We start from the raw sequence: 144179 nt of genomic DNA on the forward strand, positions 1-144179 counted from the left end.
ATTATGACCAGTTCGTGGAGTTGATGTTGGACAGCAGAGAGGATGGCTTGATGCACAGCCATCACCTTTGCCACTTAACTACTTCAGGGACCAATCTTGTACCCAGCGGAGGGTTCTGGGGACTCATTCACCCATGCATTCCCTACGCCGGCCACAAGTTCTTTTTCCCCGTTGTTGTCAACATGGTAAGAGCATCCATCCACAAAGACAGTGGGCATTCCCTCACACTTGTCTTCTTCAAAGAGTTTGTGGGGGGAATTGAGTTATGCCACCATGTTGTCCTTGATTTTTAGACTCTCGTCCTCGAGACAGTTTTCTCTGGCACAATCATGCAAGTCAGCCAGACCTTGCGCGAGGGGACTCTTCTTGTTTTGGCCATATCTCACTTCCACAGGAAAGCCTTGCATTGACAGAATCCAGGAAGTAATTCGGGAATTACTCACATTTCCAGCCCGGATTCTGTCACTTTGGAGATATTGCAGAGGCTGGTGTGGAGTCTCCACTATGATGTATTCCCCCTGGATAAACGGGTGGTAATTCTTCAATGACCACACCATTGCCAGGAGTGCCGTCTCACAATCGTTGAATCTTTCCTCCACAGAGGATAAAGTTTTGCTCGTCTATTGCAGTGAATACCTGTGACCCCTGGATCTGGGCCAGCCCTTGGTCAATGTAGGAAAGAGGCTATTGGAAAGTATGATCCCGTTTGTTGAGCTCCCTAAGGTCGGCGAAGAGTCTACACTGGCCGTTTGGCTTCAATATCCCCAGCACCGGATTATTGAAGGTGCTGTGGACTGGACGGATTATCCCACGGGACTCAAGGTTCTTAATTATTTCAGTAAGAGACTCCATTGATGCGAGAGGCAAGCGATATTGCTTCACAAGCACTGGAGTCATAGCCGGGTTAGTGGGAATTGTTGTTGTGTGGATGTCGGTGCGACCACAGTCATATGAGTCCACTGCAAAGAGATCCTGAAAATCCAAGAAAACTTGTTTCAACTTTTGCTTCTGCTCCATAGTCTCACAGGCATCAGCTAGGTTAACTCTCCCTTCAACCATCTGCCTGAAGCCTGGAAAGACTTCTGGTTTCGCCATCTCAGCGGCTTCCTCCAGGTGGGTGGAGAAGTCCCTGGTCAGAGTGCTGATTTAGACTGGTGGCTTCAGGTGGGAAAGGCAGCCCTCATGGACCTGAAAAATCACCTCTTCCCTCCTGAAGTCACAAGTTACATCTTCCTTACCATAAGGGCAGGAAGTGAACACCAGGAGGTTCCCCCCATGCCGGGTAAAGATCCTGTCTGGTGTTGTGTTGTCATCACTGTCACTGTCAAAACAGTCCTTGGGGATTGGTCCTAGCAGTTAATTACCTAGATCAATGGAAAAATGTCTTTCATCAACCGCCATTCCAATAATGGTGCCTGCGGCTAGAGTGATACTCTTTAAGTCACTGTTATTCACCTCTATTGGAATGGTGTCATGTTCTATATTGACTAATGGTGTTGGGTTTACCCCCAACCCTTGCTGTTGGAGAGAAGCATTCAGGTGAATATAGGCATCAGGGTTTTTCAATTTCTGTCCTCTTTTAACTTTCACTTCCAGTGAGAATTGTCGGGTCCTTTCTGGGATGGTGACTTCCTCTCCAATCTGAATTTCAACTGCATAAGGTAGCAATAGAGCTGACCTAAATGCTTTCTCTGGATCATCAAACCCCATGGGATTATCCGCTAATCGGGACCAAGCTTTGAAGTTTATTAGGTCCAAACTAATGGCAAAGCGATTGAGAATATCACTGCCTAAGTAAAAGGCGGCAGCGATGTCTCTCAGGACCCAACAATTATGGACTATGCTCTTGTTAGCTATGGAGATTTTGAGCATACATCTGCTTGGCAGGAGATGTTTGGAAGTGGGTGCTTCCAGATCCATTTCCCATTTGTCTATGAGTCTAAATGTGGGAATGGCTGGATCTTTTGGGAATTGGCGGAACATGGCTTTGCTGATGAAGCTCTTACCGTTGTTTACACACACTCGGTGAGAACAGAGTCCTTCCCTTCATTTAACTGAATTGGGATGAACAACTGCTCTCCAATTTGATGAACATCATCCAGGCTCTGAGCTGATTTCACATCTTTCTGGACTATAGCAGTGGGAATGTCTGATTGTGGATTGGTACAGAATTTCAGAGTGTTTCCTTCCAGTGTGGAATACCACCTTAAACTGGAAGGAAGGTTGATTTTCAGAAATAGAGAGGACCTCCCATCACCAGTCTGTTGTCCTACTGCTATTACTGTCACGTCTGGGATTTGGTTGTTCTGGAAGTGAAATTCTACTTGGTCAGATTTTTGTTCAACCATGTGGCATGTTCCGTTTAAACTAACATGGTTGGCACTCTGTTTCAATTTTATTGGTCGGCTATTCTGGGTCCAGAGGACCTTGTTTACACAGTCTCTTAGCGGTGACAACCTTCTCAGGAAGACATTCCCTAGTAAACAAGGTGTGCCCTCTGGTGTCACTACTATGACCGGGTGTTTCACCTTGTGTCGCCAAATGTTAATGTCCAAATAGGCAGTCCCCTCGATGGGAATTTCCTTCCCGTCAAAGTTCTGAAGTTGTCCAGGAAGAGAGGTGAGAGGAATTTGGTACTTCTCCCCCCTTCCTTAATTTAGTTCATCAAAGGCCTTTTTGGACAGAAGGGTAGCTTGGGATCCAGTGTCCACCAGTGCCAAAATTGTACCCTGCCCCTGTATTTGTACCGGGGCATAGTATCTTCCCTCCTTCTCCACAAGGGGGCACAGATAATGCAAATTTTTGGACAACTGGTGGGCTAATTTTCTAGTTTTGGACATACAAAGAGAAGAGATTTGAGCAGAATTCTGTGGAGAGTCTTGGGAATCTGCAAGAAAAAGGCGGCAACTAGAGGGAGAAGTTTTGGGTTCCCCTGGTTCCGGTTCTGGGCCACCCCCCTCCCTTTTTGAAGGCAGTCACCAGGATGGCTTTGAACCAGGGGATTTTGATGTTGTTGGTTCTGGGATTGGATTGGATGATGGGTGGCGCTAGCTCAGTCCCCACATCTACCCAGTCTGAATTTGAATCCATTGGGGCCCATTTTACTTTGGGAGGAGTTCCCCCATCTCTGAAGGAGAAGATCCTTTTCCCAGGATCCTCTGAGGATCCCTCTCCTTCAAATTGGAAGATCTCTACCTCCTCCTCAAAGTGGGTCTGTTTGGGTCCTTTGTTTTTCCTACCCCCTCTCTGCTCCTTGGGTGGCAGACTTTCAGGGGCAGGAGATTTTGTTTCTGGTTCCTGGGTTTCCAGGGGCTGTTTAGAAGTGGAGAAGGAAGCTTCCTCCAAGGCTTTACACCCCCCTTCCCCTTGTGCCTCCTCCCTGGGAACTGGTGAGTTATCGGGGTGCTGCCCCGTCATTGTTCTGGAGCACCAGGTCCAGAGTTTGGGGTATTCTGTGCCGGCGTGCTCATCTGAGGGTTCTGCTGAGCCCTCAGCATGCGACCCTGATCCTGTGCCATATTTTGGACCTAGCGCTCTAACTGTGAAACCCGCTCAGGCTGATACGGGCTTCTATTTTCTCCCCTGGGCTGATCCCGGGAAGGGTAGCTATCACTTCTCTGGTAGAACCCCGATTTGGGAAGATTTGGGTACCCCTCCACCCTTGGCCTCCCCTCTCCCGGATTAGGTTGTCTGGGCTCAGGAAAGTGGGGAAAGAAGGATGGATGATTTTGCGGTTGGAAGTTCTGTGGGTACCTGGGGAAAAAGTTTTGCCCAGTATTTGGGGAACTTCTGCCCTCCTGTGGGAAGTTAGGAGGGAAGTTCCCTGGGTTAGGTGCTTGGTTGGAACCCCCCCTTGGGCTGGAGAGTTCCACACATAACCCATGATGGGTTTGTTTCCCTTGCAGCGGGGACTTACATAGTCAGGGGAGTGAGGGACCCCATTTGTGGGACTACCTCCTTGACTCCCTCTCTGTGACTGGCCTGAGGGCCTTCTGGGCTTGGAATTATTCGGAGCAGGCACGTTTTTAGACCCCCCCCATTTCCAAATCTAAAATGGGGGCAACCTTTACCTCTGCCACCTTAGCAGCGGCAGGGGTGCTGGTCGGTTTGGGGCTTTTCTGAGCATTATTTTTATTTTCTATGGGCTTCTGCACCTCATAGATTCGGGTGGCCTGTTCAATGACCCAGTCTAGTGATCTTTTCTCATGAAAATCTCACACTAGCTGGGTCATGATGTATTTGGGTAAGGCATAGAAAACATATTAACACATTCTTTGCTGTCCGTATGCACCCTTTTAGTAGTCTGCGCAAAGGCACGCTTCACCTCCTGCACAAATTCTTGTGGGGCCTGATACTCCCCACACTGTAAATTGTAGGCTGCCCTGCGAGCCTCTTGGGGATTTCTGTGAACAGAAAATTGCTTTATGATGGCTGCCCTATATGTGGACCATCTTCAATGATTTTGGTCCTTCAGCCCCGTAAAGAAATTGGAGTATTCTGGGGAGAATTGTTTTAAGGGGTCCTTAAGCAAGGCCCTTTTTTGCCTTATTGGCCTTCTTGGTTCGGGTAACCCTGGTCCATTCATCCTCTGACTCAGAGGCACTGCTCCCAGATGTGCCCGTCTGATCTTCCAGGTTTTCCCGGATTCTGCAAGCCTGGGAATGGCTGGCAGAATGTGGGGACCTAGTCTCCTGTGTCCTGGGATGCTCGGAGGAGTCTTCTGATTCCTCCTTGCTCCCAGGATTTGATGGGTACCCCCCCCACTGACCTAACTGGGCAGAGGTTTTCAGGATGCCCTTAGTGGGCCTACTCTCCTGGGGTTCCCCACTAAACTTCACAGTACTTGGGTGCTCATACTCAGTTGCCCGCCCATCCATTCCTGGGAGGTACTGGCCTTTGAGCCCCATACTTCTGACTGGATAGTTATCTGCCATCCCCGTGGCCCTGGGCTCATGTGCGGCAGGGGACATGGGGGTGGCAGAGTCCCGGGACTGGGAGAGATGAAGGCCTCTGGTACTAGGGCTCCTGAGGTTATGCTCAGGTGTTTCCCTTTCCCAGCGAACCTCATCTCTATCAGCCCCTGCCCCCTGTTGCCATGCAAGAGCCTGAGCTTTCTGTTCCTCAATCAAGGCCTTACTAGACTCTATCAGTCTCTCTTGCATGGCTACCTGTCACTGGAGCCTATCATTGTGCTGACAGAGAGCATCATTTCTCTCTGTGCCTCCTGGTTTGTTTTGGAGTACTGGGCCAGTCTTTGCTGCAGGAGGGTTACCTCCTGAGTCCCGTCCCTACTGGCCTGTTCCTTTCTTGCCAGAGCATCATCCACCCTCCTGGTGTACTCTAACAAGTTTTGATGCTCTTTTTGGAGGTCACCCAGTCCCTGGAGGGCCAGGTGATTTTCTTCCAGCTTACCTTTTAAGTTACAGACTTCCTGGCCTAAGGTATCCATTTCCTGAGCAAGAGCCTGCCTCTTTGCTGCCAGGTCGTCCCTCTGCCTTTGAAGGGTACCAACTTTCTGGTGCTCTACCTCAAATTCTGCCTGGGTGTCCAGGTGTTTCAGAAATCATTTGTTGCACTCTGCCTTCTCTCTATCCAGATGGCTTTGCAGGGTGACTACCTGCTCTGCGCATGCCCTATTGAAGTCCAGTTGTTTCTCCAGCTTTTTCTGGCTCTCCAGTAGGGAGTCCAAACCTTCTTAGTACTCCTTCTGCAAGGCCAGAATTCTGGTATCCTGGTCTGACTTTTCCTGTTGCAAGATACCCATGTCCTCTTTTATTTTAATTAGATACTGCCTACTTTCGTTTTCTGACTCCTGGCTCCTCTGCAGTCTCTTCTCAGAAGAGTCCAGATCAGATTGTACCTTCTCTAATGCCATCAGTTGCCTTCTTGCCAGATCTTGGCCTTCAGCACATTTGTCCTGTATGGCTCCCATATACAAATTAAATATGCCGCTATCCTGGCAATCTTGTTGTGCTCATCCTTGGCCTTAGGGGCCATATATAGTTCACTAGGGCGACATGTAAGGGACCCTGATCTCTCCGATTATCCAACCCAGTTGCAGTGATCTGTTGTGTGATCGCCTGCAACCACGTATTCTGGTCCTGCTCAGTCCCCTCACCTCTCACAAATAGCTTATGTAAGAGGTGTTCTCTAGCTATCTTGATGTCTACCAATGTCACCATTCTGGAAATTGATTTCCTTCCTGACTTAGAGAAGTTTATTATTTTATTTTGCAAAACAGACCGTTTCCTGAGAGTGTTTCTTTTTGAGGGGTGCTTTTACTGCGTAACACAGCATGGTAGCCTAACAGGATTTATGTATCCTATTAGTTAGCACACCGTTTTAAGCTGCACAAGTGGTAGGTCTAATCCAGAAATCCCGGATGAGCCCCCAATCAGTAAGTGACTTCAATCCAGCACTCCAACCAAGTCAATGCTTAGTATGGGATGCCCAATGGAAGCCCATATTTATATAGTTGTATGTCAAAGATCTTTAAATCTGGATGATGAACACTTATAAAACACCCCTCTCTTTGAATCTCCCCGACCTCACTGAGCCAAGAAGTAGGTTTGTTTTGCAAATTAAAAGGTTTATTTGAAGAATTGAAAAATTGAACAATATATATCACATTTTTATGAATAGAATAATATCTGAATAGCATACTTATGAATATGTACAGTGATCAGCAATGGGTAATATTACAATATCAACAATCTCTTTAATCAGTTAGAAGAAGGAATAGAAAGGATAAGGTAGCAGAGAATACTTTGTATGATTCAAGGAAATGCAATGATGGGAAAGAATGCAACAAAGAAATAAACTTGATATGATTTCAATCAGAAGATAATATGATCACGTTTTCCCCTGTTATTACTCACTACTTCCACTATGCAATATGAAGAGATGGAAATGAGGGCACACAGGTTTCAAGAATACAATCAATAATGCAGTTCAATTCCAGTTCCCCCAGCAAGCTTAGAGAGAACAGGTATGATTTAAAACAGGCAAAAATACTTTTGAATGTGATTGGAAATGAAAGGGAAAAATGCCAGAAATGACTTTAATTCGCTAAATGAGATTCAGGATAAGTGAGAGTTACTTTGGTTTGGTACAAGTCAACACTAGCAATGATTAATAAATGATTATCAGATTGAAAATTAAATTCAGCAGTTCAAAACAAGAAAACAGCTATTTTGACATGTGGTGAAATGGAGCTAAATTGAAATTTGCTGCAATTTATCCGCGTGCGGGAAACGCGATTACAGCAAAACTATAAGGAATTGGTTCTTTAGAAAGCTGGGGATCTTAGCTTCACAATGACAGTTAAATTTCGGCTCCAGGACATGCAATTTAAAAGTTACAGAGGTTTTTGTGAAGGTAGATTTTTCAAAAATAAAATTTCAAAAATGACAGATGCGCTTTAAAGATTAGAAACAAAGATTTCTTAACACTAAAGAGTCTATGGAGCCGCAAACTACACGACAGCCCAGTCGCCTATCCTGAGGCGCCTCCAGATGGTTTCTGTCTGAATGAGACGATTGCCTTTCTCCAGAAAATATAAATTAGCGCCAAGATGATTATCATGACAATTATCAAGGATTATGTGGAGGAGAGAAGAATTTAGTGTAGACAAAAGAGGTTCTATAATGCAATTCTGGGCAGGTTGAAATGGTTGGCATAGGATACTTTAAACTACGAGATGACTATGGACAGTTCTAGACTGGATACTCACTCCTATGTCTTGGGAATGAAGTGGGCCCCGTCAAAGATCTGGTCAAGGGTTTGGCTGGGATTCTCTCTCGCCACCGGACAGGTCTCAGTTCTGCTCTCAGCACTGCACTGAGGTCTGCGCGGCCTCTTGGACTGGATCTGAAGGGTTCTGGATTACAGCTCTGCTCTGCGAGTCTGGATCTTGGTTGTAGCACAGGGTTCTTAGCTAGAACAGCAAAACAGCTCAGCCAGGCTGTTGGATTTTGAGATGCCCCTTGGAAGTTTAGGGGTTAGAATCAGGTTGCTAGGTTCTGCAGGCCTGCTGAGAAAGGTTCAGCTTTTGGGTTAGGCCTGCCTGCTTCTAGAGTTGGGTTCTAGAGTTTGGTTCTGGATCTATGCCTGGAGCTTTATCTGGATCTTCTTGCAGGGTGCTTCGCCAAGAAATTGGTGAGTACTGGAAAAGTATGTGTCCTATCTGTCCTCAGCAGTCTCTATTTTTGTATTTCCAAAGTGGGTGGGGAGTCTGATTCTACAATGCTCAACCCTCCAAGGATCTGATAGGTTAGAGGATTTCCTGTCCCCTGATTGGAGAAAGGATCAGTGTGTCGTCTTTATGGCTTGGGGGAAAACACTCCCCTTTGTCTCTGTACAGTATATCTTATTTTTCATAAAAAACATATTTACAATATACACAACTTGTTAATATTACAAAAAATACATGGCAGATTGCCTAAGGTACATTTCTGTTCAACTCTCATCTTCTTAAGAGCTTTTGTTCAGAAATGACCACTTTTTGCACTTTTGGTGGGTTTCTCAATATTATTCCTGCACCAATTTTTATCCATGCATTCACACCCCCTCTGGGCACATTTCTGTAATTTTTTATGTTCATAGCATAAACACAGTGGCTACAATATCAATAGTTCTGGGGTTTGGTCTCAGAATATCGCACAGAGTCCAACTTAGTCTTCAACTGTGAGTGATTTTTTCATTTGAACAATCTCAAATGTTCCCATTTTTGTCAGTTCAGTGCAATTTGTTATAAGCATTTTTCTAAAACATATGTTTGCTGTGCTTTCTGAATCCACACAATGGTTTGTCTCCACCTCCAAGGTCTGGACTGACACAGAGGTCACATGTATCTCCTTGCTGCTAGTAGTTTGTTGTCAGTCACACCCGAATTAGCATTTTCTATTCAGCCCAAGGATTCCTTTGTCTGCACTGAGAGCAACAGGCTAGGGTGCCACTCCCAGTTCCTTTTGACACCAGCCTGTCAATCTCTTAGCCAAGGGCAGGGGGAAGTCTCCTTTGTTCAGGGAGAAGGTGTGGAATTCGTTTGAACACAGTGTGGGAAACTTTTAACTCTGAAACCCAATGTCTACAAATTGTCTTTTCTTAAAATATAACTCACATTTTTCACAAATACATCAAACCATTTCTTACTTCAAGCCGATTCAGAATATAGTTTTGAATTGTATCCACCTCTTAGGCTTCTGATAGCAAGTCTTTCTTTGGCATAGTTTGGGCTCAATGTACAACTTTACACAAAACGCTTTTAAAACGCCAGCTTCTGGTAGAGGTGAGTAACAGTGTTACACTCATTTTTGACAGGTTCCTTCCAGCAAGCAATCCTCAAAAGTATACTTTGTTCAGATAAATTTATATACTTCTGTGGACCTTATATTTATGTACATTCTTGCAGCAGAATGGTGTGGACCACCCAACAAGGAGGTTGGATCTTTTTGGGTGGTTTGTGAGTCATGATTTGTGCAAATCTGACACCAAATAAAAACAGATTTTTGAAACCAGCTTAGTTTCTATGGCAATGATTTTGCTCTGTGAGCAGCCAAATGATGGATTTTGGCAGTGGTCTCCTGTGTTACCACTGACATAGGCAAAAGTAGATGGTGGCCTATTTATCAGGTTTTCACTCCACACTTTCTGGTGATTTCTGGCAAGCAGCATGTTTTCCGGTAACCATTATGATGTTTCTGCTGCCAGCAATGCACAGTGATGTTGCAGGGCTTCGATTAGTGGGTTAAGACATCCCACAACGTGCTGAAAGGGTTTATTTTAAAATCTGTAATAGTAAAGGCATATTCATCTGCTCATGCAGAGATTGAAATTAAAGGTTATGTGAATTTGATAACCAAGATAATATTAGAAAATTAGTTGTTGTTAAGAATAGCAACACATCACAGAAAGCGGTCATAGCAGGCGTGAGGTGATTAGGAGAAATGTGACCACGGATCATACAAAGACAAGAAAGCTGTTTTTGAGTGAAGGTTAGGAATTTCAAATGATGAGAAGGGTGAGTTCTTTAGAAAATTATACAATAAGAATACAATTGTATCTAAAGCACTAGATAGCATGTATTATGTGTTTTTTAATTGTATTTTCTATTACACTAGGTGAATGTGGAAAAATTGAGAAAACCACTTACATGTTTTCCAACAAAGGGAATGAATAGCTAAGTCTGAAAGGTTATATTAATTCTAAGGAAAACATTAAAAGTTCTGTAACACTATGGCAATATACACAACATGTAATAAATAATAGCTATGGACGGGCATGCACTGATAATGAATCTAAAACTATAAAGTATGTCAGGGAACATAACCACAAAACCAATATTAGTGTGATAGAGATAAGGGACAGGATACACAAAATGAAAAGTAAACTGGAGCATGAACAAATGACAAATATTCAGGTGGTGAGACACGTCTTAAGTGAGCTGCCGCAGCATCTTGCAAGAGAAATGCGGAATGGCAGAGCAATGAAAAGGTGACTTGTATACAGAAAATCAATTAAGGAAAATCAGTCAAAAATGCCCAAATGTGTAACGGAAGTAGAATTACCATACCAATATACAATCACAAGCAAAGGAGAGCAATTGTTGCTTGCAGATAGTGATAGTGAGGAAAAGGAATTTTACATATTTTCAATCAACCAAAACCTAGAAAGATTGGCAAAAAACTGACCACTGGTTAATGGATGGAACTTTCAAGAGTTTTCTAAGTCCTTTTACTCAACTTTATAGCATACATGCCTGGATTGGTAGTGACTTCCTCCCGTAAGTATATATTCTGATGAGCAACGGTTTGGAAAAATCATATAGTTCAATTTTTTGAAGAATTAAAGATAAACTACCACAACAGATTTTGCATAGAATTCGATCTGGTATGGACTATAAGTTAGCAGCAACGAAAGCCCTAGAGCAACTTTTTCCAAATATTAAAATCCAAGGATGCTTCTTTCTTTAGAGGAAACATCCATTTCGTTATAAAAACATCAAATTCAACAGTGTAGAAAACATGTTTTCAATAAAAAATCTTTTAAACATACAATTAAACTCATTTTTACAAATGTTGCTCGAAATTGAGCCTTGCAGAATCTCACTTCAGATTATTATGTGCGGACTAATATTAGGGGTGGATTTACCACTCAGAGCAAGAGAATTGTAAGCTGTCATTTATAAATGTTTGAAGAAAGTTTCACTATTTATATGTAGCTCTACATTTTTGCACAAAAATGGTCTTTATCAATGAAATAATTTACCTGATTTGAAGTGAAATGGTGCAAGGCTCAATTTCGAGCAACTTTTGTAAAAATTGATTGATTGTTTGATTTAGTTATTTATAGAGCGCTTTACACCGAGGCGGTGAAATTAGTTTAATTGTATGTTTAAAAGATTTTTTATGGAATGTTTTTTCTACACTGTTGAATTTGATGTTTTTATAATGAAATGGATGTTTCCTCTAAAGAAAGAAGCATCCTTGAATGAATTAATAAGGCTGCAGTCTTAGTTTCCTCTCCTAAGCTTTCTCTACTCTCATGTAAGAAACATAGTATAACAGTGTTCATTTCCATAGGGCATCATTTATGGTCTATATATTTCTGTTGGAGACACATTTTAGTACATTACCATTGCAGTCCTGTCGAAAGTTGCTATATGTTAATACCAATCGGATAAAGACCAAGATCAGTGACCCGATTTATAGAAATTGTTTCAAACTGAAGAGGGGTATTGTACAAATATACACAATTACATTATTAGATAGAAATGGAGGAGTGGTACGGTCTGGTAGGTGGGATGCTGAAAGTGCAGTGGGAGATTCATATTTGGCAATTAAGTGAAAATTTAACCAAGCTTTGAGGAGATCGACAGTCGGGCTGGCATCACTTGTGATGGGCAGCGGCTTTCAATCGAGTGTGTCAAGTAAAGTGAAAGAGTGGAATTGGGAGGAGGCAAGGAGTGACAGTGAAGTTGAGTACAGTGGAGGAGAAGAGGGAACAAGCTGGTGAGTATACAGATATACAATCGGACAGTCACTGAGAAACAAGACTTTAAATGGCTTTGTAGTCTAGTTGAAGGGATTTGAAAAGGGAGCCATTGTGCACGAAGAGCCAACCAGCATGGTGTAGAAGTGGGGCAGAATCTCTATCATTTCTAGAGAGTCAGGGTAGCAAAGTTGCGGATTGTGTCTACTGGGAGGAAGAAGTAGAGGGGAAGAACAAGTAGTAGGTCCGAGCACTAGTCAAGTGTTCTGAACACAAGTGTGGAAATTAGAGTTTTGTAGAGAGGAAATTGATGCATTTCTGAATGTTGAGAAGCTTAATGTGAGCAGCAAAGTTGGTGTTAGTGATGAATTGTTGCAGTCTGAGGTCGTTTTCAAAAATGATGCCAAGGTTTTAAGCCTTTGGTGAGGGAACGGGAAGATCAGGCAGGAAGGATATAGGAGAGGGGCGGGGAGGGATGAAGTTTGGAATGCGAGAGCGGACAGGCATCCACTGATGCATAACAGTGAGGCAGAGACTCGACATAACAGAGACTCTACCAAGGGGTTATTCACCCAAGAACAGGTCATTGGGCTGTGTTCGTGCTGGTAGAGAGATTCCCAGACCTCCCTTTGTTTGCATACATTAACTTTGGGTTTCACCCTAAGTTAACAGGGCAATCCAGACGTGGACCCCTTGCTCACTGTTCTTAGAGAGGCAACAGTTTCACCTCACTGATGATGCCCAACAAGGCTGAAACACGTGTATGGGGTTACTGATGGTACTCTTGTTCAGAGGAGAATTGCCTAGCATTTCGGCGCTGGACTGCCCCTGGTCAGGACAAAGGCTGATATGCAGGGAAATTTCTTCTCTGTGAAAAGGACAGTGAGCTAAAGATTTGGTAGAGTCTCTCCCAGGGGTTATTCACCCAAGAACAGGTAATTGGGCTGTGTCTGTGCTGGTAGAGAGATTCCCAGACCCCCCTTTGTTTGCATACATTAACTTTGGGTTTCACCCTAAGTTAACAGGGCAATCCAGACGTGGACCCCTTGCTCACTGTTCTTAGAGAGGCAACAGTTTCACCTCACTGATGATGCCCAACAAGGCTGAAACACGTGTATGGGGTTACTGATGGTACTCTTGTTCAGAGGAGAATTGCCTAGCATTTTGGCGCTGGACTGCCCCTGGGCAGGACAAAGGCTGATATGCGGGGAAATTTCTTCTCTGTGAAAAGGACAGTGAGCTAAAGATTTGGTAGAGTCTCTCCCAGGGGTTATTCACCCAAGAACAGGTCATTGGGCTGTGTTCGTGCTGGTAGAGAGATTTTCAGAACCCCCTTTGTTTGCGTAGAGAGGAGTGGTTGACAATGTCAAAACCAGTATAAATGTCCAAAAGGTTGAGTATAGAAGAGAATAGGGAGTGGTGAGAATCAGAGATAAAGGAGGAGACATGCATGAGTGCAGTTTCATTGGATTTTTTACTGCATATTGAAGTCAATCTCCAAGATGTTTCAGCAGGTAATTCAAAATTTGGTTGAAGACCATCTGCTCAAGGATGTTTGAGTAACGGGGAAAATGAGAGACTGGATTTGCCAGGATGTTTGGGTCAGAATAGGGGTTCTTTAAAAGGGATTGAGAGAGAGAGTGAGAGACAGAGTGAGAGAAAGAGAGAGAGCGAGAGAGAGAGCTAGAGAGAGAGAGAGAGAGAGAGAGAGAGAGAGAGAGAGAGAGAGAGCGAGAGCGAGAGAGAGAGAGAAGATAAAGCCTTTTACCATTTTAGGATGAAAAGGATTGAGAGAAGTGAAAGATTTGTTGGCTCTGCAAAGGATGGTTGCTAGTTTTGTAGGAGAGGTAGAGAAGAAGTAGTTGAGAGTAGCAGAGATTTCAGAAGAAAAGTAATGAGAAACTTCATTAGCATAAAGGAGGGAAGCAAGCAGTGTTGACTTTGGAGGTGTGACCAAAGTGTTGAGGGTAGATGAAGGTTTTCATGGGTGTTTGCAAAGGGAGGAGATTAGGTTTGTGAGGTAGGTGGATTTGACAGAGTGCAGAGGTGAGGCCATCACAAGTTTTATTGTAGGCTAGTAGTTTGGAGGGCCAAGATTTGTGCCAGCATCATAGGTCGCAATTAATCTTTGTTCAAAGAGTCTAAATCACAGTGTTAATCCAGGGCTGATGAGGGAACTGGAATGTGTGAATGTGTGTGTTGGTCAAAGATAGTCATATATGTGTAGTGAAAGTCAGGAAAGGGACAGCCAATGTAGGAATCACAAATAGGAAAGAGAGACAGGAGAGAGGTCCTCGTGTCATCGATGTAAGGGTGAAGAGGGTCCTGCTGAATTTCCCCTTCATCATTGAAGAGAGAAGAGTAGGAGTACAGGGTGGGGGAACCGAGATACTAAAGTGAACAATAGAGTAATCAGATTGGGAGGGGTCAATAGAGATATCATAGGAGGTGAGTTAATTAGAGAAACAACAAGGCTGAAACAGTTCCTACCAGAGTGTGTAGGATGGTTATGGAGGCAGTATAGGGAGTGGCCACATAGAGGGGAGTTACATTTAAGGCAGGTGGCTGCAGAGGGCATGGGAAGGTCAATGTCCCCATCATGATAATATGTATGTTAATGGAAACAGGACGGAGTAAGAGGAAGGCACTAATTAACGGCATATTCTAAAGAAGAAGCCACAGAAGACAGGATGGCTGTATTGAGGCAGGAATCCCAACCACCACACAGTCTAACAAGTTGAGGAGAGTGGGAGAATGTAGAAGCATTTGGTTAGACAGCCACTAGATGTGATAGAAAAAAGAAAAACGTGAAGAGTGAGGGTGATAAGAGGCAAAGTGGACAGTGATGTAGTAGGATGTGTTGCAAAGGGATTGTGCATTCAAGAGACCATGTGAAAGAGTGATTTTAGATTGGAAGTGCAGATGTTGTGCAGTATGTAAGGGGGATAGTTTAAGTTGGAGTTCCCGTGAGAACGGGGGTGTTGTGTTTGAGGGAGTGTGGGTGCAGTGGTGGGAGGTAGAAGATGGGGAGGGGTAGGATGAGGTAGAAGTTAAACTGAGTTGTGACTGAAGTCTGTTGAATAAGGAGAGGAGAAGGGTGAGTACAGGAGGAATAGGGCAAGGTCAAGGTGCATATTGAAGGGAAGAGGAAATAGGCAGTAAAGGAACAGTGTAGCCTGTAAGGGAGATAGTAGAGGGTGAGTGGAAAAGGAATGGATGGGCAAGTAGGAGTATTAGAAGTTCTGAGTTTGGAAAGACTGGGGCTGTAGGTAACCCAAAGACAGTTGACATGCCAAAAACAGGGATATTGCTTAGTTCTGCAAGGTAACCTCAGCTCAGCGGTGAATGGAGAGTCACTGGGTCGAATGATCCCTATGTGTGGAAGAAGGAGTCAGTAAAACAGTGAGTACAAGCAGGTCCTGACATGAGCAGAGCAGCTCTACCAATCCAAATGCTACTTTTGGCCCTTGGCTGCGGATGACAATGTTTGGATGTCCATGCAAGACCTAATACCAAGGGAGGCTGTGTGTCACATGATCCTTTGGGAGCCAATCAGAATGCTCAAGCTGGCTTCCAGACTTCCAACCAAGAAGCAGGTGAGTCCAGGGAGTTGTAGAGTGAGGGCACTTTGTTTTCCATGCAGGGGCTACACAGTGGGCACTGGTGTTTGGCCTCAGTGCTTGGAAAAGGTAGTTAGATGACCAAGGATTACAAATGTGTTGATAGGATGACATTACTGGGCAATTCAATGACATGGCTGTCGCCTTGGCAATGGGTACAAGCACGTGATAATTTAGAAGATTGTACAGCCAATAAAATATTGTCTTGGAGAGGCAAAAAGTCATGTTTGGATCCTTTAATCCCATATAATTCAACATGGTTTACATGTATTTTGAGGCCAGATTTTTTGCCCTCTTATGAGCAAATCACTGTCCTCACAGGATGCTCTCATGCCGCCACCCACACATCCTTGACCATAGCACACACTTTTTATCACAAGAATTACTATTGTTTTACTTTTCTATTATTTGGGCTGTTTCGTTAACTTTTCTTTGAATTGCTTGGTATAAGTCCAACGTGCATCTCATTTATTAACACACACATAGAGCACGCTGGCCTCATGAAAGTGGATATGTCAAACAGGATTTCTGAAGCTTGGCTGATCTTTCTTTATATCTTCATAGCAATAAACCCCAAATAATCTGGTCCCATGTTTGAAAAACACGCATCCCCATTTAGACTTTCATATCATGGTGTTGCTCTTTGGTGCCTGCAATTCTATTATGGGCAGGATATGACTGCAGTGTCTTCCCTGCTGCAGCTTCAGTGATGTGCTGGGGGCCATCACCCCCACTAATAGATGTTGATCAGAGTGAGATTAAGCAGTGCTTCAATAGTGGGTATTTTCTTTACCAGCTTTGCCTGTAGTAACCTACAGTACCGCGGGTTTTCCAGGCGCTGAAACCTTTCTGCAACCTTCCCGTGAACTTACTACATTAATCATCTGCAGATATGCAGCTACCTTACATTTTGGAAGCAAAAAAACATACCAGCGCCATTTACATCTTCGCTGCTCTCACTCCCAAATGAAGAATATCAAATTTGACTGGGTGACTTGACAAGGTACAGGTTAAATACCTGCGCTGTTATTTTTGGAAGGGAAAGCCTTTTTTTAAAAAAAAAAGTCCGTGGACATGATATACCTATTTTCCAGTGAGTTGAGAGATATTTGCGAAATAACCAGCTCTGCTCCTACACTGTAAATCAGACCACTCTGCCGGCTCGGTTTCCCTTTTCCAACGTGTCTGATTTCCTTCATTTAAAATTTTTCCAGCAGTTCCTTTGGCCCTCATTAGGACCCTGGCGCTAAGGGGTTTGCGCCAGCGTTAGCTGCGCCGACCCCTTACCGCCAACTACGAGTTCCCATAGCGCCATGGTCATTTTTCCGCCCGCTTTTTGCGGGCGTAAAAATCCATGGCGCTATGGGACCTCGGTGTTAATTACGCCACCGTAGTGTACGGTGGTGTAATTAACACCTTCCCCACTCCCATTGAGCCCTATGGGGCCGAAATGGGAATGGGGAAGGGTAAATGGGTCAATGGGGACTTACCGCCCCGCCGACCTCGGAATGGGGCGGTAAGTCCGCCATCCGCCATGGCGTAAAGGGACTTTGCGCCATGGCGGAAAAGTCCGCCGATGGCGGAAAAAATCCGCCAGGGTCGTAATGAGGGCCTTTGTGTCTTGATTCCCGGATCAAGGCAACGTTGGCCCAGTTGCCATAAAAAGTGCTCAAAAGGGCTAATTTGTTGTCAAAAGTCCATGCCCAACAGGCATTGACATATAGCTCAAGAGTCGGCTACATTCGTGAAAATGACCCGAGATAGTTTGTGCTAAATAAGGAAAAAGCCGTGTAAAATTCTGAAAAATTGTGAAGACCGACCGTTTACTGGCAGCAGCAGGGCGACATGTATACGTTCTAGAACAAAAGGTCTTGGTTCCAGTGTGTAGGGAGGATTGGAGAACTGACGTATAATGTCAGGATATAAAAGTTCTTAATTCATTTTCGAATAAAAAAAAAAACGTTGGCGAAATAGTCTCCTTCAGGCGCAGGGGAGTGCATTTTTCAGTGCTTTTCACTTTTTTACAATTTACTGCATAGCCAATCTGAACAAACATCGACAAAGCCAAGAGTTGTGGCTGTTGTACGTTCACAGTGACTCAGAATGCATGCGTACAGACAGACTTATGCAGATGGTTGATATGTTGAGTGGGAAAAAGACAGTACAGGGGGCGTGCAAGAGGAGTGGAGGAATAAAGATGAACGTGAGGATTGATGAATGGGAGTGAGCAATGATGTGTAAAATAATGATTGAGGAAAGATGAGTGAGTAAGGGTATGCAGGATGAAATAGAATATTTAGACGAATGAATGAATTATATCATAAGGGCATATGATAGCGGGACAACGTATGGGTGAATACATGCAGGAGTGTTATATGGAGTACCCAGAAAGCATGTAGATCATTCAGAGTGAGGGTTGGCAAATTAATGAGATTGTGAGGAATGGTGAACGAGTGAGTATGAGGACAGCAGTGCGAACACCACAGCAAGGTCCCTTTATGTGACCCTACTGTTTACCATGCAGAGGCCAGGACATTTGAACATGTGCAACACAGTGTACACAAGTTTGACAGTAGTGTGCATGTGATAACTTAACAAATACGCAAAGCATGACTGGATTTCAAGAACAGCTTGCATCCCGTTTTCTGCATTTTGTATTTGTAGCAAGAGGGGTGATGGAGGCACTTCGGCTGCTCATTCTGGCAGCAGCCCTGTACTCGAATGTATAGCTGACACTGCCATTCCCTTACCACAATGCTGATGTTGCTGCTGCGGGTGAACCAGAAGGGGCACCGGAATTCTAAATAGTTGAAGGTCAGTGGTGGCTAGTGAACATTTTCAATGGCGGGTTCTAAATAGTGACAGGCACCAAGTGTAGGGAAGGACCTCTGAATAATATAGGGGAGTTCATGGTGGCTACACCTGAGAAATTGATTAAAATAATTGGAGGAAATTGTGCATTTACTGCACAAGTCAACATACTGCATACCCGGTCACCAAGAGTACACAGGAGCATTATACAATTTGTTTATGGTGCCTGTGACCACAATATATGCCAACCTCCCCATTGTAAATCCCTTGCATAATGCTGCTCCCACAACATATTCAGCCTTTTACACTGTAAAACAATCATGATGCAGCACCCACAATATATGTCAGCAGTCATACTATAAATCACTTTGATGATGTTGTACCCACAATATATGCCAGCACTGCCATCATAAATCACTTTCATGATGCTGTGACCACATTATATATGTTATGTTATTTGTATATGCTTTCATACTGTGCCAAATCACCACTGTACTAGGTTCAGTGTTCCTAGGCCTCTCCGAGAATGGTGCACTGTGCCCCCACCAGGGATATACTGACCTTAGTCCGCTGCAAGAAAGAACATGTGTTCGGAGAAGAAAAGAGGCTGGTAAAGCAGCAAATATGGGCTCCCTGCAAACACAGGGAGGGAGGGATGCAGTGGGGAAAAATGTTTTGTGATAGCAAGGGCACATGTCATGCCTCTTAGATGGTCCATGGCTCTGCATAAGGGAGCAGGTGGATATGTTCAAATATATTGCAATTAATTGGGTTGTGTTTTCAAGGCAGACTCGGAGAAATGTAGTATACAATGTGATGTAATGTTGGAAGAATTCATGATTTAAGAGTGTGTTTGGGAAATCCTGTAAGTTTGATGGTTTATTTACATGGGTACATCTGTACTTAGTACACTAGGTCATGTTAATTCTGTGACTGTCAGGCCTAAAAAAAGATTGGAAATGCTAGGGATAAACTGTGTATAAAGGTGATTGTTGTTGGTAACAGAAGGTACGAAAATACACTGGCCACATTAAAAAGGTATGGCACTGTTATGTCAGAAAGGCTATTATTAAGAGTTTGTTCCATGTCTTGACATGCTAGACCTATTTTAGGGCATTGTGATTCATGGTGGTGCCTTGCTTTGAAATCGGCGATCAAAGTCTGAAAGTAGAGGGAGTGGAAGTTTGACCAAAGAGGGCTGATAGGGAGAGAAATGCCATATGTCTGTATGTCTGTGTGTAATGTCAGACTAGCACCTTTCTTTCATGTTATGTTTCTATGCTTTGACTGTAACCATAAGGCTATGTCTCACACTTTATAGAGATTTATGCTGCAGTACCGCTAACTCACAAGACAAAGTAGCAGAAAGGGAAGCTTTACAGTCCCAATCCAACAAACATGCACACCAGTGAACTGTGATGAATCAGCAATTATTGCCCCAGAAAAGCCTGGGTCCCTTCTCATGTGGCCAGGGAGAGGCAGACGCTTTCTGACCCTGGCCCTTGGGGTAGTGTTCTGCGGGTGGATCACATGGGTGCAGGGGGTCAAACAGTTTGGGAGGAATTGGAAACTCCCTTATTTAACCTTACCCAAAACCCCAATCTTCTAATGACATATTGCAAAAACAAAGAAGTCAGGAAAACAAACTTTGTTCCCATAATAGTACTGGGACGAGGAAGAGAGCTGAAGAGGAACAATTCAGGAGTGCTCAACTAATTAATGTAAATGGCCTACACCAGAGGGAGACTGTCAGGGTTAAAAGGCACCCTTAGGTGCAGGGAGTAGAAGCAGGAGAGCAGTGTGAGCAGAAGGAGCAGTGCAGACTTTGTATGAAGCTGAGGTGGAGACTGGAGAGAGAAGACACCAGGACCTTTGAGAGGCCAAAGGCAGTGGGCCTCATTCCGAGGTTGGAGGTAAGGTACAAACCATGCCGGTAATGATTTACCGGCATGGATTTCCGCTCCATGCCATTCCGACCCTTCAGACCGTAAATTACGGCACCGTAAACAACAATGCCGTAATTTACGGTCATGGGTCGCGCGCGCACACCACCATGGCGTAATCAACGGCATGGCGTAAACCGGAGCTGATCGCAAGTAAGGAGCACACGTAAATAACGGTCTCCTTAAGGCCGTAAAGTACCTTACCGGCATGGAGTACATACAGGCATCTCAGAGAAGGAGTTAAGAACACTGAGCAGTGGTTTCCACAGCCACAGGTGCACACAATCAGCACAGCTGTAGCCAATGGAGTCTGGCACAGCACAAAATGAGCATACCCACACACCACACCCTCTCCCACACCAAGATGATACCAATAGTAGTGGCACAACTGGAGCTGGAGGCCTTGCTTGCAAGGCAGTAACAACAACAACCACAGCCCCAACCACAGAGGACACACAGGAGGAGACAGAGGGTGAGAGGCCCAGCATGCACCACCAGTGCATCCACCGTTACCACGCCGGCAGCCCCCAATCCCTCGCATCTGAGCCACCTCCTTCAACCTAACACCACATCAGATCCACACCCTGTACCGGCTTGACCATGACACCATCACCACCATAGTGGACCTGATACATGACGACATAGTGAGTTTCATAGAATAAAGCTCTGCCATCCCCCCTCCACTGAAGGTAGTGACTGTGCTCCACTTCCTTGCCACAGGCACCTACCGGCACACAGTGGGGCACATGCATGGTATATCACAACCCTTATTTACCCGGATACTGAACCAAGTGCTGGATGCCCTCCTCAAGCACACAAGGGACTACATATACCAACCACGGACTCCCCAGGATGCAAATGTTGCCTTCCATGCACTGTGAGACATCAAATGACACCTGCGCAATGATCAATGTCCACTCCGTTTTACATTATGAACAACCAGTGTATTGAATAATTGTCATGAAATGTGTACAACAAAACCTCCACCACCCTCCCCCTCCCCCCAACTCCCAAACACACCCTCACTCCCCTCCCCCTCACCCACAACAACCCCAGAATAGTGCCATAAGGCCAACATAGGCCACATGTGTGTGCCAGCATGTTCAAGGCGTGCCCCCAGAGCCAGGGGGATCCATGTTGGGCCGGCGCAATGTACGCAATGAGCGTCGGAGCGGGCTGGTCTGGGTGGAGGAGCACTGTGACGGTGTGTCCTCCCACTGGGGCTGTCGTGTGGGAGGTGCAGCCTCCAGGGCATCCGCGATGCGTCCCAGGACCGCACACAACCTATTGCTGCTGTCAGTGACCGCCTGACGCATCTGCCTTAGCTCATCCACCCACTCCACCCTGGCCTGGCGGCTGTCCTCCATGAACACATTGATGAGGTCCGTCAGCTGATGTGCACATGGTTCATCAATGTATGTAGGTACATTCCTGGCGGGTCTTGGGCCTACCTGCCCTGGCATGGCCTCAACTGGTGGAATAGGTCCAGGATCTGCCGGAGCACTACGGCCAGGTGTTTCCTGCTCCACAGAGTCACTGCTTGATGGCAGGGGGACATTGGTGGGCTCCGGGGTGTGGACTGTGGGGTAAAAGTCCTCCTCAGTGGCACCACAGATCGATAAGGAGCTGTCCACATTCTCCTGGGTGGCCGTAGCTGCCAACTCCCCAGCAATGCTTGATTCTGCTGACCTTGGGGTGTCTAATGTGGCAGGTGCCGAGGCAGGGAGGGATTGTGGTGGTGCATCCTCCACTGGCGTTTGTGGTGCCTGGGTTGTTTTCTTATTCCGTGCTGGAATGCTCCGGGACCGGCCTGTGCACGTGGAGGTGGATGGACGGGTCGTCTGGGTATCCCCGCTGTCATGATCGGTGCCTGTGGGGGTAGAGGAGAGGGACAACATGAGTGATTGTATGATGCGCTAATTGCATAGATTGCTGCATTCACATTTCTGTAATTTGGGGTTTGTGGCCCTCTGGGCGTTGCAACAGTACTAGTACATATGAATGTGAATTGAATGTACGCATGTGTACGCATGTGTCGGAGTGACTCATCCTGCCATAGTAATGTGCAGTCTGGCTCACACACTGCCGAACCTGATGCACAATGTGCATGATGGAATGTGCAAGTTACTGCACTATGGCTGATGTGTGTTATGTACTTGCACTTGGCCCTTGATTGCGTTGCAGTTGACTCTGCATTAGTTGGATGGGGGGGTGGCTACATGACAAGGTGCCTTTTATGGCCCTTGGGGGAGTCTACATCATGCAATTGCCATTGGCAGTGTTGACTTTGGACACTCACCTCCATCGGCAGACGACGTTGCCCCGCAGTCCATTTCACCGATGCCCTCTATGCATTCCGTGCCAATCATTGCGGCACATGTCTCCTCCCATGGCTCAAGTCGCACAGGGGAACTTGGGCCCCCTCCAGTCTGCATGGCCTGACTCCTGTTGGCAGTGAGGAGTCCCCGCACCCGCAAGTCATCCCACTGCTTGCGGCAGTCCTTGGGGGTGCGAGGGGTGGAGCCTACAGCGCTCACCCTTTGGGCGGTTTCTGCCCAGATGTTCTTTTTGCGGATAGTGGACTCCCTCCGCATTTCGGGGCTGAACACCACGTCGGCGTGTTCTGCCAGGTAGTCCACCATGACCTGGAGCTCATCAGGGCAGAATCGCTTCTTGCGGAGCCGGTCCGCAGACTTCTTAGGTGCTTTAGGCATAGTTCCTGGGTTCCTGATGCTTTCCCCAACTTCGGATTGCTCCCAAGGGTGCTGCCTGATGAGGATGGCAATGGATTGTGTTTTTAAAGATGGCCGCCGCGCTCCTTCCCGTTCCTGTGCGATGACGTAATTTCCGGTTCCGTTGTTTTGCGGTGACCGTAATTTACGGGATCCGTATATTACGGTCCCCGTTATTTACTGTCGCTGCTGCTTCCATGGCGGTGTTGTAATGTACGTGTCGCAGCAGGCCGGTAGGGGTTTTTTGGGGGGTTTTGCGGCATGCCGCTAAGTACTTTTCCGGCATGTCGAAAAGCGCGTGTCCGCGAGGTCGGAATGGGACGCATTTAGCGGTCTGTCACCTTGCCGGAGTCGTACTTTCCGCCATGCCGGAAACGACCAGTACTTACCTCCAACCTCGGAATGAGGCCCAGTGTCTGGTTCGGAGAGGGTCTATGCCCTTAGATGTCCTAGGTGCAGATGTCGTGCAGCAGGAAGCATGACGAGAGAAAGCTTGCCTGTTGAAGTTTCATTTTGCAGATGCTGCACAACGGGAAGCAAAAGCAGTGACAGAAGTTTTACATCTCGGGAGATCTTAGGTGGCTGGCGTGCACCAGAGACACTTAGGAGCAAAGAAGGCTCCAGCAACAAGAGAAGTGGGCAAAGGCAGACCAGGAGAAATTGTTCACTGGGTTGCAGGGAGTCACTGCAGCAGAAAATCTGTAAACACGTAGAGGATCGGAAGCTTGCAACTTACCTGGTGAGTTCACAGTGTGAATGTGACTCCTGCACACTCCGAGACTTTGCGTGTTCCAGGCACGCAGTTTCACTCACGTGTGAGTGGAAGAAGTTTTAGTAGCACTTTTGAATACCGAACTATCAGAAAGAAAGAAAAGTGGTATTTTAAGAAACCAAGTGACTGTAAATATAAGCATGTGAGTTTATGGAAAAGCAAGAAACCCGGTGAGGCAACATTGTTAAAAGCTAATGCCTACAACCATTACCCAAGCCAAGGCAAACCAAAACCTGAGCCATATAAGTCCAATAGATATTGCCAAAGGCGAAAGGGGAGTAATAGAAGACCCAAGGGTTGTGGGGTTTGTTATACATGTTTGAAAACTATATAACAACAGCTAATATAAACACACATTTCCAAAGCCAAGAAAGAAGCAGAATAAAACTCTGTCCTTGTCAATATTTGTTTACCTGTCAAGTGAGGAAACAAAAGTGGCAAAAGGGATGCCCTTCTGGAAAAGATTATTCAGAAGTAGAGGAGCATAATTATTAAAGAGCACCAATGTGAAATGTGTTTCCCTGAAAGGTTGCTAAATGTAAAGCTGCCAAAAGAATGAACATTGTGAAGTTGTTGTGAAGTTGTTGTAAAGTTGAAGGGTACCACTGATGCATGTTCTGTTTGTGAAGAGATGTTCGGGCAGGGGAGTATACCTGGATGAAGTAGTAGTCCTGGAATGAGAGTAGACCAGGTAGCAGTTGATGAAGTGCTGATCTCTGGTCCTAACCAATGCAATCATTGTTATATCATTTATATTGCTGAAGGAAAGACTGTATAAACCTTCTGTTGAGGAAATACAATTCTTCAGAAGTATTCAGTTGTGGCAAATCATCCCGACAAAGGCAAATATTGTTGATTATTTGAAGAATAGAATTCTGAGGCTCATTCCTGTTCAAAGAGGAGAAACCATATTCTGTTTTCTTTGGTACATCATTGAAGTGTCAGAACTTTCTGTTGACAAAATTGAAGTCATCGAGAACTGTGTTGAAACTTTGTTACGAACCCAGATCTCCCTATTTCCTTATGAACTGTGGAGCAGAAACCTGCAAGAATCAGGGAAAGGGTAATTCACTCAGATCATAAGAAGGGACTGTGCTCATATACGAGCTTTAATTGTTATATTATATTATTTCTGTTTTGTTTTGAACTGCTGCATATTTCCCTATTGATGTATTGAATGTATCAATGTGAGGGGCAGATATCCTTAGTTACAGTATTTCCGTTAGTTACTTTAGACAGGGAAATCCTTGCTAGGATAGGGATAGTGAGGCATTTATACAAACCTTTTTATTTAAAAAAATAGCACATTTTTTAAAACACTTTACAAAGTTGTCCGCCTGACATTTCAGATCCCTCACAGAACCCAATGATCAGCACTGAGGGGCAACTCAGCCAGCCAAAGTGGAGAGAATAGGTATGAAACAGAAGTGAATGTTCCCCGAAATGGACTCAAAAGCAAACTAAGTGGTGCTTTAGGCAGCTTATACACCATTACATTCTTTCAATAACAACCTTTGGGAAAGGTTGTATGTCAGAAATGCACATTTTCAGTTTGCAACTCTTTGAAAAATAAGCAGAATTGCCTTTTTATTTGTTTCTCCTGTAAGTTATCATAATGATGAAGATCATCATGGCAGGGACTTGTTTGCATACATGCAAACAAGTCCCTGCCATGGTAGTCTCCCTCAGAGTAACCTAGACCTATGCTTTTATGAAAATTGTTTAGGGACATGAACACTGTCTTTGGCACAGCAGTGGTCAGTTTTCGAGCCTTCCACAGTGCCATTTGGAGCAGGGAGGATGCTGAAAGCATATCCGAAAATCCTCACCGAGGCCAGCAGCCTTTCTACCTATTAAAATAAGAAGCACACAGGCATGTCCAGTAGATGGGAAAGCTGGAAGGAATTATGAAGACTTTGAGGGTCAGATTTCAACCACGATTGCCTTCGGAGCAAAGCCATGGACCAGGATTCCTGGAGGTTCCTGAGGCTTGCTAGGACCTTTATGGAAATGGCTATAGTGGTTTGTGAGGCATGAATCATCTTAGGCTGTGGCTGAGAGCGTATTAGGAGTTATTCTTGATAATACAGCCTGTATACATCATTCCTGACCTAGGATCCAGTTACTTTGTCCTTTTAATAGAGGGTAGCATGCAGAGTAGTGGTTTAGAGTCTCGTTGCCACATTCCATTTCCAGCTCACTCTCTGATATGCTTGCTGTGACACACAAGAAATACTCTAATTTCAGATGGTCATCCTGAGTTAGAAATTCTTTGGGTGCATTGCCGCTGCAGCACACATTCCCATACTACCAGCTGGAATGTATGTTCGAACCCAGTGTAACTCAAAATTGCAGAGGCTTGACTGGTTGTGTGAGCAGAGCAATGGTGAAAGCAAGTAAAGTTACAGTCACAGTCAAGCACTCTATGGGACCTTCATCAACCTGACGCAGTGGCAGCTCATTTGATGGGTCTGCTATTTCTATCCCCTTTTAAGGAAGCCACACAGTATGTAAGTCAAAGCTCTCTGTCACTCAGAGAGGTTTTTCCATTGATCAGATTGCTGGAAAGAAACTGTCTTAAGAGCAATAGAACATTACAACATGATTGAGTAAGAAGGCATTGCACAGCTGGTGAAAGATCTTTCAGTACAACCAACTTTTAAATCATGTGAAAGAAAATATGGAGTATCATTTGGCTTCATTTCCGACCCCCATTCCAATGTAAAAGTGCTGCTTTGCAGAATGTGGGTAGTGTGACATCACATACAGAAGGCAAAGAAGGGATGTTTAAGATTGCACTTAAGATGTGTATGCAAGATCACTAATTTTATTTTATTCATTGTGTATTTATAATACGTTTATGCACAATGTTTGTCGCGGCGCAAATGTGTTTACTTGTTTTCAGAGGAGAGGCTTGAATGACAAACAACATGAACAACTAATGAGCATCCCCAACAGTGAGTATAAAGTTGGTCATCATTTAGTAATGAACTCTCCACTGCAATTGTGCCAGTTGCAGGGGAACCAAATGTAAGGTGAGCAACTCTCATGCATTCACCGGGTCCGGTCTGACTGAATGGTAAGACCCCATTCAGTAAACCATTCCCCATTCCCATTTGAACCCCCATAGGGCTCAATGGGAATGGGGAAGGCGCTAATAGCAGGCCCGCAATTTGCGGGCCCGTTACTATCTCCAAGGTCCCTTAACGGGACCCGCAGATAACAGGTGGTCAGACCAGCCGTTCCTGCTGGGACCCGATAAGAGACCTCGGAATAGGGTGGTAAGGGTTTACCGGCACCGGCATCCTTAACGGTGCCCGTAAACCCTTACCGCCCAACTCGGAATGAGCCCCCATGTCTCCCCTAGCTAGCGTACAATCAAAACCTGTTTTAGCACTGCTGGTGATATTGTCTCTAAGGACAGGATAAGCCTCTGTGTAGTCCATATTTAACAACTGTTGTTCATTAAAATGTGTATGCACCACATTCCAGTCAACTATGGCAAGATAACTTTGCTATCTCAAACACAGGGACATGCTCCTTAAAGTCAGCAGCAGATCATAGTTGAGTCAGAGGATGACCTGAGTTCCAATAGATAGGGCAGCCTGGGCAGTGGTGTGAGAGAAGTGTCTACTCAGCCTTCCAATAGTAGTACCAACTCAGGTATTGGAGAATAAATGGTATTTCAGTGGTAATGGATAGTGGTGACCAAAGTGATGATGAAACATAATTTTGATGACACACCCACCCAATGTGTAATGTACTAAGTAGGATGACTTTTGTGTGTCTACTAGCAGTGCATAACACAGGTATCCATGATTGTTTTAATGCAGAAGTTCCAATGATTCAACAGAGTCATTCACATATTGATTTTATTTCTCTCCTATCTCACAGGGGTGGGGAATACTAATTGTTAGGTCTCTACTTTTCTCATGGGATGAGGGCACAGCCTGAATTATTATCTCTCTGCCTCTTGGACGTTTGTGCAATGTTTGAATGGACTTTGTGAAGTGAGGGCTAAATTACATCACTATTTTTGTACCTGCATTCTGACACTTCTCAAAAAACAAAACACTGACCTGAAAGCCTGCTTTTGCAAATGTGCCTGTCTATTATTTTTTGAAAAGTCTCATAAAGTAGGAACAAACATGTTTGATATAACTATGCCCTGGACAATCTGGCCACCGGCCATGGCCACCTGGGAACAGCAATGGTCCACCAGAGACCAGCTATGTGGCAACAAAATGTAGATCAGTATAGGCTTGAATTGGAAAATAAATTCTGCGCAAGGCAATGGGGTTAAAGTGTGCATGTCCACCATGGATGTGGTAAAATGTTCTAAATCAGAATAGACTTGAATGGGGAAAAAATATCTGGGTATGCAATGGGATTGTCTACTCTGATTTGCTTATTGGGGCCTTTGGCATGGCTGAAACCCATGCCCAATGGATTGTGGAGACTGGCCATGGCTGCAAGCCATGAGCACTGGCCATTGGTCACAGAATGGGGTATAGTGGACACTGGACAAGGATGCAGGATAGGTACAGTGGATAACGGGGTGGTTTGGTTGGGCTTTGGTCATGGTCGACCCTCATGCCCTTGGCAATTCAACCATGACTTGCACCTTAGCATGCGCTGCTGAAAACGACGCACACCAGTATTTGTTGATAAAATGTGTTTGTTAAAGGAGGTTTATAATCCTTTCATGTATTGATATTGATATTGTTATTTTATTTGTATCATGCTCATACACAAATGTTTCAAAGAGCGACGAGGCAAGGGAGGGGAAAAAGGATGAACAAAAAACGATCTTACCAGGCCCAGTGACATTGAGAATGCGCAAGTGCATGGGAGAGGGAAAGGGGAAGTGCATAGGAGGGGGAAGAGAGATGGAAAGTGCTGAGCAGAAGGAATACAAATAAATAAAACATAAATAAATAGATAATAAAAGCAACAGTGCAGCCAGCAAGTTGCAAATGCTAGGTTTAAGGCAACAGACAGGGTGTGTCTGATAAGTACAGAAACCAGAAAACAGGGTGGGGGGCTGTAGTGTTACAGATACAGACTCTAGTGCAAAGTATTGCCAGGAGGCAGTTCAGGTTGGTGGCAGGGTGTGCAGGTATCTGGGCCCGAAACTCAGAGGGTGGCCAGGTGCACAATGCCGAGACAGGGCAGATCAGCAGGGGAGAGGAGGAGAGAAGGCAGAAGCAAAGAGGAAGGTCTTGAGGTGCTTCTGGAACCAGAGTTGTTTCTCCTCAAGTTTCAGAGTGGGAGGGAGGCTGTTCCACAGGGAGGGCCCAGCCGAAGACAGAGATCTGCCCCCAGCTCGTTTCTTTGAAAAATGACTGAGCCTGAGGGAGTTAGAGGCGGAGGAGCAAAGAGCTTGGTAGGGAAGGTATTTACAGAGGGAGAGCTGAAGGTATTTTGGGCCCAGGCCCCAGAAAGCCTTGTGGACAATGGAAACGGTCTTGAAATGTATCCTTGCAGCCACTGGGAGCCAGTGGAGAGATTTCAGGGCTGGAGAGATACGATCCCAGGGCTTGAGACCAAGGACAAGTCTCACAGTCCTGTTTTGGATATGTTGCAAAGTGCGGAGAGTAGAAGAAGGTAGATTTAGAAAGAGGCTGTTGCAATAATCCAACCTAGAGAGAACCAAGGCTTGATAGACAGTGAACTTCTGGAGTAAGGAGAGGAAAGGCAGAATACCTCTGAGGAGGTGCAGTAGGAAGTTTGACTTTTTAGAGACATCAGAGATGTGGGCAGAGAAGGAAAGTGTGGAGTCAAAAATGACCATGAGGGTTTTAGCCTCATAGGTGGGGATAGGAGGAGGGCCAAAGGAGGCCAGCCAAAGAGTGACAGGAGAGGAGGGTGAAGGTGTGCTGATGAGGACGATCTGCGTCTTGCCGGCATTCAGGCAGAGATCATTGGCGGCACACCAATCCTGAATGGCAGATGGGCAATCGGAGATGAGAGAAGGAGGTGGCTGATAGAAGCCTGCCAATGAGTTGAGTGTTATCAGCATAGCACTGATAATTGGAGCAGAAAATGGCAATCCAGTGGGTGAGAGTTTCCGGGTAGAGGTTATACCCCCTGGGGAACACTGGGAGATAGATGAAAGGAAGGACCCAAGTTGGTCATGGAAGAGTCGATCAGAGAGGAAAGTGGTCAGCCAGGCCAGAGCCTGATCAGTGATACCCAGGTTATCACAGAGACGGCTGGGCATGATGGTATGATTTACTGTGTCAAAGGCAGAAGAGAGATTGAGTAGGATGAGGACAGAGGGAATGTTAGCGTCAAGGTTGGAGAGCAGATCTTCAATGATTTCAGGAGAGCAGTTTCTGTGCTTCTGGGTGCTCTTAAGCCAGACTGATGGTCTTGGAGACAACCAACAGAATCAGAGTGAAGGTTAAGCTGTGAGATGGCCAGCTTTTCCAGGTGTTTGCCCAGAAAAGGAGTTATGGAGATAATTAGCTGGGCAAGAAGGGTCAGTTGTGGGTTTCTTGAGAAGAGGATGCACAAGAGATTGCTTCATGTGGAAGGGGAAGGCTATTGAGGTGAAGGAGAAGTTGCTGAAATCAGCCAGGGCAGGAATGAGGGTGTCAATGTGGTCCTTGATGGTTTTGGAAGAACATGGAGGAACCTGTTTTGATGAGACTGTCATAGATCAGACCTGTCTAGAGACCTTGTCAGGGGAGAAAAGAGGAAAGGACGAGAAAGAGGGTCGGGGTGGCTGTAGGAGGGCCAGAGTTCACAGAAGGAGATGGGGGAAGAGTTGGTGGGGACGAGAGAGTGGACAGGATGTCCTTGGTTTTTTAGATGAAATGACAGGCACGAGCCGTGCAAAGGGCCTGGGAGGCGACAGGAGAGGTATAGAATGCAGCAGGGTTGGCCAGCTCCTTGCAGATTTTAAGGAGTTTGGTGGAGTTGTTAGATGCTGCAGAAACATGGGCTTGGGCGTGGGCTCTCTTCTTACTGTGGACAGAGTCGGTATTGCCTGGGGAGCAGGGGACAGACCAGTTTGTCAGAGGATGAACAAGAAGCCCTTCATTTCCTCTCAGCTACCCCATACTTATGTTTAAGTGTAGCTAGGTCAGAGTCATATCAAGAATTGCACTTGGCTTTGGGCTTCAAACAGATCCTCATGACAGGGGCAAGAGCATCAAGAGTATTGGAAATGGAAGAGTAGAGCATAGGCAGCCACTGTGTCAGGATATGAGTTGGCCAGAGGTGGGGGTGGGGGGGAGAGAAGGTGGCGGCGAAAGCCTCATCTGACACACGCTTCAGGGACCGGATGTCCGAGAAGGTAGGTGGCAGTGTTGGGGTTGGCCTGGCCTGGGGGGTAGAGAGGGAGAGATGGGAGGAGAGGAGGGAGTGATTGCTCCAGGAGAGAGGAATGGTCAGAGGGATAGAGAGGGGGATGTCAGAGGAGATCAAGACATCAAGTGTGTGCCCTGCAGAGTGAGTCGGGCCAGAGGGGATACATAACATATGTTAAAAGAGGAATTATTAATAACTCATATATAGTGTTGTAACATCATGAAACATGATGCACTAATGCACTAATAAAAACCTATGAAATCCAGTGAAAAAACTTTGTTGAAGGGCCATTATTGTAAAGTTGCACTGGTAAAAAACATATCAAATTCAGTGAAAAAATTGTAGTTGAACGAACATTGTGGTTAGGTTCTACTGATGAAAACTCATAAAATTCAGTGAAAAAACTTCTGTTACGGGTTGTTATGGTTACAAAGTGAAATCGAAAAAACCCAAGAAATGCACCAGTTTTGGTTTGCTATGCAGCCATAACTAGCGCCACCACCATGCACTGCTAAGACTAACACCCAGGACATCAAAGAAGACCACAAAAGACATCATTGATGACATCACTGACAACATCACATATCTAGGGTGGTTGTTTTCGTTCAGTGCCAGTATTCATTAGTACTTCATGTGATTATACTACATTGAAACAATGATAAGCATACTGTAAAGGTACTGTGCATGTAGAGCTTCGCCTTGTGCTATATTCTGAAGTTCTTTTCAATCCATAACAGACATCTCAATCGCTGCAAAATAGTGCAAAAATGCATCTGTACAGACACCACCAATATACGTCAAACCTCTCAGTTAAGATCCTTGGTCTCTTCTCAGTAACTCCCTTTTGCTCATTGAAGTCTGAAATAGTTTGTGTTTTTTCATATATTACATATATTTAAACATATCAATGTCAGCCCGATGTGAAAAGCGCACCCATTTTCAAATGACCCATAATTAATACACATGCTGATTGTGCTTGCAACTCTGTGGTGTATTTCTAATTTAAAAAGACTGCAGTATGCCTTCTCTTGGCCATATTTTCCCAACCCCAATTCTCCTTAATCTCAATATTTATAAAGCAATACCTCATTTTATTTCGAAATACTGGATTACTTTATGAATGTAATTAACATTTTAATAACCCAAATATTCATCAATGATGCCATTTGCAATGATCAAGTTACGTGGGGGCACGAGTTATGGTTGAGCTGCTGAACGTAACTGTCAAACTTCTTTGGTTTTCATTTTGAGATGTATGCATGATGAACCCTTCACAGGCTTTCATTGGGCCCCTTAACTATAACGCCTATTTAATAAAGTCTATTCACTCAATTGCAACATTTTGTAACTGAAGATGTTTCATGATGTTCCAACACTGTATGTGAGCTATTAATAGTTCCCCTATTTTCATAAATGAAAGAACTATATTTTTCATTTAACCAACATATTTTTGCAGTGCAATCTGATGTTTGTCACTTTCATGCCGACAATGGCTGTGGCTGAATTGTTTAATGGGAGGAGTTGAATGTTTCCCTCAAATATATTGTAACAAAACAAGGGTATCTAGTTATAGCATCGAATGCCAAAGCATTGAATGCCTTATCATCTAAAACATCTAAAAAAAGTGTCGGAAAAAAAATATCTAATGCAGGTTTTTTTTAAGGTAAAGGGTTTATTTTAATTGTATTGGGTTTTTGAAGATTAAAAAAGGGGGCTTAGTGGGAGCCCCCTATTAAGAAAAATAGAAGAAAAAAAATGCATTAGATGCTTTTTTTTCAACACTTTTTTTTTTAAATGTTAAGGCATGCAATGCTTTGGAATTCGCTGCAATGACTATAAACCCAAAACAAGCACATTGAGAAAGAAGATGTTTGTACAAAAATGTAAAAGTGGGGATGGACGGGTATTTTTTAAATAAATAAAAAAAATACCTAAACATATAGGGGAAATTGATGGGGGAGGGGGTTTCTGTTGCCGGAAGGAATGGGGAACATCTCATATGTACTTCAGCAACAAAACGTCCTGCACCATGACTTCGTGCCCGCCCATGTCTTCTGTTTATTTTTCCTTTTAGAAGACATTGATTAGGTTTCCTTCTTTCTCCTTTGACTAAAGACTATTCTGTATAAAAGACACATGTGCAGAGACTAAGGACTATATGTTCCCTGTCCCCCAGGGTTACTGAAGCAATGCCGCAGGCTGAGCACATCAGAACCCACCAGTCTGCACCAGTCTGCACCAGAATGAATGATGGACATTTGCGATACAGTGAAAATCACTAGAGGAGTAGAGGACCTCAGCCTCTCAGCCGACAAGGTCGGACTAGAAGTACTACTCCAAGAGGTATCTCCACCATCTATGAAGTTATACTCCACAGGAAGTATGTCGGTAAACAACACTTCTGTTCATGGACGTTGTATTGTGACTTGTTGCCTGGATAAGATACAAACTTGGTTTAGTCTCAGTACAGGCAATTTTCAATTGGCCCAAATGCTCCTTTTTTAGAAAATGTTTGCTGTCAACAACATCTCAAGTTCTATTAAAACATGTTTCATCATACATTTTTTCATCAAAACAGTTGTTCATCAAATCCTGGTTGACGAGTGTCTATCGTGTGCTCATCCTGGCGGATATATCACTAGATCTACTACTGCAAAATCCAGAGAAAGCCAAACTGAAAATATATCACACAGACTGGATATTTACCAGAACTGTATGTCTGGCATATGAAGATGCTGATGAATATCGATTTCCACATAAAAAAATGCGACCATTACCAGTCTACTTAATTCGCTGTCCATCTCCCAAATATCGGAACAACATTTTAAGATTACGATTCAACCTGTGGGTCACCAGAGAGTTACAAGTCAAAAGGAGACTGCTGAGCAGTTCGATGAATTATTGCTGCTTTTGCAATGCGAGGGACACTTGGGAGACCTTGATGCACCTTATCACGGAATGCACAGTTCTTCGTTCTATGCGAGAAATTCATTTTGTGCGACACTGTAATTATTTACGTCTCGCCACTTATGACTTGACCTGGTCTTTAATTCTAGGCTCTGGTTATTTACCATTACAAATTGCTACTGTAAACTTTCTTTCAAGCCTAAATTTGGAGATTCATTAATGGCTGTCACCATTCCTGAACTTTTCTTCTAATCGACAACCTCTGAGTTTTTCTTATGGCTCATTTTGTCACTGCTTGTTTTAAAATGGTGTCTAAAGACAAAGACTAGGATTATTAATATTGTGTGTTCCTTCTTTTTAATTTAACTTTATTAATTTTTTACTTGTTTAAAATTTTATAAAGTTTGTATGTATATGTATTTTGTACTTGTATTTGAAAGGTTGATTTATTTCAACTAAATCAAATAAAAAATAAAAAATAAAAAATTGTGACTTGTATCATCTATGAATGGATCCATTGTTTGGCAGGAAGTGGGATAAACATTCCGGAATGGCTAGATGGAGGTTTTCTTGAACATTCGGATGTCAGATGACCATAGGTATATAAAAGTACCTGGGCTGGAAGGTGGGAACATTTGCTTTTTTATCGCTAAGTATAGGAAGATCAGAACGGGTAAGGCATGCTGCCTGAAAGCCCTTGTGTAAAGCAATACACTGGTAGATGGGCACTACAATGTCAATTCCCCTGGCAACAGGTGTTTTCAAGTAATGTGGGAATCAGTTCACAATACTGGCATTTTCTCCAATTTGATAGGTTGTCCATGCAACTTGGATGAGACTAAGGTAATTTGTTTTTGGTGTTGCTGCCTTGCACCAGGAAATCTTGACTTTAAGTCTTTCATCCATTTCTTCATCAGTATCCTCGGCTTCAAACAACAAGGCATGCAATCCATACAGGTTTATGATCCCGGCTTCTCTACTTTTCCACAGCATTCCCTGTGTTACTCTTAATTTCTCCTCTTCCACTCACTCCCCTTATCTTATTTTATCAGAACGTATAAAGCGCAGTGTAAGCCCGAAGGTATCATGGCGCTGAAGCTGCAGCGTCTCTCTGTGCATGCAATGCTTTCCTTCTCCCTGTGCCCTGTGCTGAATGCAAGGTACAATGTGTGTAGCCGGCAAAGCTGGAAATGTCTTGTTCATATCTGCTAGACTCCTGCTGCATAGGTAGGGTTGGAGTTGCACAGACACCCGTGGCTTAGCTATACATGTATATATGAATCAACTAATAGGAAGAGCACTTTTTGGGCGATTTACAACTTCACTCCCCGTGGACGAATCCTTACCAAACATTGCAGAAAAAGTATATGGCTTGCTCTGAATTTAGTTGGTGAGGTTTTGTCAAGGGTGGGCAAAGTTATAGGGGGTCCCTAAACATTTTTTTTCCATAGACACTATGGAAAAAGATTTTGCTCATGCCTACAGCCCAAACCTCTGGACTGATTTTCAGCAAATTTGCGCCAGGAGCGGTGGTTTGGTCCTGAAAGTGTGCTTTTGTAAATTTGGTGTAAATACATCCAGTAGTTTGTTTTAAAATGACAAAAAAGTAGGTCCAAAACAAATAGTGATATTTGGCTCCACTTTGTGAACCCATTTCCCTGTTTGGTCCGTAGACAGGCATCTGATTGGCCCAGAGGGTGCCGTGATGTCCGCGGACATCGGACGCGCCCACTGATTGGATGGTGAAAAGCGTGAAGTGCATCAGATTTTTGGAAACGCCCGCCACGTTGGATTTGTGGACATCCGCCGGTGTCCGCATACACTACACTAGAAACATATAAAGAAAATACAACATTGCACTTGTCAAACTCATCAAAAAATCTCTGGGGATGTGAGGGGTGATGAGGATGTGATGGGATATGGCTGTAAGGAGCCAAAATAAATTGTGTTTTTCAGCTTGAAGTCCGCAAATGCTCCGGATTTTCGGGGAACAGTCCTGTAGTGTTCGCGAACACTTCAGATGTTCGGAGACATCTATGCCTATTTCTGCATTACAGAGTTGTTGAAAAGCAGTTCTTGGATGGGTTATAACTTTGGCACCAGTCAATGAAACTGCATGTAATTTGGGAACTTTATTCTAGACTTGATTCTGAATGGTTTTGGAAAGTGTGGAGCTGTTTTGTCAAGAGGTAACACATTTAGAGGGGGGTCCCAAAGTATTGTAAAGGCTTATAAATGTGGTGCCATTTGACGAATCTGCGCAAAGGTTTGCAAAACAATTTGAAATCTAGATATTCATGTTTTTGTAAAGTTTGGTTATATTTTCTCAAGAGAGGGCTAAATTAGTGGTGGGGTCTCAACATTTGAAGATGGCTTATAACTTTGTTGCCATTTGATGAATGTGGACAAAGGTTTTCAGAAAGATTATAGATCCAACCTTCAATGTTTGTGTAAAGACTGAATGGATTTTGTCAAGTGAGTTATATGACTATTGTATGTACATACATTTTGGAAAAAATAAAACATGAGCAGATTTCAAGCAAGCTCATGTAAGGAGCATTGGCAAGGACCTTAAAGCATGGTTTTGCAAATGTGCCTGTGTTTTATTTTTTGACAAGTGTCATAATGTAGGTACACAAAATAGTGATATATCTTTGGTGACTGAGGTATATAGCCTGTGGCCATGGGCAGTGGCCAGATTGTCTGGGTCATGGTATAAGGTCATGACCCAGACAATCTGGCTACTGGCCATGACCGCGAGGGATGAAAAATGGTGTTAAAGTGGCCATGTCCACCTGATACCGGCTATGTGGTAAAGTTATTCGAAAGTAATATAGGTTTGAAAGGGAAACAAATGTGCTTGTAGTAATATGGTCATAGAGTTCTGACTTCGCCTTCTGCAGGCTACATGGAAAGGGAAGAGGGGCTCTGTACAGAACCCTGCCTTCTCTTTACATGGTGGCCATGTTGGAAAAAGATTTACCTTCCTGCTGTAGGAAGAAAAATAATTTTTTAGCACTCCAGGTTCCCGCTTTGAGAAGTAGGGGTGCTAATGGTCTTTATCCCCCATTTGCAGCGGCTGCAATGTAGGATAATGGTCCGGAGCCCTGGTTATTTATTTATTTATTTATTTATTTATTTATAACGTGCTGAAGCCTGCAGGCATCAGGTCGCACACAGACACACTTTGCTTGGGCCGATAACTTGGTTCATCCCCAATTCCGGTCGCTGGAAGGGGGAATGAACGTCACATTATTCCCATTGGCATAACACAAAATGCTAATGGAAACGTTGGAAAAACGTGTTGCGTCTATGTACTTTACTGGAAAATGTAAAGTAGATGGGGTCTATAAGAATTTTTTTGTTATTTTTTTTTAACTGTGCAAGGTGGTTCCTAAAGGAACCTCTCTTTAAAAAAAAAAACGTTTGCAGGGGAGGTTAGAACGTTAGGTGAGGAGGGAAATGAGGGAAGCAGCACCAGCACTAATTACCAGGATACCCTTAGTTTGTATAGATATACCATAGAGCATGCCAAATTGATGTCGGCATACCGATGGGCACAGTAACCGCGAACTATGCATCTGTGCGCGGATATCAGCTAGCAATCAAACTGCTGGAAAAGGCAGGGGTTCTCTTACATAGTAGTACAATTCAGCAACGACAAGGACCATATAGAAAGAGCACCATGTGCGTCCATTGCAAGGAAAAATAGAGTTGGTCTGCAAAGTTGGTACTAGGGAAAGAAACAAAGCAAATGCATATGGTATACACCATAATGGAATGTACCAATAAGGGAAATAACGTCTACGTGGAACAATATTACAGCACTGCGGCTGTACATGGGAATGAAGAAACACATGGCAGAGTGAGGACTGCAAAGTATTCACAGCAGAACATCACTACAATGCAGTAAGTACACTGAAGTTTCTTCTATAATTGCACAGCTTGTGTAGTGTACAATAGTGTAAAACCATGAGGTTTCTTTTTTTGTACGCAGCAATTCCAAGCACCTTGGAATGGCTGGAAGAGAATTTCCCTCATGACGAAGTGAGTAACAATAGTAACCCCATTGGTACGCAGCACAGTCTGAAAAGTAAGACAGTTAATATGTATTGCTTCATATATACCTAACAAATATTGTTATCTGTAAGAGAACATAGTGGAAATGAAATGAAGGCACTGCAAACAGCACTTCTTCCACAACAACATATGGCCACACGAATGGAAGGAAAGTCTGTAAGTTACAGTCTCCACAGACTGAATGCCAAAATGGAACAATTGCTAAACAATTTAGCCGCCTTAAAAGATTTTGTGCAAGGTCATAATATGGGAAAAATGAAATACCACGGCCCCACCTGCACGTGTACCCCTTCCCCATTTCCCAGCCCACCATCCCCAACAATATCACTGTGAGCATAGATGTTACGATAAAACCTCAATGCTTGCCTCCCCTCATGATGACCTTGAACAAATCCCCAATGCCCCTGTGTATGTATGCATTTCAGGTACCCCTTCCCTTTCCTAATAGTGTCTATGTATGTCAAAAATTAAAGGTGTAGATTTAAAGTGTTGATGGGTGTGTGAGTGCCTTTCCCTTTTATTAAAAAAATATAAAATCCATTATAAGTCTATAGCACACAGTACAGTCTGGGATGGCTGCAGGTAAGCAAAATGGAGGTTTCCCACAGACAACGCACCTGCCCAACGTATGCGCAATCACAATGCAGGTATCCATAGCAGGCCAGTACTGCGAGCTCACGCTGTCCGTCCCATAACTATGCGCATCTGTATGTCATCCTCTGTGTCCTGGTTACACCGGCCCTGTGCAGCATGGTAGGAAAAAGTTGTGACATACTTTCAATACTTTGCAGCATCAACCCCCGTCCTATGGACAGCTGTGCACACAAACATTGCACTGGCTGTACCCTACAAACAAGCAGCTTGTGCAAAAATAGTCCCCAGACATGTGTCACACTTTTAATAAGTCCGGGGAGGCCAAGCCTGTTCGTAGGACACCTATGCACATGCGCACAAAGTATTCTGCCCAATACAGGTCCTGTGAACAGCCGTCCCAGTGGAGAACATTCACGACATCAGTATGTGCCTGCATCCATGCTGCGCATAGACCCTTATTTGCTGGACACACTCTGAGCCCCCGGGCATTGGAAAAGTAGTGTTTTCTGCAATATGAGGATTGTTATTGTGAAAGTACCCCCTGACAAATGTCCCACATCGTGTGACTGTACATGTAACTATTTTTTTGAACGATTTAGGCTTGCTTTCCGGCTCCAAGTGCTGCACAGCAGCCCTACAAAAACCACACCCCAGAGGTGCGCCGCATTCACTGTGAAGGAGTAGGAGGCCACGTTGGTTTGGGCTGGAATTGCTTTCTCATCATTTCTACTATGCCATATTACCTTTGCAACTAATGGCAACCATTACTGCTGCTACTGCCTCTAAATCACCAGCACCCACACTCTGACTCTCACCACCACCTTCTCCTTCCAAAGGGCCTGCACAAGGGAACAGACGTGGTGTTGTACATATACATCACGAAGACAGTGAGAATAAAGTAGAGCGAATCCCCAAAACCTGCAGGCAGCATGAGTGCTGGGTGTGCTAACTGTTTAGCAGCGTAGGAGACGTTCCGAAATGTCGTGCTAACCAAGCAAGATCCACTCATTCAGTTGCAGAAAACCTGGTGTGTACAGTTACGGCACCACCTCAATGCAACGAGATCTCAAAGCGAATCAGAAGACAGCAGATCAGGCAAGGCAGTAGGTTACTTTCTTCTACAGCATCCTCCGTATCTGCTCCTGCCAGCTACAGGGACACTCCTGTCGGGAAACGCATCCCTAAAGCAGCCTTGCAGGCTATATGCACCACAGCATACCCTTACCTTTGAAAGATCATTGGATTGTGTATGTACTGTGACGTGCTACTCTGCAGGGGAAGTAGCTTTGAAGTATGTTTGAGGGGTCGGTCCAGGAGCATGCAATTGAGAGTCCCCTAGGTAACTGAGGGCCACCCAACATCTTCCTCTCTGTAAACGTGCATTATCTTATCCATGTGGTTGGTGCCGCTTCCCGTCCCTCCCTTTCCTTCCTTTCCTTCTGTATCGGGTGTTACAAGACCAAGAAAGATACAAAACAACCAAAAAAGAAAAAAAAAAGTTTAAGAAAAAGCTCTTTTCAGAGCCACCTTTCAAAGATCACAAATAGAATTGCCAATGAAAAGATGCAGACTGACACGCAGCCGATAAGCTGTACAGATTGTACGATGAATAATGGGACTGGCAGCTCAGCCAAAAACATTGTAGTCCTTTCCGTGAGAAAGTCCTGGCTCTAAAAAGAGGCTTTTTCTGGTGTTTGATTGTGTTTCAAAGGGTTGAAATGAGTAACACCTACTAGAAAAATACTTGCTGTACTTGTAAAAAGGGCAGCAATGCATTTGTCATATTTCGCAGACAAAGCTGATTACCAGCATCAGTAAGACAAACTCCATCTGTGGAAAAAAAGGGTTCTGCTACTAAAAGCAATGTTGGCATTGTGGAAGTACGACATGGCGAAATCTTGCAAAAAGGCACAATTAGCCTTCGTGACAATGCACTTCTCTTTCTCCATTTATGCACCAAAGCAAGAAGAAGGCAGCCACATCTGTCTGTGCAATGCGGGAAAAAAATAACTCAGGAGTTCTGAAACATCCCCATGAGCTAGCCAAGTGCCTCCTTCATCGCAAATTGCATAGAAATTCCGGTAACATGTACTAAACAATTTCCTCCACAATGAAGAATAGGAATGGCTGGATGATTGAGCATCACCAAAGTGGCAGAAAGAAGAACCTAAATCAGCCACATCATTGCACATACTCCATACCAGTGCAAATGCACATGATAGAATCCAAAATGTGCAGCCACTGCACATTGGTTTGCATGCACGTCCAACAAATATATGTAAGAGTCCCCCAAGACCCATACACCTAGCTTCCTGAAGCACACAAACATAAGCAAACACGTCTGCATCCCTCTCTACAAACAGACCTTCTGCCGCAGTCTCTCAGTGTTGCAAAATCCTCAGTAAAGAAAGTAGATATTGGCTGTCCTAAAAGCACCTAGAAGTAGCCCAATAACGTCATCCCCTAATTTGCATAATTGGCCCTGTGCATAATGGGTAATTGCCGAGGGTACGGTTGTTATAGCCTCTGATTCAATTTTCCACACAACTAGCTGCCTAAGTATAAGTGGGGCATGGTCTGATGACCTACAGATGACAGTACTTAACATAATGCATAAGTGCAGTCCAGCATGCATGTCGATATGTCATAGCCAGAAGTAAATACCTATTAGAAATAGTTCTTTATGATTTGCAAAAATAAGTTAAAAACATGTAAAATCCCCATGAAGGGCCCTTGTTCGCTTCCAAACCAGAAACTATTTCAGTCCTAAATAGCTCCACATATTTCAACACTGTAGGAACCTCAAAGCACCCGAAAGTTCACAGTTCCAGTACTGACATAATGCACTGCTCTTCCAAAGCACCTCACTTACCTGCATCCGATGTGGAAAAACCCCTTCTAGATCAGCGTCACGGTTGGACTGGGGCATCTTATTGTCTCGGACACCAATCAAAAAGTCACCCACAGTTGCAAATGGTTCTTCCTTCTTTTTGTGGCAAACTTTTTTAAATAGTACGCAACTGTGAGTTTTTCATGACATGTAATGCAAAGTGTGCACTTTACAGAGTATTTACTCAGAAACAATGGGCAACTACTAGCCGCACGCCTACCAGGAAATGTAGAGCTTTTTTCAATTGGATTGGAAAGCAGTAGAAAAAAGTGTAAGTTTCCAAACAATTGGAAGAAAGTAGGTAGATTTCGTGCTAACCACTTTCACAGTACAAAGTCGCTAGGGGGGGCGTGAGTTCTCGCTAAATATAGCCAAACCGTTAGCCTCCACAGTCCCATTTCCATGCCTGGCATCCTCAAAAGCTTCAGATGGGGCACGTGCGATCCTGCAAATATCGCGATATCCGTGGACACATTGTGCTGTGTACGGGAGTGGGTGAATACATTTCAACCAGGGTAGGGGATTTCGTCTTTAGTGGTGCCTCTGAAAAGAGCCTTTATTTGTTTTGTTGCTTGTAAACAAACACCTTTTTTCGTTTTATTTTTTTTTAGGAGTTTTTGTTTTCTTCTTCTCCTCACATTCTTACAATAACCTCTTCAAGGCATCCTGTAGATGGTGAAACAAAATACCATTTTCAAAGGTGGACAAAAAATGCCATTTGCATCGAAAAGGTTCACATCTCGAGAATCAATGATGTCATTGTTACAGAAGAACATCCCAGCAGCGCACAGGACATCACCCATGCTTCTGTTCATAAAACACCTTCTGACCTCTAGCTGGTGACAAAGCATATTGGTATAGTCCCATACTCTTCTTGGTGGTATGGAAGAGAAAACCACCTTGGCTATGGAAAAAAGGTGCTCCACTGCTTTCATCAACCTCTTTAGTTGATGGAACAAACGTGAACAAGCCACATAACCCAAATGCTGGCCGCCATAGTGCACAATGACAACATCAACAGGTGTGAAAGTGGCTACTTCTCTGCAAAGTGCTAGCACGCCAAAACTGCACACAAAAGCACTTCAACACAAAGCCTCCACTCCTTCCAAATCGAAATTGCAATCAAAGTCTCTTTAAAGGGCAAACCTATGCAGATCTAGCACAAAGGCATCACCCACGATCAACACTGTGGGGCTGATTCATTTGTTAAACAGGGATTTGCAGGCAGAATGGCACACAAATCCCTGTTTTTTGGTGAAAATAATTCCATGAATCAGCCCCTGTGTGTCTCTCCATGTCTGCCACCCCCACTACACAGAATAATGAAAAAAAATATTACTGCCCCTTACTGAAAAGCACACCCTCCACTCCTGATTGGATAATCCCCACAGTCCCATTTCCATGGCCAACATGCTGAGAAGGTCAGGATGTAGCACGTGTGCTTCCCCAAGTACCGCAAGAGCCATGCTGCAGTAAAGCAGTAGCAGTCTTTCTTCCCTTTCCACTATCTTTTTTCCAGCACTCCCTCATTGGGTACTGTTAAACAGTCACACGCGCATCCACCAATCACATCCAAGACCTCTGCATGTAACACTAGCAGTTCTGTACAACACTCCATATGTACCGTTAGACATTCAGCGTGCAAGTCTCGTGTCATCCCAGTAAAAACTTTGGTGAAACTATACAATATTTCTGCATCCAGATCGCCACCCATCACCAAAAACTACAGGTATAAATATTGTTTCTACAGTATTTTTACAACTGTATTATAAGTACCTGTAAACAGGTTATCTGCCACTGAACCTCTATAACATTCTCAAAAAGCACACTGTCATTTTTCCCATCACCCACCTCAAGTGCCACTTCATCCTCTCCCCCTTTCTTTTTCTTGCTCCCCCTCTCCCACCCTTTCCCTCTTCCTTCCTTAAGCCTCTCCCTCCATTTCCCCCACCCCATCCTCACCCCTTCATTTCCCTCCTCCTCCCCCGCCCTCCCTCCCTCCCTCTTCCACCTAGATCTACTCCACTTCTCCCCCCCTTCCCTCTATCTAATTGCTCTACATACTGTTTTGTTGACTGATTCAAGTTTGTAAATTGCTTCTGTTGTTACTGTTATTATTATGTTAAATGTATCCTGTTGTTATATGTGCAGCGCTTTGGTCTAAAGAGCTATATAAGCCTAATAAATACAAATACAAAATTAGTATGTGCTTTGAACGTTTTCATTTACCCATAGCAACCATTGCACTATCCAACTCTTATTTCCTTCCAACAATGGTATGAATTTTTTCCCGCACTAACGCATCTCCTACAAAATTCATAAAATTATCGCACAAAAACAGCACTAAATGTATCCTACCAACCTAAACCATGTACATACGTTGCACACTTCACAGAATGTAACATTAGTTAGAAAGGGAAAAAAATGCATGTGTGCATTGACAACAGTACCAAGCGTAAATGTGGATATATAAATCCAAAAAGTGTAATAATTGCTGTACTCATCTAGGAAGCATATATGTGCAGATAAGTTAATGGATTTCACACACAAACACATTGTCCTTTCCAAGCTGTACACCTTTCTGAACTTTTTCCTCACCCTTCCACAACTAGGATTAATCCATTTGAAAAGTAAATAGTCCTACTCCAATGCAAACACTTGCTAAATGGCTTGTGGTACGGTGCACATACAAATCAAGCACATACCCCCGTACCAACAATTCTACTGCTCCCAAATCCTCAATCATACACAAAGCCGTCCAATTAAAGACACACACTAAGTGTTCCTGCCAATACACCCCCTATCCTGTCATGTAATGCATTCTCCAAATGCTGTCAGTATGCCTTTAACAAACAAACGGTCTGCTTTAACAGTTGCAGTAACCACCTCTGTCCTAGAAGCCAATGGCGTGTCAACTTCAAAATGCAACTCAGAGGAAGCCTACTGTTGACAGTCAACAAAGCAAGTGCAATGTTATCGTGGAGGTGCACCTCTTACCAAGACATTGACGTGTTCTTGTATATTAAGGTACACAATAGTATCTTCCCACTGGTATTTGCTGCATGCTTACTAAGTGCACCTCAGCAGTTGCTCACTTTGTGTTATCATGTCGCCGGCATTATAGTAACTCCCAAATAGCAATATAACATTCCCACCGTACACTAACACACCATTATACAATCACACACCTCTATCTGTATTCTTCCCCTCATATTCATCCATTCATGCACAGATGCACACATATACATCACAACATCTGCAGACCTACAGGTTTCTTTTTTCTCCAGTAGCTGTTACAGAATGCCTATCAAAAAGGAACTCAGTAGAAAACAATGCAAAAATAGGTCAGCTGTACCTAAAAGCATAGAAAGGAGCCATGCACCCTTAGCATATTTTGTACATAAAATCGAAAGAGAACAGCTAATACAGGCCCAAAGGAAAACAAAACAACCCACCAATAAGGAGAATATAATGCCTCTATCAAAATGTAGAAATGAAAATAAAGGTACTGAAAGGTACTGAAAACAGTACAACTGTCACTACTGGTACTGGAGTATGTGCAAATGCTAATCACACCACAAGGAAGCATTCCAAAATAATATCTTTACAAAAAAATTTCCACCACAGAGTCCTTCAGACCCTTACAAGTAGAGAGGAGAAATTACACTCAACCCTTAAACCTTACCAAACAAAATTAATCCTGGAAACTGTTGTAATCTTTCAATTAAATTTAATGAAAATGAAAGCACTGACAAAATTACTCTGCAAAGTACAAGCACTAGTTAGAAGAAAACACATTATCGACATAGATACCTGCACAACATCAATACAGGTCAGTGGAGCACACCACCAGCACAGAGGCATACTTCAATGAGAAATCATACAAAGAAGAGCAAAGAAAGTAAATAGCCATACGTAGCACTGTACCAAGGTATGCAAAGGTACACAATAGCATAATGGTAGAAGAAACACTGCTTTCTGCAATATCCCCAGCAAAGTTAGATGCCACTGTCTATGGTATCAAACCAATGTGGGGGGGGGCATCAAATCACCTTGTACATCAATTTGTAAGGGTCGCCGCAACTCTATGAAATCGTTGCAGCAGTTACTCAAGCACCATGTAAAAGTCAGCAACAACGAAAAAAGTAAAATACCACAAACTGTAAACTCCTGTCCAGTGAGCAAATACACGGGTGAATAAGGACAATTGTTAGTCTCCATTTCTGGACCTGCTAGCAAAAGCACCTTCCACCATCTCCAAATGTTAGCAACACACCTTTATACTGTAAAAAATCTTGTTTACAAAGTGTACTAAGCAAATAGTACTCACACACAAAACTGCCTGGTCCATTCACATTTTCCTACAAAAGTACTGGAAATGAGTATGCACATGTAGCAATCATTGGTGTATTGCAAATGACACTAATTGTTTAAAACATTTATTAAAACGGCTCACTCCAGTTGTGTTTACAAGTAATAGGGCTGCGCATAAATGGTTCACACAATCCTTGAAACAGTTACAGGCGCTCAGATAAGTCAGGGATTGGACTATTGTGCTGGAATGGAAAATGCATGTTAAATAGACAAGTAAATCCACAGGAAGTGTTAATGTACTTACTGCAGGTATTGGAAATCAAAAACATACCCATAAATTAAATATTTCCAATTTCCTACATGTGGAAATACCCATGCACTCTCTGCAATCAAGTAATTCAGGAAGAAGTCCCTAACAAACGCTTTCTCTCTGTATGTATACCTAACTGTGATTCCATTCCATTTCAACAGGTGGTACAACATGCAAACCATAGCATGTTATGTAGGCCTTCCAATTCCGATAATCATTTGACCTTACATATTAAATCGCATAGACAACACATAATATGAATGCTGTCAACGTACAATGAAGATGGGAAAAAAAGTAACTGCAACCTTACTACCTTAACACGGAATGGTATCATTTTGTCAACAAAAGGTTCACACCACAAGCCGTAATGTACCACACAGACGACACAACCAGTTCAAGTCACTTTGCTTCGTATATTAGAAAGCATGGACAAACTTTGAAGAAGTTGTAAATGAGTTTGTTTGCTTTCATGAAGGAGAGCCCGAAAAAAGTACTTCCCCAAAGGCACTACAGTTCGTAAGATGGTCCTGACACCCACGTATGCGCAGCCATTGCACACAGAGTTTTCCAACGCACACCATTGATTCGTAACTCACTGCACATATAAATGATAGGTAGGGGCCGTAAATGTACATTTATATATTGTGTCAGCTGTACTTTGTATAAGGTACCAACATGTCTCCATGTACGTAAAAGGAAGTTCTACGTATCTGGAGTGCTTAGCATTGGAAATGCACGATGAAATGGTAACGCACTGCCACCTGATTTTGTTTTTGTAGCCGCATGGTGGTGGGAAATGCAAACATGTCATGCCTCACTATCAACAGGGAAAAGGTAATTGTCAAATAGGCTTCAGTGGTACGCATAAATTGCGCCAAATGTAGCAGTTCCACACAATCCATATACCAATATCGCAGTGTTGGTATGCATGGCTGCATAATGTTGCGGAGGATGATGCCAAGGCCTACTGTCATCGGTGCATGGGCTACAGCCTACGGCCTTTCGCCATGCACCCAAGAGCCTAGGCCTTGGCCACACCCACTGCAACATTATTCAGCCATGCATCTGAACATGTGGCCAGGAACCAAAACCCACAAATGTAATACAGCCACCGGCACTCCTACCCAACCCCTGCACCATAATACAGCCATGCATGCAAACATGTAGGTAGTTAGTAAAATCCACAAACATAACACAGCCTCCGGCACCGCTACCCACTTCCACTCACATAGTATTTGTGTACTGCCAACCAACCCACAAACTCTTCAGAACATTGCACCTGCTCCCAGCACTATATGAAGTACACAGACCCACACATCATAGTACAGTGCAGTACTCTGTAATCTGCGCAATGGCCACAACGCAACCACATAAAACATGCACTGGAACCCTATGCACTTCTAGACACACAGTATTCCAACACATCACCCAGTGGACACATTGCAGAACTGTTGACTCCATCAAGTGCTGCCATGGACCCAAAACTGTAGGATGGAACGACAATCACCACACCCATTCAACCAACAATATATACAATGCTGAGACCCCACACATACAAGGCATCATTGTGAAACCTACTTGCAACTAGTGGACAAGGCAGATGTACGTAACTGGAGTACTTCACATCGGACATGCACAATGACATAGTATCACGTTGCCACCTGATTTTGTTTTTGTGGCCGCATGGTGGCAGGAAATGTAAACCTGCCATACCTCCCTATCAACAGGGGAAGAGCTCATTGTAAAATAGGCTTTAGTGGAATGCCTGAATTGCGCCAAATGTAGAGCTTCTATGCAATTGAAAAAGAAAATCCATGTAGCAGTATCAGAGTGTTGGCATGCATGGCTGCATAACGTTGTGGTGGGTGTGGACAATGTTAAACAGCCATGCATGTGAACATGTGGCCAGGTACCAGAACCCACAAATGTAATACAGCCACTGGCAATGCTAACCAACCCCTGCACCGTAATACAGCCATGCATGCAAACATGTAGGTACTTGGCAAAATCCACAAACATAACACAGCCTCCAGCACATCTACCCACTTCCACTCACATAGTATTTTTCTACTGCCAACCAAACCACACAATGTGCACAACATTGCCGCTCCTCCCAGCAGTCTATTAAGTACACAGAACCAATACATAATAGTACAATACAGTAATCAGTAATCTGTGCAATGGCCACAATCTTCAGAACATTGCCCCTGCTCCCAGCAGTCTATTAAGTACACAGACCAAAGACATCATAGTACAGTGCAGTACTCTGTAATCTGTGCAATGGCCACAACCCAACCACATAAAACATGCACTGGAACCCTATGCACTTCTATACACACAGTATTCCAACACATCACCTAGACATACAGTGCAGTTATGTTATGTTACTTTGCATTTATATAGCGCCTTATGTATCATTGGTATGATCTCAAGGCGCTGGTAGCCTGAATGCCCTCTGGAACCGTAGTTCAAGTCAGTAGAGAGAGAGAGAGTCATAAGGTGCGTGGGTGCACCGGAAATGCATGCAGCTGGTGTGTAACTTGCATGATAGCTGCTTCTTAGCGGTAGGTGTGGAGATTGGGAGGTCAGAAATATGTGTTCATTCTAGTGGGTTGGTATCCAGACTGATATCAGCTGCGTTAGGCCTGAGGAGACGCATAGGCTAGCGGGTGTGTTGAGCCAGCTGTGGTTAATTAGGATGATGAGGAGTGTGTGGCGGGTGTTAGTATGAGAACAGCTATACCGAATGTGTCATAGTATCGCTGTGTTCTAGTTGAGTGGTGTTGTATAGGAGAGAGTAAACGTGGTAATGTGATATGGTAGTTTTTGGTAAGGTTCTTGAGATCGAGCGCACATCTGAACCGTTTATTCTATCCGTTTTATTCACTCAGTCTGTTCAATCATCTTTGTTTGTTCTACGGCCTGCATCCATGCACCCAAGACTCTAGGCCCTGGCCATAACCACCGCAGCATATCACACCCATACATCACAACAAAAGAATTGAATATCTATGAGGTGGTTGTGGGCAAGGCCTAGAGTCTTGAGTGAAAATTGAGTATATGCCGCAGTTAAAATGTTTCATTCTATGGGTGTGACAATGAGTTATAAGCCACCATGGTTGTGATATGCTGTGGTGGTTGTGGCCAGGGCCTAGAGTCTTGGGTGCATGGATGCAGGCCGTATATCGAATATCTATCAGACTGAAGTTATAAGCACTAAAGTTATAAGCCACCATGGGTTTCATATATTGCGGTGGTTGTGTCCAGGACCTAGAGTCTTGGGTGCATGGCTGAAGTCCATGCACACAAGACCTAAATTATAAGTACTAAAGTTATAAGGCACAATGGGTGTGATATGCTGCGGTGGTTGTGGCTAGGACCTAGAGTCTTGGGTGCATGGCCGAAGGCCATGCACTCAAGACCAAAGTTGTAAGTACTGAAGTTATAAGCACTGAAGTTATAAGTCAGCATGGGTGTGATCTGGTGCGGTGGTTGTGTCCAAAGGCCATGCACCCAAGACCAAAGTTATAAGCAGTGAAGTTATAAGCCACCATGGGTTTTACATACTGTGGTGGTTGTGGGCAGGATGTAGAGTCTTGGGTGCATGGCTGAAGGCCATGCACCCAAGACCAAAGTTATAAGTACTGAAGTTATAAGCCACAATGGGTGTGATATGTTGTGGTGGTTGTGGCTAGGACCTAGAGTCTTGGGTGCATGGCCTAAGGCCATGCACCCAAGACTGAAGTTATAAGCACTGAAGTTATAAGTCAGCATGGGTGTGATCTGGTGCAGTGGTTGTGTCCACGACCTAGAGTCTTAGGTGCATGGCCTGTGCCCATGCACCCAAGACCAAAGTTATAACCAGTGAAGTTATAAGCCACCATGGGTTTGATATGGTGTGGTGGTTGTGCCTAGGACCTAGAGTCTTGGGTGCATGGCCGCAGGCCATAGGCCGTAGGCTATACACCCAAGACTCTAGGCCCTGGCCACAACCACCACACCATATTACAGCCATAGATCACATGTATAGATTCTAATATGTATGAAATGTTTGAAATTATACTTACGATTTCATTTGTTGAGATTCAATATATTTTTTACATGACTTTAGTACCTGGAGGAAATATTTGTTTTCAATTTCTGTGATAAAAGAAAAGAGCATGTTAGCGAATGTATTTTATAAAGACTTATAACATTGCATAATAGACATTTTAGCTCTTTTTCGACCCTCATATTTAGTTTACAAATCAGTGTACTGTGCATTTTGCTCAGTTTCTGTGTTTGTTTTTCAAATCATTGGGTTTATGGGAAAAAAAATCCTTGTCGAAAAAAACAACCTTTTATTGTTATGCTGCAAACTATATGTTTTTTCCTTTGAGTGTTCACTTGTTGTTTCTGGTTAATGTTCTATCTGTTGGCTTGTTGCAGATTTTTGAAGCAGTTAGATACGTGTTGGCGTATTCTAACTGTCTATTTTTGTTACAATTTAGTGCTATTCATTTATCTGTGTGGTTGTTATACAATTTTAGGCCAGTTAGATACCTGTTGGCGTATTCTAACTTTTTATAGTCTTTTAAAAAAAGTGTAGTGACCTGCATTGGTTATGGCTCCTCCGTGGTAGATTAAACCTATTGTTGTGAAGGTTTTCTTACCAATTGATACTTGACCATGTGTGAATCCAGTCAGCTTGCAGTTTTTTTGGTACCATCTGCATTGTAACGTAGAAGCATTAGTATTACACAGTTACTATGTATTTGTATTAGTAAGGTGGAGCGATTATCTGAATTGCAGATAGTACATAATCTTTCATGGTTTGCATTTTGTTCAAGTTGCTGAAATGGAATGGATTCACAATTAGATATGGATACATAGACAAAGCTCTCATTAGGGATTTGTTCCTGTGTCACATTGTTGCAGAGAGTGCATGTATGTTTCCACATGTATGAAATCTGGAAGATTTCATTTATAGGTATGTTTTTGTTTTCCAGTACTTGTAGTATGTACATTAGAAATTCTTGTGGATCTTCTTGTGAGTTTATAGTGAACCTCACCATTCCAACACAGTAGTCCAATTCTTGTCTGATTCCATGAACACTATACGTGTTGTCAGGATTGTTTGTTGTGTTTCTATGAATGACTTACATTTGCAAACACAATTGGTCTGTACTGTGTAAGTACATGTTAACAACTGGTGGCAATCGAAATAGAATTTTCATTGCTGCATTTGCGTAGCAACTTACACCAGTTACATTTGAAAATTTGAATGGACCCGATAGTTCTATGTCCAAATCATTTTTTTGGAGTTTGTGTTGCTTCTTTGAAGAAGTACCCGAGTTCCTTTCACTAATAGGTTCTTCTTTGGTTGTGGTAATTGATGAAGTATTAGCTTGTTTTGCTCTCTTTGAAGGAGTTGCAGTCAGATCCTGTTATATTTCTGTTTGAATTAGTTTTCTTTTACATCTTTTCCTTTTTGTGGAACAGGATATGATTTTAGATGGGGGGTGTACAGTGAACGTAGTCTATTGTATTCTAAAATGCAAGGAATATCAGCGTTTACTTTGCTTGCATCAAAGTTGATTAGAAATAGACCGTCAAGTTTACATAGGTGTGATAGTGCTACGTAACTCATGCCTTCTTTAAAGACTGTGTTCCCAATATCTATTAAAGGTTTGTCTAGGGTAAGACCTTGGGATTTATGAATGGTGACTGCATATGCAAGAGGTAGAGAAAATTGTTCTCTACATACATACATGTCTTTGAAGAGATGGAATTTAGCTCTTGAGCGCCCTATCCTTTTTACTTCTGAAAGTTTGTCAAAGAGAATAGTGACAAACTGAATGTTGTTGTCACGTGGGTATGTTTGAAAGCCAACAACTGTACCCAGTGCTCCATTAACTAGGCCTTGCTCCACGGCAAGGTTATGTTTAAGCATTACTCTACAATTTAAGGATAATTTAAATATTTTTTCCAACCCAGCTGTGTTGGAGATTGAATTTTCTAAGGTATTTAGTCTTGTTGTGGCTTGCTGACACATGGGTAGTGTCCTAAAATGTATGTCTAGTTTGTCTGTGGAGCAAATTTCAATTATTGGTTGCATTTCTTTTTTTAATATTGTTTCATTGAATTTGGAACAGCATGCAAGAGTTGGCATTAAGGCCATACAATTGCCATTTTTGTGCACTAGTTGTTCCATAACATCAGTAGCACATGCGTTATCACCATAAAGTGCATGGATATGCTGGCCTTTTAATATTGCTTGTGCTTCTTGAGATACTACACCAACTCTAATACTTTTTAAATTGTTGGCGTAAGTGAGGTCTGCAGATTGACGCATGTTTTCTGTTAATTCTCTGTACTGGAAATGTTGCCAAAGGTTGACATTTCCTATGCTGCCAACAGTTTTACGGCAGAGTTTGTTTCCTAAGGTTTTAAAAATAGGTTCACCTTTCACTGGTGTCAATTGCAGAAGATCTCCAAAAACAATAATGTGTTTTCCTCCAAAGAATTCTTCGTAGTTTGTTTTAAGTACTTCTTGCAATCTGAGGTGAATCAAAGCCACCATTAGGTTGGAGACCATGCTCACTTCGTCTATTAGTAGCATTTTCATTTGTTTTAATACCGTGCGTAGTTCCATTGCAGCTACTGTAGAAAGTTTCTAATAGTCTAATCTGTTCTTTCTGCTTTTGTTAAGTAGGCTGTAACCTATTGTGCAACTGCAGTGGAATTGTCTGCAATGTACTGCACATCTATGTTTGCATTCCATAAGAGGGCAATGATTCTTGTGGATCTTCTTGTGAGTTTAACGTGAATTTCACCATTCCAGCACAGTAGTCCAATTCTTGTCTTATTCCATGAACACTGTATGTGTTGTCAGGATTGTTGCTTGCATTTCTATGAAGGACTAACATTTGCAAACACAATTGGTCTATATTGTGTAGGTAAATGTTGTCAACAATTGGTGGCAATTGGAATAGAATATTTATTGCTACATTTGCGTTCCAATTTACACCAGTTACATTTGAAAATGTGAATGGACCAGATAGTTCTGTCTACAAGTAATTTCTTCAGAGTGTGTGTTGCTTCTTTGAAGAAGTACCTGAGTTACTTTGAGTAGTAGATTCTTCTTTGATTGTAGTATTTTTTTAGATGGGGGGTGTACAGTGAATATAATCTATTGTATTCTAAAATGCAAGGAATATTAGCGTTTACTTTACTTGCATCAAAGTTGATTAGAAACAGACTGTCAAGTATACGTAAGCGTGATAGTGCTACGTAGCTCATGCCTTTTTTAAAGACTGTGTTCCCAATATCTATCAATGCTTTATCTAGGGTAAGACCCTGTGATTGGTGAATGGTGACTGCGTATGCTAGAGTTAGAGAAAATTGCTCTCTGCGTACATACATGTCTTTGAAAAGAAGAAATCGAGCTGTTGAGTGTGCTATCCTTTTTACTTCTGATAGTTTGTCAAAGAAAATATTGACAAACTGAATGTTGTCACGTGGGTATGTTTGAAAGCCAACAACTGTACTAAGTGCTCCATTAACTAGTCCTTGCTCCACATCAAGGTTACGTTTAAGCATTACTCTACAGTTTAAAGATGATTTTAACATTTTCTCCAAACCAGCTATGTTGGAGATAGAGTTTCCTAAGGTATTTAGTCATTTTGGGGCTTGTTTACACATGGGTGGTGTCAAACCATGTTCGTCTGGTTTGTCTGTGGAGCAAATTTCAATTATTGTTTGCATTTCATTTTTCCACATTGTTTCATTGAATTTTGAACAGCTTGCAAGAGTTGGCATCAAGGACAATACACTTGACATTTTTGTGTGCTCATTTTTCCATGACATCAGTACCACATGAGTTATGGCCATACAGAGCATGGATGTGCCGGGTGTTTAATATTGATTGTGCTTCTTGAGGTAGTACACCAACTCTAATACTTTTGGTATGTGGCATACGTGGCGTATGTGAGGTCTGCAGATTGGTGCATGTTTTCTGTTAATTCTCTGTATTGGAAATGTTGCCAAAGGTTGACATTTCCTATGCTGCCAACAGTTTTACGGCAGAGTTTGTGTCCTAAGGTTGTGAAAATAGGTTCACCTTTCACTGGTGTCAATTGAAGATCTCAGAAAACAATAATGTGTTTTCCTCCAAAGAGCCTTTCGTAGTTTGTTTTGAGTACTTCATGTAATTGGAGGTGAATCAAAGCCAACATTAGGTTGGAGACCATGCTCACTTCATCTATTAGTAGCAGTTTCATTTGTTTTAACACTAAACGTAGTTCCATTGCAGCTCCTATAGATAATTGTAATATTCTAATTTGTTTTGGTGTTCTTCTGGAAGGAGTAGTAATCGGTGTAAAGTGACACTGCCTATGTGGTAGGCAGCTAAACCTGTGGGGGCAGTTACAACAGCTGACAGTTTGTTGTTTGCTAATTGTTATAGGAACTTGCTGATGATTTTGATTAAGAAAGTTGTGCCTGAACCAGCTTGACCACTGACATATAGTGGTATAGGTTTGTAATTTTGGCAGGTACATTCTTTATTTTCATGTTGTACACCATGTGCAATTTCTTTTGTTACTTCTTGAAAAGTGCTACGCTGCTCATTGTTCAGTTTTGATTGCAGTACAGTTAAGTCTTCTGTATCTTCTTCATAGTGACACATGGTGTTTTCTACTTATGTCATAGCTAATTCTGCCTCATTAGCTATTAGTGGCTGTCCCAGTGGATCTTGGCTTCCTTTTATAGAAGTTTGACTACTGTCGGGAGTGTCTTTATCTAGTTGGGCCTGGAGTTCTTCTTCATGTTGCTGTTCATTGTGCAACATTGTTTTGTACTGTATAAAGTTTACATCGGTTGTAGTGCTTTCATTTGCTTTGAAAGCGTCTTCATAGGAGTCATAGATATCAAGTAATTCTTCTTCTTTTCTCAGTGGTTTAAAGAGTTGTAGCAGGGACATGTAATATAGTTCTTTATGTTGAGGAGTTTTTAATGGCAATTTGATATGATTAATTAAGCTTTGTTTGGTAAGTTTCACTAAGCTGCATTCACAATTTATCACTCTGTATCTACCCTTATTTTCATCTGGTTTTATATTCTTTTTGTTTGTGAAGTTTTGGGCTATGTGGTATAGACACATGGTTTCCAAAGTGGAACTCCTGTTTGGGTAGTATGTCTCTAGTAAATTGTTTTTCAAAATGTCTTGGCGGTTGGGATCATTTTTGGCTATTGTTTCTATGTCGTTGTATGATTTGAGAACTCTTTTTCTAGATTTAGCAGGACGAAGACTAAGCCATAGTATATTTTCAGATTTTCCATACAAAGCTGTACCGGTTAAATGATCTGCAGATTCATAGCGGCCACATTCTCTACTAGAGCGCATTTTTATGCCTAAGCTGTACAATTTCTGAGACAGTGTTTTGTCCGATAATAGGTCATGCCAGAGGTCTTGAAGCTCTGTTTGTTCTGCTTTGGTTAAGTAGGCTGTAACATATTGTGCATCTGCAGTGGAATTGTCTGCAATGTACTGCACATCTATGTTTGCATTCCATAAGAGGGCAATGATTGCATTGTAATCATTGATATATTTTGCTTCTTCTGTTTGTTTTTATGTAATATGTGTTCTTAGGTGATTTACTTTTAACACTATGTCTAACTGAAGAGATGAAGTTTTTTACTTGACCTGTTGCTGTAACTGGTCTAGGGAAACCAAAGCGGCATTTGGTGTAGTATTTCTGTTTGTTTTTGTATTTGCGACGACAATATTTCCCACATTTGTTTCTTTCAAATTGTAAAATTTGTGCATGAAGATCACAATTTGTTGCTTCTGATGGAATTTCACAAGTGACATATTTTTCGATAAACTGTAAAACAGTGGCATAACTGTCTTGACCAAGCTTAGGAGCATGTTTAATCCATAAAAGCATGTGGATATGTGGTGCTCTTCTGGCTTGGTATTCTTTTCTTCAAAAGAAGTGTTGAACTTCTTCGAGGGAGGAACAGTTTCAATCCAAATAAAGTGTAGCACAGCAATGAAGGTATGATGGAAATATCTTGAAACATTAACAGGATCTAGAGAGCAAAGTTCTCCAGGTGTTAGTATATCTATGTTTGTTTTGTTTTTGTTTGATATGCGTAGAAAATCATGTAAATCTTCCCATGCATATTCTGCACAACTTAATGTAACAAACCAAGTGGGTGGGCCAAGGTTTCTTATCATACAACGTACATCTCTGTGACGTTGGAACCAGTGCTCTTTAGTACAACCCATGTTTGCTAACAGATTTGTAATGCTTGATTGTAAACCTCATCTTTTTCTTGCACTTTTTATAGTAATTGCATAGCTGACATATTTTGAAAATGGGTACCTGATTTCAATGTGTGTGCAACTCCATAGCATAGAGTTGCTAGTTCACTTTCAAAGAGTAGGTGGAATATGTATTCCACATTTTGTCTAAATCTGGGATCTTCAGAATACATTCATAACAAGCGGTATTCTGATGCTGTTCTCAGAGTGGGTCTATCATCGTACCTTCCTTCTTTCCCAGTAGGAAAAAGTAGAGGAAAAGCACATGCTTCTATACTTTTTTCCCATATGCTGATTGGTGATCCTTTGGTTTGTCACATTTGGTATGTTTCTAGTGCCTCATCTATGGTGTCTTTAGAGTGTAATGGAGGAATAGTATAATGGTCTAAATTATTGGATACTGTAGCAGGATCTAGAAGTTGAAATTGACCAGTTTCTGGTGACTCTTGAATTATTTCAGTCGTTTCCCTTAGGTTTTCTTCAATATTCATTAATTTGTAGTATTCATTGTTGTCTTTTAGATATTGCAAGGCTTGTCTAACTTTATGTAAGTCTACGAGTTGTTGCCAATTTTGTTTGTCTTTTGTAGGTACACCATTTACTAAGACAATTAAAGATTGCTCTATTATATCTTGCACTCCTAGAGCGTGTACATATTCTTTCAGATCTAATGGTAAATAAACTACTTTGCCACAAATGCCTTTCACTAATTCTGAGGGAGGTAATTTTGCTGTTTTTGGTTGAAGGCATATTATTGCTTGAAATGGATGCACTGTTTGTATTATGATGCTCTCATATAAATTGAGTTGTTGCAAGTGTTTTGGTAGTGGGAATAATTCTAAGTTATTTGTGATAGCACGTGAAGGAGTTTGGTTGTTGTCAAGTTTTGCAGTGCAGTAACTGCAAAGTATTAAGGGGTCATTTATTTCGTATTTGTTTTCTGCTATAAGGTAGAGAGCTAATTCAAACCATTTGGAAACTTCATTGTCTTCTACTTTGTATGTTATGTCTATATTTTTTGTGCTACTTTTATAAAAAGTTCTGCGGCAACACACACACACATGGTTTGGTACTTCTTTTTTGTATTTGTATAATCGAAGGTTGTCATTTGTAGAATTGTTCCTAGTCTGTTGTAAAGCTACTGCATTTTGTAAATGGCTTTCACTTCCAAAATATTTTCTCTGGATATGCTCTATTTCTTCAAGTAGGTCTTTGGCTGTACCATGTGGAAGGTTGTTATTTAAATTGTCTAATGCTAAAGCTGGACTTTTAGCACAATACAGTTTATGGACTAGATTTCTTATAGTTGAATAATGTGTTGATATCATTTTGATATGATGGAAGGTGCTTTTGCAATTAGGTCTTGAAATGCAGGCTAAAGAATGTCCTTGTAGTCCTGTTTGTTTGCGCACTGGACAGTTATTCATATTTTGCAGAAGTTTCTTTTTGAATTTGTCTTTGCCTTTTACATATTGATTGAGGAACTGGCGTAAAGATTTGAAAGGTTTTTTGTCAATGTTACACATTGGCGTGCACAGCCATTTGTACACTGGACGTTCTGGTTCAGTCTGATGGAGAGGTGATACTGAGTTTTCTGGGGCGTTTCTTGTTCCATAATGCTATTATTACGTTTTTCATACCCTTGTCCTCTGCTATGTATGGCAAGTGTGTGTGTTTGCTTTTGTTTGTATGCTTCTTCATTGAAATATGGTTCTGTGTCGTGGTGTGACTCCATTCAACTGCACAGATATTTAAGAAGTTATTTTTGTTGACATTCCATTTACTAAAAAGTCTTTTTTGTAATTTAGTAGTTAGTTTTGTTAGTGGTTTCATTCTGTTTAACACTAAAATAAATAACTCCCCGTGGAGTCCCCGCTTTGCCGCTTCACGCTGCTGCAGTCTGCTCTGCTCTGGACATTGACTTTTACTTCACCGGACTACAACGCCCAGCAGGCTTTGTGCTGGTTACCTGGTGGAGGCGGGCCTATATAAGCCCAGATCCGCGCGCACCGCGCGCGCGCACCCGAGCGAGTCCCCGTGGAGTCCCCGCTTTGCCGCTTCACGCTGCTGCAGTCTGCTCTGCTCTGGACATTGACTTTTACTTCACCGGACTACAACGCCCAGCAGGTGATATCAGCCTCCAAGAAAACTTTTCATCCTTTTATTTCTTATACAAGGCGGACTATATTAATCACAGCCTATTTATATTTACCTAGGCTTTGTGCTGGTTACCTGGTGGAGGCGGGCCTATATAAGCCCAGATCCGCGCGCACCGCGCGCGCGCACCCGAGCGAGTCCCCGTGGAGTCCCCGCTTTGCCGCTTCACGCTGCTGCAGTCTGCTCTGCTCTGGACATTGACTTTTACTTCACCGGACTACAACGCCCAGCAGGTGATATCAGCCTCCAAGAAAACTTTTCATCCTTTTATTTCTTATACAAGGCGGACTATATTAATCACAGCCTATTTATATTTACCTAGGCTTTGTGCTGGTTACCTGGTGGAGGCGGGCCTATATAAGCCCAGATCCGCGCGCACCGCGCGCGCGTCCCCGTGGAGTCCCCGCTTTGCCGCTTCGCCGCGGCGTCCGGGAGTCCACGGGGCTCTTGCTTTCCTTTTGTTTCTCCTCTTCTCTCTCATTCTTATTCTTAAACGGGAGAGTGTTCTAGCACATAATCTATCCTGGACATAAAATTTGTGTCGTTATACTTAAAGTATGACCACTAAAAGAAACGAAATTTATCGACTTACAACCGACATGCCTACGAACACACGGCTTCGAATAATGTCAGAAACACAGCCTTTGCCCTTGCTGGTTGCGTCGGCGGTTGAAAGACTTCCACCAAATCCTGCAACAAATACCTGTTCCACGCCTGTCCAAAATTTTGCTCAAATCAAATCCAAAACCAAGGAAAAAATGAAAAAAGCACCGATGGATAATGCTGACATTCGGAAATATGGCTTTGGGGCGCAGTGTGGAACGACCACCCCAGTACCCCTCACTAATCAGATGGTAACTGTTGTTCATGCTAACGATATTATCGATTTGGTACCAACTAACTCTGAAATAGGTAGTGGGAGCGAGAGAGTGCATATATCAGATGACAACATAAATTTAAAAGAGACATTAGAAACCTCTAAAATGCCTGTCTCTATGTCAGACAGTATACTGTTAAAAAACGCCTTATCTGGTGACGTACAACCTGGAGCTGCTGCTACACTTAGAAAATCAAGTGAATTAACAAATGCTCTAGAGAATAACAACTCGGTCTGCTCGGCTAGAGCAGAAGGCTCTAAATTATCGCAATCTCCAGATATATTCAATCGGCCTGATTGCGACCTATCGACTCTGGAGGTTTCATTCATACCACCAACTCCACGAAGATCGAATAATAATTTTACGAGTCTTGAAAGATCTTTCACTAATCACAAATCAGAAAATCTGACTTTGGAAGTCATGAATATAGCATTAATGGCTCTTGCGAAGCTCTTTGAATCAGTGGATAGCACCTTAAAGTGCCTCACTGCTAATGTTAAAACTCTTGAAAATAATCAAACCAAACTATTATCAAAGGTGTCCTCTTTACATGATGACATTAATGTAAAAATAAATAATGTCACTCAATCACAACAAAAAATAGCCGAGTCTCTGGCCCAGAAGCCGAGTTGTACAGTAAAAGAAAGTGCGGTTGGGACCTGTATAAGCACTCAAACTATAGAAGATCTAGATTGCCAAATCGTAGAAATTATTATGGATTCTCAAATTTGTCTTGAACCACACAAATCTAGTGTTCCATACTCTTCCAAGACAGCGGTTCCCTTCGTACCAGGTATTATAGTAGAAAAAATGGCACCTCAAGAACCTGTCATATTACCCTCCATTGAATGTTCCTCAGCACAAAAAGATAAGAATAAAGAGTTAGAAGGCTCTCATACACATAAAATGATCTACTCTGTCTTTGACAAAAAAACTATCAATGAAGTGAATGAGAATCTCTCAAAAAAGAAGAGCTCTAACCAAATGGCTGCAAAAAAAACAAAAAATATGAAAACTGCAAAAGCAACAGCCACCCCATCTATTAAACAATTTGTCAACAATATCACAAGGGCGAATTCTAGATCAACAACAGCAGCGAACCTCATAACCAAGAAATATGTTGCTCTAGCAAAATCTAAGAAGCCAAAAAACATCGTCAGCACCCAGTCAGTGGGAATGATCATGGATCACCCCCCATTGAACGATCTGATCTCATTAGCAGAGTCTGAAAGCCTATCTCCTAGAACTCAAAATAAACCCGCATGTGTACCTTCAAGGACCACTGTTGAAAAAACAAATGCAGTGAGTGTACCAGATACAAAAGTGATAGATGTAGTTGCATCTTCAAGAAAAGCACTAAGGGAAGAAATTGATTTATATCTGGAGACACGCAAATTTGAGCCCCCAGTCTTTCCAATCATAACTAATGGTCCAGCAAAGTTTTCGACTCTCAATTCTCCGGATCTTACACCCCATGCGATGCCTAGTGAATTAATTAAACCATCAGTAAAACGAGTAACGTTTGCTGACTCAGTGCCTTATGACGATGAGAAAATAACACGAGAGGAGTCTATTAATAATAACATAACACACTCAGATCTAAATGAAATTAAAGAGTCCATTGCTCGCCTATGGATGTTAAATTCCAAAACTCAAATACAAAACAACTCAAAAGATGATAAATCTAAAAAACAATCAAATTTACATCATTTCGCTAACCAAGACCCAAAGCTCACTTCTGGTAAACTAACTCAGTTTGGCAGAAACCAGCAAACAAAAGTAGAAAACAGACACTCCTTGCTTTTAATGGCACGTGAAGATCTAACTACATCATATAACATGAATCGACAAAGCATTCTCAGACTTTTCTCGGATGTGAAAGCCTTGCGAGAGATCAACTCTAATGATATTGATCAGATAGAATTCCCCCGCAGTGAGGATCTAACAACAGTCCTTATATGGTGTCGGTCTCTAATCATTCATAACATCATTTGGGCTGCCCGGAACGAATTATTTGATTTAGGATTTACACTCTCACGCAATAACAAAGATGAAGAACCTATCAAATCTTGCTTGAAGCCCACCCATAGATTTCAACCATACATCTCTAAATATAGAAATGAAACCGATACACCTATGTACAAGAACTCAAATGTCATTACTAGAGTATAACTAGATCGAAATAGGGAGCAGAGTGATTTGTCGGTGCTAAGTTGGAACACTCGAGGTTTCTCTCATCTTATTAACAACCCTGAGAGCATACTGAGTGATTATGATCTGGTTTTTTTACAAGAGACTTGGCTGTCCACTGCACCAACTTGGAACAATTATGATATACTACTTGAGCCAGCATTGCGCGCTCAGAGAGGCAGACCCATGTCAGGTCTGCTTACTGCATCGAACGCGCTAGCAAATATCCATCTTTCTCCATTGCCACCTAGCAATCCGTTCATCCAATGCTCCTATATTTCGATTAGTTCTTTTAAAATTGCTTGTATTAATGTTTATTGGAATCCAATGGGCATTACAACTGACAAGTTTTTGAAAGATATAACAGATGTCCTAGAAAATGTTATACTTGTGCGAGAAATTGTATACTGTGTTATCGCAGGTGACTTGAATTTGCATCTGCTTAACAAAGAAACTATAAAAGATCTTGAGCGCATAAGATTATGGAACAAATTCATGAAGACATGGAATTTAATTATGCTGAATGGCACAAGTGCAGCAGATTCACCTCCATTACCGACATGGCATAGCCAAAAACAGTCAGCAACTATTGATTTTATCTTTGTTTCCAGAAACCTATTCGCACATATTACTGATTTTGCTATCAAGTCATCACAACACAGTGACCACTGTCCATTAACATTCAAGATCAGGCTGACCCCAGCACCGATCGTAGAAACTCAATCATTGATGGGCAAATACGAAACTAATAACTCTCTAAATCGATTAAAATGGTCTTACGAATCCTTAACATGCTATCGTGACCATATAAGATCTTATGTAGAAATTTCTCAAATGTCAGTAGAACCATATAGATTGGTCCCTTTTGATCTTATGCAATTATATGCCACAAAACAAAACATTAAACAAAAATCTGCTCGAACTTATGACAATGCCATTCGAACTAGGAAAGCTTTATTCAGAGCACAAAAGCGACAAGCTCTCAAACTAGCCCCATCTTTAAAGACCCAGACATTAAGAGCTATCAAAACTGCATAAAGAAACTGGATGAAAGAATACAAAATAACAAAGCAACAAAAAGAAGGAGAAGCGATGTTAGATCAGATTAAGAACAAAAATACAGCACAAATTTGGCAATTCCTAAACTCAGTAACTAATGCATCGCAAGTATCATCTCATATAAATGGAGTGTCGGAAAATGAGTGGTGCAATCATTTCTCATCCATATATCTTGCTCCAACCGTAAGCGAGCCCTCGGATATAATAATGTCACCTTTTACTTTAAAATTTGACCAAGATGACATTTTTTATTATATTAACAAATCAAGCATGTCACGGGCTCCTGGGCCTGACGGACTCTCGAATGCAGTCCTAAAGAAACATATCGATATGTGGGCACCAATTCTGCATTCACTTTTTCAACTAATCATATACCTTCAAAAAATTCCAAGCTCCTGGACACAATCCATCATTGTCCCTATTTATAAAAAAGGAGACAGGCAAAATCCCTTGAGCTATCGACCTATTGCCTTATTAGATGTACCGGGAAAAATTTTTTGTAGGTTAATATTGCGTGATCTGAACAACTGGTCTCTCCAGTATAAGCGTAGAGACCCGTTTCAATCAGGTTTTGTAGCAGGTCTCGGAACAGCTATTAATTTAACCATTCTTAATGCAATTAAACAATCCTACGCCATGCGAAAGCAACCCTTATATGTTGCATTTGTGGACTTCCGCATGGCGTTTGATTCCGTTGACCGAGTACGTCTTATGAGGAAATTGGCGCATTACGGTTGCCCAGGGAGATTGTTAAAAATTGTGAGTTTGCTACATTCTAACACTTCTGTCCAGGTGAAACTTAATATAGAGGGCCTGTTGTCTAAATCTATTCCAACTGAGAGAGGGCTTAAGCAAGGATGCATACTAGCCTCTACTCTCTTCAATCTATTTTTGCTTGATTTGGCAGATGATCTCGCGGCGGTACAATCTGATCCCCCAAAGTTGGGAAATCAAGCTGTTGCTTGGCTTCTGTATGCTGACGATCTAGTCCTCATCTCCCAAACTCCCAGTGGGCTTCAACACTTATTAAATGCCCTCGACCTTTATGTGACGAAAAATAACCTCACAGTGAACGAACATAAAACACAAATCATTATCCTTGGGAAACCAAAGTTCTCTCCACGGACTAAATATACATGGACGATATGCAATAAAAAATTACAGATCGTGAATGAATATAAATATCTAGGAATATATTTCAACAACTTTGCCTCAGATAACGCACTGGAGACAATAATCCAAACCAAACTAACAGGTTTAATTTCACAGGCTAGAATAATTCATGCAAGATTTGGTAAGTTCACTTGCATCCCGATTATGAAATTTTACCAGCAAAAGGTAATACCTGTTCTCATATATGGTATGGAATCTATACTCCCACGAACTCTCAAATTCTGGAATAGTATAGAAGCAAAATTTTGGAAACGTGTATTTGGTCTCCCCAAGTCCACACCGAACATGTTACTGAGGTTTGAACTTGGTCTGCTGTCTATACATGCTCAAGTCACATGGAAAATGTGCATTCTTCTAAGAAAATGTCTTATGGGGATAAACAAGAGAAATAGTCTTGCCATCTTAGCAAATTACCTTTTATTCTCCACTCATTTATTCCCACAAAAATGGAGAACACATGTCGTGAATGCCCTTGTTGAAGCTCATATATCAATTGATCTATTGATTACAAATCCAAATCGAGCAAAGACTAAAATGTATCAGACCGATTGGATAATCACTCAAGAAAAATGTCTAAGATTGAAAGACTTTAATAGATCTCTCTTTGGTCACAAAGAATTTGGTAGTATGGCTCAATATCTTACTAAATGCCCATCTGTAAATTTAAGAACAAAAATCTTGCGCCTGCGATTTAACTTATGGCCAGTCCACGAAATTTTGGTAAGACGTGGTGTGATCACAGAGAAGCAGAGCCATTGTCGGTTTTGTAATGACAAATCTCAAACAGAAACGCTTGCTCACATCATTGTCCAATGTAATGCCTTTGTTTCATATCGATTTAAATTAATGAAAGAATTGACACGAGAACATCTTAGTCGATCCTATGATGAAATATGGTATGAAATTTTCAGTGCAAGAAAAATATCGATCATTATTGCTGCTATACAATTACTTGACATAGCATTTCCTTATGCAAAAAGAAATTCCTAAAAAGCTGTATCTTTTAATACCTGAAAAGAAAAGAGAAAAAGAGAGAAAAATATCTATCTGTAATTTTAAAGTTTATGTTGTTTCCTTCTTATATGTTATAACTAAATGTTGATTTTATCTGCCTATTTATAAAAAAAAAAAAAAATGAAAATTTGTAAAGTTGCAATAACAACTAAATCAAATAAAAAAAAAAAAAAAAAAAAAAAAAAAAAAAAAAAAAAATAAATAACTTCCTTTTGAGAAGGATTGCACTGTCTATGAGAGCTTCTAAGATTAATTTTCGATGGTAGGTTTTAAGGGTTGTGCATGATTTCTCTCCTGTTTTATAAGATTCTGAAGGACTCTGTGGCAGAACTTTTTTTGTAAAATACTTTTTTTGGTATGGTTATTTGCCACTACATCAAGATTTATAGGAGCAGTGTTAGCAGTAGTGGTAGCTGAATTCTTGTTAATCACTCTTTGTTTCGTTTTACATTTTGAGAGAGGAGGCAACATTTTTGTACTGGAAGCTTGTTTGTTTCACTTAATGGCTCTATTAGATCTTTTGTTTGAAGTTTTTGTACAAATTCTGCTAGAGATTGATGCTTATTTTGGACACTTTTATTTTCATTTGCTCTACTTCTGTGTTGCTTTCTATGGACTTGCTTTTTGGTAGGCATTCTTTGGGGTCTGTTGAAAAAAAAGAAGGTATGGGTTGGGCTGTTCTGCAATGTATGTGTGCTGTGTGCATGAGTGTCTGAGTATGATGGTAAGGATGTATGTGGTGGTGTGTGATTGTGCATTGGGCAGCTACAACTAGTTGGGAAGGCTATTCTTGTATTTGTGTGTTACTATACTGGGGTTCAGATGACAGTAGAAAGTAAGCTAGTGGTGAGGAGAAGCACTAATACTAAATCTAATGGTATAGAATTAAAACAGTTCTTTGTTCTGCAATACTAACATTCTAGGGGCTGATTTATGGAATTTGTGCACCAAAAAATGGGGATTTGTGCGCCAATCTGCCTGCAAATACCTGTTTAACAAATGGGGATTCGTGGGCAGAATGATGCACAAATCCACGTTTTTGTTTGGTACACAAATTCCATGAATCAACCCCACAGTGAGTTTCAGTAACAGTAAGAATATTATGGGAGTATTGTACTTACTTTTTTGTTTGGAATGAGCAGGTTTCTTCTGAGTTGTTGTTTATACTTCAGATGCTGCTGCTTTTCAAGAGAGTGGTCTTCACTGCAATTGTAAAAGAAAGAAGTTTAATTTAGATGTTGATTTTTAAGTTTTTGTAGTAGTATTGTTGTTTGATAACTGAACACAGTGTGTGCATGCAGTTCCTTTGACTATGTGTAGCATTTATATTTTACTTACAGTATGTTAGTTCAACATGCTTTGCAAATGAGTAGAATACTAAGTGTATGAAACTCTCTTGGTTTCTTAAGGCTGTGTTATTGCAAGAAATAATGATATACTTGTTTTGCAATTTTTATAAGGTAAATTGCATAAACTGTATAAAAAAGCATAGAATGTATGTGTTTGTGAAGGTGTGGGTAATAAAGGAGAAGGATGTGATGTACAGGCAGTGGTGTTATTTCAGCTGGGAGCTTTTCAATGATAGTGTCTATCTGTGTGAGTGTATAAAGATGCATGAACTTATCCTGGCTGTGTGTAATTTTATAGTACACTTCTAAGTGTTTTTCTACAATTATACTGTTATTTCTCCCTTCTTTTAATATTATATTTTTTTAGATATTTGTGTGTGTAAAAAAAGAATTTAGATAGCAGACAGGTTTGGAAGTGACAGTTGATTATAGCAGATGGGAAAATAATAGTAAGTTCATTGTATAGGTTATACAGGTTAAGTGGCAGTTACTCTGTTTATATGAATTTATAAGAGTTGTGTATTTACTCTGCATAAGATATGCATACCTGTAGTTTGTATTCATGCATGTGCATATGCATGCAGCTGCAAGTAGAAATCATGTGTAGTAATTTCTGTAGTAGGTGCTTTCCAATTGTATGAGACTTGCACTCAGAGTGATCAACAGTACATTTGAAGTGCTGAACTCTGATGATGGAGTTAGAGGTGGAGGTCTTGGATGTGATTGGTGGATGATTGTGTGACTGCTTGGCTGTATCCAATGAGGGAATGGCACAGAGAGTGAAGTGTAAAGGGTAGAAGGGCTGTCTAAGAGTTACGTGATCCACGGACACCGTGGCTGTCTGCTGACAGGGCGTGCCACATCCAGGGTTTTACAGCAAATCCAGCATGGAAAGGGGACTGTAGGGATTAGCCAATCAGGTGTTGAGGTTGTGGATTTGTGTTGAAAGAGGCTGTTTGTAGTGAAGATGGCAGAGGTGGAGAAAGTCAGGGTGTTGGTGCTTGGAGATAGGTTTGTGCATGGTTTACAGCAGTATGCTCAGTGCAGGCATGTGTCAAACAATTGTGATGTTAAAGGGGTGGAAGTGGTGTGGAGCACTGTGCCTGATTGCAATGTACAGGGAATTGTAAACGTTAGTGAATATATGGGCAGGATGAACAGTCCCCATGTGGTAGTTTTGCACTGTGGTGCTTTCCATTTGGGCTATGTCAGTGCCGCTACTTTGTTGGCAGATTTGGTACTCTTGGTTCAAGCAGTGATGAACATCCTTCCAAATGCCAAAATAATTTTTTCTGGCTTAGTACCTAGGGCAATATGGGAAAATAGTTCTGTTTTTGTCCTCAGCAAAACATTGCTAGGTGTGCAATCAACTGAGGCATGTGTGCTTTCATGCTTAGAGCCGGTATGTTCTTCTGTAATAATGAGAATATTGATTCCAGTAATACTGTTTATTTTAAAGAAGATGGGATTTCTTTAACTTTTATGGGAAATGCCATGCTGTTTTGGAATGTAAGGGTTGCTTTGGAGAAGGTTATGTGAAGGTTTTAGGAGTAAAGTAAGAAGAAAAAAATGCAAAATAACAGCTGTCTGTCAAGCATCTGCAAAAAAAACAAAAAGAATGGCTCTTTTCAGCGCCAACCTCAAAGGGGAAATGGGGCACACTATTTAAATTTAAATTCACCACACTCAGATTTTTGATATGTCCCGGGACATGGCAGTAGTCCACAGACATTGCATATTACATACAGGGATTTTGGGGTGGAGAGGCATGCAAATGAGAATGAGTAGAGCAAGGGATTGGTCAATAAAGTTTACTGGGTGTGTTGTGTAAGGTGAGAGTTTGTCAGAAAGTCTTTTTCCTGAGAGAAGAACAGATAGCTATGGCTGTGTGTTTCAGAAAACAGATTATCTGGATTTTGGGAGACTCATGGATACATTGGTTGGAGGTGCATGCAGAACACTGTGGAGTAGCTGCACATCTTGGATTCCCTCATGTAGAAGTGCATTGGCAGGGAGTGCGTGGAATGAAGTGGCTGGACTTGGTACCTCTATGTGCTACTTTGGAGACACAGCATCATCCAGACATAATTATAATTCATTGTGGAGGAAACACTTTAGGACATGTGTCTGTAATTTCTTTGCAATTTGCAATGAAAGAAGGACTTGGGAAAGTCATGGACATGTTTCCAAATTCCCAAGTAATTTTTTCTTGTATTGCGCAGAGACAAATGTGGCTGCGTTCTTCTTCATTTGGTCCTCAAATGGAGAAAGCCAGCGCAATGTCAATAAGGGTGTTTGTGCCTTTTTAATAGATGTTGGCATGTCCTCTTTTCACAATGAAAATATTATGTTTCGTAGCACATACATTTTTCGCAGAGATGGAGTCCAACTTACTTTTGCTGGAAATCAGATTTTTCTGAGAAATTTACAAAATGCATTGCAACTTTTTTTGGGAATTACAGCAATTCATTTTGCAGTAGGTGTTCACAATTTGAAATTTTTCAAACACAAAAAAACACCACCAAAAGGCTCTTTTCAGAGCCACCACTTCCTCCCAGAGAAAAGTGCAATGGTTTTGATAGGGCAGCTCCCCAAACTTTTATATGTCTGCAAACTGTCCGTGGACTTCTAAAAAATGCACAGGGCCCTGCTCCATTTATTTGCCAGTTCTATTTTTGAACTGTGAAAGGCGGCTCTGAAAAGAGCCTTTTTGGGGGGGGGGGTTTGTTGTTTTATATATTTTTGGTTTTTTTAAACACAACACACAAGGAAAGGAGGGGAAAGGAGAGTAAGGAAGGGACGCCAACCACGGGGATAAGAAAGGGCAGGTGGAGAGAGGAAGATATAGGGTGGGCCTTCTCATGCTCCATGACTGCAGTCTCGAAAGCACTTCGAAGACTCTCCCCCCTGCAGAGTACTGCGTCAGAGTACATACACAATATTGTGACCCTCGAAAGGAAAGGGGCAACAGCATCATGGATGGCCTGGGAGGCAGCTGGAGGGATGCGCTGTCCCACAGGAGTGTCTCTTGTGGTGACAGGAGCAGAAACAGAGGATGTTGTAGAGGAACTCAACCTACTACGTTTATAACAAGGTACAACCTTGCGAATAGCCCCACTGTGGAACGACCTTAGGTGTTGCTTCATGGGTGTCCTACCAAAGCTGTACAAACCAGGCCTCTCATGACTCAGCACCATTTTGCACTTTATTTTGGCACTCCACCGTGAATGGTAAACAACCGCCACACCCAAGACTCACAGCGAGTGCTGGTAGTAGGGAATTCCACTACCTCATCCTCTTCATCCTCCTCCTCTACATCCTCACGCCTGTTCCCCTCTGCAGGCCCTTGGGGAGGTGGTGGTGGTGGAGGGGTTAGGGTGGTGCTGAGGCAGAAGTAGCATCAACTGAAGCAGCAGCAACCATAGATGCCATCAGGTTTGATGATGGAAAGCAGCAAGAGCAGCAAGAGCAGCAAGAGCTGCAAAAGCCGAAAAAGACAATACTCTGTCAGGATGAGGATGAGCTCTGGGGTGTGGCCTTTTATAGGGTTGCTGGTGCACACTCTGCAGACAGCCGCTCAAAAAGTTCCAAAAAGTATGTAGAACACCAGGGTCATTGTCTGGGACATGTGCAATGGTGAATTGTTACTGTAAAATACTTTGGCTTGTCCAAAAAAGTACAAATCAGGACACATGCTCAGCGTGGGTGCAGTCACATGATGATGTCGCGAACATGTCCGCGAATGGGACGGGTGTCCGCAGGACACCAAATGCGTAGGAACGGTCATGCACATGGGTGAGGATGTTCTACGGACAGGGTCCTTAATTGCAGACATTCCGGACACCAAGTGTGTTCTAAGAACAGTTCCATCTTGCTTGCGGATAGTACGGACAGGTATAATGTCCTTAGGACACCTCCATTTTGGTTAATTGCGGATATCCCGGACACCCGGACACCCACGCTGTTCGCGGACACCCTAACTGCCTTTAAAAAAAAATAAGACACAAAGGACTGAATTAAAAAACACATAATATTTTTTTAAATTTATGAAAGAGACGTGGAAGCAGAAACTGACACAAATACAGGGGAATTAGGGGTTTGGAGAGGATGGATGGGAGGGGGTGAAGGGATGGAAGTCTTATCATAACGTTTTTCTTGGTGGTGAGGGTTTGGGGATAGTTGACTGGGACATGGAGAGGGGGAACAGGTACATGTGGGACAATGATATTTATTTTTTTCTTTTATGTGGTCCTGCACAAAATGTTTTAAAAGACTGACATTTTCCATAAGCACATCCATTTTTTGTTCTATGCGCTGCAGTGTATTTTTTAATGTCTCTTTTGCTATATTATTTTCAATGTTTGTATGGTCTGTTAAATAAAAAATATATATATGTTAAGTACACATAAAATAATGATTATTAATTTGCTTATATAGAGAAGTGTCTACCATTGGTATCACTGTCTTCAGTCAGTTCCTCACGTGGGAAATATTCTTCAAGCCAATCCAAATAATTGGACATTTCTGTGTAAAAAGAAATATATTACTTTTAGTGTACCTAATACAGAAAGTTTAGAAATATATAAGAAAAATTAAGTTTACTTACTAGTTTCTGGTAAATTTTGTTGTTACTGTTAGGTAGGTCTGCTGTTGCTTCTTGCTGTGCAGTTTCTGTGAGGGAATTATGTTGGAGGCATATCTTTTTTGTTTTGGTATATTCCATTTTAGTACATATGCTATTTAAATGAAATGGACAGTTGATGTGTTACATATATAGGTTCCACTTCTTATTTATTATTACATATAATCTATTTATGTGCTGCTTTTTGAACTTGGCATGATAGAACAATTTAAGATACCCCCTGAGTTTTTGGGTAGTGTTGATGTTGTCTCCGTCCGTCTGCGGACATACGACCAGTCCGCGGACATCATAATCACTAGCTGGGGGTTCAGTATGTTCTATGTTACATGTATATAAAGTAAGGGAATCCTAGTAAGCATGTATCAAATTCACACTATGAATATGTATATTCAGTAAAAAAAAACTTTGATAAATGGAGGATATGGTTAAGTTGTGCTATTAAAAACCTATGAAATTCAGTAAAAAAAACTTTTGAGTGGGACGTTATGGTTAAGTTGCGCTACTAAAAACCTATGACATTCAGTAAAAAAAAACGTTGTTAAAGGGACATTATGGTTTACAGTAAAACTGAAAACCCCTGAAATTCGCTAGTTATGGTAAGCTAAGCAACCATAACTCGCGCCACCAACGTGCATTGCTAAGACTAACACCCAGGACATCAAAGATGACATCACAAATGTCATTGACTATTTGAAAACTCAGGGACTATCTTACATTGTTGGATCATGCAATAAAAACCCTCAACATGTTCAAAAAGCAGCACATAAATACATTACATTCAATAATAAATAAGAAGTGGAAACTGTATATGTAAAACACCAACCTTCCAATTACATAAAATATATAAAATAATGCAAAACAAAACAACAGAATTACCTCACACAAACTGCACAGCAAAAATCAGCAGCACACCTACGCAGCAGTAACACCAAAACTTAGCAAGAAACTAGTGAGTAGTCTACATTTACTTTATATATTTATAAACTTTCTGTATTAGGTACAGTAAAATAATATATATATTTCTTTTTACACAGAAATGTCTAGTAGTTTGGAATGGCTGGAAGAAAATTTTCCTTGTGATGAAATAAGTGAAAACAGTGATGCTAATGGTAGAGACTACACTTCTCTATACAAACCAATTATTACCCATTACTTTATGTGTACTTACCAAATGTTCTTTTTTAAACACACCATACAGACATTAAAAACATTGCAGAAACAGACCTTAGAAAATCATCTGCAGGGAATGCAGGGAATGCAGGAAAAAATGGATCTATTAAAAAAATAGTGCACTCAGAAATATTATTGCCCCAAGTGTTCGGGCATGTGCTTCTAAGCATACGTTTATCTATTGTACAAACATTTCCTATGCACCTTACCATAATTTTCCTCTTTTTTACACATGCGAAATCAGGCACCAGGGCGCAACCATCTTGTGATAATCTTATCCATTTTCACATCGCCGAAGGTGGACTGCCCTGGCGGCACTAATTCATATGCACCGCCCCTGAGGCTGACATCACCAAACCTAGTGATATTCTCCACCTATCTCCAGGACGTTACTGTACAGCGTAGTAAAACGCACCCAATCATTACCTACGTGATAATGTTAGTTGACGCAGAACATGGAATATCAACACACATCATCTCACACACAGTGCATCCCAATTTTGAATATAAAACCATACTTTTAAAGGAAATAGCAAAACTGTACAATTTGTAAAATACTTTTATTTCACAATAAACGCTCCGAGAACATCCGGCGATTGCCATATTCAAGTAAATAGGTTATTTTATTTCTTCGTTCTCGATCCACAAATGTTTATCGTGAGTCACGCGGTGTTCCTTTCGGGTATAAGAAGCGCATTGGACGCACTGGGAATCGCAAGGCTTAGGCATCAACTTGCCGCTAGGCCACCATAAGCAACGTCAAGTTGCTCCTTATTGCTGGTACCATGTAAGGGCATATTGGTGCGTGGCAATTATCCCAAAAAAGCACCACTGTGATCCACCCATTCACGTGTATCTGCAGCTGACGGTTAAAAAAAAGTCAGTTGGTATCTGGAATCCATGACAATCGCAGAAAGCCAAGTGGCAGCTGTTTAAAAAAAGATAACAGAAATGTGTCTCAGTAGCCAATCTTTATTACATTTTATCATTTTAACCATTATTTTGGCCCCCTGTTACAACTATTGATAAACACGGATGTGAAACAATGGGAACTCAGACAAAACAATGTGCAAAGTACTCTTCAATTTGCTTCAGAAGTCAGTGCTGTGGAGTATGGTCAGCTTGAAATGGAATGCGGAGGCTGACACTGCAATCAGGGAGCAAGATAAGGTCAAGAAGAACACAAAGACAGAATATTTATTAAATATTAGCATTGAATTACGCGTTTGTGAAACCCGGGGGAACCCACCAGTGGACTACAGGCATCTCGATGCTGGACTGCCCATGTGCCCAGGACAAAACCAAGTACACACACAAGTTGTAATTGCATGTCATTGCAATATGCCACACACAACAACCAAATATAATGTAACCCACCAATAATGGTCAGAAAATGATAATTTGACTAGTTTGTCTTTAAAAACATTGAAAGTAAAACTTACATAATATTCGGCATTTCCATTCTATCGGCGAAACACAGACACTCCGTCCAGGTCAATGAATTTTCATAAAATAAAATGACATGGTCCTTTGTCCAATTTTTGAATGCTGAACATTATCATATTTGAAAGTGTTACATCCCTCCCTTCATGCATTCCTATCGGAATCCTCCCTTTGTTTCAAGGTCGAAAAACAATGGAACCTTATACTGTGTACAATGCGTGGGTTTGCTCAGCTAGGAAACAAAAAATCAACGGCGCTGACCTTCACTCAGAATGGGAGCCAATAGCCCTTCAGACCACAGTGGCATTAAAATATTTTTGAGAAACATATGAATATTTTGCTACCATACACCAATGCGGGCGACATTTCTACAGATTTATTTTGTTCCTATGGAGAACTTTGCACTCTCCCAGCGACTCCCACAGTCAGGCCACACCACCTATCACCTCATCCCATCTTCTCTTCACACGCCAAATCACGTAAACATTTTTCAAAGCAGCAAGTCTTGAGCCATGGCAAAATGTGCTTGTGTGAGAATGTCCGAGCAAACCCTGCTGCAACCCCCTCCGGCCCTGCCGCGGACCCTGACCAAAATGACCACAGTTATATATTAGAGGCCTATAATGTGCACACTTGTGTTTGTACTATCCCACTTTCGGTCACTAGCGAGATGAACGGTGTGGGCGTCTTGCCACCTTACAAATACAGACAAATAGTAAATACGTAATAGTAATGCTTTCACTTTAGAATGCAGATGGTACCAAAAACAACTGCAAGCTAACTGGATTTACACATGATAAATTATCACTTGGTAAGAAAACCTTTGCAACAGTAGCTATAATCTTCCAAGCAGGAGCCACAACCAATGCAGGTCACTACACTGCATATATAAAAAAGAAGTGTGGATGGGTCAAATATAATGATACCAACATTACTGTAAAACAGAGAATGAGAAGGTCTGTGACCTACCTCAATAAAGCGCACCCTACATCTTCCTCTTTCCACCTGCTGAGGACAAAAAACAAAACTATTGTCCCATATTGCCCTCGGTACTAAACCAGAATAAATAACCTTGGCATTTGGAAGTATTTTCATTACTGCCTGAACCAAATGTTCCAAATCTGCCAACAAAGTAGGGACACTGACATACCCCAAATACAAAGCACCACAGTGCAAAACAACTACATGTGGAATGTTTACCCTGCCCATATCTCCACAAACATTTACTATTCCCTGCACATTAAAACCAGGCATGGTGCTCCACACCACCTCCACTCCTTTAACATCAAAATTGTTTGGCACATTCCTACATTTAGCATACTACTCCAAACCATGCACAAACATATCTCCAACCAGCAACACCCTGATTTTCTCCACCTTTACCATCTTCACTACAAACAGCCTCTTTCAATACAAACCACAACCTCAACATCTGATTGCCTGTTCCCTACAGTCCTCTTTCCATGCTGCATTTGCTGAGAAACCCCAGATGTGGCATGCCCTCCCTGTGGAAACCTGTGGTGTCCGCGGAGCGTATAACAATGGGGCAGCCTTCTACCTTTTTCATTTCGCTCTCTGCACCATTTCCTCATTGGCTACTGTTAAACAGTCACACAATCATCCACCAATCATATCCAAGAACTCTACATCTAACTCTATCATCATAGATCAGCACTTTAGTACTATTGATTACTCTCAGTACAATTCGGCTGTCACTGCAACAGACCTACAGCAACAACTACTATAAAACTCCCCAAGATTTCTATTTGCATATTCATGCACATCCACATGCATGAACACAAACTAAAGGTATGAATAATTTCTACACAGTACATGTACAGCTCTTCTAGGAATACATATAAACAAAGTAACTGCCACTTGCCCTGTATAAACTGTAAAATGAACTTACTGTCATGTCTCCCATCTGCCATGATGAAATGTCAATTGCAAACCTGTCTGCTCTCCAAATTTTTGTTTACTCAAACAGCTATCTAAAAAAATGTTATTTCATATTAAAAGATGGGAGAAATAACAGTATAATTATGAAAAATACTTTCCAGTGTGTTATAAAATGACAGGCAGCCAGGATGAGAAAATGCATCTTCATTCAAGCACCAACCCAGACGATATCATTACAAAGGCTCCCAGCTCAAACAACATCACTGCCTCTATATGAAATCCTACTGCTTAATTTCCCACACCTTCACAAATGCATACATTGTATGCTTTTCTGTACAATCTCTGCCATTTACCCTGTAAAAATAGAAAAAAAATGCATATGATTATTTCTTCTCTCTCTTAACATCCAATAACATAACATTAAAAAACAAGTGTGCGCTATACGTACTATTATACTCATTTGTAAAACATATTCTTCAACTAACAGATTCTAAATAAAATATACAGGATGCACATAGGCAAAGGAAAGTGCATATGCATACTATGCTCACTTGTAAGAAAACACTACTACTACAAAAACAATGTCTACATTAACAAAAGTGCTATAAACACACATATTCACTAACTTCTTTCTTTTACAATTGCAGTGAGTACCACTCACCGGAAAAGCAGCAACGTCTGAAGTACGAACAATGACTTAGAAGAAACATACTCTTTCCATTCAAAAATGTAAGTACAATACTAACATAATGTTCTAACTGTTACTCAAACACACTAGCATTTTAGTATTGTAGAACAAAGAAGTCTATAAACCCTTTCCCATTAGATGTAGGATTAGTGCTTCCCCTTACCAGTTGCATACTTTATATTGTCAGCTCAAGCCCAGTATATTAACACACAAATGCAGGAATAACCTTCCCAAATTGATGTAGCTGCCCATTGCAAAATCACACACCTCCACGTCCTTACCATCATACAAAAGCACGCATACACAGGACAACCCCCAACCAATACTTTCTTTTTTTCTCCAACAAACCTCAAAGAATGCCTACCAAAAAGCAATTCCATAGAATGCAACGCAAAAGTAGAGTAAATCAAAATAAAATTGTCCAAAATAAGCATCCATCTCTAGCAGATTTTTGTACAAAAAATTCAAACAAAACAGCTAATACAGTCATTGAGCGAAACAAAACAAGCTTCCAGTACAGAAATCATGGACAACCCTTAAAACCTACCTTAGAAAAGTAATCCTAAAAGCTCTCATAGACAGTGCAATCCTTCTCTAAAGGAAGTTATTTATTTTATTTTCAAGCATAATGAAACCACTAACAAAAGTAACTACTAAATTACAAAAAAGACTTCTCAATAAACGGAATATCAACAAAAATAGCTTCATAAACATCTGTAGAGGTGAATGGAGTCACACCACGAGCACAGAACTATATTTTAATGAATAAGTATATGAACAAGAGCAAACAAACCCAATTGCCATACATAGGGGTGGACGAGGGTTTGAAATACATATTAACACAAAAGTATCCCCAGAAAATTCTGTGTCACCTCTCCAGTCTACTGAACCAAAACGCCCAGTCTACGAATGGCCGTGCACATCAATATGTAACATTGCCAAAAAATCTTTCAAATCTTTTCGCCACTTCCTCAATCAGTATGTAAAAAGCAAAGACAAATTCAAAATAAAACTACTCCAAAATATGGATGCCTGTTCAGTGCATACTTTCATTAGCCTGCATATCAGGACCTATTTGCAAAAGCACCTTCAATCATATCAAAATGATATCAACACATCATTCAAATATAAGAAATCTGGTCAATAAACTCAACTATGCTAAAAGTCCTGATTTAACACTAGTCAATTTAAATATCAATCATCTACATGGTACAGTCAAACAACTACTCGAAGAAATGGAGCATATCCAGAGAAAAAATTTGGAAGTGAAAGCCACTTACAAAATGCATTAGCTTTACAACAAAATAGTAACTACTGTACAAGTAGCAACCTTCTATTAAACACATGCAAAAAAGAAATACTAAAGTTTAAAAGTACCTCAGCTGAAGTACCAAACCAAGTGTGTGTGTTGCCGCAGGACTTTTTATAAAAGTAGCCTAAAATCTGTACACATAACATACAAAATAGAAGACAATGAAGATTCCAAATGGTTCCAATTAGCTCTCTACCTTATAGCAGAAAGCAAATATGAAATTTTTCTTTGATGTCCTGGCTGTTAGGCTTAGCAGGGCACGGTGGTGGCACGAGTTATGGTTGCTTAGCTTACCATAACTGATGAATATCAAGGGTCTTTCGGTTTTACTTGGAACCATAGCATCCCTTTAACAAAGTTTTTTCACTGAATTTCATAGGTTTTTAGTAGCGCAACTTAACCATAACGTCCCTTTAACAAAGTTTTTTACAGAATTTCATAGGTTTTTAGTAGCGCAACTTAACCATAACGTCCCTTTAACAAAGTTTTTTCACTGAATTTCATAGGTTTTTAGTAGCGCAACTTAACAATAATAACTTTGACTTTATGTACAAGTAATATGGAACATACTGAACCCCTTCTACTGAACTTGATGTCCGTGAACTCTTTTAATGTCCGTGGACATGTTCGGGGAACAGTGCCACTACCTAAAAACTCTGGGGGGTATGTTTGATTGTTATATCATAACATAGGAACATTTAACAAATTCAAAAAGCAGCACACGTACACATTATATGTAGTAATACATAAGAAATGTAACCCATATATGTAACACACTAACCATTCATTTAAATACAATATGTTCTAAAATGGAATATACCAAAAGAAGATAAATTGGCTTCCAACATAATTACCTCACAGACACTACAGAACTAAGAGCAAGACCAGACCTACAGAGTACTTAGAACATATCTTACCTGAAAAAGTAAGTGTACTTCATTTTACTCATATATTTATAAACTTTCTGTATTAGATTAAAAAAAATATATCATTTTTTTTCTCACAGAAATGTCTAGTACTTGGAATGGCTAGAGGAGCATTTCCCACATGAGGAAATGTCAGAAGATAGTGAAACTAATGGTAAACACTTTACAATATAAACCATTTAATTATTATTATTTTATATACATTTAACATATATATATATTTTTTTGTACAGGGCATACCAAAATAGAAAATACCTCTGAGGAATCTGTTATGGATAACACTCTTGACAGCATAAAAGAAAAAATTGATTTATTGTTGACCAATTTTAATAATTTGAAAACTTTTGTTGAAGATCATTTTAAAACAAAAACAAAAACCTCATACCATTGTCCCACATGTACTTGTCCCCCCTCACCATATCCCGGTCAATTATCCCTAAACCCTCTCCATAACCCAAAACGTTTTGATGAGACTTCCATCCCTTCTTCACCTGATACCAATCATGTTCTTCATTCTCCTGTTTTTGTTTCCGTTTCTGCCTCACCTTCTCTGTCATAAATTATTAATATAAAGTTAAATTTTTATATTGTGTTGTAATTAGTTTCCGTTTATTAAAAAAAAAAACAATGTAGGTGTCTGCAGACAGCGCGGGTGTTCTGAAATGTTTGTAAATAAATGCATATGGAGGTGTCCTGAAGAACACTATACCTGTCCGTAATGACGCTAGAAAGTTGAAACTGTTCTAAGAACACAAATGGTGTCCTCAAATGTTCGTAAATTAACGAAAATTGAAGTGTCCTGAAGAACACTATACCTGTCCGTAGTGTTCACTAGCAAGTTGAAACTGTTCTAAGAACACAATTGGTGTCTTGAAATGTTCATAAATAAACGAAAATGGAGGTGTCCTGAAGAGCACTATACCTGTCTGTACTGTTCGCTAGCAAGTTGAAACTGTTCTAAGAACACAAGTAGTGTCCTGAAATGTTTGTAAATAAACAAAAATGGAGGTGTCCTGAAGAACACTCTACCTGTCCGTACTGTTTGCTACCAACTTCAAACTGTTCTAGAACACACACAGTGTCCAGAAATGTTTGTTTGATGTGTGACGAACTTATAATTACTTCAGGACACAAACAGTGTCCGCAAACCAATGTCCGTGCATTTGGTGTCCTGTGGACAGGCGCTTCCTTCGCGGACATGTTCGCGAAGGGATCATGTGACTGCGCCCACGCTGATCGCGTGTTCTGAATGCGGACACTGTTCATGTCCCCGAACAATTTAAAAGTACATTTTCAAATAATCCACAATACTGTTCAATAAAAACTCACCATAGCAGAAGTCCCACATACTAATCATGAGTTTCTACATACTTTTTGAAACTTTTTGAAACTTTTTTGTGTTCGATCTGTCTGCGGACAGCGCGCATGTCCGCGGACCGCGTACAAGCACCCCTATAAAAGACCACACCCTAGAGCTTATTCTCATTGTGTTTCTGACTATTCTTCAGAGCACTGCGATTTTTCCTGCCACTTGCAGATATCCATCAAGAACCTGATGGCAACCATGGCTCCACTGCTGCCACCTGGTGCTGTATCTGCCTCAGCACCACCCCCACCCCTCCACCACCACCACCTTCCCAAGGGCCTGAAGAGGGGAACAGGAGTGAGGATGCAGAGGAGGAAGAAGAGGATGATGAGAATGAGGTAGAGGAAATCCCTACTTCCCGCACTAGGCGTGAGTCTTGGGTGTGGCAGTTGTTTACCATTCATGGAAATGGTCCTAAGGCTCGTGCGAACCGTGTCACCTGCAATGAGTGCAAAATGGTACTCAGTCGCGGGAGGCATGGTCCGTACAGCTTTGGGACCACTACCATGAAGCGACACCTCAGGTCATTTCACTCTGGGGCCATTTGCAATGTTGTACCTTGCAAGGAGCGTAGTAGGTTGATTTCCTCTACTTCATCCTCCGTTTCTGATCCTGTCACCACAAGGACCACCTCTGTGGGACAGCGTGTTCCTCAAGCTGCCTCACAGGCCATACAGAATTCAATGACCCTTACCTTTCGAGGGTCACAGTTGTATGTATGTACTGCGACACAGTACTCTGCAGGGGGGAGCGACTTAACAGTGCTTTTGAGACTATCGTCTCAGAGCACGAGAAGACCTGCTCACTACCCAAATAAAACCCACTCTACATCTTCCCCTCTCAGCTTGCCCTTTCTTATCCCTGTGGTTGGTGTCCTCCCCTTTACCCTCTTTTCCCCTCCTCTCTTATTGTGTCGTGTATAAAAAAACAAAAAAAAATACAAAATAACAAAAATCAAAAAAATAAGGCTCTTTTCAGAGCCGCCTTTCACAGTTAAAAAATAGAAGTGAAAATAAATGAAGCTGGGCCCTTTGTATTTTTTAGAAGTCTGCGGACAGTCCGCGGACATCTAAAGATTTGGGGTGCTACCCTATCATAACCATTGCAATTTTCTCTGGGAGGAAGTGGTGGCTCTGAAAAGAGCCTTTGGGAGGTGTTTGTATGTCAAAAATTATAAATACTCAACACCTACTTCAAAATGGATGTTGTAATTCTAAAAAAGGTTGCAATGCATTTTGTACATTTCTCAGAAAAATCTGATTGTCAGCATAAGTAAGATGGGCTCCATCTCTGCGAAAAATGTATGTACTACGGAACATAATATTTTCATTGTGAACTTGCTTTTTCCATTTGTGGACCAAATGAAGAGGAACGAAGCCACATTTGTCTCTGCGCAATCCGTGAAAATATTACTTGAGAATTAGGAAACATGTCCATGACCTTCCCAAGTCCTTCTTTCATAGCAAATTGCAAAGAAATTCCAGACACATGTCCTAAACTGTTCCCTCCACAATGAATTACAATTATGTCTGGATGTTGCTCTGTCTCCAAAGTAGCACAGAGAGGTAGCAAGTCCAACCACTTCATTCTACGTACTCCATGCCAGTGTACTTCCACATGTGGAAATCCCAGATCTACAGCTACTCCACAGCTTTCTGCATGCACCTTCAACCAATGTATCCACGAATCTCCCAAAATCCAAACAATCTGTTTTCTGAAACACACAGCCATATCTATCTGTTCTTCTCTCAGCAAAAAGAGTATCTGAGAAACTCTCTCCTGGCACAACACACCCACTAAACTTTCCTGACCAATCCCTTTCAGTGCTCATTCTCATTTGCATGACTTCTGAACCCAAAAATCCCTGGATGTAACACCCAATATCCGCGAACTACCTCCATGTCCGCGGACATATCGTAACATGAACAGCCCTTCTACCATTTCCACTTCACTCTCTGTGCCATTCCCTCATTGGATGTAGCTAAGAAGTCAGATGACCATCCACCAATCACATTCAAGACCTCTACATCTAACTGCATCATCATAGATCAGCACTGCAAATGTACTGTTAATCTCTCTACGTACAAGTGTCATATCATTGGCAAGCACCATCTACAAGAAATACTGTACAAGTCTTCAAGATTTCTACTTGCAGCTCCATGCATATCCATATGCATGAACACAAACTACAGGTATGCATATTTTCTATACAGTACATGAACACATTTTCAAACTGACTTTTAGCTTGTGTAATATGTACTATATCTACTGTCTTTTTTTCAATCTCCTAAAATCAAATGTCACTTATAAACCTTTATACTATTTACTTTCTTTATACACACACACACACAAAAATTCAAACAAAACAGCTAATACAGTCATTGAGCGAAACAAAACAAGCTTCCAGTACAGAAATCATGGACAACCCTTAAAACCTACCTTAGAAAAGTAATCCTAAAAGCTCTCATAGACAGTGCAATCCTTCTCTAAAGGAAGTTATTTATTTTATTTTTAAGCATAATGAAACCACTAACAAAAGTAACTACTAAATTACAAAAAAGACTTCTCAATAAACGGAATATCAACAAAAATAGCTTCATAAACATCTGTAGAGGTGAATGGAGTCACACCACGAGCACAGAACTATATTTTAATGAATAAGTATATGAACAAAAGCAAACAAACCCAATTGCCATACATAGGGGTGGACAAGGGTATGAAATACATATTAACACAAAAGTATCCCCAGAAAATTCTGTGTCACCTCTCCAGTCTACTGAACCAAAACGCCCAGTCTACGAATGGCCGTGCACATCAATATGTAACATTGCCAAAAAATCTTTCAAATCTTTTCGCCACTTCCTCAATCAGTATGTAAAAAGCAAAGACAAATTCAAAATAAAACTACTCCAAAATATGGATGCCTGTTCAGTGCATACTTTCATTAGCCTGCATATCAGGACCTATTTGCAAAAGCACCTTCAATCATATCAAAATGATATCAACACATCATTCAAATATAAGAAATCTGGTCAATAAACTCAACTATGCTAAAAGTCCTGATTTAACACTAGTCAATTTAAATATCAATCATCTACATGGTACAGTCAAACAACTACTCGAAGAAATGGAGCATATCCAGAGAAAAAATTTGGAAGTGAAATCCACTTACAAAATGCATTAGCTTTACAACAAAATAGTAACTACTGTACAAGTAGCAACCTGCTATTAAACACATGCAAAAAAGAAATACTAAAGTTTAAAAGTACCTCAGCTGAAGTACCAAACCAAGTGTGTGTGTTGCCGCAGGACTTTTTATAAAAGTAGCCTAAAATCTGTACACATAACATACAAAATAGAAGACAATGAAGATTCCAAATGGTTCCAATTAGCTCTCTACCTTATAGCAGAAAGCAAATATGAAATTTTTCTTTGATGTCCTTCCTGGCTGTTAGGCTTAGCAGGGCACGGTGGTGGCACGAGTTATGGTTGCTTAGCTTACCATAACTGATGAATATCAAGGGTCTTTCGGTTTTACTTGGAACCATAGCATCCCTTTAACAAAGTTTTTTCACTGAATTTCATAGGTTTTTAGTAGCGCAACTTAACCATAACGTCCCTTTAACAAAGTTTTTTACAGAATTTCATAGGTTTTTAGTAGCGCAACTTAACCATAACGTCCCTTTAACAAAGTTTTTTCACTGAATTTCATAGGTTTTTAGTAGCGCAACTTAACAATAATAACTTTGACTTTATGTACAAGTAATATGGAACATACTGAACCCCTTCTACTGAACTTGATGTCCGTGAACTCTTTTAATGTCCGTGGACATGTTCGGGGAACAGTGCCACTACCTAAAAACTCTGGGGGGTATGTTTGATTGTTATATCATAACATAGGAACATTTAACAAATTCAAAAAGCAGCACACGTACACATTATATGTAGTAATACATAAGAAATGTAACCCATATATGTAACACACTAACCATTCATTTAAATACAATATGTTCTAAAATGGAATATACCAAAAGAAGATAAATTGGCTTCCAACATAATTACCTCACAGACACTACAGAACTAAGAGCAAGACCAGACCTACAGAGTACTTAGAACATATCTTACCTGAAAAAGTAAGTGTACTTCATTTTACTCATATATTTATAAACTTTCTGTATTAGATTAAAAAAAATATATCATTTTTTTTCTCACAGAAATGTCTAGTACTTGGAATGGCTAGAGGAGCATTTCCCACATGAGGAAATGTCAGAAGATAGTGAAACTAATGGTAAACACTTTACAATATAAACCATTTAATTATTATTATTTTATATACATTTAACATATATATATATTTTTTTGTACAGGGCATAGCAAAATAGAAAATACCTCTGAGGAATCTGTTATGGATAACACTCTTGACAGCATAAAAGAAAAAATTGATTTATTGTTGACCAATTTTAATAATTTGAAAACTTTTGTTGAAGATCATTTTAAAACAAAAACAAAAACCTCATACCATTGTCCCACATGTACTTGTCCCCCCTCACCATATCCCGGTCAATTATCCCTAAACCCTCTCCATAACCCAAAACGTTTTGATGAGACTTCCATCCCTTCTTCACCTGATACCAATCATGTTCTTCATTCTCCTGTTTTTGTTTCCGTTTCTGCCTCACCTTCTCTGTCATAAATTATTAATATAAAGTTAAATTTTTATATTGTGTTGTAATTAGTTTCCGTTTATTAAAAAAAAAAACAATGTAGGTGTCTGCAGACAGCGCGGGTGTTCTGAAATGTTTGTAAATAAATGCATATGGAGGTGTCCTGAAGAACACTATACCTGTCCGTAATGACGCTAGAAAGTTGAAACTGTTCTAAGAACACAAATGGTGTCCTCAAATGTTCGTAAATTAACGAAAATTGAAGTGTCCTGAAGAACACTATACCTGTCCGTAGTGTTCACTAGCAAGTTGAAACTGTTCTAAGAACACAATTGGTGTCTTGAAATGTTCATAAATAAACGAAAATGGAGGTGTCCTGAAGAGCACTATACCTGTCTGTACTGTTCGCTAGCAAGTTGAAACTGTTCTAAGAACACAAGTAGTGTCCTGAAATGTTTGTAAATAAACAAAAATGGAGGTGTCCTGAAGAACACTCTACCTGTCCGTACTGTTTGCTACCAACTTCAAACTGTTCTAGAACACACACAGTGTCCAGAAATGTTTGTTTGATGTGTGACGCACTTATAATTACTTCAGGACACAAACAGTGTCCGCAAACCAATGTCCGTGCATTTGGTGTCCTGTGGACAGGCGCTTCCTTCGCGGACATGTTCGCGAAGGGATCATGTGACCGCGCCCACGCTGATCGCGTGTTCTGAATGCGGACACTGTTCATGTCCCCGAACAATTTAAAAGTACATTTTCAAATAATCCACAATACTTTTCAATAAAAACTCACCATAGCAGAAGTCCCACATACTAATCATGAGTTTCTACATACTTTTTGAAACTTTTTGAAACTTTTTTGTGTTCGATCTGTCTGCGGACAGCGCGCATGTCCGCGGACCGCATACAAGCACCCCTATAAAAGACCACACCCTAGAGCTTATTCTCATTGTGTTTCTGACTATTCTTCAGAGCACTGCGATTTTTCCTGCCACTTGCAGATATCCATCAAGAACCTGATGGCAACCATGGCTCCACTGCTGCCACCTGGTGCTGTATCTGCCTCAGCACCACCCCCACCCCTCCACCACCACCACCTTCCCAAGGGCCTGAAGAGGGGAACAGGAGTGAGGATGCAGAGGAGGAAGAAGAGGATGATGAGAATGAGGTAGAGGAAATCCCTACTTCCCGCACTAGGCTTGAGTCTTGGGTGTGGCAGTTGTATACCATTCATGGAAATGGTCCTAAGGCTCGTGCGAACCGTGTCACCTGCAATGAGTGCAAAATGGTACTCAGTCGCGGGAGGCATGGTCCGTACAGCTTTGGGACCACTACCATGAAGCGACACCTCAGGTCATTTCACTCTGGGGCCATTTGCAAAGTTGTACCTTGCAAGGAGCGTAGTAGGTTGATTTCCTCTACTTCATCCTCCGTTTCTGATCCTGTCACCACAAGGACCACCTCTGTGGGACAGCGTGTTCCTCAAGCTGCCTCACAGGCCATACAGAATTCAATGGCCCTCATTACGACCCTTGCGGAAAGCGACTGACCGGAGCGCCACAGCGTAAATAGCGTTTCCGCCATTGTACGAAGGAGCAAAGTGCGGCCCATTCCGACCCATCGGGCACGAGCACCACGCCACGGCGGAAGTGCAAAGTCCGCGATGGCGGAAATGACCCCAAAACGGCCCACACCGCCGCCGTACGGCGCCCTAGGTGCAATACCGCCACCCCTCTTAGCGGTCACCGCAGTGTGCGCCTACCGGAAAGTACGGTGCCCGGAAATATACGGAAACGGAAGTTAAAACATGGGCCCGGAACGGGAAACATCCCGGCGTACACCTATAAAAACACCAAAACCACACAACCACTAAAATCACTACCCTGAAACACACCCCAACCCGTCAACCACCCTAGCGAAACCAAGAAAAATGGGAAAAGTAGCGAAGAAAGCGTGCGACCGCAAGCGGCAGGTCCACTTCTCCCGTGAGGAACTCACCGTGCTAACAGAGACCCTCCAGGAGAATGCTGCCGTCGTCATCTCCACGCAAATGACCAGGACGGCACTTGCAAACAAGAAGGCCATATGGGCTCTGGTGGCACAGCGGGTAAGTGCGGTGGGGACCGCACCCCGCACCCCACAGCAATGCCGCAAGCGATGGGACGACCTGCGGATACGCGTCCGCAGCATACTCTCTGCCAACCGCAACATTGCCACAGCCACCGGGGGAGGTCCTGAATCACCCATCAAGTTGACCCCCTGGGAAGAAATCTGTGCCTCCACCATCGGAATGGAGAGCATAGAGGGAGTCGGAGGGATGGAGAAAGGAGTGCAGACATCCGAAGATTCAGGTAGGTGGGCCAGATAAAACAATGCCAAATCCACACAGTCCATCCATGTGAAGTACCATGCGTCCACATAGTGCAACAGAAACACATGTCCAGGAGAACGTCCACACACATCGGCCTGAAAGCGCACGTCAAAACCCACAATAAATACATAAATAATTAAAAACCCCTAATACACGCACTACACGTGCAGCAGGCACACCCTAACTGCAGGCTGCCAAACAACTGCACCCTCACTCCACACACAAATCAAAGCACCTCCAAGACCCCGACCCAAATCACCCTCAGGTACCACCCCAATGCATGTGATACAATGCCATTCCAATTCCCACTGACCCATCAATAACCCTCGCCCTCCTTTACTCCACCACAGGGTCCGATCCAAACGACGAGCTACAGGACACCCCTACCAGCACACCTGCAAAGAGGGCCAAGACCAACGGCCAGAGACCCTCCACCTCAGCTGCACGCATCAAGACACGGCAGCAGCACAAATCAGGTGGCAGCACAGAGGAGGGAACATCAACAGGCACCCCAGCAGCCAGCATGGCCACAACACCACCACCACAGGTCCCCCCAATGGATGCCACAGAAGGCACTGCCTCTGGTGGCAGCAGCACCATAGGTGACACCCCATTGATGGCAGCATGCTCGGACACAGAAGACGGGGATGTCGAGGTCAGATCCATCCATGACCTGTCCCAATCCCCCTGTCTGTCCCATCCCGTACAACATGAGGATACCACGCAGGTGCAGCCACAAGACGACGACTGGCCATCCCCCACAAGCCCTGTGGCAAGGCAACATGAGGACAACAGCCCCTCTGTGACACCACCGCAAATGGCCATGGCCCAGCAGAGGCAACAGTCCCTCGACAAGTTAATCGTCCAACAGCAGCAAATGGCCACACTCCTCAAGGGCCATGCCGATGAATGTGGGGGCACCAAGGCAGACATAGAAACATCAACAGAGACACTTAGGGCAGAAATGGAGAGAGGTACAGAGACGCTAAGGGCACAAATTGAGAGTAGCACCGAGAGCCTGAGAGTCCAAATGGAGAGTAGCACCGAGAGCCTGAGGGGGGAACTGCATGCGACGTCCAAAGACGTATGTGCCGAACTTGCCGCAGTGCGCCGTGTGCTCACTGAGCTCTCGCAAACCCTTAGGGACATGCATGGACGTGAGCAGGCAGACACATCATCCGTTGCAAGTTCCGTCCAGGGCAGCCCCCAACGTAGATCTGGAAGGAACCTGCGCTCCACAGGCAGGGGTGCCCCTGATACCCGCAGAGGGGGCATGCAATAGCGACAGCCCACTGACAATGAGCATCTTTGGACACTGGTGTTCGGGGGGGAGGTAGGAGGGTGGAGGGGGTGTGTTGGGCTCACTTGGGTGGCGGGTCGATAGGGTGTTCAACATGATATCACATATGCCATAAAAAGTGCACGATCAACCAATGAGAAGTGTGGACATTGATCTTTGTGTACTAGGCCATCATAGGCGTACAGTCCATATTGTGCATGTCCCAGACACACGCAGTGCCACGAGTCCCGTGTCCATGTATCAGCCACCAGGCGTGAGTGCTAGAAGCATACATCAATGAGATGCTGACGAATGTCACGGGCCTCCGGTGCCTCGCAGACTCCATGAGGTGCTGCCACATCCCCACCCTCATCATGACCATCATCAGGTGCTTGCAGTTCTGCGTCAGGGGGCATGGGCACATTTCTACGTACGCACATGTTGTGGAGCATGACACATGCCATCACCATCTTTGCAACCTTCTCATGGCGGTACAGGAGTGCCCCGTCAGACCTGCTGAGGCAGCGGAAACGGGTCTTCAGTAGGCTGAATGCCTGTTCAATGACTACACGGGTACGTGAGTGGGCATGGTTGTAGTCCTCCTCATGCTGGTCCCGTGGGTTCCGGACTGGTGTGAGGAGCCATCTCTTCAGTGGATATCCAGCATCACCTGTATGTGGACGAGAAACGTATGATGTGGAATGCCATTGATACGTACGCACACCCCCCCCCCCTTCCTGGCAGGTCATTGACAATTCACATACCCCACATCATCATGCATGTAATGAGACTCACCGAGTAGCCAGGATCTGTTCCCTGCGTGTCGCTCCATGTAGCGTGGTATTGTAGAGTTCCTCAAGACCATAGAATCATGGGTTGATCCAGGGAATCGGGCACAACAATGTGTAATGATCCTGTTGGAGTCACACACCATCTGTACATTCAGGGAATGAAATTGTTTTCGGTTGCGGTACTGGGCCTCCATGGCATGTGGGACGACCAATTCAACATGGGTGCAGTCGATGGCACCAATGCAACCCGGTATGCCGGCAAGTGCATGGAATCCCACTTTTGTGTTGGTTATTTCCTGCTCCGAGCGTGGTAGAGAGATGTAGTCGTCTGCGTGCTTCAGGAGGGCATCGAGCACTTGCAATAGTGTCCGTGAGAACAGTGGCTGAGAAATGCCATGCAACTGTCCGACTGTGTGCTGGTAGGTGCCTGTGGCCAGGAAGTGGAGTACAGACACCACCTTCAGTAGGGGTGGGATGGCGGTTGGGCTATCTATCATGCTGACAAGGTCAGCCTGTGTCATGTCCACAATGGCGGCTATGGTGTCCCGGTCCAGACGGTAGAGGGTGTGGATCTGCTCATCAGTGAGGTTGAACGGATGTGCTCGGAGGCGTTGAATTGCGGGCTGCCTGCGTGGTGGTAGTGGCTGTGCTGGTGGGCCTTGCTGGCCCTGCCTTGGCCTCCTCCTCCTCCTGCGTCTCCTCCGTGCGGCTGGTTGTAGTTGGTGTTCGTCTACTTCTTGGAGTCGGAGCACTTGCAGTGCTATCAGGTCCCCCAGGGCCAACATCGCGAGTCCTGCCGGTAGCATTTCGGTGTGGTTGTGGGAGGAGACTGGCTGTGCAATTTATGTGTTTTCAGGCTGTATGGCCTCCACCTGTGGTGATTGATTCCACCTGTGCAAACTGCTCTCCCCTTTGGCCGAGCACGTCCCGCGCACAACGCTGCAATTCGGGGAATTGTATCTTGCTATTGCAATCATGTATTTGTACCCGATGGCCGTGTAAGATTGGTTGATATGTTCATTCTGCTGTGGTCCCATTGTTTCACATACTATCTGTGCAGTCGCGAACAGACTTGTGAGGGGTCAGTGGGACGTAGTACTCGAGTAACGGTGGGCCCTCATGCATCACTGTACCGAGTTGCAACGACGGGCGGGGCGTCCCATTCGTGGGTGAAGGCAGTTGCCATTTTCACACACAGCCGCACTCGATGGAATAATTAGTGATTTCAAACGGCCACAGATGCCTTTTCGACGTGATGTTGCAAATGAGGAATTCGAAGGGCGGCGCTTTCGGTTTCCAGCTAGCGGCGAGGAGATGCCCACAGGTCTGACTGCAAATGTAACGTTCTATTGTTCTATGTCCTTGAGACAGGGCCCATGGCGAGGGAGCAATGATTGATATGAATAGTTTGGGATGCGCAATAGCTACGTGGGCGATGAGGCCGTCCGTTCCCAAATACATGTTACTTCACAACACTGGAATTACGGGCTGGGGCACTGTGGATTTAGCAGGCTGCATAACGCACAGACTCAATGGATGTTTCTAATGTTATGTGAGTAATTATTCAGGCATTTTGATCCCGGGATGAGGGAATGATGGATGGATGCATGGGCAGGTGATTTGATACAGAGTTTGCCATGTACAGGGCTTCTTGGGATCTATCCGCCTCCCCTACGCTATGTGATGCAGGGCTGCCATAGTGGGACCATCGTCCATCTGGCCTTGTTGAGCCCTCCCTGTCTCGAGGCGCCCTCAGACACTCGTTTGTGATGGTGTTTGCACCTCGATATAGATGGTTATGAGTCGCAAGTGGTTTTGGGGTGGTGATGTTCCTTTGGAGTGGGCTAGCATGCATATGGCTGTGGATTTCGTGTGATCATTGAAGTGAGTTGTTGGTATGTAGTTCTGATGGCCATTCTGTTCTTTTTCTTTTCTTTTGGTTGACAGGTATCTCCTCCCCTTTTGCCACTGCCATCTGTATGCCACTCCTGCAGATGGATTTTACTCCCGACACCTGCTGCTTCGTGTTAATCAGTGGAGCAGCATTACGATCTTATGGGACGATCGCCAATGGGCCACATGCCCTTACGCAGTACTGGTGGCTCGGAGCAACATTTCGGCCTTTCAGCTGGACTAGTGCCTCCCCATTGGGACGGCCCTGCGGTTCTGTGCGCTTCCATGTTGCCTTTTCGTACGTGAATGTGGCTCTGTGTACCATGGGGGAACAGGGCGACACACAGGTAGTGGCTGGTCATTTCTTGCGGAAGCAGCCCACAATGGTGATTAGTGTTTTGGAGTTCATGGCCTGATGGCTGTATGTGCTTGGTGATTTTGATGTGCATAAAATTTCTATTCTGATTTGGCCCGTGTAGCGTTTTTCTTTGCAAGTGATGTGGCATATGCCTATTTGGGGGGCGATGTATTGTGAGGAGATCTGCATTGGGTTCCAGCTTCGGGGTTTAGTTGCGTGGTACTGTGCTGTGCGCGTTTGCCTACGAAGCCCAGTGAGGTCAGGGATGGGGGCTGCCAATATGCCAGTTTGAATGTTGTCATGCTCAGGGGCGGGGGATTGGGTTTTGTGTAACAGATGCCGGTCAGCCAGGTGGACTGGTTGAATGATGTGGTTTTCGGAATATTGCTGGTCACAGGTGCCTGTGTTTGCGTGCGTTTCTTGGTGGGGGACTGTGGTCATGTCCATTGGGATGGCTTCTGTATTCGTGCCATCTGTGCCCTGCAGCTCCCATTGGCCCCTCTTGTGTTTCTTTTGTTCGTTGGCATGCATGGGTGACTTGTACATTTCAATGGTTGCATTGTGGCTTCATTGCACCTACGGGAAGTTGTACTTTGTGGGCAGGGAGCGGTGTACAGGCACTCAGTGGGGCCGTTTACGGTTGATTCGCGATGCCGTACTTCTCGCCATGGCGGAATGGTACATTCCGCCATGCCTGATGGCGTTAGGTACATGTCCGCTAGGGTCGGAATTGGCGTACCGTTGCACCATGGTGGTGTTTGCGGTTTGGCATTGCGCGCGCGCGCGTGCTTGGTGCAGTTAGCGTTGGCGTTCACTACGGTGTCGCTAATGGCTTCGTACTTTGCGGTGACGGGTCATAGTCGCACCGAGCGCTATTCGATGGCGGTATTGCATTTCCGCCATCGTTTTTCGATTTCCGCCAGGGTCGTAATGAGGGCCAATGACCCTTACCTTTCGAGGGTCACAGTTGTATGTATGTACTGCGACACAGTACTCTGCAGGGGGGAGCGACTTAACAGTGCTTTTGAGACTATCGTCTCAGAGCACGAGAAGACCTGCTCACTACCCAAATAAAACCCACTCTACATCTTCCCCTCTCAGCTTGCCCTTTCTTATCCCTGTGGTTGGTGTCCTCCCCTTTACCCTCTTTTCCCCTCCTCTCTTATTGTGTCGTGTATAAAAAAATAAAAAAAAATACAAAATAACAAAAATAAAAAAAATAAGGCTCTTTTCAGAGCCGCCTTTCACAGTTAAAAAATAGAAGTGAAAATAAATGAAGCTGGGCCCTTTGTATTTTTTAGAAGTCCGCGGACATCTAAAGATTTGGGGTGCTACCCTATCATAACCATTGCAATTTTCTCTGGGAGGAAGTGGTGGCTCTGAAAAGAGCCTTTGGGAGGTGTTTGTATGTCAAAAATTATAAATACTCAACACCTACTTCAAAATGGATGTTGTAATTCTAAAAAAGGTTGCAATGCATTTTGTACGTTTCTCAGAAAAATCTGATTGTCAGCATAAGTAAGATGGGCTCCATCTCTGCGAAAAATGTATGTACTACGGAACATAATATTTTCATTGTGAACTTGCTTTTTCCATTTGTGGACCAAATGAAGAGGAACGAAGCCACATTTGTCTCTGCGCAATCCGTGAAAATATTACTTGAGAATTAGGAAACATGTCCATGACCTTCCCAAGTCCTTCTTTCATAGCAAATTGCAAAGAAATTCCAGACACATGTCCTAAACTGTTCCCTCCACAATGAATTACAATTATGTCTGGATGTTGCTCTGTCTCCAAAGTAGCACAGAGAGGTAGCAAGTCCAACCACTTCATTCTACGTACTCCATGCCAGTGTACTTCCACATGTGGAAATCCCAGATCTAAAGCTACTCCACAGCTTTCTGCATGCACCTTCAACCAATGTATCCACGAATCTCCCAAAATCCAAACAATCTGTTTTCTGAAACACACAGCCATATCTATCTGTTCTTCTCTCAGCAAAAAGAGTATCTGAGAAACTCTCTCCTGGCACAACACACCCACTAAACTTTCCTGACCAATCCCTTTCAGTGCTCATTCTCATTTGCATGACTTCTGAACCCAAAAATCCCTGGATGTAACACCCAATATCCGCGAACTACCTCCATGTCCGCGGACATATCGTAACATGAACAGCCCTTCTACCATTTCCACTTCACTCTCTGTGCCATTCCCTCATTGGATGTAGCTAAGAAGTCAGATGACCATCCACCAATCACATTCAAGACCTCTACATCTAACTGCATCATCATAGATCAGCACTGCAAATGTACTGTTAATCTCTCTACGTACAAGTGTCATATCATTGGCAAGCACCATCTACAAGAAATACTGTACAAGTCTTCAAGATTTCTACTTGCAGCTCCATGCATATCCATATGCATGAACACAAACTACAGGTATGCATATTTTCTATACAGTACATGAACACATTTTCAAACTGACTTTTAGCTTGTGTAATATGTACTATATCTACTGTCTTTTTTTCAATCTCCTAAAATCAAATGTCACTTATAAACCTCTATACTATTTACTTTCTTTATACACACACACACTCAAATCATGTTAAACTAACATTTTTTAAATGAAATATATAGACTACATATATTCAAACAAAATTTCATGCATGCACACTCTATGTTCAAATCTGAAAAAATAATACTTATACAATTACATATTTTTTTTAATTTCTTTATTTATTTAATTACTTTAATTTAAGCATGACATTACGGTACTATTACCTGCAAGAGCTTAGTTACAGAAATAGTGGTAATCAGTGGTACATTATGAATTTCACAAGACATAGTAAAGATATTTTGTTTGCTACAGTTAGTCATTGCAATACAATTTGTTCATTAAGAACATATCATATGTATTAAACTGGTGCGACGTATCTTATGTAAATAAGATAGTTTTAATGGTTTTGAGGAAGGCGCTGAGGATTTCAATAAAAAAAATCAATGTCTAAATTTAAAACAGTGCTATATACGAACAAAATTACTAATTTGTTTCTTTTCAAATTGCAGTGAAGACCATTCTCCTGAAAAGAAGCAGCCGAATTTGAAGAACAAAGAAGAACTAATAAGTAACGTGTTTGTTTTAGAAAAAAAGTAAGTAGAATATCACCATAATGTTTGTATTATTACTCAAACACACTGTAAAGTTAATTCATGCTATTTATGTGCCTAAAAATAGAGATTGTGCACCATTCTGTCCAAAAATCCCCATGTCTTAAACAGCGATTTACAGCCAGAATGGCCCACAAATTCCTATTTTTGGACACACAAATTACCCAACTCAACCGCTAGAATTTTGATATTATAGAACAAACAACTGTTTTAATTGTATACATTAGATTTACTATTTGTATTCTCCACACCACTAGCTTACTTTTTTCTGTCATCTGAACCCCAGTTTAGTAGCACATAAATTCAAGAATACCTATCCCTACTAGTTTTAGTTCCCAATGCACAATCACACACCATTACATACATCTTTATCATTTTACTCAAACACTCATGCACACAGCACACATACATTGCAGAACACCCCAACCCATACCTTCTTTATTTTTTTCAACAGACCCTAAAGAATGCCTACCAAAAGTCAAGTCCGTAGAAAGCAACGCAAAAGTAGAGCAAATGAAAATAAAAGTGTCCAACTTAAGCATCCATCTTTAGCAGAATTTGTAAAAAAAAGTTGAAACAAAACAGCTAATACAGTCATTTAGTGAAACACAAGAAGTTTCAAGTACAGAATCTTTGCCTCCTCTATCAAAATGTAAAACAAGCCAAAAAACAATTAACAGAAAATCAGCTATCACTACAGATTAAACTGCTTCTTTAAATTTTGATATAGTGCAAAGTAAGCATACCAAGAAAAGTATTTTAGCCAAAAGGTACTGTCACAAAGTCCTTCAAAATCTTATAAAAACAGGAGAGAAATCAGGTTCAATGCTTAAAACCTATCGTAGGAAATTAATCTTAGAAGCATTGATAGACAGTGCAATTCTTCTCAAAAGAAAGTTATTTATTTTAGTGTTAAACAAAATGAAACCACTAACAAAACTAATAACTAAATTACAAAAAAAGACTTCTCAATAAATGAAATGTCAACAGAAAGAACTTCTTAAATTTCTGCGGAGGTGAATGGAATCACACTACGAGCACAGAACCATACTTTAATGAAGAAGCGTACAAACAAAAGCAAATATAATTGCCATACATAGCAGTGGTCGAGGTTATGAAAAAGTGAATAATACCATAATGGAACATGAAGTACTCCTTACAAAAATATGCCCTGAAAACTTAGAATTACCCCTCCATTCAACCAAATCAGAACATCTAGTGTACAAATGGTCATGCACGTCAATGTGTACCATTCCCAAACAATTTTTCAAGTCTTTACGCCAATTCCTCAATCAATATGTAAAAAGCAAAGACAAAATCAAAATGAAACTTCTGCAAAATATGGATACCTGTCCAGTGCGCAAGTACAAAGGACTACAAGGACATTCATTGGCCTGCATTACAGGACCTATTTGTAAAACCACCTTCCATGATATCAAAAGGATATCAACACATCATTCAACTATAAGAAATGTAGTCTATAAACTGTACGATGCTAAAAGTCCTGCTTTAGGACTAGCAAATTTAAATAACATTCTTGTACATGGTACAGCAAAAGACCTACTTGAAGAAATTGACTATATCCAGAAAAGAAAATTTGGAAGTGAAAGCCACTTACAGAATGAAATAGCTTTAAACCAAATTAGCAACAATTCTACACATGGCAACCTTTTACTAAACACATACGAAAAAGAAATACTAAAATTTAAAAGTACATCAGCTGAAGTCCCAAACCATGTGTGTGAATGTTGCCGCAGAACCTTTTATAAAAGTAACACAAAAACTGTAGAACTATCATACAAAATAGAAGACAATGAAGATTCTAAATGGTTTGAATTAGCTCTCTACCTTGTAGCAGAAAACAAATATGAAATAACTGACCCCTTAATACTTTGCAGTTACTGCACTACAAAACTTGACAACAACCAAACTCCTTCACATGCTATCACAAATAATTTGGAATTATAGCCACTACCAAAACCCCTACAACAACTTAATGTATATGAGAGCATCATAATTCAAACAGTGCACCCATTTCAAGCAATAATACGCCTTCAATCAAAAACAGCAAAATTACCTCCCTCTGAATTGGTAAAAGGCATTTGTGGAAAAGTAGTTTATTTACCATTAGATCTAAAAGAAAATGTGCATACTCTAGGAGTGCAACGTCCAATGCAGAAATCTTTAATTATCTTAGTAAATGGAGTACCTACAAAAGACAAAAAAAATATGGCATTAGATGGTAGATGTACATAAAGTTAGACAAGCCTTGCAATATCTTAAAAAGAATAATGAATATTACAAAGAAATTAATATTGAAGAAAACTTGAAGGATACAACTGAAATAATTCAAGAAACACAAGAAGCTGGTCAATTTGAGCTCCTAGATCCTGCTACAATATCAAATACTTTAGACCATTATATAATTCATCCTTTGCACTCTAATGACACCATAGAAGATGCACTGGAAACGTACCAAATGCATCAAACAAAAGGATCACCAATCAGCATATGGGAAAAAAGTATAGAAGCAAGTGCTTTTCCTCTGCTCTTTCCTACTGGCAAAGGAGGAAGGTACGATGATAGACCTATTCAAATATCAGCTTCAGAATACCGCTCATTACGGATGTATTCTGAAGATCCCAGATTTAGACAAAATGTGGAATACATATTCCACCTACTCTTTGAAAGTGAACTAGCAACTTTATGTTACGGAGTTGCACACATATTAAAATCAGGATCACACTTTCAAAATATGACAGCTATGCAATTATTACAAAAAGTGCAACAAAAGGATGAGGCTTTACAATCAAATATTATAAATCTATTATCAAATATGCATGGTACTAAAGAGTACTGGTTTCCACGTCATGGAGATGTACGTTGTATGATCAGAAACCTTGGCCCACCCACTTGGTTTGTTACATTAAGTTGTGCAGAATATGCATGGGAAGATTTACATTATTTCCTACGCATATCAAACAAAAACAAAACAAACATAGATATACTAACACCTGGAGAACTTTGTTCCTTGGATCCTGTTAATGTTTCAAGATATTTTCACCATCGCTTCATTGCTATGCTACATTTTATTTGTAATAAAACTGCTCCTCCCCTTGGAGAAGTGCAACACTTCTTTTGGAGAAAATAATTCCAAGCCAGAGGAGCACCACATATCCACATGCTTTTATGGATTAAAGATGCTCCTAAATTTGGTCAAGACAGTGATGCCACTGTTTTACAGTTTATTGAAAAATATGTCACTTGTGAAATTCCATTGGAAGCAACAAATAGTGATCTTCATGCACACATTTTACAATTTCAAAGACACAAATGTGGAAAATATTGTCGTCGCAAATACAAAAACAAAGGGAAATACTACACCAAATGCCGATTTGGTTTCACTAGACCAGTTACAAATACAGGTCAAGTGAACAACCTCATGTCTTCAGTTAGACATAGTGTTAAAGGTAAGTCACCTAAAAATACATATTACATGAAAAGAAAAGAAGAAGAAAAATATATCAATGATTATAATGCAATCATTGCACACTTATGGAATGCAAACATAGATGTGCAGTACATTGCAGACAATTCTACTGCAGTTGCACAATATGTCACAGCATACTTAATCAAAGCAGAAAAGATAGAGCTCCAAGACCTCTGGAATGACCTGTCATCAGATAAAACAGTGTCTCAGAAATTATACAGCTTGGGCATACAAATGCTCTCCCATAGAGAATGTGGATCATATGAAGCAGCTGATAGTTTAACTGGTACTGCATTGTATGGTAAATCTGAAAATATAGTATGGCTAAGTCCTGGTCCAGCTAAATCGAGAAAAAGAGTTCTAAAATCATACAAAGATATAGAAACAATAGCCAAAAGTGATCCAAACAGCCAAGACATTTTAAAAAACAATTTATTGGACACATACTACCCAAACAGAAGTAATACTTTGGAAACCATATGTCTATACCACATAGCCCAAAACTACACATTCAAAAATAATATAAAACCTGATGAAAATAAAAGGTAAATACAGAGTGACAAACTGTGAAGGCAGCTTAGTTAAACTCACCAAACCAAATTTAATTAATCATATCAAATTGTCATTAAAGACTCCTCAACATAAAGAAGTATATTACATGTCCCTGCTACAACTCTTTAAACCATGGAGAAAAGAAGAAGAAATACTAGATAACTATGACTCATATGAAGATGCTTTCAAAGCAAATGAAAGCACTATAAATGATGTAAACTTTACACAGTACAAAACAATGTCGCACAATGAGCAGCAACACGAAGAAGAACTCCAGGCCCAACTAGATAAAGAAACTCCTGACAGTAGTCAACCTTCTGCAACAGGAAGCCAAGAACCACTAATAATAAATGAGGCAGAATTAGCTATGATAGAAGAAGAAAACACCATGTGTCAGTATGAAGATAAAGAAGACTTAACTATACTACAATCAAAACTAAACAATGAGCAACATAGCATTTTTCAAGAAGTAACAAAACAAATTGCACATGGTGTACAACATGAAAATAAAGAAGGTTCCTGACATAATTATAAATCTATACTACTGTACGTCTGGTTCTGGCAAAACATTCCTAATCAAAATCATCAGTAAATTTCTTCAACAATTGATAAACAACAAACTGTCAGCTGTTGTCACTGCCACCACGGGTTTAGCTGCCTACATCATAGGTGGTGTCACGTTACACCGATTACTACTATTGCCAGTAGAAAACCAAAACAAATTAGACTATTACAAACTTTCTGCCGCAATGGAACTAAGCAGAGTATTGAAACAAATGAAAATGCTACTAATAGATGAAGTGAGCATGGTCTCCAACCTAATGATGGCTTTGATTCACCTCAGATTACAAGAAGTACCCAAAACAAACTATTAAGATCTATTTGCAGGAAAACACATTATTGTTTTCGGAGATCTTCAATTGACACCAGTATAAGGTGAGCCTATTTTTAAAACATTAGGACACAAACTCTGCAGTAAAACTGTTGGCAGCATTGGAAATGTCAACCTTTGGCATAATTTCCAATACAGAGAATTAACAGAAAACATGCAGCAATCTGCAGATCTCACTTATGCCAACATCTTAAAAAGTATCAGAGTTGGTATACTTTCTAAAGAAGCAGAAGCAATATTGAAAACCCGGCACATTAATGCACTTTATGGCGATAATGCATGTGCTACAGATGTTATGGAACAATTAGCCCACAAAAATGTCAATTGTATGGCCTTAATGCCAACTCTTGCAAGCTGTTTCAAATTCAATTAAATAATGTTAAGTAAAAAAATGTAACCAATAATGGAAATTAGCACCACAGACAAACTAGATGTACATGGTATGACACTACCCATGTGTGACCAAGCCAAAACAAGACTAGAAACATCAATCTCAAACACAGCAGGCTTAGAAAAGATATTAATATTATCCTTAAATTGCAGAGTAATGCTTAAACGTAACCTTGACATGGACCAAGGACTTGTTAATGGAGCACTGGGTACAGTTGTTGGCTTTCAAACATACCCACGTGACAACAAAATTCAGTTTGTCAATATTCTCTGTGACAAACTTTCAGAAGTAAAAAGGATAGGACGCTCAACAGCTCGATTCCTTCTCTTCAAAGACATGTATGTACGCAGAGAACAATTTTCTCTAACTCTTGCATACGCAGTCACGATTCATAAATCACAAGGTCTTACCCTAGACAAAGCAATGATAGATATTGGTAACACAGTCTTTAAAGAAGGCATGAGCTACGTAGCACTATCACGCTTACGTACACTTGACAGTCTATTTCTAATCAACTTTGATGCAAGTAACGTAAACGCTGATATTCCTTGCATTTTAGAATACAATAGACTTCGCTCACTATACACCCACCCTCTAAACACATATTCTGTTCCACAAAAAGTAAAATGTTATAAAAGAAAAATAAATCAAACAGAAATGCAACAGGATGTCACTGCAAATCCTCCAAAGAGAGTAAAAGAAACTTATACTTCATCAAGTACCACACGCAAAAAAGAATCAATTAGGGAAAGTAAACCAGGTACGTCTTCAAAGAAGGAAGACAAACTCCAAAAAAAGCAGTCAGATACAGAACTACCTGGTCCATTTAAACTCTCAAATATAGTTGGTGTAAGTTGCTACGCAAATGTAGCAATGAATTTTCTATTTCAATTACCACCAATTGTTGACAACATTTACTTACATAGTACAGACCCATTGTGTTTGCAAATGTTAGTACTTCACAGAAATGTAGCAAACAATCCTGATAACACATATAGTGTTTATGGAATAAGATAAGAATTGGACTACTGTGCTGGAATTGTGAAATTCACTATAAACTCACAGGAAGATCCACAAGAATTTCTAATGTACTTACTACAAGTACTGGAAAACAAAAACATACCTATAAATGAAATCTTCCAGATTTCATACATGTGGAAACATACATGCACTCTCTGCAACAATGTGACACAACAACAAATCCCCAATGAACGCTTCGTATATATATCAATACCTAATCCATTCCATTTCAGCAAATTGTACAAAATGCAAACCATGGTAGATTATGCTCTACCTGCAATTCAGATAATCGCTCCACGTTAGTCATACAAACACATAGTAAATACGTAATACAAATGCCTCTACGTTACAATGCAGATGGTACGAAAAACAACTGCAAGCTGACTGGATTCACACATGGTCAAATATCACTTGGTAAGAAAACCTTCACAACAATCAGGCCGATTCATGGAATAATTAGCGCGGCGCAAGTGGCCAAAAATGTGCGATTCGCAGTGGAACATCGAAAATCGCAGTGCAAGTGCGAAAATCGCACGAAAGGCAGCGCGCATCGATTCATGGAAGGCCGTGCGCGAGAAAACCATCGGATGTGCGCTAAAAAAGTGCGCAGCGCACGTTGGCGCACAGGCCATCTAACGGCGTGCACCAGGTCACAGCGAAAATCGCACAGGCCACAGCGAAAATCGCACATAGCGCAGCACACAACAAAAGTAGGCGGAACAACTTGCCAAAATGTGGGCGTCACGGGGGAAGTACAGGGTGCAAGTGCGCGGAACGCCCACACGCTCGCCTACAACCCGTATTCATGGAATCGAATAGGGCAAAAAAGCGCACGGTCAAATCAGCGCACAGGCACAAACACGACCGCCACAAGAAAGCAGGCGGTAGCGTCTCTGCGCCTGTAATAAATGTGCGCCAAAAGATGCGCCAACAAATAGCACCTATATACAGCCATGATGAATGTCCTATACTGTGGCCCTCCAGGACAAATGACGTGCAAAGGGGTACCCACAAACACGGACACCCGCTGACTGAAAAATAACATGTGCGTGTATTCCGTGGTGCGCAGGAAGTCTCACACGCGATTTGGCAGGGTACGTGGATTTCAGGGGTGCGCGGGAAGTTCCACACGCGATTTGGCCGGGTACGTGCGTGGGAATTTCCACGCGCAATTTGTCTGGGTACGTGGATCTCAGGGGTGCGCGGGAAGTCTCACACGCGAATTGGCAGGGTACGTGGATTTCAGGGGTGCGCGGGAAGTCTCACACGCAATTTGGCAGGGTACGTGGATTTCAGGGGTGCGAGGGAAGTTCCACACGCGATTTGGCCGGGTACGTGCGCGGGAATTTCCACACGCAATTTGTCTGGGTACGTGGATCTCAGGGGTGCGCGGGAAGTCTCACACGCGATTTGGCAGGGTACGTGGATTTCAGGGGTGCGCGGGAAGAACCACACGCGATTTGGCTGGGTACGTGTGCGGGAATTTCCACACGCGACTTGGCTGGGTACGTGGATCTCAAGGGTGCGCGGGAAGTCCCACACGCAATTTGGCCGGGTACATGTGCGTGAATTTCCACACGCGATTTGGCTGGGTACGTGGATCTCAGGGGTGCGCGGGAAGTCCCCACGCGATTTGGCAGGGTACGTGCGCGTGAATTTCCACACACGATTTGGCTGGGTACGTGTATGACAGGGGTACGCGGGAAATTTTACACGGGATTTGGCTGTGTGCTCCCAGGTATTCCTTGTACACCCTCCACGGCCCCTGCAGGCAGCCGACATCACAGGGGACTACCCTGCACACCTGCTCATGTCACCCAGCACCCCCACCCCCAGCAGTGCAGGGGCAGCCTCCACCAGGCCCCCACTCATGTCTCCCACCACCCCCACCCCCACCCCCCAGCATCCAGGGGCAGCCTCCACCAGGCCCCCACTCATGTCTCCCACAACCCCCACCCCCCAGCATCCAGGGGCAGCCTCCACCAGGCCCCCACTCATGTCCCCCTGCACCCCCACCCCCCAGCAGTGCAGGGGCACCCTCCACCAGGCCCCCACTCATGTCTCCCACCACCCCCACCCCCCAGCCACCAGGGGCAGCCTCCGCCAGGCCCCCACTCATGTCTCCGACCACCCCCACCCCCCAGCAGTGCAGGGGCAGCCTCCACCAGGCCCCCACTCATGTCTCCCACCACCCCCACCCCCCAGCATCCAGGGGCACCCTCCACCAGGCCCCCACTCATGTCCCCCTGCACCCCCACCCCCCAGCAGTGCAGGGGCACCCTCCACCAGGCCCCCACTCATGTCTCCCACAACCCCCACCCCCCAGCATCCAGGGGCACCCTCCACCAGGCCCCCACTCATGTCTCCCACCCACCCCCACTCCCCCAGCAGTGTGGGGAACCCTCCACCAGGCCCCCACTCATGTCTCCCACCACCCCCACCCCCCAGCATCCAGGGGCACCCTCCACCAGGTCCCCACTCATGTCTCCCACCACCCCCACCCCCCAGCATCCAGGGGCACCCTCCACCAGGCCCCCACTCATGTCTCCCACCGACCCCCACACCCCCAGCAGTGTGGGGCACCCTCCTCCAGGCTCCCACCCATGTCTACCACCACCCCCACCCCCCAGATACCATGGGCAGCCCCCACCAGGCCCCCACTCATGTCCAACTCATGTCTCCCACCACCCCCACCCCCCAGCAGTGCAGGGGCACCCTCCACCAGGCCCCCACTCATGTCTCCCACCACTCCCACCCCCCAGCAGTGCAGGGGCACCCTCCACCAGGCCCCCACTCATGTCCCCCTGCACCCCCACCCCCCAGCATCCAGGGGCACCCTCCACCAGGCCCCCACTCTTGTCTCCCACCACCCCCACCCCCAGCATCCAGGGGCACCCTCCACCAGGCCCCCACTCATGTCCCCCTGCACCCCCACCCCCCAGCCACCAGGGGCACCCTCCACCAGGCCCCCACTCATGTCTCCCACCCACCCCCACCCCCCCAGCAGTGTGGGGCACCCTCCACCAGGCTCCCACCCATGTCTACCACCACCCACACCCCCCAGCCACCATGGGCAGCCCCCACCAGGCCCCCACTCATGTCCAACTCATGTCTCCCACCACCCCCACGCCCCAGCAGTGCAGGGGCACCCTCCACCAGGCCCCCACTCATGTCTCTCACCACCCCCACCCCCCAGCATCCAGGGGCAGCCTCCACCAGGCCCCCACTCATGTCTCCCACCACCACCACCCCCCAGCATCCAGGGGCAGCCTCCCCAGGCCCCCACTCATGTCTCCCACCACCCCCACCCCCCAGCCACCAGTGGCAGCCTCCACCAGGCCCCCACTCATGTCTCCCACCATCCCCACCCCCCAGCAGTGGAGGGGCAGCCTCCACCAGGCCCCCACTCATGTCCCCCTGCACCCCCACCCCCCAGCAGTGCAGGGGCACCCTCCACCAGGCCCCCACTCATGTCTCCCACCACCCCCACCCCCCAGCATCCAGGGGCACCCTCCACCAGGCCCCCACTCATGTCCCCCTGCACCCCCACCCCCCAGCAGTGCAGGGGCACCCTCCACCAGGCCCCCACTCATGTCTCCCACCACTCCCACCCCCCAGCAGTGCAGGGGCACCCTCCACCAGGCCCCCACTCATGTCCCCCTGCACCCCCACCCCCCAGCATCCAGGGGCACCCTCCACCAGGCCCCCACTCTTGTCTCCCACCACCCCCACCCCCAGCATCCAGGGGTACCCTCCACCAGGCCCCCACTCATGTCCCCCTGCACCCCCACCCCCCAGCCACCAGGGGCAGCCTCCACCAGGCCTCCACTCATGTCTCCCACCACCCCCACCCCCAGCATCCAGGGGCACCCTCCACCAGGCCCCCACTCATGTCTCCCACCACCCCCACCCCCCAGCATCAAGGGGCACCCTCCACCAGGCCCCCACTCATGTCTCCCACCCACCCCCACCCCCCCAGCAGTGTGGGGCACCCTCCACCAGGCTCCCACCCATGTCTACCACCACCCCCACCCCCCAGCCACCATGGGCAGCCCCCACCAGGCCCCCACTCATGTCCAACTCATGTCTCCCACCACCCCCACGCCCCAGCAGTGCAGGGGCACCCTCCACCAGGCCCCCACTCATGTCTCTCACCACCCCTACCCCCCAGCATCCAGGGGCAGCCCCCACCAGGCCCCCACTCATGTCTCCCACCACCACCACCCCCCAGCATCCAGGGGCAGCCTCCACCAGGCCCCCACTCATGTCTCCCACCACCCCCACCCCCCAGCCACCAGTGGCAGCCTCCACCAGGCCCCCACTCATGTCTCCCACCACCCCCACCCCCCAGCAGTGGAGGGGCAGCCTCCACCAGGCCCCCACTCATGTCCCCCTGCACCCCCACCCCCCAGCAGTGCAGGGGCACCCTCCACCAGGCCCCCACTCATGTCTCCCACCACCCCCACCCCCCAGCAGTGCAGGGGCACCCTCCACCAGGCCCCCACTCATGTCTCCCACCACCCCCACCCCCCAGCCACCAGGGGCAGCCTCCACCAGGCCCCCACTCATGTCCCCCACCACCCCCACCCCCCAGCAGTGCAGGGGCAGCCTCCACCAGGCCCCCACTCATGTCTCCCACCACCCCCACCCCCCAGCATCCAGGGGCACCCTCCACCAGGCTCCCACTCATGTCCCCCTGCACCCCCACCCCCCAGCAGTGCAGGGGCACCCTCCACCAGGCCCCCACTCATGTCTCCCACCACCCCCACCCCCCAGCCACCAGGGGCAGCCTCCACCAGGCCCCCACTCATGTCTCCCACCACCCCCACCCCCCAGCAGTGCAGGGGCAGCCTCCACCAGGCCCCCACTCATGTCTCCCACCACCCCCACCCCCCAGCATCCAGGGGCACCCTCCACCAGGCCCCCACTCATGTCTCCCACCCACCCCCATGCCCCCAGCAGTGTGGGGCACCCTCTACCAGGCCCCCACTCATGTCTCCCACCACCCCCACCCCCCAGCATCCAGGGGCACCCTCCACCAGGCCCCCACTCATGTCCCCCTGCACCCCCACCCCCCAGCATCCAGGGGCACGCTCCACCAGGCCCCCACTCATGTCTCCCACCACCCCCACCCCCCAGCATCCAGGGGCACCCTCCACCAGGCCCCCACTCATGTCTCCCACCCACCCCCTCCCCCCCAGCAGTGTGGGGAACCCTCCACCAGGCTCCCACCCATGTCTACCACCACCCCCACCCCCCAGCCACCATGGGCAGCCCCCACCAGGCCCCCACTCATGTCCAACTCATGTCTCCCACCACCCCCACCCCCAGCAGTGCAGGGGCACCCTCCACCAGGCCCCCACTCATGTCTCCCACCACCCCCACCCCCCAGCAGTGCAGGGGCACCCTCCAGCAGGCCCCCACTCATGTCCCCCTGCACCCCCACCCACAGCATCCAGGGGCACACTCCACCAGGCCCCCACTCATGTCTCCCACCACCCCCACCCCCCAGCAGTGCAGGGGCAGCCTCCACCAGGCCCCCACTCATGTCTCCCACCACCCCCACCCCCCAGCATCCAGGGGCACCCTCCACCAGGCCCCCACTCATGTCCCCCTGCACCCCCACCCCCCAGCTGTGCAGGGGTACCCTCCACCAGGCCCCCACTCATGTCTCTCACCACCCCACCCCCCAGCCACCAGGGGCAGCCTCCACCAGGCCCCCACTCATGTCTCCCACCACCCCCACCCCCCAGCAGTGCAGGGGCAGCCTCCACCAGGCCCCCACTCATGTCTCCCACCACCCCCACCCCCCAGCATCCAGGGGCACCCTCCACCAGGCCCCCACTCATGTCCCCCTGCACCCCCACCCCCCAGCAGTGCAGGGGCACCCTCCACCAGGCCCCCACTCATGTCTCCCACCACCCCCACCCCCCAGCATCCAGGGGCACCCTCCACCAGGCCCCCACTCATGTCTCCCACCCAGCCCCACCCCCCCAGCAGTGTGGGGCACTCTCCACCAGGCTCCCACCCATGTCTACCACCACCCCCACTCCCCAGCCACCATGGGCAGCCCCCACCAGGCCCCCACTCATGTCCAACCCATGTCTCCCACCACCCCCACCCCCTAGCAGTGCAGGGGCAGCCTCCACCAGGCCCCCACTCATGTCTCCCACCACCCCCACCCCCCAGCAGTGAGGGGGCACCCTCCACAAGGCCCCCACTCATGTCCCCCTGCACCCACACCCCCCAGCATCCAGGGGCACCCTCCACCAGGCCCCCATTCATGTCTCCCACCACCCCGACCCCCCAGCATCCAGGGGCACCCTCCACTAGGCCCCCACTCATGTCCCCCTGCACCCCCACCCCCCAGCCACCAGGGGCAGCCTCCACCAGGCCCCCACTCATGCCTCCCACCACCCCCACCCCCCAGCATCCAGGGGCACCCTCCACCAGGCCCCCACTCATGTCTCCCACCACCCCCACCCCCCAGCATCCAGGGGCACCCTCCACCAGGCCCCCACTCATGTCTCCCACCCACCCCCACCCCCCCAGCAGTGTGGGGCACCCTCCACCAGGCTCCCACCCATGTCTACCACCACCCCCACCCCCCAGCCACCATGGGCAGCCCCCACCAGGCCCCCACTCATGTCCAACTCATGTCTCCCACCACCCCCACCCCCCAGCAGTGCAGGGGCACCCTCCACCAGGCCCCCACTCATGTCTCCCACCACCCCACCCCCCAGCATCCAGGGGCAGCCTCCACCAGGCCCCCACTCATGTCTCCCACCACCACCACCCCCCAGCATCCAGGGGCAGCCTCCACCAGGCCCCCACTCATATCTCCCACCACCCCCACCCCCCAGCCACCAGGGGCAGCCTCCACCAGGCCCCCAATCATGTCTCCCACCACCCCCACCCCCCAGCAGTGCAGGGGCAGCCTCCACCAGGCCCCCACTCATGTCTCCCACCACCCCCAACCCCCAGCATTCAGAGGCAGCCTCCACCAGGCCCCCACTCATGTCCCCCTGCACCCCCACCCCCCAGCAGTGCAGGGGCACCCTCCACCAGGCCCCCACTCATGTCTCCCACCACCCCCACCCCCCCGGCCACCAGGGGCAGCCTCCACCAGGCCCCCACTCATGTCTCCCACCACCCCCACCCCCCAGCAGTGCAGGGGCAGCCTCCACCAGGCCCCCACTCATGTCTCCCACCACCCCCACCCCCCAGCATCCAGGGGCACCCTCCACCAGGCCCCCACTCATGTTTCCCTGCACCCCCACCCCCCAGCAGTGCAGGGGCACCCTACACCAGGCCCCCACTCATGTCTCCCACCACCCCCACCCCCCAGCCACCAGGGGCAGCCTCCACCAGGCCCCCACTCATGTCTCCCACCACCCCCACCCCCCAGCAGTGCAGGGGAAGCCTCCACCAGGCCCCCACTCATGTCTCCCACCACCCCCACCCCCCAGCATCCAGGGGCACCCTCCACCAGGCCCCCACTCATGTCCCCCTGCACCCAGGTCCTCACAATCCCCAATCATGTGCGTTATGGTCAGCCTCCACAGCCAAAAGGCCCTACCAAGTTACCCATTCACCCACATGGAAATGGAAATTACATGTTACACCCCGAATGTTCATAAAGCAAATGAACCCATGTCCGTCACACACAATGGTTGCAAATGAATGGGAAAACACCCAACATGACATGCATGAAACCAATGAGATGATACCACACAGTGAAGTATGAAAACAAAATTGTATTAAAAAAAAATGAATGCAAATGAAATGAAACAAACTACAATGGCAATGAAAAAAAGATAAGCTACATGTCCGTCCAAAAAAATCAAAACTACAAATCCCAATCCAAAAAAATGTTGTTCAAAGTCACATTAAAAATAAAATCAATCCGAGAGATAAAAATAAATGCAAAGACCATTGCTCCATGGAGAATAAATCAAAAATAAAAAAATAAAACAATCCAATGAAGAACTATGTACAAAACATCCAAGGGTCCATGAGCCCAACTGAACAAAGGAAACCTACAAAAAACCCTAACTAAAATGCAACTATATACAAAAAGTGGAGCAGTGTCCGTCGACTCCAAATCATAAGAAGAAACAAATGAAACCTAAAACTAAAGAACTATATACAAAGGCGGTGGGCAAGTCCAGCGGCTCACTCCGTGGTGTTCCGGGCCAGGGCATCATCAAACTCCTCGTCTATGTCCCGGAGGCGGTCCTGTTCCATGGCCCCGAGGGTCCGCAGGGACGACGCCATCTGCTCCTCCAACCCCCTGCGGATTCTCTGGAGGCACTCGGCCCGCCTCAGGGCCCTCCGCATGGAGTTCTCCGCCCTGACCATCGTGAGCCGCGCCTCTTCCGCCCGCCGCCGCTCCACACCTATCTGCTGGCCCAACCGCAGCCACACGGAAGACACTTCCTGTCCTGGGTCCTCCTGCCCTCCGGCCGATGCCTGCCCCTCCGATGTCGATGGTCCCGAGCCATGATGCCTCCCACGTTGACTCTGCTGCTGCCTCCGACGCAACTGCCTCTGCCAGCACGACGGCATCCAGGCTGATGGAATCCACCGACGCCGTCGTGCACGTGCCCTGCCTGATGATGCCGGCACATCCTCCATCTGCTGCGGTACAGTTGCTGTGGTGTCCACCCCTGCTGGACCTCCGACTCCCGACTGTGGCAGGGATGGGATCCCCACCGAGCTGGCTGCATTGGTCCGGGCAGATCCACAGGGGGCCCTCGTGGCATCTGGGCCGGAAGACAGCAAGGAGAACGACCGGCGTATAGCCTCCACAGAGGAAGAGAGGGCCGCCAGATTGGCCGACACATGCAGGAAACCCCCGAACATGGAAGATCCCAATTGGGCCACGTTGGCACGGTGCTCTTCATGATGATGTGTGTGCTCCTCCCGTGAAGCACGCACGTCATCACGAATTGCACCCGCGCGCATCGCGACCCCAATCAGGACCTTCTCCATACGGACACGGGTCCCCTCGTCCGCAGGTGGAGGGGAGTCAGGTGACATGGACATCCCCTCTACCTGCAGACGGGCCTGGGACGGGGCATCCCTGCTGCTGCATGTTGGTGCACTCACAGGGTCAGGGACAGCGACATGCACACGCCCCTCCATGGTGACCTGTGCTGCCTCCTGCCCCTGCCCCTGGACTGCACCACTTGCACCAGCAGGGATGCCCCCACCAGGCCCCATGTGTGCCTCAGTGGCGGCCTCCTCCTCCTCTGTGGAAACCACCAACCTGGATGGCTCCTCACCGTCTTCCGCCGTAGCAGGCCCCTGTGGGGGCTCACCCACCCCTTCCGCTGCAGCCGTGGGGGCATCCCCGCCACCTTGCTCCACAGCGCCGTCTCCGCCCTCTTCTTCACTAGCCGCTGCGTAGAGGGAGACATAGAACACAAGCATCAGGGTACTGTTCAATGGTCCCCTAGACAGGAAGCAATAGCAGATGAGTACCACTGTCAAAGTACACTTCCATCATTTCCCTCCACAACACATGGGTCAGTCCAGGCAAAACACACACAGTAACAGGCATGGTGCATGCCATGGACATTTCCATACATGTCCAATGGACTCTTGAAACATACAATGATATGGAACTCACATGCATCATGGGTCATGCCTATCACATGCACACACTTCACCTCAGTCACATCCATCTGGCCTCATACACCCCAAACACAGCGGATACAAGGGTAACTAGGCTGCATCAGTGAATCTGTGCATTGTCACACACATGTCATGCATCCATGGCATTCACAAGTCACAGACACGCAGGTCAGGCACACAGACATGGCTACCATATATGTACCTGGCATCAGCACCCATCCCTCACCCCCACCCATGTCCAGGAACAGAGACTGGCATGCTCTCATGTGTAAAATCTGCATAGGGCTCCCCATGTGGCATTTAAACACATGCAACAACCATGTGATTCACACATCACTGGTCGCACATGCATTACCATGATGTCCCTGCACACATACATGCATACATGGCCTATGTCACACATACAGGCAAGTATCAGACAACCAGCACACCGCAACATGCCCTCTCTCACACAGCAATGCTTGGCCTCTTACCGCTCAACTCCAGACGGGTCTCCCTCTCAAGGATCTGGGCGTGGAGCGCTGGGCGTACGCGTTCCAGGACCCTCATCTGGATGGAACTCATGCGGCCCCGGCCCCCCTCCACGAGGCGCCGGGCCTTCACGAGGGTCCTGGACTTCAAGTCCTCCCAGCGCTTCTTGATCTTCTGGACGTCACAGGTTGCCACCCCCTCCGCGTTGATGGCAACCGCACAGTCGGCCCAGATCCTCTCCCGTCCTTCCTTGCTGGCGCGGGACGATCCAAAGAGGGCATCATTCTGCCCCAGGACATGCTCCACCAGGACACCAACTTCGGTGGCAGTGAAGCTGGTGCCCCTCTGCCCCTCTGGCCTGGGATTGCCACTGGTGCCAGATGTGGAAGGGCCCGACATGGCAACCCCAGAGGCAGGAGTGGGTGGGCAACTGGGTCCTTGGGTTGGGCTGTGTAGCGATGTTATCCCAGTCGGGAGTCTTCAGTTCCAGCAGGGGTGGACACAGCAACTGGACCCCTGCAGATGGCTGATGTGCAGGCACCAAATGGCAGGGCACGGTGGCAGCAGGCAGGCAGGCAGGCAGGAGCGTGGTCTTCCGTGTGTTTTCGCGTGGCCAGCTTGATACGGAGTGATTTGACACGTGAAAATCCTGCACGTCAGTGTGAAATTCGAGGAAAGGCCCTTAGCGCATAAGCGCGTCAGCACGCATACGCGATTCTATTGGACCAAAGGCCCTCAGCGCGTAAGCGCGTCTGTGACGTGACCCGCACTGGTGTTTCCCTCATAGCACATGATGACGGAGCACACGTGGAAAGACTGCACCTCAGAGTGTCATCGCGTGTAATTGGACAAAAGTGCGCGTACACGCGATTGGCCTATGTACGTGTATTTCAGGGGTGCGCGGGCACTTACACACGCGAGTACATCAGCGCACGTGTATACCAGGGTGCGCGGGAATTTCCACATGCTATTGGCCTGGGTACTGGATTTCAGGGGTGCGCGGGAAGTTTCACACGCGAGTACATTAGCGCACGTGTATACCGGGGTGCGCGGGAATTTCCACATGCTATTGGCCTGGGTACTGGATTTCAGGGGTGTGCGGGAAGTTTCACACGCTCGCCTACAACACGCGCAAAGAAACACGTACGCCAGTAGGAAGCAGGCATACGTCGAAGCTCAGACGCCAGGATGAATATACCGTTCCTAGCAGCAGTGGCCGTGGGCTACCAAAGGAGGAGGAGGAGGATAGTCAGGGCCAGAATATTCACACCCAGAACCAGCCTTTTCGGGATGCCTGATGACCAGGTGTATGGGAGGTACAGGTTTCCACCACACATAATACTGGACCTGGTGAGTGAGTGGGAGGATGACCTCACATCACCCACCCTGTGCTCCCAAGCTCTCAGGCCCCTGGTGAAGGTCCTCAATGTACTGCACTTCTTAGCCACTGGATCATTTCAGCGGACAAGTGCCATAGTGGGTGGGGTGTCACAGGCCACGCAATCACGCTGCCTACACCAGGTCTTGAACATCATCACTGCACGCCTATCAGTCCGCAGACACATATACCTGCCCAGAACACCTGCAGAAAGGCATGCTGCCGCCCTGGATTTTTACGGTGTGGCACGATTCCCCAAAGTGCTAGGTGCCATCGACTGCACCCATGTGGCTCTACGTCCCCCCAGGGCATCTGAGCACATCTATAGGAACCGCAAGCACTGGCATTCCATCAACGTGCAGGTAGTATGTAATGCCAAGGGAATCATCACCTCAGTATATGCCAACTATCCCGGGTCCACCCACGACAGCTTCATTTACCGAATGTCCACCCTAAACCGGGACCTAGAAGCTGGGCGGCATGGCGATACATGGCTGATTGGTGAGTATGAATGCCACTGCACATGCATGCATGTCAGATACTGAGCAAGGTCACAACCCCACCAATGATACCAATTACCACCTCCACAGGGGACAGTGACTACCCTCTCAGCCCCCACATGATGACGCCAATTCGGAACCCCACCACGCCACCTGAGGTAAGATATAACACAGCCCACATTGCAACCCGGGGCATAGTGGAGCGCACATTCGGAGTGCTTAAGTCACGCTTTCGCTCCCTTGACCGTTCTGGCGGGCAGCTGTTATACGCTCCCCCAGTAGTGTGCAGGATCATAGTGGCAGCATGTGTCCTGCACAACGTTGCAACACGCCGGGGCCTGGCCGAGGACATGGTGGTGGCCCCACATCCCCAACCACATGCACGGCCTCTGCGCATGGGAGGGGAAAGGGCACGGGGAGGCAGCCCGTACACAGCTAGTGGCTAATTACTTCACCTAGAAATCACACCCCTGTGGCGTGCACACTGCCCTGGCACATACCATCTGACAATCAATGATGACTCAACCTGACACTGATCCTCAATGTCTGGAGAATCAACCGTCAAAACCATATCAGCCTGAGATTGTTCACCTGGAAGTGTTACAATGTGTGCATCCCTACCTACAAAGACACCACCAATGCAGTTTTGTGAAAAAACACATTCTAGCAGCTAAAATGAATACCCACTTGCAAAATGCAACATGAGGACAGTGCCATGTCAACCAACCCATCCCCAGCACCGCCACACGACACACTGTGCCATGTCATGCTATGTGCAGGTAAACAAAGTACACCCCACAACATGACACAAGTGTCACAATGTACAGTGTCCCTAATTGAAACTCGCGACACCTGAAATGCTCACAGTAATGCAGGACAACAACACACTTGAACAGGTATTTAGCAATAACACTTATCAGCCACTGACCCTCAAAACTACCATTAACATGACATTACGAATGTAAGGAATTAGTAGTCTCACCACCTGGAAATGCCTGCACTCCCACCACTTCCAACTGTAAGTGTTGCCGCCATGTAGAGTTGTAGGTGCACTGCTGCCAACTTGGACCCCATCTCCAAACTAGAGGGCCTTGTGTAGACATGAGGAAAGGACCTGCAAATTAGGAGGTAGACACGGATGATGAGTTACACATCAATGCAACATGCAGTGTACAACACAACAGCAATATGCACTAGGAATGTATACACAGTATTGACTAGACTACCCACACATGTAGTGGGAGTCCAATGTCACCATGTACGTCAATGTCACTTGGGCACACCCTTTGCAAGCCCATGGAAATGGGAAGCAGGAGGGGTGTGTGTGACAAAAACCCAAGCATCTGAACCAAATACATGACAAGCCTGCATGTGCCCAGCCACAATGCAGCGTATGCCCACAGGAGCCACGGAAGGCAACACATTGTCCCAAAAAAAAAAAAATCAAAAATGGCCATTAATGGGTCCGGGGGGGGTTGGGGAGGCCACCCAGGAGGTCCGAGGACAGGGTGCACACCAAAACCCACCTGTGTGGATCTTGGGAAAAAAAAACACCTCCATGGGCTCATGGCCCACACGGCTACCCTATTGTGGGAGTATCACTGCTGTCGCTATTATCACCCTGTGCAGCTGCATCCGGAGGTGGTTGCACTATGGGAGGCAGCCCACGCAAGGCCCTAGTCTGTTCCTCCATGGCTGCAAGCATGCGGGTGTGGTAGGTCTCGTTCTGGAGGATGAGTGTGCGGAGGTCCCCATGCAACAACTCACGGGATGCCCGGACCTCCGCCCTAGTTGCCTGCATCTCAGCTGAGAGCGTACGGGTGAGATGCTCCAGCTGCTGTTCTGTCCTTCGGTTTGTTGAAGCCTCAAGCTTAACAAGAGTCGTCCTGAGGTGAAGGAGCTCCTGCCTCAGGGCTTCCCTGTGGCCCTGGAACTCTAGGGAGATGGCTTCCTGAAGAGTCGCCAGTGCCGCCCGCCTGTCCCTGTTGGACACCAACATGTCCTCCCTGTGTGACTGGCAGATGGAGTCGGTTGCCTGCTGTTGTCGCTCCATCAGCCTTTCGGTGGGGACAATGGAAGTGGCCCCCCTATCCATGGCCTGAGCCATCATCTCTGATGATGCTGCCTGTTGGGTTGCCATACCGTAAATGGATTGCTCCCATGCGGTATTTCCAGGTGGCGTACGGCCACCACATTCGGCGGGCACCACACCTGTCTGGGGCAAGGCGAACTGCGCCTTGCTGTGCCGGCACTGCCTGAGGCTGCAGGACTGCATTCCCCCTCTGATCTGCTGGCCCAGGAATAGGATCAGATGTCGCGGAGTATGACCCTGCATCCGTAACCACCAAAGGTGTAGCTGCCAACACTGACATCCCCATTGAGGGTTCTGACCCTGGTGCAGGTGGGTGGGACAGAACAGAATACCTCCCAGGAACACTCACCTGCGACGGCACGTAGGTCTCATCATCCGAATCAACACCAGAGAACAGCTCGGGGGAGGTGAAGCCAGAGACACCCCTTGAGAGCACGACCTGCAGCAGTTGTGGGTTCTCACCCACCACCACACCACGTCCCTCACTGGTGGTCGGTCGGCCCTCGGACCCCTCCTGGGTCTGCACCATCTCCACAACCCCAGCAGTATCAGGTGTGTCTTCCCCTGCAAAGACATAAAAGAAAACAAATGGAAACAGGCATTAGCACCATGGCACACAATGAGGGCTGAGAAGCAAGAGAACCAGTACTTGATTGACACATGTCCCACATGACTAAAACCCTCCCATGCATGCACCCTCACTGCGTATGAAGGGCAGGCAAATGGCACACACTGATGACACCAAGATGGAAGATGAACACATTTTCTGCATGCTGCCTGGCAGTGGCATCACACATTGGCCTGTAATTGCCAGGTGAAATACACATGCCATCACACAGATGGCATGTACCATTGCTATTGAGTGAAGATGGAGAGGAGGGCAGCACTTATTCATTCAGTCCAGTTCCCGCATGTAATAGCTTTTCTAATTCAAACAGGTCTGATTTTTCACCTGGAGCTGCCAGTCCAAAATGGTCCGATTGCACAGGGACATGTGTGAACAAATGATATCCAGGTAACAAAGTCACTCCACTTTACCATAGCCATGTCAGACACGTGACTACAGGACTGAGAAATGCCTAGTAAAAGTGGTGGAATGCAAACAATCTGCCTGAATGAACAGAGAAAAATAAGCAACAATGTTGTGGCAAGGTGACACTTCAAGGGCAACTGGCGTGCTGTTGGCCGAGATGTCTACTGTTGGCAGAAGGGATACTGCTATGGCCAAATGCTGCTGCGCAGAATGTATTGCATGAAGCACATAGGGGACCCAAACGACTCAGGCGCACACACCCTCACCTGGCACACAAACAGAAGCCCTCACACACACACCATGCACATGGATGACACACACATGCATGTGCACTCACCGGACAATGCCTCATAATCAGGCAGATCTCCCACGCCTTGGATCTGTTCCTCCGTGACGTAGGTCCCAGCGACTGACTCATGTGGAGTGAGTTCCATGTCTTCTACTGGAGACCCATCTCCGGTCACTAGAGTTGCGGCATGACTTGAGGCCAGCTTATTCTTTGCCCTGCGCTTTAGGTCATTCCAGCGCTTATAGCAATCATTGGCTGTGCGCCTCACGATTCCAAGGGCACTTACGATGTCCTCAACGGTCTGCCAGCGTGCCTGGCGTTGTGCAGGTGTGGTCTTGGATCCTGCAACAATGACCATCTCGTTATCATGTCCGGACACATACTCGACAAGTGCATTCAGTTCGGCATCCGTGAAGCTGGGCTTCCTCGACGGGCCGGACTGTGTAGCCGTGTCTGGGGCATCAGCCTGTGCCGGACGAGCACTCTTCCTCTTCCGCTTGGAAGGTGGTGGTGATCCTGAGTGTCCTGCGCCGCTCTGGACACTAGGGGCAGGAGCCCTGGTGGACTCTGTATCAGGAGTGTGGGATTGCACACTCAGCATGGGAGTTGGTGCAGGCATTGGCTCAAGTGTAATGGTGTCAGGGGGAATGTCAGCAGGATGGACTAGGACCGACACTGTCCTGGCTGGGTGTGTGAGAGCTGGGGTGGATGGAGCCGCAGCTGCCCCTGCAGCCTCTCCACCCTACCTACTTGGGGCAGCAGATGACCTTGCTGCCCCAGATCCACGTGGCCTGATGACATCAACATGCACCAGCGCACGTGTCATAGGCCTGCTGACCTGGAAGTCAGCCATGGAGTCAGCCAGGTCTGGTGCCACAATGGGCTGGTCCAACAAGGGCTGAGCATGGATGGTGTCAGCCACATCAGCCTCAACCAGGGGGGGGGATTATGGGTGCCCTTGACTGGTCCTCCACACATGGGGGGACAGGGTCACCCTGCAAGTAATGACCACGTCCCCTACCGGATCCACCACGGCCACCACTTGTGGCTCGTTCACCTTTGCCACCCTTACGGAATCCTCGCCTCCCAACCATGGCACTGATGTTAATGTGCGTATGGGAGTGGCTGTAAACTATTGTACTGGGCAATTGGGGGTCAAAGGGGTTGGGTACCAGATGGTAATTGTACCCTAGTGCTCTAGCAAGGCTGAATGTGACCCCTGGGGAAAGATGACGGGTCACGCAACGCACAGGAAGCCCAGAAAAGGAAGATGACGTGCACGCAACCCCTCCTAGACCACGTGTGCGGAAAAAAAAACCTGCACTACGCTGTGGTACCCAGTAACACAAGAATGAACGTATGCGTGTCACACGCAGCCTAGAATGACCTATGAAGGGGTAGGCTACATACGGGGCAAGCACAGATTTTAGATACGTGTGTGACTCACCGTCTGCCAGGAAAAAGAGCGTGAAAAAGAAGCGCGTTTGGTTGGCAACACCCCCGCCAAAAGAAGATTTGTACGCTGTCTGAGGAGACAGGACAACAGAAGAAGGGAACACTGTTTGAGGGAACAGGCCGAGGAAAACCAGAAAAAGAGAAAAAAGAGAAAAAGCTGTCAGAGGTAACAGGGAGTACGAACTTGAAACGCCGTGAAGTAAATCGCGTGTGAAACGACAAGAAGTACAGAATTCACCCACTCGCTCTCCACGAAAAGCACGTACAAGGAAATGGTGTTCTACACGTACCTTTTATGCAGGCCCACACGTCCAGCGTCACATACGCGGCGTGTACGCGCTAGGGCCATTTCCACCAATTACACGCTTTGTCACTTCTGCGTGTAGGGCCATTTCCACCAATTACACGCTTTGTCACTTCCGCGTGTACGCGCCAAGGCCATTTCCACCAATTATACGCTTTGTCACTTCTGCGTGTAGGGCCATTTCCACCAATTACACGCTTTGTCACTTCCGCGTGTATGTGCTAAGGCCATTTCCACCAATTACACGCTTTGTCACTTCTGCGTGTAGGGCCATTTCCACCAATTACACGCTTTGTCACTTCCGCGTGTACGCGCTATGGCCATTTCCACCAATTACAGCTTTGACACTCGGACGTGTCTTTCATTTTTTTAACACGCAACATTTCCAACGTGTGCCCTATTCAACGTGCACGTGACTTCATAGACGCGCATACGCTGGTGGCCTTTGGGCCAATGAATGTACAGTGTGCTGACGCGTTTACGCGCTAAGGGCCTTTCCTCGAATTACACGCAGACGTGTTGGATTTTCACGTGCAAAATCACTCCGTATCAAGCTGGCCACGCGTTCACACACGGAAGACCACGCTCCTGCCCAGAAGGCCGAATTACTGCCCCCCCAGAGCCCTGGGCACGCTCCCACCTGCCATCTGCTGCTGCCTGACTGCCTGCTGCCCACGTGCCCTGCCATTTGCTGCCTGCACATCAGCCAGGGGTGCTGTTGCTGTGACCACCCCTGCTGGAACCGAAGACTCCCGACTGCTTTTCCATCGCCCCACAGCCCAGCCCCAGGACCCAGTTGCCCACCCACTCCTGCCTCTGGGGTTGCCATGTCGGGCACTGCAACATCTGGCACCAGTGGCAACCCCCGGCCAAGGAGGCAGAGGGGCACCAGCTTCACTGCCACCGAAGTTGGTGTCCTGGTGGAGCATGTCCTGGGGCAGTATGATGCCCTCTTCGGAAGGTTGCGCGCCGACAAGGAAGGACGGGCTCGGATCTGGATGGACATCGTGACTGCCATCAACGCGGAGGAGGTGGCAGTCCGCGACTATGAACGTGTCAGGAAGCGCTGGGAGGACTTCAGGTCCAGGACCCTCAACAAGGCCCGGCGCCTCCTGAAGGCAGCGGATGCTAAGGGGCGCCGGGGCCACTTGTCGGAAGATCAGATGAGGGTCCTGAAACACATATCCCCAGCGCTCCACATCCAGGTCCTTGAGAAGCAGACCCGTCTGGAGTCGAGCGGTAAGTGTACATGCATACTGATTGTAAGCTGTGCGTGTGGTGGTGTGCCAGGAGTGTGCAGGTTGAACATGTATTTTTATGTGGCCAAGTAGGGGGGGTGTACAGGGCCGTGAGGGTGACACATGCAAGGGGTCTCATGTGTGACACATGGATGGTGCTTGTGTGTGTGGGCTTGCATGGCACAGGATGTGGAGGAATGATTGTCAGGTGTGACATGGATGTCGATCAAAACACTGCGACAGTTGGCGGGGGTGTACACATGCATGCAAGTTTGGTGTTGTGTGTGCATGTGTAGTGTACTCCCTATGTTGCATGTGATGTGTGGATGACCTTTGGCTGCTCATGCTGTTGTATGTGAATGGATGGTGCTGGCTGTTGCAATATGGCTGTGGTATGGCTCATGTGTGCAAGTTGAAATGACATGTGTGTTGGGGATTGTGATGCCATGTCTGATGTTTACCAATGCCACTCATGTATAAGTGTCATGTGTGTATGAGTCCATTTTACAGTGCCCTGATGCCTGTGTTTTCTTTCTCTCTGTCTGCAGCGTCAACTGATGAAGAGGGCGGAGAAGGTGCTGTGGAGCACAGCGGCAGGGGTCGCACCACCAGCTGGAGACGCAAGGCCCGGATCCCCTCCCAGGTTGTGATCTCGTCGGGGAGTGAGGAGTCCGGTGCCGCGTCCCAGGCCGCAGCTGCCGAGGGGAGGTCCAAGAGGCGGAGGTTGGAGTTGGACTCCTCGGCAGCAGAAGGGGCAGCTGGGACCCCACAGGGCCCAACGGAGGAAGATGGCACGGAGTCATCCAGGTTGGTCGGGGGTTTGGTGGAGGAGGAGGCCGTGCAAGCAACAGTGGCGGGGTCTGGAGGTGGGGATTCCACTGGTGCTAGTGGTGCAGTGCAGGATCAGGGACAGGAGGCAGCACAGGCCGCCGCGGAGGTGCCTGTGTGCAATCCTGTCCCTGCTCCTGTCACTGCATCATCTTGCACCAGCGGGGATGCCTACCTCCAGACCTGTTCTCAGGGAGAGGATTGGCTTACAACACCTGGCCTTCCTCTCCCTGCGGATGTGGCTATCCTGCACCAGGTTGAGCCTGTCCAGGGTGGGGTGGGGTTGCGTCAACGGGCCATGCGAGCTGACCTGCAGTCTTTTCATGATGAGTTTGCACGTCTTCTCGCATGGCTCGTTGACCGCGTTGACCCACTGGGACAGCTCACCAGGGCTGGATTCCTCCGTTTCCTGGACCTTGTTCCGACCCCCTTCTCCACAGAACCCCCTATGCCCCAGTCATCCTCCATGCCATCTTCCCACCCATGTGTCACCTGGGTGCCCTGTGGAGCTGCCTCCGACCGTGCGGCCAGGCTGGTGGACAACAGATCCCTGCCACAGTAGGGAGTAGGACGTCCAGCAGGGGTGGCCACATCAAAGACTGCACCCCAGCTGGAGGAGGATGTGCAGGCACCATCGGACAGGGCACATGGACAGCAGCAGCTGCAGCAGCAGGAGGCTGTATGTGGGAGCCACGATAGCTCGGGCCCTTCAACATCGGAGGGGCAGGCATCGGCCGGAGGGCAGGAGGACCCTGGACGGGAAGTGTCTTCCGTGTGGCAGCGGTTGGGCCACGCCATAGATGCGGAGCGGCGGTGGGCGGAGGAGGCACGGCTCACGATGGTCAGGGCGGAGAACTCCATGCGGAGGGCCCTGAGGCGGGCCGAGTGCCTCGAGGCAATCCGCAGGGAGTTTGAGGTGAACATGTCGGCGTCCCTGCGGACCCTCGGGGCCATGGAACAGGACCACCTCCGGGACATAGACGAGGAGTTCGATGATGCCCTGGCCCGGAACACCACTAAGTGAGCCGCTGGACTGGCCCGCCGCCATTGTATATAGTTATTTAGTGATAGGTTTCCTTTATAGTTTATTTTTATTTGGAGTCGACGGACACTGCTCCACCTTTTGTATATAGTTCCATTTTAGATCCATAGTTGGACTTTGGATTTGGATATTTTTTTTACTATGAATATTTTTTCCCATGGAGCAATGGTTTTCTATTTCTTTTTTCCCTTCATTTCCTTTTCATGGACTTGAACTTTGGAAGATATTTTTTTGGATTATCATTTATTGATTTTAATTTGAAAAGGGACAGCCAGCTTAATTTTGTTATTATTTTACTTGTGTATTTTGGTTAATTTTGATTGCCATTGCTGTTGTTTTTAATACATTATTTGGATTTTTTCATTCTTCAATGTGTGGTTTCATCTCATTGTTTTCATGCATGTCATGATATGGGTTTTCAGGTTCACTTGCAACCATTGTGTGTGTGTGAGACACATGTGTTGATTTACATTGTTTCCATTGGAGTAGTATCATGGGCACATGTAATACTTGGTTGTGTCTTTGGGCTGTGGTGGCTGGCCATGAGGCACATGCTTGAGGATTGTCAGGGCCTGTGGGCAGGGGGACATGAGTGGGGGCCTGGTGGAGGGTGCCCCTGGATGCTGGGGGGTGGGGGTGGTGGGAGACATGAGTGGGGGCCTGGTGGAGGCTGCCCCTGCACTGCTGGGGGGTGGGGGTGGGTGGGAGACATGAGTGGGGGCCTGGTGGGGGCTACCCATGGTGGCTGGGGGGTGGGGGTGGTGGTAGACATGGGTGGGAGCCTGGTGGAGGGTGCCCCACACTGCTGGGGGGGTTGGGGTGGGTGGGAGACATGAGCGGGGGCCTGGCGGAGGCTGCCCATGGTGGCTGGGGGGTGGGGGTGGTGGGAGACATGGGTGGGGGCCTGGTGGAGGGTGCCCCACACTGCTGGGGGGGTGGGGGTGGTGGGAGACATGAGTGGGGCCCTGGCAGGGGCTGCCCCTGCACTGCTGGGGGGTGGGGGTGGGTGGGAGACATGAGTGGGGGCCTGGTGGGGGCTGCCCATGGTGGCTGGGAGGTGGGGGTGGTGGTAGACATGGGTGGGAGCCTGGTGGAGGGTGCCCCACACTGCTGGGGGGGTGGGGGTGGGTGGGAGACATGTGTGGGGGCCTGGTGGAGGCTGCCCCTGGATGCTGGGGGGTGGGGGTGCAGGGGGACATGAGTGGGGGCCTGGTGGAGGGTGCCCCTGGATGCTGGGGGGTGGGGGTGGTGGGAGACATGAGTGGGGGCATGGTGGAGGGTGCCCCACACTGCTGCGGGGGTGGGGGTGGTGGGAGACATGAGTGGGGGCCTGGCGGAGGCTGCCTATGGTGGCTGGGGGGTGGGGGTGGTGGGAGACATGGGTGGGGGCCTGGTGGAGGGTGCCCCACACTGCTGGGGGGAGTGGGGCTGGTGGGAGACATGAGTGGGGGCCTGGCGGGGGCTGCCCATGGTGGCTGGGGGGTGGGGGGGTGGTAGACATGGGTGGGAGCCTGGTGGGGGCTGCCCCTGCACTGCTGGGGGGTGGGGGTGGGTGGGAGACATGAGTGGGGCCTGGTGGGGGCTGCCCATGGTGGCTGGGGGGTGGGGGTGGTGGGAGACATGGGTGTGAGCCTTTTGGAGGGTGCCCCACACTGCTGGGGGGGGTGGGGGTGGTGGGAGACATGAGTGGGGGCCTGGCGGAGGCTGCCCATGGTGGCTGGGGGGTGGGGGGGTAGACACGGGTGGAAGCCTGGTGGAGGGTGCCCCTGCACTGCTGGGGGGTGGGGGTGGGTGGGAGACATGGGTGGGGGCCTGGTGGAGGGTGCCCCACACTGCTGGGGGGGTGGGGGTGGTGGGAGATATGAGTGGGGGCCTGGCGGGGGCTGCCCATGGTGGCTGGGGGGCGGGGGGGTGGTAGACATGGGTGGGAGCCTGGTGGGGGCTGCCCCTGCACTGCTGGGGGGTGGGGGTGGGTGGGAGACATGAGTGGGGGCCTGGTGGGGGCTGCCCATGGTGGCTGGGGGATGGGGGTGGTGGGAGACATGAGTGGGGGCCTGGCGGAGGCTGCCCATGGTGGGTGGGGGGTGGGGGTGGTGGGAGACATGAGTGGGGGCCTGGTGGGGGCTGCCCCTGCACTGCTGGGGGGTGGGGTGGGTGGGAGACATGAGTGGAGGCCTGGTGGAGGCTGCTCCTGCACTGCTGGGGGGTGGGGGTGGGTGGGAGACATGAGTGGGGGCCTGGTGGGGGCTGCCCATGGTGGCTGGGGGGTGGGGGTGGTGCTAGATATGGGTGGGAGCCTAGTGGAGGGTGCCCCACACTGCTGGGGGGTGGGGGTGGGTGGGAGACATGAGTGGGGGCCTGGTGGAGGCTGCCCATGGTGGCTGGGGGATGGGGGTGGTGGGAGACATGAGTGGGGGCCTGGCGGAGGCTGCCCATGGTGGGTGGGGGGTGGGGGTGGTGGGAGACATGAGTGGGGGCCTGGTGGGGGCTGCCCCTGCACTGCTGGGGGGTGGGGTGGGTGGGAGACATGAGTGGAGGCCTGGTGGAGGCTGCTCCTGCACTGCTGGGGGGTGGGGGTGGGTGGGAGACATGAGTGGGGGCCTGGTGGGGGCTGCCCATGGTGGCTGGGGGGTGGGGGTGGTGGTAGACATGGGTGGGAGCCTAGTGGAGGGTGCCCCACACTGCTGGGGGGGTGGGGGTGGGTGGGAGACATGAGTGGGGGCCTGGTGGAGGCTGCCCCTGGTGGCTGGGGGGTGGGGGTGGTGGGAGACATGAGTGGGGGCCTGGTGGAGGGTGCCCCTGCACTGCTGGGGGGTGGGGGTGCAGGGGGACATGAGTGGGGGCCTGGTGGAGGGTGCCCCTGGATGCTGGGGGGTGGGGGTGCAGGGGGACATGAGTGGGGGCCTGGTGGAGGGTGCCCCTGGATGCTGGGGGGTGGGGGTGGTGGGAGACATGAGTGGGGGCCTGGTGGAGGGTGCCCCACACTGCTGGGGGGGTGGGGTGGTGGGAGACATGAGTGGGGGCCTGGCGGAGGCTGCCCATGGTGGCTGGGGGGTGGGGGTGGTGGGAGACATGGGTGGGGGCCTGGTGGAGGGTGCCCCACACTGCTGGGGGGGGGGGTGGTGGTGGGAGACATGAGTGGGGGCCTGGCGGGGGCTGCCCATGGTGGCTGGGGGGTGGGGGGGTGGTAGACATTGGTGGGAGCCTGGTGGGGGCTGCCCCTGCACTGCTGGGGGGTGGGGGTGGGAGGGAGACATGAGTGGGGGCCTGGTGGGGGCTGCCCATGGTGGCTGGGGGGTGGGGGTGGTGGGAGACATGGGTGGGAGCCTGGTGGAGGGTGCCCCACACTGCTGGGGGGGTGGGGGGGTGGGAGACATGAGTGGGGGCCTGGCGGAGGCTGCCCATGGTGGGTGGGGGGTGGGGGTGGTGGGAGACATGAGTGGGAGCCTGGTGGGGGCTGCCCCTGCACTGCTGGGGGGTGGGGGTGGTGGGAGACATGAGTGGGGGCCTGGTGGGGGCTGCCCCACACTGCTGGGGGGGGTGGGGGTGGTGGGAGACATGAGTGGGAGCCTGGTGGGGGCTGCCCCTGCACTGCTAGGGGGTGGGGGTGGTGGGAGACATGAGTGGGGGCCTGGTGGGGGCTGCCCATGGTGGCTGGGGGGTGGGGGGGTGGTAGACACGGGTGGAAGCCTGGTGGAGGGTGCCCCTGCACTGCTGGGGGGTGGGGGTGGGTGGGAGACATGGGTGGGGGCCTGGTGGAGGGTGCCCCACACTGCTGGGGGGGTGGGGGTGGTGGGAGACATGAGTGGGGGCCTGGCGGGGGCTGCCCATGGTGGCTGGGGGGTGGGGGGGTGGTAGACATGGGTGGGAGCCTGGTGGGGGCTGCCCCTGCACTGCTGGGGGGTGGGGGTGGGTGGGAGACATGAGTGGGGGCCTGGTGGGGGCTGCCCATGGTGGCTGGGGGGTGGGGGTGGTGGGAGACATGAGTGGGGGCCTGGCGGAGGCTGCCCATGGCGGGTGGGGGGTGGGGGTGGTGGGAGACATGGGTGGGGGCCTGGTGGAGGGTGCCCCACACTGCTGGGGGAGTGGGAGTGGTGGGAGACATGATTGGGGTCCTGGCGGAGGCTGCCCATGGTGGGTGGGGGGTGGGGGTGGTGATAGACATGGGTGGGAGCCTGGTTGGGGCTGCCCATGGTGGCTGGGGGTGAATGGGGACATGAGTGGGGGCCTGGTGAAGGGTGCCCCACACTGCTGGGGGGGGTTGGGGGGTGGGAGACATGAGCAGGTGTGCAGGGTAGTCCCCTGTTTTGTGGGCTGCCTGCAGGGGCCGTGGAGGGTGTACAGGAAACACCTGTGAGGACCCACCCAGCCTAATCGCGTGTGTAACTTCCCGCGCACCCCTGTAATACACGTACCCAGCCAAATCGCGTGTGATGATTCCCGCGCACCCCTGTAATACACGTACCCAGCCAAATCGCGTGTGATTATTCCCGAGCACCCCTGTAATACACGTACCCAGCCAAATCGCGTGTGACAATTCCCGCGTACCCCTGTAATACACGTACCCTGGCTAATCGCGTGTAAAACTTCACGCGTACCCCTGTCATACACGTACCCAGCCAAATTGCGTGTGATAATTTCCGCGTACCCCTGTAATACACGTACCCTGGCTAATCGCGTGTAAAACTTCACGCGTACCCCTGTCATACACGTACCCTGGCTAATCGCATGTAATACTTCCCGCGTACCCCTGATATGAACGTTACCCGCTTTGCGTTCCTTGTTTGGCAGCCCTGTAAACTGGTCCAGGGTTGGCGCAGCCCTTTGCAATGATTTAGCGATTTTGATGGCTTTTCCTTGCGCGAGGGCGTTCTTGGGGGCATTACTGGCGCTGCTGCAGGGTCGCTGCTATACTCTGCGCCACGGCTGGTTTGGGAGCCTGAAATCCATGATTACGCTGTGCGCGGAATACGGTTTTGGCGCACGCGCCTGGCGCAGACAATCACACGCGGACACTCTGCGCCAGCCGCTTGCGACACTTTTCTGCGAAATTCTATGAATTACCCTGAATATGTATAATCTACCACGCAGGCGCCACAACCAATTCAGGGCACTACACTGCATATATAAAAAAGAAATGTGGATGGTTTGAATGTAATGATAGTACCATTACTCTAAAGCAGAGATTACCAACAAATCTTACAAACGCTTATTTAATGTTCTTAAAACCAAAATTTGATAACTAAACTGTACTTAAACCTTAAGTAAACTTGTAGTAAAAAATATAAACGGTTAGAATATACCAAACACTATCTAACTGCCCAAAGATTCGACAACAACTAATCAGATAAATGAATACCACTAAATTAGAGCAAAAAATAGACAGTTAGAATACGCCAATTGGTATCTAACTGTCCCAAATTTTAACAATATCCAAACAGATAAATCAATACCACTAAAATATACAAAAAAAATAGACAGAATACGCCAATTGATATCTAACTGTCCCAAAATTTAACAATATCCAAACAGATAAATCAATACCACTAAAATATAAAAAAGAATAGACAGTTAGAATATGCCTACTGGTATCTAACTGCTCCAAAATTTTACAATATCCAAAAAATAAATAATATGTTACTCCAAAAAAATGCAACAAGCCAATGTATAAAGCATTAGCCAGAAACAACAAGTGAACACTGAAAACAAACAAACAAATAAACTATAGCATAACAGAAAAAGTTTTTTTTTAATCCAACATGGATTTTTTTTTCTCCCACAGACCCAATGATTTTAGCAACGAACACAGAAACTGAGCAAATTGCACAGTACTCTGATTTGTACTCTACTAAATATGAGGGTCGAAAAAAAATAAAAGTATATTGCTTATACAATGTAATAAGTCATTACAAAATACTAATACTAACATGCTATTTTCTTTTATCACAGAAATGAAGAAGAAAAACATGGACTCCCATTACTAGACCAAACAGTAAGTATACAATAATAAGGACAACCATAGCAGCATATCACATCCATAGTATCTAATACCTTTGGTTTGTAATTTACTAAATATGAGGGTAAAAAAAAAATGTTGATTATACAATGTAATGAGTCATTACAAAATACTAATACTAACATGCTATTTTCTTTTATTACAGAAATGAACAAGAAATACATGTACTCCAGTTACTAAACCAAACAGTAAGTATATTATATATGGCCTGGCCACAACCACTGCAGCATTTCACACCCATAGAGTCAAACATTTCAACTATGGCCTATGGAAACTTTTAATGTCCGCGGACATTATAAGTGTTCTTAGAACACTTTCAACTTGCCAGCGAACAATACGGACAGCGTCTTCAGGACACCCCCTATGAACATTTCAGGACAACGCGGGAGTTCTAAGAACACTTTCAACTTGACAACGAACAATATGGACAGCGTCCTCAGAACACCCCATTTTGTTTATTTGCGAACATTTCAGGACACCGCGAGTGTTCTTAGAACACATTCAACTTGCCAGCGAACAATACGGACAGTGTCTTCAGGACACCCCCTTCGAACATTTCAGGACAACGCGAGAGTTCTTAGAACACTTTTAACTTGACAACAAACAATACGGACAGCGTCCTCAGAACACCCCCATTTTGTTTATTTACGAACATTTCAGGACACCGCGAGAGTTCTTAGAACACTTTCAACTTGACAATGAACAATACGGACAGCGTCCTCAGAACACCCCCATTTTGTTTATTTGCGAACATTTCAGGACACCGCGAGTGTTCTTAGAACACATTCAACTTGCCAGCGAACAATACGGACAGCGTCTTCAGGACACCCACTATGAACATTTCAGTACAACGCAAGAGTTCTTAGAACACTTTCAACTTGACAACGAACAATACGGACAGCGTCCTCAGAACACCCCCATTTTGTTTATTTATGAACATTTCAGGACAACGCGAGAGTTCTTAGAACACTTTCAACTTGCCATTGAACAATACGGACAGCGTCCTCAGAACACTCCCATTTTGTTTATTTGCGAACATTTCCGGACACCACAAGTGTTCTTAGAATACATTCAACTTGCCAGCGAACAATACGGACAGCGTCTTCAGGACACCCACTATGAACATTTCAGTACAACGCAAGAGTTCTTAGAACACTTTCAACTTGACAACGAACAATACGGACAGCGTCCTCAGAACACCCCCATTTTGTTTATTTACGAACATTTCAGGACACCGCGAGAGTTCTTAGAACACTTTCAACTTGACAACGAACAATACGGACAGCATCCTCAGAACACCCCCATTTTGTTTATTTACGAACATTTCCGGATACCGTGAGTGTTCTTAGAACACATTCAACTTGACAACGAACAATACGGACAGCGTCCTCAGAACACCCCCATTTTGTTTATTTACGAACATTTCAGGACACCGCGAGAGTTCTTAGAACACTTTCATCTAGACAACGAACAATACAGACAGCGTCCTCAGAACACCCCCATTTTGTTTATTTGCGAACATTTCAGGACACCGTGAGTGTTCTTAGAACAAATTCAACTTGCCAGAGAGCAATACGGACAGAGTCCTCAGGACACCCCCTTTTTGTTTATTTACGAACATTTCAGGAAAACGCGAGAGTTCTTAGAACACTTTCAACTTGCCATCGAACAATACGGGCAGCGTCCTCAGAACACCCCCATTTTGTTTATTTGCGAACATTTCAGGACACCGCGAATGTTCTTCGAACACATTCAACATGCCATCGGACAATACAGACAGCATCTCCAGGACACCCCCTACGAACATTTCAGGACAACGCGAGAGTTCTTAGAACACTTTCAACTTGACAACGAACAATACGGACAGCGTCCTCAGAACACCCCCATTTTGTTTATTTGCGAACATTTCCGGACACCGCGAGAGTTCTTAGAACACATTCAACTTGCCAGAGAACAATATGGACAACGTCTTCAGAACACCCCCTACGAACATTTCAGGACAACGCGAGAGTTCTTAGAACACTTTCAACTTGCCATCGAACAATACAGACAGCGTCCTCAGAACACTCCCATTTTGTTTATTTGTGAACATTTCAGGACACCGCGAGTGTTCTTAGAACACATTCAACTGGCCAGAGAACAATACGGACAGTGTCCTTTGGACACCCCATTTTGTTTATTTACGAACATTTCCGGACACAGCGAGTGTTCTTAGAACAGTTTCAGCTTGCTTGCGAACAAAATGGACACATATTGAGTCTTCAGAACATCCCCCATTCAGTTTATTTAGAACATTTCAGAACACCTGTGATGTCCGCAGACAAATCGAACACAACAAGAACGTCTACCCGATCAAAAAACACAACTTTCTCATACTCTCCCACCCTCCCCAAACACTCCTACACACCAACACACTCTACTAAATACAAATTTTGAACCAAGTTTCACCGCGCTGTCCGCGGACGTCCGCAAATCCAAGATGGCTGGCGCTACCAAAAATCTGGCGCGCTTCACGCTCCAAACCATTCAATCATCGAACATGTCGCCTGTCCACGGACATCACGCAAACTGATTGGCCAATCAGGACACTGTCCATGGCGCGAACAGGGAAGTGTGTCCGCGGACCGAACACAGATATCACTAATTTTTTATGACCTACTTTTTGGTCATTTTTAAAAAACTACTGGATGGATTTTCACGAAATCTGCAAAAGCACGCTTTCGGGACCAAGCCACTACTCCTGGTCCAAATTTGGTGAAAATCCGTCCAGCGGTTTGGGCTGTAGGCGCAAGCAAAGTTTTTTCCCCATTCAGTCTATGGGAAAAAAAAAGTTTTGGGACCCCACTTATAACTCTGCCCCCCCGGACGAATCCTCACCAAACTTTGCAAAAGAATTCAGAGTGGGCCATATACTTTTTTTGCAAAGTTTGGTGAAGTTATAAGCCGCCCAAAAAGTGCTCTTCCTATGGAAACAGCAACTTAACCATAACTACATGGCCACTACCGTGGCCATGTAATATATATATATCCCCCAGATAGGCTCATTGTTACCTTGTGTGGCTCACTATTGGAACACTTTTTCCATTCGTATCAGTGTTGCCATCCTACCTGAATGATACTAAGGATTTTTTACAACATATTACTAATACACCCTGGGAAGAAGGTCTGCTTTTGGCCACACTTGATGTGGTCTCTCTATACACTTCTATCAATCACATTGTTGGTGTTAATGCATGCAAATATTATTTGGACACTCGCTCTCTTAACTATCTTGGACATAGTTCTATGATTTTGGATATACTTCTGTTCTGCCTACATAAAAATGTTTTTCTTTTCGAGGGGTCCTTCTTCCGGCAAGTTAGGGGGACTGCGATGGGAAGTACCTTTGCACCAACTTATGCTAATCTTACGATGGGGTGGTGGGAGCCTACCTTTCTGTCTGACTTACTATCATCTTGTTTTCCAACACAGATTGTTTCTTGGTGGCGGTATATTGATGATGTCTTTATTATTTGGAAGGGTACGGAAAGCGATTGGCTATCTTTTGTCAAAAGCATCAATGGCAATCAGGCCAATCTTAGCTTTACCGAATGTCACAGTCGTTCTGAGATTGTCTACCTGGATGTCATTGTTATGTTGGATAGTTCAGGTATTCACACGGCACTCCATAAGAAACCCACTAACACTGGTCTGCCTCTTCATGCTAACAGCTGTCACCCTTTATCATGCAAAAAATCTATTCCATATGGTGAATTCATCCGGTATTGCCGTAACTGTACCAATATATCCTGGTTTGATCATCACTGTGCATTGACAGCTAGGGATTTTTTGAAACAAGGGTACAACAGAAATATTAAAATGGCCTATATTCGGGCATGTGGAATGTCCAGAGACAAACTATTGTATGACATCATTCCCAAAACCATCACTAATGATGAACCCAGACTTATTATCTCGTTCGATACCTCTTCCAATAACATTCGGAAAATTGTTGAAAAACACTGGTGTGTTCTTACTTTAGACAATGATCTTAGGCCTATTCTGGCCAACCATCCTACCATGACATACAAATGTGTGCCTTCCTTGAGAGACAAACTTGTGTCCAGCTTCTTATCTCCAGGTGGCAAAAATCTGTCTGCTACTACCTGGCTCCCAGCTTCTCCCATGGGATTCACAAAATGCATGAAGTGCAAAGCTTGCACACATGCCACTGTGCAGAAATCATTTGTACATCCTGTCACGAAAATTCAGCAGAAGATAAAATTCTCCATCAATTGTGACACCACCTTTGTCGTCTATGTTCTCTCATGCCCTTGCATGAGATGGTACGTTGGGAGTACAACATGTAAACTGAAAATGAGAATTTTGCAACATTTTAGATGTTATGAACTGTCGTCTACGTCCCTTCTGGACCTCCTGGTCCCGGACTCGCAGGGGATTGAATGCAGTGATCCTTCCAACATGGCCGCCCGGAACAGAACGCTCCTGGCCAGTCTATACGTTCCACGCTGCTCATCATACAAGAGAGACACGCCCCTGTGGCTCAGCACATCTCAACGCTAACGCTACCTGTAGTTGGACGTGTATAGCCAGAATTCGATCGGGTTCTCAATTCTATCCCTATTTCCAGTTCCTTGAATCCCGTCCTGTTCCTTTTCCCTCTCCAAAACTCCTGGAAACCCTTCCGCGCTCGAATCACGGACCTCTGTGTCTCCGAGCATACTTATTTACATCCTTGTATTGCCCTGGACTTACGAAGACTCCTGGAAGCGGAACCGATATCCTCACACTGGATGGCGAGGACCAGCGTTCGGGTCTATACAAATCCCGGGCTGTGAAGAAGAAGAAAACCCAGAAGGTCGCAAGTACACAACAAAGACAGGTGAGAAGGGGAGAGACTTGTGACATTAGAGCTATCAAGAACTCTGATCCGGCGTACCCAATGGCCAAACACTTCAAACTAGAACATGACAATGATTTGAAACTGTTAACTTTCTTTGCTGTGGCGCATGTGCCTGCTCACCCCAGGGGTGGTGATCATGTCTTGAAATTGAGACAACTCGAAACCAGATTTATTCTGGATTTCGATATCAAGCATCCGAAGGGTCACAATGTAGACGAGGAGCTGTACAATTACTTGGGCTCTTAATAACTTTTTTGCTACTTTGATCTTGTTCTCATTCTCTGTCGTTTTTCGTTTCTTTTCTTTTTTTGCTTGTCCACTTGGACTCCTACAATATGTTCCTGTTTAGTTTCCTTAGCTCCGGGATGATTATAATTTTTCTCTTTGTTCCTTTTTTTTGATTTAGCTGTATATTTTGCAATTTACGGGGAGTGGTATGTATATTATTCTTTTTCATACGTTGGGGTTTAATGGCGGTCCTGTTACCTCTGTGGACTTTGCTTATTGGGTTTTTGTTCTCTGCCTTTCGGTAGTTGGTCCTGCTCGTCCAAGCACTTGATTTATTTAATGCTATGTCACCCCGGGCTTTTACTGTTATGTGTCTACCTTTAGACATTATTAGGAATGTTGCTGCTACTCATGCACTTGCACTTTATAATGGCTTCACCATCATGAGGCTCGATAGACACATTGTTGTCTTGCTGCTACTTATGCACTTTATTTTGGAACATCAACTGCACTTGCACTTTGTATTACACATAATATATGCCCTTACTTGCTATGATAGCAGTGACCACTTATTGTTTTAGCAGTCCAGGCTGGCTTTTTAAGTTGGACAAATTGTTGTATGGTTTTAATATTGTATGATTGTTATCCTTTTATCAATTGATTGCTAATGTGGGGTATTGTTTTTTACTATGCACATATATATTGCAATCTTGAAGTCTTTGCTATATTTGGCTGTATATTTGACCTCCTCCATGACATTATATATTTGTTTGTACAAATGGTAGTGTGTTGGGGCTGTTGATTCCAACTTGATTTAAATTTTGTTTTATCATATTGTTTGCCGCACTGTAACAAATTTGAAGATTTCTAAGTGCACTATGCACTCAGTTTGCGGCTTTATCCCTCATTTTTTAACCTAATGGGGGTGTGTTTTAGCACGTTTTACTATTCCAGTAATATCTTTCCATGAACCCTACCCCTTTCCATCATGGCCGCCTGTCTTTGCTTCCACAGCCCTGGCACATTGTATTGACTGACAGAGTAATAGGACTTGTTTTACAATGTGTATTTTTACCAGCCCTTTCGTCCTCCCCTCACGTGATCAAGCGCTCAGTGTAGCGCGAAACGCGTTGTCTGCAGGTTGTGTACCGTGGCGTCCTGCCTCTGTCTGTCTTTATGTTGCTGTTTCTGTACTGCATATTGTTTTGTACAAATACTTTCTTCTTTTTAAAAACATTAAAGGCATCCGTATTTTCAACATGGTGTCTTTTTGTGTTTTGTTTGGGATCATGGAGTCTGTTACTAATGCCTGGCCCGCGGGAGTATGGTTCGCCATTTCCTCCTTTTTGTTCGATATATATATACATTTGTGATGTCATCTTTGATGTCCTGGGTGTTAGTCTTAGCAGTGCACGGTGGTGGCGCGAGTTATGGTTGCTTAGCTTACCATAACTGGCGAATTTCAAGGATTTTTTGGTTTTACTTGGAACCATAACGTCCCTTTGACAAAGTTTTTTCACTGAATTTCATAGGTTTTTAGTAGTGCAACTTAACCATAACGTCCCTTTAACAAAGTTTTTTCACTGAATTTCGTAGGTTTTTAGTAGTGCAACTTAACAATAATGACTTTTACTTTATATACATATCATATGGAACTGACTGAATCCCTTCTACTGTACTTGATGTCCACGAACTCATTTAATGTTCACGGACATGTTCGAAGAACAGTACCACTACCTAAAAACTCTGGGGGGGTATGTTTGATCGTTATATCATAACATAGGAACATTTAACAAATTCAAAAAAAGCACACAAACACATTATATGTACTAATACATAAACAATGTACCCATACATACAACACACTAACCATTCATTTAAATGTACTATGTTCTAAAATGGAATATACCACAAGAAAATAAATTGGCTTCCAACATAATTACCTCACAAACACGACAGAACTGAGAACAAGAGCAGACCCACTGAGAACATAGGACATATCTTACCTGAAATAGTAAGTGTACTTCATTTTATTCATATATTTATAAACTTTCTGTATTAGATAAAAACATATATTATCTTTTTTTTTTCTCTCACAGAAATGTCTAGTACTCTGGAATGGCTAGAGGAACATTTCCCACATGAAGAAATGTCACAAGATAGTGAAACTAATGGTAAACACTTTATAATATAAAACATTTAATTATTATTATTTTGTATACATTTAACATATATATATATTTTTTTGTACAGAGCATACCAAAATAGAAAATACTTCAGAAAAACCTGTTATGGATAACACTTTTCACAGTATAGAAGAAAAAATTGATTTATTGTTGACTAATTTTAATAATTTGAAAACTTTTGTGGAAGATCATTTTAAACCAAAAACCTTGTACCATTGCCCCACATGTACTTGTCCCTCCTCACCATATCCCAGTCAATTATCCCCAAACCCTCTCCATAACCCAAAACATTTTGATGAGACTTCCATCCCTTCTTCACCTAATAACAATCATGATGAAACCCCTAATTCTCCTGTTTTTGTTTCTGTTTCTGCCTCACCTTCTCTGTCATAAATTATTAACATATGTTAAATAAAGTTAAATTTTTATATTGTGTTGTAAATAGTTTTTTTTTTTTTTTTAAACAATGTAGGTGTCCGCGGACAGTGCAGGGGTTCTGACATGTTCGTAAATAAACGAAAATGGAGGTGTCCTGTTCGCTAGCAAGATGAAACTATTCTAAGAACACACGTGGTGTCCTGAAATGTTCGTAAAAAAAAAAAATTAAAGTGTCCTAAAGAACACTATATCTGTCCGTAGTGTTCGCTAGCAAGTTTAAACTGTTCTAAGAACACATGCGGTGTCCTGAATTGTTCGTAATTAAAGGAAAATGGAGGTGTCTTAAAGAACACTATTACTGTCTGTACTGTTCGCTAGCAAGTTGAAAATGTTCTAAGATCACAATTGGTGTCCTGAAATGTTCATACATAAACGAAATTGAACGTGTCCTGAAGAACACTATATCTGTCCTTACTGTTCGCTAGCAAATTTAAACTGTTCTAAGAACATACGCAGTGTCCTGAAATGTTCGTTTCACGTGTGACGCAATTTTAATTAGTTCAGGACCCGAACAGTGTCCGTAGAACATCAACACGCATGCGCTAGCCAACCTCTGTGCATTTGGTGTCCTGCAGACATGCGCTGCCTTCGCGGACTTGTTCGCGAACGGATCATATGACCGCGCCCACGCTGATCGCGTGTTCTGAATGCGGACACTGTTCGGGTCCCCGAACAAATTAAAAGTACATTTTCAATCAATCCATAATATTTTTCAATAAAATCTCACCATGGCACAAGTCCCACATAGTAATCCTGAGTTTCTACATACCTTTTGAAACTTTTCAAACTTTTTTTTGTGTTCGATCTGTCCGCGGACAGCGCGCATGTCCGCGGACCGCGCACAAGCACCCCTATAAAAGACCACGCCCTAGACCTTATTCTCATTGTGTTTCTGGCTATTCTTCGAAACACAGCGATTTTTGCTGCCACCTGCAGATTACACCATCATCGAGATGGCATCCCTGGCTGCTGAACTGCCACCTGGTGCTGCACCTGCTTCAGCACCACCCCCACCCCCTCCACCACCACCACCACCTCCGAAGGGCCTGAAGAGGGGAACAGGAGTGAGGATGCGGAGGAGGAAGAAGAGGATGATGAGAATGAGGTAGAGGAAAACCCTACTACCCGCACTAGGCGTGAGTCTTGGGTGTGGCGGTTATTTACCATTCATGGGAATGTTCCTAAGGCTCGTGCAAACTGTGTTACCTGCAATGAGTGCAAAATGATACTGAGTCACGGGAAGCACAGTAAGTACAGCTTTGGGACCACTACTATGAAGCGACACCTGAGGTCATTTCACTCTGGGGCTATTCGCAGGGTGGTACCTTGCGAAGAACGTAGCAGGTTGATTTCCTCTAATTCATCCTCTGTTTCTGATCCTGTCACCACAAGGATCACCTCTGTGGGACAGCGTCTTCCTCAAGCTGCCTCACAGGCCATACAGAATGCTGATGACCCTTACCTTTCGAGGGTAACAGTTGTATGTATGTACTGTGACACAGTACTCTGCAGGGGGGAACGACTTCGTAGTGCTTTTGAGACTATCGTCTCAGAGCACGAGAAGATCTGCTCACTACCCAAATAAAACCCACTCTACATCTTCCTCTCTTAGCTCGCCCTTTCTTACCCCTGTGGTAGGTGTCCCCCCTTTACCTTCCTGCCCCCTCCTCTCCTAGTGTGTCATGTATAAAAAACCAAAAAAAATACAAAATATCAACAAAAAGAAAAATAAGGCTCTTTTCAGAGCCGCCTTTCACAGTTAAAAAATAGAAGTGAAAATAAATGAAGCAGGGCCCTTTGTATTTTTTAGAAGTCCGGGGACAGTTTGCGAACATTTAAAAAATTGGGTTGCTACCCCATCACAAACATTGCATTTTTCTCTGGGAGGAAGTGGTGGCTCTGAAAAGAGGCTTTGGGAGGTGTTTGTAAGTCAAAAATTATAAATGCTTATCACCTATTTCAAAATGGTTGTTGTAATTCCAAAAAAGGTCGCAATGCATCTTGTACATTTCTCAGAAAAATCTGATTGCCAGCATAAGTAAGATGGACTCCATCTCTGCGAAAAATGTATGTACTACGAAACATAGTATTTTCATTGTGAAAAGAGGACATGCCAAAATCTCTTAGAAAGGCACAAGCAGCCTTATTAACATTGTGCCTTGCTTTTTCCATTTGTGGACCAAATGAAGAAGAACGAAGCCACATTTGTTTCTGCGCAATCCATGAAAATATCACTTGAGAATTAGGAAACATGTCCATAACCTTCCCAAGTCCTTCTTTCATAGCAAATTGCAAAAAAATTCCAGTCACATGTCCTAAACTGTTCCCTCCACAATGAATTACAATTATGTCTGGATGTTGCTCTGTCTCCAAAGTAGCACAGAGAGGTAGTAAGTCCAACCACTTCATTCCACGTACTCCATGCCAGTGTACTTCCACATGTGGGAATCCAAGATCTACAGCTACTCCACAGCTTTCTGCATGCACCTTCAACCAATGTATTCACGAATCTCCCAAAAACCAAACAATCAGTTTTCTGAAACACACAGCCATAGCTATCTTTTGTTCTCTCAGCAAAAAGAGTATCTGAGAAACTCTCTCCTGGCACAACACACCCACTAAACTTTCCTGACCAATCCCTTTCAGTGCTTATTCTCATTTGCATGAACCCAAAAATCCCTGCATGTAACTCCCGATGTCCGCGAACTACCGCCATGTCCGCGGACATATCGTAACATGAACAGCCCTTCTACCATTTCCACTTCACTCTCTCTGCCATTCCCTCATTGGATGTAGCTAAGAAATCACATGACCATGCACCAATCACATTCAAGACCTCTACATCTAACTGCATCATCATAGATCAGCACTGCAAATGTACTGTGAATCTCTCTGAGTCATATCATTGGCAAGCACCATCTACCAGAAATACTGTACAAGTCTCCAAGATTTCTACTTGCAGCTCCATGCATATCCATATGCATGAACACAAACTTCAGGTATGCATATTTTCTGTACAGTAAATGAACACATTTTCAAACAGACTTTTAGCTTGTGTAATCTGTAAAATGAATTTACTCTATTTTTTTCAATTTCCTAAAATCAACTATCATTTATAAACCTTTATACTATTTACTTTCTTTATACACACACACTCAAATCATGTTAAACTAACATTTTTTTAATGAAATATATAGACTACATATATTCAACAGCTAGATTCCTTCTCTTCAAAGATATGTATGTACGCAGAGAACAATTTTCTCTAACTCTTGCATACGCAGTCACGATTCATAAATCACAAGGTCTTACCCTAGACAAAGCAATGACAGATATTGGTAGCACCGTCTTTAAAGAAGGCATGAGCTATGTAGCACTATCACGCTTGCATACACTTGACGGTCTATTTCTAATCAACTTTGATGCAAGTAAAATAAACGCTGATATTCCTTGCATTTTAGAATATAATAGACTTCGCTCACTATACACCCCCCACCTAAACACATATTCTGTTCCACAAAAAGTAAAACGTTATAAAAGAAAAATAAATCAAACAGAAATGCAACAGGATGTCACTGCAAATCCTCCAAAGAGAGTAAAAGAAACTAATACATCATCAAGTACCACATGCAAACAAGAATCAATTAGGGAAAGTAAACCAGGTACTTCTTTAAAGAAGGAAGACAAACTCCAAAAAAAGCAGTTAGATACAGAACTACCTGGACCATTTAAATTCTCAAATATAGTTGGTGTAAGTTGCTACGCAAATGTAGCAATGAATATCTATTTCAATTACCACCAATTGTTGACAACATTTACTTACACAGTACAGATCCATTGTGTTTTCAAATGTTAGTACTTCACAGAAATGCAGCAAACAATCCTGACAAAACCTATAGTGTTTTTGGAATAAGACGACAATTGGACTACTGTGCTGGAATGTTGAAATTCACTATAAACTCACAGGAAGATCCACAAGAATTTCTAATGTACTTACTACAAGTACTGGAAAACACAAACATACCTATAAATGAATTCTTTCAGATTTCATACATGTGGAAACATACATGCACTCTCTGCAACAATGTGACACAAGAAGAAATCCCCAATGAACGCTTCATATATATATCAATACCAAATTGTGAATCCATTCCATTTCAGCAACTTGTACAAAATGCAAACCATGGTAGATTATGCTCTACCTGCAATTCAGATAATCGCTCCACGTTAGTAATACAAACACATAGTAAATACGTAATACTAATGCTTCTACGTTACAATGCAGATGGTACCAAAAACAACTGCAAGCTGACTGGATTCACACATGGTCAAATATCACTTGGTAAGAAAACCTTCACAACAATAGGTATAATCTACCACGCAGGAGCCACAACCAATTCAGGGCACTACACTGCATATATAAAAAAGAAATGTGGATGGTTTGAATGTAATGATAGTACCATTACTCTAAATCAGAGATTACCAGCAAATATTACAAACGCTTATTTGATGTTCTTAAAACCAAAATTTTATAAATAAACTGTATTTAAACCTTTAAGTAAATTTGTGTTAAAAACATATAAACTGTTAGAATACTCCAAAAGCTATCTAACTGCTCAAAGATTCTTCAACAACTAATCAGATAAATGAATACCACTAAATTAGACCAAAAAATACAGTTAGAATACGCCAATTGGTATCTAACTGTCCCAAAATTATAAATTTGTGTTAAAATAATATAAACTGTTAGAATACTCCAAAAGCTATCTAACAACTCAAAGATTCTACAACAACTAATCAGATAAATGAATACCACTAAATTAGGCCAAAAAATACACAGTTAGAATACGCCAATTGGTATCTAACTGTCCCAAAATTTAACAATATTCAAATAGATAAATCAAAACCACTAAAATATATTAAAAAAATAGACAGTTAGAATACGCCAATTGGTATCTAACTGCTCCAAAATTTTATAATATCAAAACAAATGAAGAATCTGTTACTGCTCCAAAAAAAATACAACAAAGCAAAGTATAAAGCATTAGCCAGAAACAACAAGTGAACACTGAAAACAAACAAACAAATAAACTGTAGCATAACAGAAAAAGGTTTTTTTTTTAATCCAACATGCAGTTTTTTTTTCTCCCACAGACCCAATGATTTTAGCAACAAATACAGAAACTGAGCAAATTGCACAGTACTCTGATTTGTACTCTACTAAATATGAGGGTCGAAAAAAAATAAAAGTATATTGCTTATACAATGTAATAAGTCATTACAAAATACTAATACTAACATGCTATTTTCTTTTATCACAGAAATGAAGAAGAAAAACATGGACTCCCATTACTAGACCAAACAGTAAGTATACAATAATAAGGACAACCATAGCAGCATATCACATCCATAGTATCTAATACCTTTGTTCCTTATACATTTGTTTTTCACCCAAAGTTATAAGCAAATATGAATGTGATATGCTGCGGTGGGTGTTGCCAGGGCATAGAGTCTTGGGTGCATGGCCAAATGGACCCAAGACTCTATGCCCTGGCAACAACCAACGCAGCATATCACATCCATACAGTCAAACATTTCAACTATGATCTATGGGAAACTTTTAATGTCCGCGAACAATGTTCTTAGAACACTTTCAACTTAACAACGAACAATACGGACAGCGTCCTAAGGACTCCCCCTACGAACATTCCAGGACACCGGGAGTGTTCTCAAAAACGTCTTCAGAACACCCCCATTTTGTTTATTTGCGAACATTTTAGGACACCGCGGGTGTTCTTAGAACACATTCAACTTGACAGAGAACAATACGGACAGCGTCCTCAGGACACACCCTACGAACACTCCCCGGACACCGCGAGTGTTCTTAGAAGCGTCTTCAGAACACCACCATCTTGTTTATTTGCGAACATTTCAGGACACCGCGAGTGTTCTTAGGACACATTCAACTTGACAGAGAACAATACGGACAGCGTCCTCAGGACACCCCCTACGACCACTCCCCGGACACCGCGAGTGTTCTTAGAAGCGTCTTCAGAACACCCCCATTTTGTTTATTTGCAAACATTTCAGGACACCACGGGTCTTCTTAGAACACATTCAACTTGACAGAGAACAATACGGACAGCGTCCTCAGGACACCCCCTACGAACATTCCATGACACCAGGAGTGTTCTTAGAAGCGTCTTCAGAACACCACCATCTTGCTTATTTGCGAACATTTCAGGACACTGCGAGTGTTTTTAGGACACATTCAACTTGACAGAGAACAATACAGACAGCCTCCTCAGGACACCCCCTATGAACATTCCAGGACACCGGGAGTGTTCTTAGAAGCTTCTTCAGAACACCACCATCTTGTTTATTTGCGAACATTTCAGGACACTGCGAGTGTTCTTAGGACACATTCAACTTGACAGAGAACAATACGGACAGCGTCCTCAGGACACCCCCTACGAACACTCCCCGGACACCGCAAGTGTTCTTAGAAGCGTCTTCAGAACACCACCATCTTGTTTATTTGCGAACATTTCAGGACACCGCGAGTGTTCTTAGGACACATTCAACTTGACAGAGAACAATACGGACAGCGTCCTCAGGACACCCCCTACGAACATTCCAGGACACCAGGAGTGTTCTTAGAAGCGTCTTCAGAACACCACCATCTTGTTTATTTGCGAACATTTCAGGACACCGCAAGTGTTCTTAGGACACATTCAACTTGACAGAGAACAATACGGACAGCGTCCTCAGGACACCCCCTACGAACACTCCCCGGACACCGCGAGTGTTCTTAGAAGCGTCTTCAGAACACCCCCATTTTGTTTATTTGCGAACATTTCAGGACACCGCAAGTGTTCTTAGGACACATTCAACTTGACAGAGAACAATACGGACAGCGTCCTCAGGACACCCCCTACGAACACTCCCCAGACACCGCAAGTGTTTTTAGAAGCGTCTTCAGAACACCACCATCTTGTTTATTTGCAAACATTTCAGGACACCGCGAGTGTTCTTAGGACACACTCAACTTGACAGAGAACAATACGGACAGCGTCCTCAGGACACCCCCTACGAACACTCCCTGGACACCGCGAGTGTTCTTAGAAGCGTCTTCAAGTTTTGGGACCCCCCCTATAACTTTGCCCTCCTGGACGAATCCTCACCAAACTTTGCAAAAAAATTCAGAGTGACCCAAATATTTTTTTTGCAAAGTTTGGTGAGGATCCATCCAGGGAGAGCGAAGTTATAAGCCACCCAAAAAGTGCTCTTCCTATGGAAACAGCAACTTAACCATAACTACATGGCCACTACCGTATATATATATATATATATATGTATTACAAAAAGGTGTCAGGAAAAAGGTGCAGGTAGACAGATGAATAACACCTCTAACTTTAACCAAAAACTTGCCCAAGCACTCACGAGCATATACTAAGTTCAAAATTATATTCCTTTATTGTATCAAAAAGTAGTGCAAAACATCATAAAAAAAGCATACAAGGCAATACCTGGTCAGACCAGGCATAAGGCACCACTCACCCCAACGAGTGGAAAAACGCCACGCGTTCTGCTCGTCTTGCGAGCTTCCTCAGGCTTATAGTTATTTCCAACTAGTGTGTTCTCGTGTTTATATTGACTCATAGGCCATGTCATGTGTTACTCTCATTTGTTGCTCACGCGTTACATGATACTCTGTTCAAATTTCACTACAAAGAACTCTATGGTTCTATATGTCGGAAAATCCGCCATCTAGGAGTGGCTAAGGTCTAATAGACCGTAGGATGAAGTCTATAAAACTATAATACTACTAGATTATTTGAAATAGAACTATCGCGTGTGGATAGCAGACACAGGGGGAGTCAAACATGACATGCCTGAGCGAGAATACATTTATATCAACTAAATGACGAGATCTCGCGCCAGTGCGCAGTTACAATATGTGTTGCCTCACCACGCGAGAAAAAATTCTCTGCGGTGTGGCAAAAGATCCGCATGAAGGGGTGAGTACAGAAAAAACGAATGCAGCGGCTACAGCCCAATATCAGTAGTGCCAGCCTACACAATGCACGAGAGAGAGGGAATCTTTGTCTAAGAAGCGAGAATGCTAACTGAATGACGGGTGAGGCATAGTGCATGTTGGATCTACTAGTCTCTTGCTCGCCAGGAGTATGCAAGTGCATGTACTGGGGATAGATGCCAGTTTCAGACAGAAATATAGACGCCTCTCATTACACATGTAGTGGTACAATGCTATGGATTGATAAAAACTCAGTGCATTGATAAAGTGCAAGTGCAAAATTAAATCAACATGTTTTCGAAATAATCGGACAAGTGTCCAATTAGATAAATTTATCTAAAAGGGTTGTTAGTCTAAAACCACTGTGATGCGGGAGAGATAGAGAACAGAGATCTCTCTATCTCTAATATATATATAGTTACATTTTAAAGAAGTGAATATATTTTTTTTCTCTCTTTTCTTTCTTTTTTTCCGCGCTCTGAAACACTTGTGTATGAGCGTGACACAAATAAATTATCATATCATGTCCAACATGATGTTTGTTTTCCTCTGTTGCATGATTAATGAATACAACCTTTTATTGTTTGTGTACTAGGTATACATTCAGTAACATTATGAAATCAAAATCAATATTCTTGTTTTTATTTTATTATGAAATACATTTCAATCTGTTTCAGAGTTAGTAATATTAAGAAAGAAGATGACACATATGAAGGTATTATGTAAATATTTGATAAAAAATTATATATATATGTGCAATGCACATATGTATGCACACAGATTTGCATATTTTGTATCTATTATAATTTCTAGCCGCGGCTAGCGCATCAACCAATGAGTCACATGTTTATGCTTGTGCCGCAAAGGCGAGCAGCGACTGGAGTGGTTCTATTCGCGGCTACATGGTCCCCCCATTAACACTGTAACCGCGGTTAAATAAAAAACATTTTGGATCTTTTTAGATAATCAAACTGTATCAAATAAATTACAATAGATATTGTAATATATTTGTGCAGACTGTGTTCAATTTGATCTATTTTTGTAGCTTAAGGGGTAGCCCTTAAAAGCACCATTTTGGTGGAAGGAAAGAATGGGGTGGAACAAGGGAGGAAAACACATAAGGATGAAACATATAACAAAAGGAATTAAAATAAAAAGAAACATATGTTTTTGAGGGTATTTTCTTTGTTTATATATTTTTTTCTCAAAAAAGGGGGAGACAAATTGCAAATAAAAAAAACAACTAAGGATGGCAGTTAATCTGGTGTTGAGCTATTGACTTCTCCCAATCCTTAACTGTGGCACCTCCTGTGGCTACCCATTTGTGGCATCGTTTACACAGGACTCTCATGTTTGAGAGATTGGGAGCCA

Source organism: Ambystoma mexicanum, chromosome 5p (assembly GCF_040938575.1).
Source record: "Ambystoma mexicanum isolate Mex_15411 chromosome 5p, UKY_AmexF1_1, whole genome shotgun sequence".
In the NCBI taxonomy this organism is placed as follows: domain Eukaryota; kingdom Metazoa; phylum Chordata; class Amphibia; order Caudata; family Ambystomatidae; genus Ambystoma; species Ambystoma mexicanum.